Genomic DNA, 144,179 nt, shown 5'->3' with positions numbered 1-144,179 from the left:
TACTCTTTGAGATGATTTATCTATAAATAGTTCATAGATTTTTTTTTTCTTTGCATTTTGAAAAATAGATGTTCCTGTCCCAATTAAAACTACATTTTGTGTTTATGACTGTGAAAAAAAAATCTCTATCAACCAATAAATGTACTTATCAGCCAGAAAGCAGTTATTAAATTATTATCAGTGGTCTGTGCACAGCAGTTTCATAAAGAAATGAAACCAATTAAAATGCACCCTTAAAATGCAGATATATTTTGAACATGCTCAGTCACTTCTTTTTCATATGCATGATCATTGATTTTTTTTTTTTTTTTTTGTTTAAAGTCACTTCAATCATATCCTTCATATTGTTATCCATTTTGTGTTCATCTTATCAAATTGTATTAATAACTTAGATTAACAGAGGTGTAAATTCATAAATGGATTAATTATGTGAGAAATATTACATAGACACAAGCGAAATAGATGTTTTCTTATATATGCATATACAGTAAATACACTGCTCAAAAAAATAAAGGGAACACTAAAATAACACATCCTAGATCTGAATGAATAAAATATTCTAATTAAATACTTTGTTCTTTACATAGTTGAATGTGCTGACAACAAAATCACACAAAAATTAAAAAATGGAAATCAAAATTTTCAACCCATGGAGGTCTGGATTTGGAGTCACACTCAAAATTAAAGTGGAAAAACACACTACAGGCAGATCCAACTTTGATGTAATGTCCTTAAAACAAGTCAAAATGAGGCTCAGTAGTGTGTGTGGCCTCCACGTGCCTGTATGACCTCCCTACAACGCCTGTGCATGCTCCTGATGAGGTGGCGGATGGTCTCCTGAGGGATCTCCTCCCAGACCTGGACTAAAGCATCCACCAACTCCTGGACAGTCTGTGGTGCAAAGTGAAGTTGGTGGATGGAGCGAGACATGATGTCCCAGATGTGCTCAATTGGATTCAGGTCTGGGGAACGGGAGGGCCAGTCCATAGCATCAATGCCTTCATCTTGCAGGAACTGCTGACACACTCCAGCCACATGAGGTCTAGCATTGTCTTGCATTAGGAGGAACCCAGGGCCAACCGCACCAGCATATGGTCTCACAAGGGGTCTGAGGATCTCATCTTGATACCTAATGGCAGTCAGGCTACCTCTGGCGAGCACATGGAGGGCTGTTCGGCCCCTCAAAGAAATGCCACCCCACACCATTACTGACCCACTGCCAAACTGGCCATGCTGGAGGATGTTGCAGGCAGCAGAACGTTCTCCACGGCATCTCCAGACTGTCACGTCTGTCAAATGTGCTCAGTGTGCCCCTGCTTTCATCTGTGAAGAGCACAGGGCGCCAGTGGCGAATTTGCCAATCTTGGTGTTCTCTGGCAAATGTCAAACGTCCTGCACGGTGTTGGACTGTAAGCACAACCCCCACCTGTTGACGTTGGGTCCTCATACCACCCTCATGGAGTCTGTTTCTGACCGTTTGAGCAGACACATGCACATTTGTGGCCTGCTGGAGGTCATTTTGCAGGGCTCTGGCAGTGCTCCTCCTGTTCCTCCTTGCACAAAGGCGGAGGTAGCGGTCCTGCTGCTGGGTTGTTGCCCTCCTACGGCCTCCTCCACGTTTCCTGATGTACTGGCCTGTCTCCTGGTAGCACCTCCATGCTCTGGACACTACGCTGACAGACACAGCAATCCTTGCCACAGCTCGCACTGATGTGCCATCCTGGATGAGCTGCACTACCTGAGCCACTTGTGTGGGTTGTAGACTCCGTCTCATGCTACCACTAGAGTGCAAGCACCACCAGCATTCAAAAGTGACCATAACATCAGCCAGAAAGCATAGGAACTGAGAAGTGGTCTGTGGTCACCGCCTGCAGAACCACTCCTTTATTGGGGGTGTCTTGCTAATTGCCTATAATTTCCACCTATTGTCTATCCCATTTGCACAACAGCATGTGAAATTGATTGTCACTCAGTGTTGCTTCCTAAGTGGACAGTTTGATTTCACAGAAGTGTGATTGACTTGGAGATACATTGTGTTGTTTAAGTGTTCCCTTTATTTTTTTGAGCAGTGTATATAGATATATCGATAGATAGATATACAAATATACACATATATACATTTACAAGTATACACATATATAAATATAACAGGGAGTTTCTAGACTACAAAGGTAAACTGTGCTAAAGCCACATAATTGAATGTCACATTTTTTTTTTTTTTTTTTTAATAAATTCTTCATTACTCCTCTTTCAACCCTAGTTAGATCACTGGAATAAAAAAAGAAGAAAAGTGGCAACTTTGAAGGCTGTGAAGAATGCTACAAAAAAAAAAAAAAAAAATGTAACACTACCAAGCATACCCTAAAACTACTACTCGTAATCAGAATACTGCCTGGTACTGAAAAGGATCAAAAGTACTGTATACTTTTCTAAATACTATTATAATGCTAAGCAAAATGCTATTTCATATGTCTGAATTGTAGAAAAAACATCTAGCACATCATAACTAATTCATACTTGTGGGGTCAGACGGCAGGATCTGATGGAGTCATTGTAACCCATCCATTGCTGGAAATCAGGATATTCTCCTCTCCTGAGATAGTACTGGTGTCCCCTGTAATTTGGCTGTTCATAAAGAATCCAGTTGCCATTTTCTACCCGGATAGAGTTGCAGCGGCTAAAATATGAGCTCAGGTCTGAAGAATCCGAGTTGCACTCATAGGAGCGGCCCTGAAAGTTCTTGTCTTCGTAGAAGATGATCTAAAAAGACAATAATACATTCAGTATGTTTACATTATTCTTCACTGCAAAAATGAATTATTGCAGTCAATGCACAGTTAAAAAAAAGTATGAAAATGGCAGCAACAGAGTAAGAGAACAATTTGACCCTAAGTAAGAATTAATATCTAATAAGTGCTCTATATCCCTCCTTACCTTAACCATTTTGATTGGTATTCTGAAGCAAGTGCTTGCTGCTGTCTATAGCCATGAGCACATCCCTTTTATACACCCTCTGCTGCTGATGTCTGCAAACATTTAATATAACACTGAGTCTCTTTCTGTCTACTATGGAAAATGTATAGTTCTATTGTTTTTTATGTGTGTGACTTTTACATGTGTTGCTCATTTTGTTTCCATATATTCTCTAAGACAATGGGTATTTAACAAAAAATGAAATGAAATGAGTGGTCAGCAATGTCAATTGATTTGTTCTGTTTTAGTGTTCTTGTGTTTCAAATGGATATTATATTTTAACTGCCAGTATCTAAACAAATAAACAAAAACAAAGAAAATCTTACTTACTTAAGAACTTTCTTGAAGTTTAAAGCTCTGTTTTTTATTAATTGATTTATATGGTAATGCTAAATTTATATTTTGATATTTAATTTTATTAGTGAATAAATAATATTTAATAAGCCCCAAACAACATTTGTCAGAGGCTAAAACAAGACAAAAAGTTTATTATAACCCTAATTACAAAATATGCGATTAAGTCTGGTTGTCTACCAAGAATTTACACTTGCAAGTACCCTCAAAGAAACTTGCAAGCCAGTTCATAGGGCCATTCCCTATCATCCGGATACTTAGCCCTTCTACCGTAACTCTTCAGTTACCTAAGCACTACACCATTCATCCAACATTCCATGTTTCCCTACTTTAACCTTACGTAAAATCAAAATCCACGAAGAATACAACCTCAAGGACCTCCAATTTCTGTAAACAATCATGATGAATACGAGGTGAAGCGCATATTAAATTTGCTGAAGAGATTTAGAAAACTTCAGTACTTAAAGGGACAGTATACACTCATTTTCATATAACTGCATGTAATAGACACTATTATAAAGAATAAGATGCACAGATATTGTTATAAACATCCAGTATAAAATGGTTTAAAAACGTACTTAGAAGCTTTCAGTTTAGCTCTGTTGAAAAGGAAAGGTTGGAAAGCCCACTGCAAGTGGGAAATAAGACACTCCCCCCCTCCCCCTTCTTTTGCACATGAAAAGACCCTTTACACAAACAGGAGCAAGCTGGAGAAGGTAGCTGACGGTATTCAAATAAAACTTTGGGGCTTGGTTAGGAGTCTGAAAATCAGAGCAATGTTTTTTAAAAATAAGCAAAATTATACATTACTTTGGGGCAATGCCCCGCAAAAGCTCTTTTAAGGGATGATAAAAGAGCTGATTACTTTGTAATTTAGTATAGGGTAGGGCATTTTATTATTTTGGGGGGATTTTTTATTTTATTAAGGGGCTTAGATTAGGTGTAATTAGTTTAAACTTCTTGTAATTTTTTTATTTTTTGTAATTTAGTGTTTATTTTTTTTGTATTATAGTTTAGTTTATTTAATTGTATTTTATTTTAGATCATTGTAGGTAATTTATTTAATTAATTTATTGATAGTGTAGTGTTAGGATTTATTTTACAGGTAATTTTGTAATTATTTTAACTAGGTAGCTATTAAATAGTTATTAACTATTTAATAGCTATTGTACCTAGTTAAAATAAATACAAAGTTGCCTGTAAAATAAATATAAATCCTAAAATAGATATATTAGGGTTTATCTTATAGGTAAGTATTTAGTTTTAAATAGGAATAATTTATTTAATTATAGTAAATTTATTTCGATTTATTTAAATTATATTTAAGTTCGGGGGGGTGTTAGGGTTAGGGTTAGACTTAGGTTTAGGGGTTAATAACTTTATTATAGTAGCGGCAACGTTGGGGGCAGGAGATTAGGGGTTAATAATTGTAGGTAGGTGGCGGCGATGTTAGGGAGGGCAGATTAGGGGTTAATAAAATTTATTATAGTGTTTGCGAGGCGGGAGTACGGTGGTTTAGGGGTTAATACATTTATTATAGTGGCGGCGATGTCCAGTCGGCAGATTAGGGGTTAATAAGTGTAGGTAGGTGGTGGCAACGTTGGGGGGGACAGATTAGGGGTTAATAAATATAATGTAGGTGTCGGTGATGTTAGGGACAGCAGATTAGGGGTTCATAGGGATAATGTAGGTGGCGGCGGTGTCCGGAGCTGCAGATTAGGGGTTAATTATAAAATACAGGTGTCAGCGATAGCGGGGGCGGCAGATTAGGGGTTAATAAGTGTAAGCTTAGGGGTGTTTAGACTCTGGGTTCATGTTAGGGTGTTAGGTGTAGACTTAGTAAGTGTTTCCCCTAGGAAACAATGGGGCTACGTTAAGAGCTGAACGCTGCTTTTTTGCAGGTGTGCGTTTTTCCAGCTTACCGCTACCATAAGCAACGTTGGTATTGAGGGTTGAAGTGGAGCTAAATTTGGCTCAACGCTCACTTTTCTGAGGCTAACGCAGCCATTCAGAAAACTCATAATACCAGCGTTGGCTTAAGGGTGCACTGGAAAAAAATGGAGAGTTAGAGCCGCAGGTTTTTACCGACAAAACTCTAAATCTAGGCATTTGTTTGTTGACATTCATACTTTGCATGAATTGACAGATACTCTTGCATATCCCTTACTCCTGATCTACACCCAAGGCCAAAGTGTGTCCCAGAATGCAAAACACAAGAAGAAAAAGTAAAACTGTGAATGCACAGTGCAAAGTAAACTTGCACATGTAAATACATAAAATGACAAAATATAGCATTTAGATCAGTCCTATATGTTAACCCTCTACAGGTATCTCAGTTTTATGTGGTCTGAATCACATTTTCAGTAGACCTATGTGATTAGACCAACCAGTCACTAGCACCACCCATCTGGTCTTCAGGAGTTATATTTTTGGGGTCCAAAATAACAATAAACTGAAGTCAAACATGTAACCAAGATGTGTTTCCTTTGTTTTCTTAGGTTCCCTGAGGAAATGTATGAGTAGAGCTCTGCACCAGTATGAAATGCGTTAGCAAGTTGCATTCTGATATTTAAGAATGTTAGAACAAAATATATATTTTATTGACTTTTCAGTTCCCATTTTTTAACTTTCCTTTATTACATTTTATAGTATCTGTCGCTGCAGGAGCATGCCAGGTAGCTTCAACATTTTTTTTTTTTATTTTATTTATTTTTGTCTTATATCTAAAGGTAAAGGTACTTTGTACATGTATGTATATACTGTGTGTGTGTATATATATATATATATATATATATATATATATATATATATATATATATATATATATATATATATATAGTAAGATAGTAGATGAGGTAGAAAAAAGACCAAAATCCTTTGAGTTCAACCTTTACAAATCTAACATACTTACAAAAAGCTCCAGTTGAGCTTAAATTAATCCCACTAAAAGGTGATCCATTTAATACTAGCAATCATATCCATGAATTTTGTTTCTAGCCAGAAATGTATCTAAACCATTTTTAAATGTATCTAGGGTATTGGCATTCACTACCTCCTTTGGTAACGAGTTCCACAATTTTATTGCTATTACAGTGAAAAAAACGTTTCCGTTGCAGGAGATTAAATCTCCTTTCCTCCAACCTTAAATTCTGACCTCTTGTCACATACAATTTTCTTGGAATAAACATAGCTTCAGCCTTCTCTTTATATGGGCCTTGAATATATTTATATAAAGTAATCATGTCATCTCTCAAGTGCCTTTTTTCTAGAGATAAAAAAAAAAAACAGTTTGGCGAGCCTATCCTCATAGCTTAAATTGTTAGCGTGCAACCCACGCTAACAATGGTACGCCACTTGCAATCTAGCCCAATGTGTTCTAAAATATTCACGCTCTGTTGATATGTTAATCTATTGTAAGGTAGCAGAAAAATATTGCAATAACAAGGTGCTTAAAGGGACAGTATACTATAAAATTGATTTTCCCTTAATGTGTTTCCAATTATTTTTTTACCAGCTGCATAGTATAAAATGTATGAGATTTGCTTTTTTAAAGGGACACTGTACCCAAAAATATTCTTTTGTGATTCAGATCGAGCATGAAATTTTAAGCAACTTTTAATTTACTCCTATTGTCAAATTTTCTTAATTCTCTTGGTATCTTTATTTGAAATGCAAGAATGTAAGTTTAGATGCCGGCCCATTTTTGGTGAACATCCTGGGTTGTCCTTGCTGATTGGTGGATAAATTCATCCACCAATAAAAAAGTGCTGTCCAGAGTACTGAAACCAAAAAAAAGCTTAGATGTCTTCTTTTTCAAATAATGATAGCAAGAGAACGAAGAAAAATTGATAATAGGAGTAAATTAGAAAGTTGCTTAAAATTGCATGCTCTTTCTGAATTACAAAAGAAAAAAATTGGGTTCAGTGTCCCTGTAAGGCTTATTTGTGTATATAAATTAGCTGATTTTGTGTTTTGAAGCCACAGCCTAATAAAATGGGTTGAGCTTGTAGGTATAATAAGATCTCAATACTTTATCACATTTTGTACATATACCTGGTTCTTTATCTTATATGTGTCCATAAACCAATCACCAAAACGTGGAAAGAACAATGGAAAAATGTATATTTTATTACCTTGGCTCTTCTATAACCCACTGGGAGTGTCATTTCTTCCACTGGCTGTGTTAACACAGATTGGCCTGGAGGCCAAAAACGTTCAGGATGGGTGGGGATACTACAGGCTAAATAAACTATTTAATATTCCATTATAAGGGTAATGGAAATACTTTTTCTTGGAATAAACATAGCTTCTGCCATCTCTGTATATGGGCCTTGAATATATTTATATAAAGTAATCATGTCATCACTCAAGCACCTTCTAAAGATAAAAAAATAGGCGAGCCTATAATCATAGCTTAAATTCTCCATTCCCCTTATTAGCTTTGTGGCCCTTCTCTGAACTTTTTCTAGTTCTGCAATATCTTTTTTTGCGATCAGTCCCCAGGACTGCACTCCATACTCAAGGTGAGGTCTTACCAGGGATTTATATAGTGACAGAATTATGCTTTCCTCCCTTGAATCAATCCCACTTTTAATACATGCTAGTATCTTATTAGCCTTTGAAGCCGCTTCCCTGCATTGCGCACCCATCTTTAGCTTATCTATTTCTACTCCCAAATCACTTTCCTCCTGTGTTTGACTAAGTCTTGTCCCATTTAAATAATACATTGCCTGCTTTTTTTTACTTCCAAAATGCAGAACCTTGCATTTTCCCGTATACTTGGGACAAAGTATTCTCTAATAAAAATACAGAGGATTAATGGATAACATTTAAAACTTTGTTAAATAAATATACATATCAACAAATACCATATGGTTATAAAAATAAAAATAAAAAATCCAAGCCAATGAGGCTGATTATAAATGTGTTAAGCGAAATTATGAAAAAACGTAGGGCATTTAAATTATTCAAAGAAAATAGTACATACTCAAAATTCCATATTTATAAGGAATGTAACAAAGGATGCAAAAAAGCAATCAAATTAGCCAAAATTGATAATGAAAAATTAATTGCAAAGGATTCTAAGACTAACCCTAAAGGTTCTTTAAATACATAAATAGCAAAAAAATCTAAGAAAGACAATATAGGTATATTAACCCCTTAACGACCGAGGACGTGCAGGGTACGTCCTCTAAAAAAATACCCTTAACGACCAAGGACGTACCCTGCACGTCCTCGGTGTGGAAAGCAGCTGGAAGCGATCCTGCTCGCTTCCAGCTGCTTTCCGGTTATTGCAGTGATGCCTCGATATCGAGGCATCCTGCAATAACCCTTAGTAGCCATCCGATGCAGAGAGAGCCACTCTGTGGCCCTCTCTGCACCGGATATCTATGGCTTCCATCGTTGGTGGGTGGGAGCGTGTGTGGGAGGCGGGTGGCGGCCATCGATGGCCCAGATGATGTGGAGGGGGCGGAATCGTGGGCGGGGATGCCCGGACACGCGCACGGACGCGCGCACGTGCATGGGGAGGCGGGGGCGGGCGCGTGCACGGGGAGGGAGCGGGTGGGAACCGCTACTCTACAGAAAATAATATAAGGCAAATGTTAAGAAAATTAATTTAAATTAAACGGTCATCAGTAGGTGTTGGGTGCTCTGTGGAGGGAGGGAAGCTACACTACAGAAAAAAAACGAGTGAAAAAAAAAATAAAACCATTTTTTTTCTGCAAACTGGGTACTGGCAGACAGCTGCCAGTACCCAAGATGGCCCCCAGTAAGGCAGAGGGGGAGGGTTAGAGAGCTGTTTGGGGGGGATCAGGGAGGTTGGGGGCTATGGGGAGATTCTACAAAGCAGCATATGTAAATATGCCCCAAAAAAAACAAAACCTTTTATTTTAGTACTGGCAGACTTTCTGCCAGTACTTAAGATGGCGTGGACAATTGTGGGGTGGGTGAGGGAAGGAAGCTGTTTGGGAGGGATCAGGGGGTGTGATGTGTCAGGTGGGAGGCTGATCTCTACTCTAAAGCTAAAATTAACCCTGCAAGCTCCCTACAAGCTACCTAATTAACCCCTTCACTGCTAGCCATAATACATGTGTGATGCGCAGCAGCATTTAGCGGCCTTCTAATTACCAAAAAGCAACGCCAAAGCCATATAAGTCTGCTATTTCTGAACAAAGGGGATCCCAGAGAAGCATTTACAACCATTTGTGCCATAATTGCACAAGCTGTTTGTAAATAATTTCAGTGAGAAACCTAAAATTGTGAAAAAATTAAAGTTTTTTTTTATTTGATCGCATTTGGCGGTGAAATGGTGGCATGAAATATACCAAAATGGGCCTAGATCAATACTTGGGGTTCTCTACTACACTACACTAAAGCTAAAATTAACCCTAAAAGCTCCCTACATGCTCCCTAATTAACCCCTTCACTGCTGGGCATAATACACGTGTGGTGCACAGTGGCATTTACCAGTCTTCTAATTAGCAAAAAGCAAAGCCAAAGCCATATATATCTGCTATTTATGAACAAAGGGGATCCAAGAGAAGCATTTACAACCATTTATTTCATAATTGCATAAGTTGTTTGTAAATAATTTCAGTGAGAAACCTAAAGTTTGTGAAAAAATTTGTGAGAAAGTGAACAATTTTTTTTATTTGATCGCATTTGGCGGTGAAATGGTGGCATGAAATATACCAAAATGGGCCTAGATCAATACTTTGGGATGTCTTCTAAAAAAAAATATATACATGTCAATGGATATTCAGGGATTCCTGAAAGATATCAGTGTCCCAACGTAACTAGCGCTAATTTTGAAAAAAAAGTGGTTTGGAAATAGCAAAGTGCTACTTGTATTTATGGCCCTATAACTTGCAAAAAAAGCAAAGAACATGTTAACATTGGGTATTTCTAAACTCAGGACAAAATTTAGAAACTATTTAGCATGGGTGTTTTTTGGTGGTTGTAGATGTGTAACAAATTTTGGGGGTCAAAGTTAGAAGAGGTGTGTTTTTTTCCATTTTTTCCTCATATTTTATACATTTTGTTATAGTAAATTATAAGATATGATGAAAATAATGGTATCTTTAGAAAGTCTATTTAATGGCGAGAAAAACGGTATATAATATGTGTGGGTAGAGTAAATGAGTAAGTGGAAAATTACAGCTAAACACAAACGCCGCAAAAATGTAAAAATAGCCTTGGTCCCAAACGGACAGAAAATGGAAAAGTGATGTGGTCATTAAGGGGTTAAAATGCGTGGAGGGTAGCATGATTAAAAGTGACAGGGAGAAGTCTGAGATACTAAACCAGTTTTTTTTTCTTCAGTATACACAAGAGAGGAAACATTGGATGATACTTTGGAACAAAATAGAACATACCAGCCCATACCATTAACTGGGTTATGTATAGAGGATATCAGGAATCAACTGGATAATATTAAGGTAAATAAAACTTCAGGCCCAGATGGAATACACCCAAGGGTGTTAAGGGAACTTAGCACTGTTATAGACAAACCTCTACTCTTAATTTTTCAAGACTCATTATCCTCAGGCATGGTACCCGAGGATTGGCGTAAAGCTGATGTGGTGCCACTCTTCAAAAAAGGAAGTAGGGATGATCCAGGAAGCTATAGATCAGTTAGTCTGACATCAATAGTGGGGAAGATATTTGAAGGTATTATAAGGGATTATATTGATGAGCATATTCGTGTAAACACGATTATCAGTTCTAATCAGTATGGTTTTATGAGAAATAGATCATGTCAAACTAATTTAATTAGATTCTATGAGGAAGGAAGTAAAAATATAGATAAAGGGGAATCAGTTGATGTAATATACTTAGATTTTGCAAAGGCATTTGATACAGTGCCACATGAGAGATTAATGCACAAAATTAAGGGACTGGGAATAGATGAAAATGTTAACTCATGGATAAATAACTGGATAAAAGATAGGGAGCAACGAGTAGTAGTAAATGGATCATACTCAGATTGGACAAAGGAAATCAGTGGAGTCCCCCAGGGATCAGTACTGTGCCCTATTCTTTTTAATATTTTTATAAATGACTTGGAGCAAGGATTAAATAGCGACATCTCTATTTTTGCAGATGATACTAAGTTAAGTAAGGTCATTAGGTCAGCGCAGGATGAACTTTCGTTACAAAGGGACCTGCAAAAATTAGAAGTATGGGCAGGTAAATGGAAAATGAGATTTAATACGGAAAAATGCAAAGTTCTACATTTTGGAAGTAAAAATAAGCAGGCAACGTATTATTTAAATGGGACAAGACTTAGCCAAACACAGGAGGAAAGGGATTTGGGGGCAGTAATAGATATCAAGCTAAAGATGGGTGCACAATGCAGGGCAGCAGCTTCAAAGGCTAATAAGATACTAGCATGTATTAAAAGAGGCATTGATTCAAGGGAGGAAAGCATAATTATGTCACTATATAAAGCCCTGGTAAGACCTCACCTTGAGTATGGAGTGCAGTTCTGGGGACCGATCGCAAAAAAAGATATTGCAGAACTAGAAAAAGTTCAGAGAAGGGCCACAAGGCTAATAAGGGGATTGGAGAATTTAAGCTATGAGGAGAGGCTAGCCAAACTGGGTCTGTTTTCTTTAGAAAAAAGGCTCTTAAGAGGTGACATGATTACTTTATATAAATATATTCAAGGCCCATATACAAAGATGGCAGAAACTCTGTTTATTCCAAGAAAATTGTTTGTGACCAGAGGTCACAATTTAAGGTTGGAGGAAGGGAGATTTAACCTCCTGCAATGGAAACGTTTTTTCACTGTAAGAGCAATAAAATTGTGGAACTCATTACCAAAGGAGGTAGTGAATGCCAATACTCTAGATACATTTAAAAATTGTTTGGATACATTTCTGTCCATAATCAAAATTCATGGATATGATTGCTAGTATTAAATGGGTCACCTTTTAGTGGGATTATTTAATGTTAACTGGAGTTTTTTGTATATATTTTAGATTTGTATAGGTTGAACTCGATGGACTTCGGTCTTTTATCAACCTCATCTACTATGTTACTATGTAAATCTCATTTTCCATTTACCTGCCCATACTTCTAATTTTTGCAGAGACCTTTGTAACGAAATTCATCCTGCTCTGACCTAATGACCTTACTTAATTTAGTATAATCTGCAAAAATAGAGATGTCGCTATTTAATCCTTGCTCCAAGTCATTAATAAAAATATTAAAAAGAAAAGGGCCCAGTACTGATCCCTGGGGGGACACTGATTACCTTTGTCCAATCTGAGTATGACCCATTCACTACTACTCATTGCTCCCTATCTTTTATCCAGTTATGTATCCATGATCTAACATTTCCAGCTATTCCCAGTCCCTTCATTTTTGTGCAGCTATTCCCAGTCCCTTCTCTCATGTGGCAGTGTTTAAAACACCTTTGCAAAATCGAAGTATCACATTAACTGATTGCCCTTTATCTATATATTTACTTACTTCCTCATATAATCTAATTAGATTAGTTTGACATGGTCTATTTCTCATAAAACCATGCTGATTTTAACTCATAATCTTGTTTACACGTATATGCTCATCAATATAATCCCTTATAATCCCTTCAAATATCTTCCCCGATATTGATGTCAGCCTAACACACATTCTAGCACTTTCCATTCAAATGCCTTGTCATATACTATATACCTTTTTAACATTTATATAATTTTTTTTATTACAAATTTTATATACATTTTTTACGTTTAGATACTTGTAAACAATTAATACACTCCAGCAGGTAAAGTGGATCATTGGGAACAAATTAAAGGGGAGAACATTTTTGAGTAAACTGTCCCTTTAATGTTCTTTTAAATAAACAACAAGAGAAGAAAGTGTATTCAGTTTTAATATATTTATTAATGATATGAGGTTATAAAATATATATTTTAATGAAACATGACTCGTCTGAAGGAACCAATTTTAGGATTCATAGCTCCCCAATCAGTGTATCTTCTGTACTCTTCGGGTCTCAGGTAGTACTGGCGCCCCCTGTAGTTAGGCTCTTCATAGAACACCCAGTGACCATCAAACACATTGCAGGAATGGATGTCATGGTAACGGAATTGCTCATAGACTTGAGGACAATCTTCAGTGAACTCCATCATCTGACCTTTAAAGTCTTCTCTCTCATAGATCCTAATTCTAAATGGGCCACGGTGCTTAATATAGAAAAGAAAAAAGTTATATATGTTTAGCCAAACACCTGATAAAGATACAGATTAAATATGAAAAAAAATCTCTATCAACCAATAAATGTACTTATCAGCCAGAAAGCAGTTACTAAATTATTATCAGTGCACAGCAGTTTCATAATGAAATGAAACCAATTAAAATGCACCCTTAAAATGCAGATATATTTTGAACATGCTCAGTCACTTCTTTTTCATATGCATGATTTTTTTTTTTTTTTTTTTTTTTTTAAAGTCACTTCAATCATATCCTTCATATTGTTATCCATTTTGTGTTCATCTTATCAAATTGTATTAATAAATTAGATTAACAGAGGTGTAAATTCATAAATGGATTAATTATGTGAGAAATATTACATAGACACAAGCGAAATAGATGTTTTCTCATATATGCAAATACAGTACATATATAGATATATTGATAGATAGATATACAAATATACACATATATACATTTACAAGTATACACATATATAAATATAACAGGGAGTTTCTAGACTACAAAGGTAAACTGTGCTAAAACCACATAATTGAATGTCACATTTTTATTTTTTTTAAATTCTTCATTACTCCTCTTTCAACCCTAGTTAGATCACTGGAATAAAAAAAGAAGAAAAGTGGCAACTTTGAAGGCTGTGAAGAATGCTACAAAAAAAAAAAAAAAAATTAACACTACCAAGCATACCCTAAAACTACTACTCGTAATCAGAATACTGCCTGGTACTGAAAAGGATCAGCAGTACTGTATACTTTTCTAAATACTATTATAATGCTAAGCAAAATGCTATTTCATATGTCTGAATTGTAGAAAACACATCTAGCACATCATAACTAATTCATACTTGTGGGGTCAGACGGCAGGATCTGATGGAGTCATTGTAACCCATCCATTGCTGGAAATCAGGATATTCTCCTCTCCTGAGATAGTACTGGTGCCCCCTGTAATTTGTCTGTTCATAAAGAATCCAGTTGCCATTTTCTACCCGGATAGAGTTGCAGCGGCTAAAATATGAGCTCAGGTCTGAAGAATCCGAGTTGCACTCATAGGAGCGGCCTTGGAAGTTCTTGTCTTCGTAGAAGATGATCTAAAAAGAGAATAATACATTCAGTATGTTTACATTATTCTTCACTGCAAAAATGAGTTATTGCAGTCAATGCACAGTTAAAAAAAGGTATGAAAATGGCAGCAACAGAGTAAGAGAACAATTTGACCCTAAGTAAGAATTAATATCTAATAAGTGCTCTATATCCCTCCTTACCTTAACCATTTTGATTGGTATTCTGAAGCAAGTGCTTGCTGCTGTCTATAGCAATGAGCACATCCCTTTTATACACCCTCTGCTGCTGATGTCTGCAAACATTTAATATAACACTGAGTCTCTTTCTGTCTACTATGGAAAATGTATAGTTCTATTGTTTTTTATGTGTGTGACTTTTACATGTGTTGCTCATTTTGTTTCCATATATTCTCTAAGACAATGGGTATTTAACAAAAAATGTAATGAGTGGTCAGCAATGTCAATTGATTTGTTCTGTTTTAGTGTTCTTGTGTTTCAAATGGATATTATATTTTAACTGCCAGTATCTAAACAAATAAACAAAAACAAAGAAAATCTTACTTACTTAAGAACTATCTTGAAGTTTAAAGCTCTGTTTTTTATTAATTGATTTATAAGGTAATGCTAAATTTATATTTTGATATTTCATTTTATTAGTGAATAACAACTCTGGCAGATTATCACATGACAGTTTTTATAACAATGGCTTGCAAGATAAACAAAAAAGTATTTCTTTGTACCTCTAGAAAAAAAAAATTTACACCTATTTTAATATCGCACAAAACACTTACACCTAGATTTAGAGCTTTGTGGCCAAAGGGGTGCGTTAGCTACGCGTCTTTTTTTTTCTAGCGCTGCTTCTAAACAACGCTGGTATTGAGAGTTCTCTGAAGGGCTGCGTTAGGCTCCAAAAAGGGAGCGTTGAGCCGAATTTACCGTCACTTCAACCCTCAATTCCAGCGTTGCTTATGGTAGCGGCTAGCTGGAAAAACGTGCTCGTGCACGATTCCCCCATAGGAAACAATGGGGCAGTTTGGGCTGAAAAAAACCTAACACCTGCAAAAAAGCAGCGTTCAGCTCCTAACGCAGCCCCATTGTTTCCTATGGGGAAACAGTTTCTAAGTCTGCACCCAACACTCTAACATGAACCCCGAGTCTAAACACCCCTAATCTTACACTTATTAACCCCTAATCTGCCGCCCCCGCTATCGCTAACACCTGCATTACACAATTAACCCTTAATCTGCTGCTCCGGACACCGCCACAACCTACATTATACCTATCTACCCCTAATATGCTGTCCCTAACATCGCCGACACCTACTTAATATTTATTAACCCCTAATCTGCCCCCCCCAACGTCGCCGCTACCTTACCTACACTTATTAACCCCTAATCTGCCGACCGGACCTCACCGCTGCTCTAATAAATGTATTAACCCCTAAAGCTAAGTCTAACCCTAACCTTAACACCCCTTAAGTTAAATATAATTTTAATCTAACAAAATAAATTAAATCTTATTAACTAAAGTCTTCCTATTTAAAACTAAATACTTACCTGTAAAATAAACCCTAATATAGCTACAATATAACGAATAATTATATTGTAGCTATTTTAGGATTTATATTTATTTTACAGGCAACTTTGTATTTATTTTAACTAGGTACAATAGCTATTAAATAGCTATTGTAGATTTTTTTTTATTTTTGGAATATTAAGATTAATTTAATTTTAGTTTTTTTTTTAAAGTAAACTTACACCTAGATTACGATTTTTGCGTTAGGCTTAAAAAGCAGCGTTGGCTGGTACTAACGCTGCTTTTTAACGCCGGCTGGTATTATGAGTCTTGCAGGTACAGGAGTACCACTCACTTTTTTGGCCAGACTTGGCAATACCGAAAATCCACTTATGTAAATTGCGTATCCTCTTTTTTCAATGGGACTTGCATAGCGCCAGTATTACGAGTCTGCCAAAAAGTGAGCGGTAGACCCTCTCTTGTCAAGACTGGTACCTCATTTTAAAGTCAGTAGTTATGAGTTTTACACTACAACGCCGTAGCATAAAACTCTTAACTAAAGTGCTAAAAAGTACACTAACACCCATAAACTACATATTAACCCCTAAACTGAGGCCCTCCCACATCACAAACACTAAAAGAACATTTTTAAACCCTAATCTGCCGAACCACATCGCCGCCACTATAATAAATATATTAACCCCTAAAGCGCTGCACTCCCACCTCGCAAACATTAGTTAAATATTATTAACCCCTAATCTGCCGTCCCTAGCATCGCCGACACCTACCTACATTTATTTAGGGAAATAATTTAATTATAGTGTAGTGTTAGGTGTTAGTGTAACTTAGGTTAGGTTTTTTTTACAGGTCAATTTGTCTTTATTTTAGCTAGGTAGTTTATTAAATAGTTAATTAATATTTAGTAACTATTCTACCTAGTTAAAATAAATACAAACTTGCCTGTAAAATAAAAATAAACCCTAAGCTAGATACAATGTAACTATTAGTTATATTGTAGCTAGCATACGGTTTATTTTATAGGTAAGTATTTCGTTTTAAATAGGAATAATTTAGTTAATAATATGAATTTTATTTAAATTATATTTAAGTTAGGGGGGGTTAGGGTTAGGGTTATACTTAGGCTTAGGGGTTAATACATTTAGAATAGTGGCGGCGACGTTGGGGGCGGCATATTAGGGGTTAATAAATATAATGTAGGTGTTGACGATGTTGAGGGCAGCAGATGAGGGGTTAATAAGTATAATGTAGGTGTCGGCGATGTCGGGCGGCAGATTAGGGGTTAATAAGTGTAAGATTAGGGGTGTTTAGACTCAGGGTTCATGTTAGGGTGTTAGGTGTAGAGTCTGTAGACATAAATTTTATTTCCCCATAGGAATCAATAGGGCTGCGTTAGGAGCTAAACGCTGCTTTTTTGCAGGTGTTTGACTTTTTTTTCAGAAGGCTCTCCCCGTTGATTCGTATGGGGAAATCGTGCACGAGCACGCACAACCAGCTCACCGCTAACGTAAGCAGCGCTGGTATTGGAGTGAAATGTGGAACAAAATTTTGCTCAAAGCTCACTTTTTGTTTGTTAACGCCGGGTTTGTAAAAATCCGTAATACCAGCGCTGTCTGTAAGTGAGCGGTGAGCATAAACTACTCGTTAGCACCACATAGTCTGTAACGCAAAACTCGTAATCTAAGTGTTTGGTTTTTTTATGTAAAAATAAGATTTTTTACTTTTGATATTTTTTTTTATTTTTTATGTAATTGTAATTAATTGGGGTTAATTTAGGGGGTGTTAGGTTAGGGGGCTTAGTGATTAGATTAATACTTTGCATTTTGGGGGGATAGCGGTTTAGGGAGTAATAGGTTAATTAATTAGATTGCGTTGTGGGTGGTTGGTAGATTAGGGGTTAATAGTTTAATTAGTAGTTTGCAATGTGGGGGTTGGCGGATTAGGGGTTAAAAGGGTAATTAGGTACTTTGCGTTGTGGGGGGATGGCAGATTAGGGATTAATACATTTTTTAGCTAGTTTGCAATGTGGGGGGTTGGCGGATTCGGGGTTAATAGTTTAAATAGGTTGATTGCCTTGTGGGGGATGGTGGTTTAGAGGTTAATACATTTTATTATTAGTTGCGATGTGGGAGGGATCGCGGATATAGGGGTTTTGTCAGGTTCATTCTTGGAGGTGGGTTAGACTTTTGCGGCGATTAAACTTTTTTTTCTTAAGCGCTGGCAGTTCAAGAACTGCCGTAAGTCACTGCCGACTCCAGAAATGTCTAATTTCTGCACATTTCTGATAGTTGACAGTTTATCCGACTTACGGCAGTATATGATCTGCCGGCGCCATATATGTGATTCACCCGATGCACAAGGTGAACTTATGGGCGGCATGGATTTCAGCAGTTGCGCTGAAATCTATGCCGTATATGTAATCTCGTCCCTGTTTACTTGCTAACATTTGTTCTTAGTAATCAGCAGTGGATTTAAACACTGTTTTTAACTCCTGGTATGTCCCTTTAAAACTCTGTGTCTTTGCTGGATTTAAACACTGTTTTTTAACTCCTGGTATGTCCCTTTAAAACCCTGTGTCTTTGCTGGATTTAAACACTGTTTTTTAACTCTATAGAACCAACTGTCTACTCCATTAATCTGCTCTTTCCTGTCCCCAGCATGTGCATATCCTTATCAAACTTTGCTTAATGAATGAATTAATCCCCACCCAATTTTCTTTCTTGAATCTACTTCTCTGATCTTGTAGCAATTCTTAGTCTTCTCACCTGGGTGTAACTTATCTCCCTGTCTCCAACCAATTAAACTCAGCTGTCTGCTGTAGCCTTATAAATTTAGGATCAGTTATTGGAGAGCGTTTGCTGGGGCCTGAGCGTTTGCAGAGGAGTACTCCATCTCTCTAAGCTCCCATCTGTCTAAGTGACCATATTTAAGTGACAGCGCTGAGAATTAGACAAGAATTTAACAAGATTTGAAGAAGATTTGAGGCAAGCAAAATATTTTAATTAAAAAAAATTTTTGCTTAACATTCTGCTCTGTTTTCAGGACTGCTTTTTCTTTTATCAGTCTCATGTCTATTCCACAAGCAGGCTCAAATGCTCGTACCTTACCCTTCTCCACATGCAGTTTATATAGGCCCCTCTCTCCTTTCTTCACCATACCGTAGCTCTCACAAACTACTTTCTATTTTAAAATCTATGTCACTAAACTGCACCACCTCACAGAAATGCCCCCACTGCTATAAATCTCATTCTCACCTACTCTTACTTTCCATCTTGATGCTATTAGCATCAGGCGACATCTCTCCAAATCCTGGACCCAACCTCATTCCCACCATTACCCAATCACACACTCCATATAGAAACTTTAATAAAAGCAACACACATAACCTCATTTCCATCCAATGCATCCCACACGCATACACTCCTTTCACCTGCGCACTATGGAACTCTCGCTCTGTCTGCAACAATTTTACAGCCATTCATGACCTGTTTCAAATGCTTTCACCCTTTTAGCAATTACAGAAACCTGGCTATCTCCTTCTGACACTGTTTCCATTGCTGCTCTCACACACGGTGGTCTTCACTTTAGCCATACCCCTAGGCCAGGTGAGAAACGTGGCAGCGGTGTTGGCATCCTGCTCTCCCCCTCCTGCACTTATCAATACCTACCTCCAATCCCATCTCTTTCCTTCTCCTCCTTTGAAGTCCACTGTATTCGCCTGTTCTCCCCCCTCTCCCTCAAAGTGGCAGTCATCTATCGCCCTCTGGACCAACCTCCCAATTCTTTGACAACTTCGCTGCCTGGCTTCCTCACTTTCTCTCTTCAAATATACCAACCCTAATTCTTGGGGACTTCAACATTCCCATTGACAACCCATCTGCCCCTGCTGCCTCTAAACTTCTTTCACTCACATCCTCCTTCGGTCTCTCACAATCCACCCTATTCCCGACTCACCGTGATGGACACTACATCGACCTGGTATTTTCCTACCTCTGCTCTATATCTGACACCACCTGTTGCCCTTTTCCCATTTCAGACCATCACCTGGTAACCTATAATATTAATGCAACAGCTAAACCCACTTCTCCATCCCGCCCCCGCACCCGTGGAAATACACATGCTGTGGATCCGCTCCAATTTTAAAAAATCATTCAAAAACTCCTCCCTCACACCTCCACTATAACCTGCCCTGATCTCGCTACAGCCCACTATAACAAAACTCTCTCCTCTGCATTAGACACACTTGCCCCTCCCCAGCTGCGCAAAACACCACACCGTCAGTTACAGCCCTGGCATGCTCAGCAAACACGCTATTTGCAAAAATGCTCCTGTACTGCTGACCGTGTCTGGAGGAAAACTCACTCTGAACCAGATTTCATACACTATAAGTTTATTCTTCGTTCATACACTTCCGCCCTTCACTTAGCCAAGCAAACTTACTTCTCTTCTCTCATATCTACTCTTTCCTCAAACCCTAAACGACTCTTCTCCACCTTTAACTCTCTCCTCTACCCACCTGCACCACAACCCCCGCCTGTCTTTAGTTCTCAAGACCTGGCAGACTACTTTTTAAACAAAACACGTACTAAAGCAACATCCCAACACCAACCTGCAATATTCCAACAACAGGCCCAATTACTCCCTCTGCCACCCTCTGTATCTTCCATCCAGCCACTGAGAATGAAGTTTCTTCCTTACTATCTTCCTCATGCCTAACTACCTGCCCACTCGACCCTATCCCTTCCCATCTAATACCCTCCCTATCTTCCACCCTCACTCCTGCTCTTACCCATATTTTCAACCTATCTCTCTCTACCGGCTCATTCCCATCTTCTTTCAAATACGCAAAAGTCACTCCCATACTCAAAAAACTTCTCCCTCGACCCTAATTCTCCTGAAAGCTACCTCCCCATATCACTGCTACCACTAACATCAAAACTCCTTGAAAAACTAGTTTACAATTGCCTAACCCACTTCCTGTCTGCCAACTCCTTGCTTGACCCACTGCAATGCGGATTCTGCCCAAAACACTAAACTGAGACTGCCCTTACCAAGGTCACAAACGATCTTCTCTCTGCTAAAAATATTGGCCACTACTCTATACTCATCTTACTTGACCTCTCAGCTGCCTTTGACACAGTTGACCATCCACTCCTCCTACAGACCCTTAGCTCTTTTGGCCTCTGTGACACTGCTCTTTCCTGGATTCACTCCTATCTTTCTCACAGGTCTTTTTCTGGGTCATTTGCCAGCGACGACTCCTCTCCTATGCCTCTGTCTGTTGGAGTACCTGAAGGATCTGTTCTGGGTCCTCTACTCTGCTCCATCTATACTTCTTCACTGGGTAAACTTATCAACAGTTATGGCTTTAAATATCACCTCTATGCTGATGACACCCAGATCTACCTCTCCACCCCTGCTCTCTCTCCCTCTGTCCTCTCTCATGTGAGCAACTGCTTATCTGGTATTTCTTCCTGGATGGCCTCTCACCACCTAAAGATTAACATGTCCATGACTGAGCTCCTTCTTATCCCCCCTCAAGCTCTACGCCGACTTCTGACTTCTCTATCCCTGTTGACGGCATCACCATTTCCCCATCGCCCCAAGTCCGCTGCCTCGGAGTCACACTTGACTCAAACCTATCCTTCGTCCCCCATATCCAATTGCTTTCTACATCCTGCTGCAATCATCTACGCAATATTTCCAAAATTCACCCTTTTCTGAGCGCTGACACCACAAAGCAAACAATCCACTCCCTTGTTATATCCCGACTTGACTACTGCAATAACCTACTCGCTGGCCTTCCTCTTTCCCGCCTTTCCCCCCTTCAATCCATCCTAAATGCCTCTGCCAGGCTGATCCACCTTTCCCGTCGACCTGTATCTACTGCACCTTTCTGTGAGTCCCTTCATTGGCTCTCCATTCACAGCAGAATCAAATTCAAAATTCTCACCCTTGTATACAAAACTCTCACCAACGCCGCTCCCCTCTACCTATCCTCTCTAATACACAAGTATACTCCAGCCCGTCCACTAAGATCCAACAATGACCTGCTCCTTGCATCCGCAATTATCACCTCCTCTCATGCTAGACTGCAGGACTTCTGTCGTGCAGCACCTACCCTCTGGAACACTCTCCCTTGCGCGGTCAAGCTTTGCCCAAATCTTTCTTCCTTTAAATGTTCCCTGAAGACTTTTCTGTTCAGGGAAGCCTACCACCCAACTCAATAATAAATTAATTTCACTTACCTAACATTTTCCTCATCTAACTCTGTATTAACCTCTTTCTCAATCTTGCAGTCCTCACCTCCTGTTTCTCAACCTCCTACCCTTCTAGATTGTAAATTCCCATGGGAATAGGGCCCTCAATCCCTCCTGTATGTGTTTGTAAATTTTGTCCTGTATCTTACAAGTCTTGTATTGTTTATTTAAATAAATTGTATCCATGGACAGCGCTGCGGAATATGTTGGCGCTTAATAAATAAAGTATAATAATAATAATAATAATGACAGGCAAAAAAAAGTTTCAGATGAATCTACGTTTCATCCAGGATTTATTAAATGGATATTCCAGCCAAAATTGGAATCCACATGAATGCATTTCACTTTTGAATAGAAGCATTTTTTTTTAATACACATGAATTAGTAAAAATGATATAGCTGCTTCAAAAGTGTATTTAATTATACACCATACACCAACATTTTAAACACAGAACTTACTCAGAGAACCTAAGGTGCCTGTACCATCTGGTAATGACTCAATGGGGCCGATTTTATCAAGATCTTTATGGAGATTGATGCCCCTATTTCCACGCAAGCCTTCTAAAGACCGCTGCTCCATAACTTGTCCACCTGCTGTGAGGGTTGATTGACACCCCCTGCATGATCGGGTTGATTGACACCCCGTGCTAGTGGCCGATCGGCCGTGAATCTGCAGGGGCGGCATTGCACAAGCAGTTCACAAGAACTGCTGGTGCAATGATAAATGCATTTGTCGGCATTTATCGATGTGCACTATGATAAATCTACCCCAGTGTGTTAATTGCAGAAATGATACAAGCCCCACTGGCTCTCTGAGCAACTGAAATATTTAAAATCTAGCTATGCTTCACATGCACGTGCAGAGAACATTTTTAACACTAAAACAGTGATTTTTTCCAATACATGTATATTGCTAATATGTTTCAATTTTGACCGGAATGTCCCTTTGAGGGGAACATTGAGAATTTCTTTGATAATGAAAATCCATTTGTCTGTTATTTCCCAGGATTATGTCTTTAGGGTAGCAGAGGAGCAGCCAGACTACAGCTTAAAAGAAAATATAGTTATATTAGTGAAACTTACATACTTGTTGGCTAACACAGGAATCAAAGAACTGACAAGGACTTTGCTAAATCTTTATTTAATAATGAAAATTTTAACTTTTAAATCTTTTCCCACCTGCAGGAAAGCCTGTAATTGTTTTAACTCCACAGCTATTTTTGTCACATAAAAGCCCCACTTATTTAGCATTCTCAGTATAGTATAGAAAAAGATGTGATTTTTTTTTTTATATCCAAAAACAATTTCACATTCATAGGTTTCTATGTAGACTTTGTCAGTTCTACTCAGAAATATGTGGCTAATGTGAAATGAATACATAGTAGCTAATTGTTTCCAATATTGCTGATGTGTCTGAATATCTGTCTGGGTGTGGGGAGCGCTCTAAAAGAGCTGTGAGTATAAACTATGATTTGAAGTGTGTATACACTGTGATAGAATGTGTATGGATTTACCAAATATAATTTCTTTGAATAAATATAATTACTTTGAATCATAAATTTTTTTTTTCCATAAATTTTTGTGTGGTTCTGGTGTTATATAGTGTCTCTCCAAAAAATGTGAACAAATAAACAATCAAAAACAAAACGTTGATTCTTAAAATTCTTCAAGGACAATTTTATAAAATCCTTCTATTTATTCAAAATGTGTATGCTCGGTGTATTATCACTGTACCTTTAAATAAATTGATGTGCCTCTAAATAAATTGATACACAAATTGTGCTTCAAAATGGATAGACCAACAAATCGTTATGAATTTGAAACGTGATGAATTTAAAACGTGATGAATTTAAATGAATAAACAAACAAATCGTGATGAAAAAAATTACTTAACTTCTAGATGAATAAACAAACAAATCGTGATAAATTTAAAAAACTTTACTAAGATAAAAAACAGTATAAGATCGTTTCAATCGTATTTTATGGTTATACCATACAATGAATCTGTTTAGAGCATGTGGGGGTACATCTTTATCGTAAAACAATGCTAAAAGTTCGGATTTTTAATCCTTATGGTGGAAGTTCGGATTTGTAATCCTTATGGTTTTCTTAAGTTGTGGCCACAACCAATTTTAAAACAGTTAAAATCCAAATGTAGTACTGTGCTGTTGTTAATTTTGCAGTTTATTCTCCCCCTAACCGGACCTCTGATATTCCTTACCTCCGTGTTTTCTTTGTATTACCTTGGGTTCTGGGAAGAGTGCTTTTTGTAAGTAGGTCGAGTTCTCCGAGCGGCTTTGCCGCTGTTTGAATTTCCTCCGCAACTACTTCCTACCCTGATGTGCGTGTGACGTTGACGTTGTACACGGAGGACCAATCAGGCAACCGGATCGTGGGGGGAGTGTTTCTTGTACTGGAGCCAATCTTTCCACACTCGATGTCAGGTTTTCTACGCGTTTCAGCGCCGTAACTTGCGCCTTTATCAAGACTGTATAATCTGGTGTGTCTTTTAGGCTCCTATATAGTCCTGTTGAGGTTAGGATACTCCCCCTAATTAATGCTCTAATATGTTCCGGTTTATAAATTATCATTTCTTAGCCTTATTCATTTTCTTTCAATGGCTAATGTTGTTAACACATTTATACTGAAATATATTTGTTGAAAATAAAATAAATAAATAAATGAAATAAATAAAACATGTGAGTGAGAAGTGATGTTTAGTGAAAATGTGAAGGGAGACTGTGGTGTGTTAATTCAATTGTTGTCATATTCGAATAAGTATGAGGATATGTGCCATCAAATAATGGTTACTTATTCGAATATGACAACAATTGAATTAACACACCACAGTCTCCCTTCACATTTTCACTAAACATCACTTCTCACTCACATGTTTTATTTATTTCATTTATTTATTTATTTTATTTTCAACAAATATATTTCAGTATAAATGTGTTAACAACATTAGCCATTGAAAGAAAATGAATAAGGCTAAGAAATGATAATTTATAAACCGGAACATATTAGAGCATTAATTAGGGGGAGTATCCTAACCTCAACAGGACTATATAGGAGCCTAAAAGACACACCAGATTATACAGTCTTGATAAAGGCGCAAGTTACGGCGCTGAAACGCGTAGAAAACCTGACATCGAGTGTGGAAAGATTGGCTCCAGTACAAGAAACACTCCCCCCACGATCCGGTTGCCTGATTGGTCCTCCGTGTACAACGTCAACGTCACACGCACATCAGGGTAGGAAGTAGTTGCGGAGGAAATTCAAACAGCGGCAAAGCCGCTCGGAGAACTCGACCTACTTACAAAAAGCACTCTTCCCAGAACCCAAGGTAATACAAAGAAAACACGGAGGTAAGGAATATCAGAGGTCCGGTTAGGGGGAGAATAAACTGCAAAATTAACAACAGCACAGTACTACATTTGGATTTTAACTGTTTTAAAATTGGTTGTGGCCACAACTTAAGAAAACCATAAGGATTACAAATCCGAACTTCCACCATAAGGATTAAAAATCCGAACTTTTAGCATTGTTTTACGATAAAGATGTACCCCCACATGCTCTAAACAGATTCATTGTATGGTATAACCATAAAATACGATTGAAACGATCTTATACTGTTTTTTATCTTAGTAAAGTTTTTTAAATTTATCACGATTTGTTTGTTTATTCATCTAGAAGTTAAGTCATTTTTTTCATCACGATTTGTTTGTTTATTCATTTAAATTCATCACGTTTTAAATTCATCACGTTTCAAATTCATAACGATTTGTTGGTCTATCCATTTTGAAGCACAATTTGTGTATCAATTTATTTAGAGGCACATCAATTTATTTAAAGGTACAGTGATAATACACCGAGCATACACATTTTGAATAAATAGAAGGATTTTATAAAATTGTCCTTGAAGAATTTTAAGAATCAACGTTTTGTTTTTGATTGTTTATTTGTTCACATTTTTTGGAGAGACACTATATAACACCAGAACCACACAAAAATTTATGAAAAAAAAAATTTATGATTCAAAGTAATTATATTTATTCAAAGAAATTATATTTGGTAAATCCATACACATTCTATCACAGTGTATACACACTTCAAATCATAGTTTATACTCACAGCTCTTTTAGAGCGCTCCCCACACCCATCACTACTTGCACATTTCTATACATCTGATATTGGGAGCATATCAGATTTGGGGAAGCTAGTTGAGTCCTATCTACATATCACTCCACACTTTCCTTTTCTTGAATATCTGTCTGGGCCTAGTGATGTCCCGAACTGTTCGCCCGCAAACGGTTCACTGCGAACATAGCTTGTTCGCATTCGCGTTTGTGGGCGAACACATGGCGATGTTCGATCCGCCCCTATGTGTCATCATTGAGGAAACTTTGACCCTTTATGTCACAGCCGTCTGACACATTAGAGCCAATAAACATCAGACACTCCCTCACAGACCCTCCCAGCTATTCGGAATCCGCCATTTTAGACTCATAACGACCTTGCTTTCTTAATGAGAGGACGTGTTGTGTTTTTGCTCCTGACATTAATAGGAAAAACATAGCTAGGCTAGTGTATTTAGTGTCCACTACAGTCCAGAAGGACTCCACTCATCTCTGCTGCAAGCGCAGCACCACAAAAAGCCCTTTTTAGGGCTATATTTCGTGCCGTTTTTTTTGTTTTCGTTTTTTTTTTATTAGCATTTGCCTGGCTTTCAGGCTGTGTGTTTAAGGCTCACAGCATATGCTGTGATTACTGCCACCACTGATATCTCCCTAACAACATTAGTTTAAATTTAACTAACCAAAAAATTTAATTATTTTGCTAGTGTAATTTTTTTTCATTTTCTATCAGGCCTGTGTCACACAGCATATACTCTGGTTCATTGCTCTGTGCCAGCCACCAGTGTTAATATCCGTTTATAACATTATTTTAAATAAAAAAAAAAATATATATATATATATTTTGCTAGTGTAATCTAATTACATTTACTATCAGGCCTGTGTCTGTCAGGCTCACTCAGCATTAATATACCTCATTTTTTTTCAGTCTCCAGGCAGCCACCCAGCACTCATATCTTCTTCACCTTAATTTAAATCTAAAAAATTTTTTTTTTAAATTTGTTTGATGGTGTAATCTAATATAATTTTCTATCAGGCCTGTGTGTTTTGCTGACATACAGAGCCTACTGTGTTTACTTGCTGCCCTCCCTAGTCTATAAGCCACGACTCATATGTGTTTAACCTTTTTTTAATTCCCCCCCCAAAAAAAATAATTTAAATCATTTTTCTAGTGTAATCTAATAGTATTTTCTATCAGGCGTGTGTGTATCTGACTTACAGAGCCTACTGTTTTTAATAGCTGCCCTTCCAAAGCTATCAGCCACGACTCATATGTATGTGCTTAACCTTTTTCTTTAAATTCCCAAAAAAAAGTCTTTAAATCATTATGCTAATGAATCTAATTTTATTTTCTATCAGGCCTGTGTCTAACTGTCTATCTGACTTACACAGCATACTGTTGTTAATTGCTGCCCTACGTAGCAGCCAGCCAGTGCGACCACTCATAGAGTCATATGTGCATTGCACTTCTTAACATAATTTTAATATTAAAATCTAAAATTTTAAAATATTTTGCTAGTGTAATCTAACTTAATTTTCTATCAGGCCTGTGTTTTTGTCACCTACACAGCATACTGTGTTAAATTGCTGCCCTACCTACCATCCACGACTCATATCTGCCAGCCTGTGTGCCAGGCCCAACTAGCCAATTAGTGGCACCAATCATAATTCTTGTAACAGTATATAAAAAAATAAAAATCATAATTTTTTGGACTGCAAATATTCAGTCTCCTAGTGCCATTGAATTGCATTTACCTCCTGCCTGCCATGCCAGCCTTTTGTGCCAGGCCGTCTAGCCAACTATTTACACCAATCATAATTGTTGTCACAGACAGTATAGTTACTAATTAAAATTAAAAAAAATTTGATTGCTGATCTTAATCCTCAGTTTGCTCGTGCCATAGAATTGCACTTTTCTACTGCCTTCCAAGCCTGTGTGCGAGGCCTACTTGAAAAATATTTACACCAATCATATTTGTTGTCACAGTATTCTTAATAATTAAAAATTACAATTTTTGATAATAGTTGTGAATCCTCAGTTTGCTGGTGCCATTGAATTGCACTTTCCTCCTGCCTTGCAGCCTGCTGTGTGCCAGGCCCACCTAGCCAATTATTGCCAGCAATCATATTTCTTTTAACAGTATTGCAAAAATTGTCAATCATCACTGTTTTGACTGTCAGTATTCAGTCTCCTAGTGTCCTTGAATTGCATTTACCTCCTGCCTGCCAGCCTTTTGTGCCAGGCCGTCTTGCCAACTATTTACACCAATCATAATTGTTGTCACAGTATAGTTACTAATTAAAATTAAAAAATTCTTGATTGTTGATCTTAATCCTCAGTTTGCTCGTGCCCTAGAATTGCACTTTTCTACTGCCTTCCAAGCCTGTGTGCCAGGCCTACTTGAAAAATATTTACACCAATCATATTTGTTGTGCAAGTGGACTGTTTGCGGTTGATTGCGGTGCGTAACACTTGGAGTTTGCTCTGTCACTGTGATGCGGCCGTAACCCTTACACTACCTGATAGATACGACATCATAACTGATGTTTTAAAGCACGTTATTGCAAACAATTTGGGAATGTTAGTTGATTTAGGCCCATTATGGCTTAAAAGCAGACTCTGCATAAACTATGTAATTTTCCATGGGAGTTTTGCCAGGGATCCCCCTCCAGCATGCGACAGTCCAGGTGTTAGTACCCTTGAAAAAACTTTTCCATCACTATTGTGGCCAGAAAGAGTCCTTGTAGGTTTTAAAGTTCGCCTGCCTATTGAATTCAATGGCGGTTTGCACGGTTCGCGAACAATACCGGAAGTTCGAGTCCGCCGTTCGCGAACCGAAAATTTTAGGTTCGCGACATCACTATCTGGGCCACAATATGTGGTGAAATAGAGGCTAGTAGATTGCACAAGTATATTAATCGCTTAGGACATAAGTATACAGAGAGCACAATACAGTCAGCACAGCCAGTAGCAGCAGTTGTCTTCAGGAGGGGTCACTAGTCTCCCCAACATAATGGCTGGCCTGGGTTTCCCACCATCAGTTTGCCGAGTGCCTCTACAGATCCTCTCTGTCCCACCCACAGTGCACCAGACCCACCTACACACACGGTCTGGTCCCTCCCACTGAAGTCCTGCCACAAAAAGCTAGTGGGTTTTCAAGAAATGCACCCCTGCAAGCACTCGCTGGCAATGCCACTGAGTAGGAGACCTGTCCACTCACACATGGTTAGCAGACACTTTTTTTTGTTCCCAATAGTCCTCGTGGCAACATTGACACATACACGTTGCTTGTCAATGATTCCACTTTTGTTGTCTCGCCTCATGACTATAATAGAAGTGCAATTCTGCTCTTGTCTTTATTGTCTATAGAGTAGAATGGCTGTGACAGGTACACAAGTCAGCTTGTCTAAATGACAATTGCTATATGCACCACACACACACACATATATATATATATATATATATATATTATTTGCAGTTGAATACCTACCTTTGAACAATTATAAATATTTTTTAGTAATATTTATGTGAATATGTTTTATCAGATATTGTTTATATGAGGGTAACAGTATATTTGAATGCATTTATGTTATATTTGGTGCAACTTTTATTTTATCCCTAACCCTTAAATGAGATCTTGAGTCATGCTAACCCAACGTACGTTAAATTTGATTGTTCTCTTGTTTACTCTTTACTTTAATCTGAGCTCAAATTAACATGCCCATGATATTGTGCGCACTAACATTAGCTCGCCAGTTGTAATCTAGCCCAAAGTGAGTACAAAATAATATCTTCCTGGTTTTATTTTAATATTAGTTCTGAGCTCAATCCTATTGACTGATTGGATCAACCAATAGGATTGAAGCTCAATCCTATTGGCTGATTGCATCAACCAATAGGATTTTTTTACCTTTAATGGTTTCTTGAGGATTAAACATCCAGTCTGTCCCATACTGTACACACTTCCCAAAATTCACAAGGATTTGGAGAAGCCTCCGGGGAGGCCAATTGTCTCTGCCCGGAATTCTATCACCTCTAGGCTAGCAATCTACGTGGACCATTTCCTCCAGCCCCTCGTGAGGAATATGAGGTCATACCTAAGGGATTCGTCACAGCTGATTGCAGAACTTAAAACTATCAAGTTCGAAGAGCCATATATTTTGGTTACAGCAGACGTAAATAGTTTATATACAATTATTCCACACGAGATAGGGAAACAATATGTGTCTGATGCTTTGGATAAACATCCCTATGTAGGTCCCCCTAGAGACTTCCTGATAAAACTGCTAGACCTGAGCTTACGTCTTAACTATTTCAGGTTTGAGGGCAAGTACCACCAACAAATATCAGGTACGGCCATGGGATCAAACGTGGCCCCCTCACTGGCCAATATATATATGGAGCATTATGAATTACACGTGATGAAGATATACCAGAATCCAGGAATACTATACTATAAACGGTATATAGACGATTTGCTAATTATTTGGAGCGGTACAGTTACAGAGTTGGAAGGATGGTTCGAGGATTTGAATTCACTTACTAATCCAGTGAAACTTAAACTCAAATACGATTTGGAAAGTATTGAGTTCCTGGACTTAAACATCTTTAAAACAGAGAGTGGCTATTTGGGTACCTCGCTGTTCAGGAAACCCACAGACAGGAACTCTATCCTACATGCCACGAGCAACCATCCGACAGCACTCCTCAAGGCTATTCCGAAAGCCCAACTGCAGCGGGCCGCAAGAAATAATAGCGATGAGACCAAAAGACACCAACAACTTGATGAGATGCAGCAACGATTCATACAACGAGGTTATAGTCCGCACCTTGTCAAACAGAGTAGAATGGGAGTGGAAAACGATATCGTGATGTCTCCCCGAACTGATCCAAAAGATGAGCAGAGGATGACTTTTACTACGGTATATAGTCCCTCAACCAGAGCCTTGGGTATAACATTAAGAGAACACTGGCACATCGTACAAGGTGATCCCTCTCTCCCGTTCAACGAGTGGCAACCCCCGAGAGTGGGTTATAAACGCGACAAGAATTTAAAAGATCTTTTGATGCTCACTGATCCTACCCATTGCTACAACCCCGAGACATGGTTGACACAAAGAAAGAAACCAGGATGTTACAGATGCTTGGGATGTACCACCTGCAACGCCATGATCCCAGGACCAACCTTTGGACATCCCCACCGTAACCAGAGATTTAAGATTAGGCATGTGCTGACGTGCACCACTTCTCATGTGGTGTACCTACTGAATTGCAGCTGTGGGCGGTTTTATGTGGGAAAAACAACCGATGATGCCCGAACCAGGTTCGCTAATCACAGGTCATCTATCAGAACTGCTCTGAAGAAGGGCTCTAGTGACCAACCTGTGGCCCGGCATTTTGTGGAGAAAGGCCATGGACTTCAGGACCTGAGATTCACCCTAATTGATCATGTCCCCCCATTGAGGCGGGGGGGTGATAGAGATACACTTCTCCTACAGATTGAGGCCAAATGGATTTTTCCTTTAAACACCCTGCAACCCCATGGACTTAATACTATGTTTGACTGGCATTGTTTTTTGTAGAATAGATCCAGTCCTTATGGATATCTGCCTTACAGATTATGAGAGTCCACGTCATCCAGGCTATCCAACCTGAGAGTCCACACTCCATTCGATGTCTGTTGATTATTAGCTTATCTTTTGTTTCATTTCCTTCTTTGTTGTTTACCCTTTGCAATTGTTGTTACTTATTCTTTGGTATTTTGTTCCACTCTATGTCTGTCTATTCTTTGCTTATCTTTTGTTTCTTCCTTTTTGTTGTTGTTTACCCTTTGATTTATTCCTTGTTATTTTGTTCTATTTTCTTTTTGTGGTCTACTCTTGCTGGGTTCTCTCGATCTATTATTTCTCATTTCTGTTTGAGGTGCTTCGTGTACTCTCTTTTGGGAACGTCTATTGGTTGCTGGGTTTCTTATCTACTATCGTGGCCCTCCTCTGATAGGCGGAGTGTGCTACCGTGTATGAGACTTACATATTGCTCACCATATTACGGCAGGATAGGTACACTGCATATGTACTGGTATACAGCATGGAACCTTACAGCAGGGTTATAGTTAATACAGCGGCGCTCATTATGAGTGTAGATACATGCACGTTTTATCATAGATAGGATACAGTGTTCTAGTGCTGACAATATAATGCTTTGCATTCGAACTGTTACATAGTATTATGTTGGCGTTCTCCTTCTGTTACAGATTAGGATCGTTGTGACTCATCGCCATGGCAACCGCAACCCGGGTGATTGGTGCATCGCCACACACGTGAGCGGCTGATGCAGTTCCGGGTCTATTTTCCTTTACTGCTGTGTATGCGGTTGTGGTGGCGTGATACACGGCGATCGGTGTCAGGACTTCTACAAGTTTTATGCTTGGTAGGTTGCGAGTCAGCTTATATATTAATTTAGTATCTGACAGCTCATTGAATAACACAAGAGGCTTTAAATACTAGTTGGCTCCCCTAACATAATGGATATAAGGGGTATATTGTGATCACTATAACTGTGGAATGTAAGTTTTTTTACCATGCCCAGTATTGCTACAGGTCTTTTAATATGAACATTTGCACTGTCACAATTTGTATATGAGCAGTGATGGCTCATATTGCATTTTATGTATTATATTTATACTATGTTTACTTTGTGACATATGGTCACCTTAGCAACACATATGGCGTTTTTTTTTGCTAATTGGGGGGAGGGGTTTATTTGTTTGTTTGTATAAATTCACTAATGTTTGAAGCATTCACTGTCTGAGGAAGGGGATACACTGTCCCCGAAACGTCACTATTTTTGCCAAGTAAAATTTTGTTGAAAAATCCAGTGAGTGCAAGGTTTTTCTTTGATGGTATATCTAATTCTACTAGCACCCTGGTGGCTGCAATTAAGTGCGAGTGCACATCTTTGCTAACGTATATATATATATATATATATATATATATATATATATTATTTGCAGTTGAATACCTACCTTTGAACAATTATAAATATTTTTTAGTAATATTTATGTGAATATGTTTTATCAGATATTGTTTATATGAGGGTAACAGTATATTTGAATGCATTTATGTTATATTTGGTGCAACTTTTATTTTATCCCTAACCCTTAAATGAGATCTTGAGTCATGCTAACCCAACGTACGTTAAATTCGATTGTTCTCTTGTTTACTCTTTACTTTAATCTGAGCTCAAATTAACATGCCCATGATATTGTGCGCACTAACATTAGCTCGCCAGTTGTAATCTAGCCCAAAGTGAGTACAAAATAATATCTTCCTGGTTTTATTTTAATATTAGTTCTGAGCTCAATCCTATTGACTGATTGGAGCAACCAATAGGATTGAAGCTCAATCCTATTGGCTGATTGCATCAACCAATAGGATTTTTTTACCTTTAATTCCGATTGGCTGATAGAATTCTATCAGCCAATAGAAGTTCAAGGGGCACCATCTTGGATGACGTCATTTAAAGGAATCTTCAGTGTACGGCTGGGACCATATGAAGAGGATGCTCCGCGCCAGATGTTTTGAAGATGGAGCCGCTCCGCGTCGGAAGGATGAAGATAGAAGATGCCGTCTAGATGAAGACTTCTGCCCGCCTTGAGGACGACTTCTTGCCGCTTGGATGAAGACTTCTCCCGGCTTCATTGAAGACTTCTGCCTGCTTGGATGAAGACTTCTCCCTGCTTGATGAGAATGGAAGTCCAGTCTTCAAAAACAGTAAGTGGATCTTCGGGGGTTAGTGTTAGGTTTCTTTAAGGGTTTATTGGGTGAGTTTTATTTTTAGATTAGGGGTTTGGGCAAAGAAAAAGAGCTAAATGCCCTTTTAAGGGCAATGCCCATCCAAATGCCCTTTTCATGGCAATGGGGAGCTTAGGTTTTTTAGATAGGATTTTATTATGGGTGGTGGGTTTTACTGTTGGGGGGTTGTTTGTATTATTTTTTACAGGTAAAAGAGCTGATTTCTTTGGGGCAATGCCCCACAAAAGGCCCTTTTAAGGGCTATTGGCAGTTTAGTTTAGGCTAGGGTTTTTTTTATTTTGTGGGGGGCTTTTTTATTTTGATAGGGCTATTAGATTAGGTGTAATTAGTTAAAAAAAGAAATGATCAAATATTTAATTTTGTGTAATTTAGTGTTTAATTTTTTTGTAATTTAGTTAATTGTATTTTATTAATGTAATTTATTTAATTGTAGTGTAATGTTAGGTGTTAGTGTAAGACAGGTTAGGTTTTATTTTACAGATACATTTGTATTTATTTTAACTAGGTAGTTAGTAAATAGTTAATAACTATTTACTAACTAATCTACCTAGTTAAAATAAATACAAACTTAGCTGTGAAATAAAAATAAAACCTAAGCTAGCTACAATTTAACTATTAGTTATATTGTAGTTAGCTTAGGGTTTATTTTACAGGTAAGTATTTAGTTTTAAATAGGAATTGTTTAGTTAATGATTATTATGATAATTTTTGATTAGATTTATTTTAATTATATTAAATTTAGGGGTGTTAGAGTTAGGTTTAGGGGTTAATAACTTTAGTATAGTGGCGGCGGTGACATTGGGGGTGGCAGATTAGGGATTGATAATATTTAACTAGTGTTTGTGATGGGGGAGTGCTGCGGTTTAGGGGTTAATATGTTTATTATAGTGGCGGTGATGTCTGGAGCGGCAGATTAGGGGTTAATCATTTTATTATAGTGTTTGTGATGCAGGGGGCCTCGGTTTAGGGGTTAATAGGTTATTAATGGGTGTTAGTGTACTTTGTAACACTTTAGTTATGAGTGTTATGCTACAGCTTTGTAGCGTAAAACTCATAACTGCTGACTTTAGATGGCGGAACGAATCTTGTCGGTATAGGTTGTACCGCTCACTTTTAGGCCTCCCAGGCAAAACTCGTAATACCGGCACTGTGGAAGTCCCATTGAAAAGGACTTTTTGAAAGGTGCGTTAGTTACGTTGCGTTACGGCCTAAAAAGTGTGCGGTACAGCTATACCTACATGACTTGTAATAGCAGCGGTAGTGAACGCAAAACTCGTAATCTAGCCGAGTGTTAATTATGCAAAACTGGAGAATGTTAAATAAAGGGATTATCTATCTTTTTAAACTATAACATTTTTGGTGTTTGCTATCCCTTTAAGCATTAGGTGTACAAGATAAATTCACATTACATCCTCGTCACTCACCACTTACCATTGTCACATCTTTCATATGGTATTCTCAGTAGTCTGTATTCATTCTGCCAATGAGCATTTAAGACATTTTATTTAATAAAGAATAATAAATAAACTCATATTTGTAGTGACATTTTATTTTATTTTAATATTAAATTGTGACTAAATAATTTTGTGCAATTAACTTTAAATATTGTTTTTAAGCTTTTAGAAATTATATTTTCATGCAAAGTAGATTATTTGTTTTCTAAGGTCCTAGTGGTTTATAAAAAAATCCTCTAGATTACGAGTTTTGCGTTAGAGGCTGTGCGGTGCTAACGAGCAGTTTATGCTCACCGCTCACTTACAGACAGCGCTGCTATTACAGGTTTTTACAAACCCGGTGTTATCCGCAAAAAAGTGAGCATAGAGCAAAATTTAGCTCCACATCTCACCTCAATACCAGCGCTGTTTACGTTAGCGGTGAGCTGCTAAAACGTGCTTGTGCACGATTTCCCCATAGGAATCAATGGTGGAGAGCCGGCTGAAAAAAAAACTAACACCTGCAAAAAAGCAGCGTAAAGCTCCTAACGCAGCCCCATTGATTCCAATGGGGAAACACATTTTATGTCTACACCTAACACCCTAACATGAACCCCGAGTCTAAACACCCCTAATCTTACACTTATTAACCCCTAATCTGCTGCCCCGACATCGCCGACACCTACATTATATTATTAACCCCTAATCTGCCGCCCCCTATGTCGCCGCAACCTACCTGCACTTATTAACCCCTAATCTGCCGCCCCCAACGTCGCTGCCACTATAATAAAGTTATTAACAACTAAACCTAAGTCTAACCATAAACCTAACACCCCCTAACTTAAATATAATTTAAATAAATCTAAATAAAATTAATACAATTAACTAAATTATTCCTATTTAAAACTAAATACTTACCTATAAAATAAACCATAAGATAGCTACAATATAACTAATAGTTACATTGTAGCTAGTTTAGGGTTTATTTTTATTTTACAGGCAACTTTGTATTTATTTTAACTAGGTACAATAGTTATTAAATAGTTATTAACTATTTAATAACTACCTAGTTAAAATAAAGACAAATTTACCCGTAAAATAAAACCTAAGTTACAATTACATCTAACACTACACTGTAATTAAATTAATTATCTAAATTAAATACAATTAATTACAATTAAATAAAATTATCTAAAGTGCAAAAAAACCCCCACTAAATTACAGAAAATAATAAAGAAATTGCAAGGTTTTTAAATTAATTGCACCTACTCTAATCCCCCTAACAAAATGAAAAAGCCCCCAAAATAAAAAAGCCCTACCCTACACTAAATTACAAATAGCCCTTAAAATGGCCTTTTGTGGGGCATTGCCCCAAAGTAATCAGCTCTTTTACCTGAAAAAAAAGTACAAATCCCCCCAGCATTAAAACCCACCACCCACACAACCAACCCTACTCTAAAACCCACCTAATCCCCCCTTAAAAAAACCCTAACACTAACCCCTTGAAGATCACCCTACCGTGAGAATTCTTCACCCAACCGGGCAGAAGGGGTCCTCCAGACAGGCAGAAGTCTTCATCCAACCGGACAGAAGTGGTCCTCCAGAAGGGCAGAAGTCTTCATCCAGACGGCATCTTCTATCTTCATCCATCCGGCACGGAGCGGGTCCATCTTCAAGGCATCCGATGCGGAGCATCCTCTTCTTCCGACGGCCGTCGACTGAATGAAAGTTCCTTTAAATGACGTAATCCAAGATGGCATCCCTTCAATTCTGATTGGCTGATAGAATTCTATCAGCCAATCGGAATTAAGGTAGAAAAAATCCTATTGGCTGACGAATGAAGGCTCCTTTAAGGGACGTCATCCAAGATGGCGTCCCTTCAATTCCGATTGGCTGATAGGATTCTATCAGCCAATCAGAATTAAGGTAGGAAAAATCTGATTGGCTGATTGAATCAGCCAATCAGATTCAAGTTCAATCCGATTGGTTGATCCAATCAGCCAATCAGATTGAGCTCGCATTCTATTGGCTGTTCCGATCAGCGGGATCGGCAGGATAGGGGTTAATAACTTTATTATAGAGGGCGGCGGTATAGGGGGGGGGCAGGATAGGGGTTACTAGGTATAATGTAGGTGGCGGTGGGCTCCGGGAGCGGCGGTTTAGGGGTTAATACATTTATTATAGTTGCAGCGGGGTCAGGGAGCGGCGGTTTAGGGGTTAATATGTATAGAGTAGCTTGCGGTGGGCTCCGGGAGCGGCGGTTTAGGGGGTAATAACTTTATTTAGTTGCGGCGGTGTAGGGGGGACAGATTAGTGGTGTTTAGACTCGGGGTACATGTTAGGGTGTTAGGTGCAGACATCTCCCATAGGAATCAATGGGATGTCAGGCAACAGCGAACATGAACTTTCGCTATGGTCAGACTCCCACTGATTCCTATGGGATCCGCCGCCTCCAGGGCGGCGGATTGAAAACCAGGTACGCTGGGCCGGAAAAGTGCCGAGCGTACCTGCTAGTTTTTTGATAACTAGCAAAAGTAGTCAGATTGTGCCGTACTTGTGTGCGGAACATCTGGAGTGACGTAAGAATCGATCTGAGTCCGGCGAATTGAAGTTTACGTCACAAAATTCTACTTTTGCCGGTCTCTAGCCTTTGATAACTAAGGCGAATCAGCCTCGCCACAAATACGCTGCAGTATTCCAGCGTATTTGAGGTTGACGGCTTGATAACTAGGCCCCTATGTGTGTATATATAAATGTATGTATACTATAAATAAGGAAGCTTGCAGAATGATATGCTTTTTACACAATTCTCTTTTGTAAACACAATGAATGTCTCAGAAAAGCAGACATTAGTTCATCCCTGATGTTTGCCCTTTTTTGATACATGGTCAGGTACAGTAAAACCTTCTCCTCTGATGAATACGTTGTGGAACTGTTATTTGCTTATGTTGTAACCATATTTGGTAAAAACCCTTGCATTTTGTTAGCTAGATAAGATATGGAGTTCAGGAATGTCCTATCTCCTGTGTATAAATACCCGGGATGGGGACTAACCCCCTCCCCCCCAAAGAAAACCTTGTATTCTTTCTCTCCACACTGCAGTGTGTGTTTTCAATAAATGAACCCTCTTCAACCTGTCATGATCTGAAGAGTTATTCAGTCCAGGGTGAATATCACCAACAATACTAAAGCAAAAAATGGCATCTGAATCAGTCCTATATGTTCAAGCTCCGCAGGTACCTCATCTGGATATGATTTGAATCACATGATGAGGCCAACCAGTCACTAGCACTACTTATCTGGTCTTCAGGAGTTTTTTTCTCTAGAATTTCAAAATAGCAATAATCTTTTTCTAAATACTAGAGTTATACATACTGTATAACCAAGATTGGCTTTCTTTGTTTTCTTAGGTTCCTTTCACTCCACTCCAACATGAAATGTGTTAGAAATCTGCAATCTGTCTCTGCTTTTTGCATATTGTTAGATATATATTACATTGACTTGTCAGTCTCCATTTTTTGGCTTTCCTTTTTTACAATTTAGGATTTTTTTTTTAAGTCTTACAACTATGATAGATCAAGAGACAGTTAGCACGTTGACATTACAAAATAATGTTTTCCATTTCTGAAAACTGCAAGTTCATACAACAGACTTTACAAGCCTTATAAGGAGTTATTTGATAAGAAACGCCAGAACAAAATAGATTTTATTTACATTGGTTAGCTAGCCTTGTCTACTCCAGTAACAAATCCATATTTGCTACTCCAAATAAGGCAAATAGTAGGTGGATTTGGGCAATTGAAAAAACAATGGCAGGGAACAAGATGGTAATGTGTTCTAAAAACAGTGTTAATCGCTTACAAGGTAACAGAAAAGTTTTATAACCACAAAGAGAAGAGTTTTCAGTTTTAATAAATTTATTAATGATGTGAGATTATAGAAATTTTATTTTAACGATTCATGACTTGTCTGAAGAAACCAATTATTGAATTCATGGCTCCCCAATCAGTGTATATACTGTACTGTCCAGTTCTCAGGTAGTATTGGTGCCCCCTGAAATTTGGTTCAGTGACCATCAAATACATTGCAAGAGTGGATGTCATGGTAACGAAATTGCTCATAGACAATCTTCAGTGAACTCCATCATCTGACCTCTGAAGTCATCTTTCTCATAAATCCTCATTCTAAATGGACCATGATGCTTAATTTAAAAAAGAAAAAAAAGGAAATTTATGTTTAGCCAAACACTTGATGAAAATAAAGATGAAAAAATTGTTAATGATTAATTTTCATAATCTTTAAGAAGCTTTTTTTCTAAATATGTAATAGAGTTAACTTTTTTGAAAAAAAATGGATGTTTCTGTCCTGAATAAAACTACATTTTGTGATTATGACTGGGAAAATATGAGACATGATTAAGCGCCTTTAGGCTTGAAATGTTGTCTGTTTTGTACCTGGGCCCATTGAGAAAATAAAGGTTATTATTATATAGGAAGCCCTGGACGGCACCTATGCAGGGGAAGGGCATTTGACCCCTGTATAGGTGTGACAGAGCTGAGAGGGTTAAGGTGGGGGTGGCTAAGGGTAGCGAGGAGGGGCTAGGATAGGTTATAAAAGGAAGGGGTGGTCCCAGAAAGAGCGCCAAAACCTTGTGAACAGAGGGTAAGTGTGGAAGAAAGCTAGCTTTGTTGCACACTTACCTTCTGCATCATGGCGAATCGGGACGTATTAGCAGCGGTGGAGGCCCTGGCCCAAGCCAGGGGTGCAGCCTGGGTGCTGGAGCAGCTCCGGAAGGCGGGGGCTGCTCCGATAGCGGAGGTCGCGACGACGAGTGGCGGGACATCACGGCCTCCTCAGGGCCGGACGGTGAGGAGGGCCAAGCCGCCTGAGACGCTCAGTCCGGAGCTGTGTAGCGGTAACGCTGCGAGAGGCAGAAGCCTGCGCAGCAGAAACGCTGAGGTGACATCACCTGGGGAGCCAGTGAGTCGGAGGAGCAGGACATCGACGCCGGCTGGGCCCGCACGGAGGCCTGGGCTGGCGCAGGAGGCTGGCGATCCGGTAAATAGTGGGGCCAGAGGAGGCGCGGCCCGCGGAGGTAAGCAGAAGCGGAAGACGAAGGGGACTACGTGCGTCGAGGACGGAGGTAAGTAGCAAGGAGGCTGGAGGAGGCTGAGGCACAAGTGCGGTGGCAGGCCTGGGGGTTCTAGGTGACGGCCGGGAGGCCTAAGTTGGGGAATGTGGCCACGGTTGGAGGGCCGGACGCGGGGCCCTGCGGAGATTTGGAGGAGGTGCGGGGAGGGTCAGAGGTCCGCCCAGGATGCAACGGGGACTTTGGGAGGCGGGGAGGGCCTTGGGTAAGGCCAGGATTAGGCCATAAGTATAAAACAAAGTAAGGGCCGGGGATAAGGCCCAGATATTAGTAGGGGCAATTCCGCTGGGGGCCGGTAATACGGCCAGTAATGGGGGGGGGGGAACATTTGATACGCCTCAGTGCTGGCCGGGGATAAGGCCCAATTTGAGGGATGTGCTTAGGAGGGGCCATGTGGCGGGGGGGGGGGGGCGTAGATAAGGCCAATATGAGAATCCCCAACTATTTGAATTAGCTTTAGCAGGATGCATCTTAGAAGATTTTCTCTCCTGACTTCATGCTCATAAACTTAAGGTTATAAAGTGCTCTGATAGCGTATATGGGAAACTGCTAGCAAGTGAAATAATGTGTTGATTTGTTATCGGCCCCTAAACAATCACAAGTCCAATTGCACAGTTAGCTTATGTTAGACATTAAACCAGACATATTGCATCCGTGGCTTCACCATCACCTGACATTACCCCCTTTTTTCCTCCCCCCCCCCCTTTTTCCAACCCCCCCTCTTTTTTCCCTTTCACACCCCCCCTCTTTTTTCCTTTTCACCCCCCCCCCATCATCCATCATCTAGTGTTTGGGGGGGGGTCGGTGGGTTTCACTCTGTGATGTAGTAGCACTGATGTTGGCTGTCTCTCCTCCTCTCTTATCCTTTCTCCAGAGCTACCCGGGACCAGTGACAGCGGGCCTGGCAGGCAGGCGCCGCTTGAGGCGCATTTAGACTTCAATGATATGGATATGGACACCATATTCTTGGGGGATTCCTATAACGAATTCGACGAAGAAGGCCAAGGGGGGGCCTTGGAAGAAGGACCAGACACGGCGGACCAGGTAGGGGACATGAGGGCTTTGGCTCAGTTGTTACAAATGTGGGCACCTGGGGCTGCCAGAGAGAGGGCTGAGGTGGGGGCAGGCGGTAGCCTGGACACAAGCAGGAGGCATGGAGGGGAGGACGGCGGGGTAGGGACAGGAACGGGACGGCCTGGTAGGGCTGGTTCTGAGGTTGTGCTTTCTTCGCAGGCTGGAAGGGACGACGGCCCCAGCAATGGGGGCCCAGGAGCCGGGAGGTCGGGGAGCAATAGACGGCGGTCAAGGTCACGTTCTCCGATGAGGGGACAGAGGAGCAGAACATCCCACTCGTCCCCTTCGTGGGGCAGGCTGAACAGGTCACCAAGGAGGCGGCGGGATGACGACAGGGACAGAAGGAGGACAAGGTCGCCAGCGAGAAGGAGGGAGACAGTCAGGGTGACTGCAGGCAGATCAGAGGAAGGAACGCGGGGGACAGACAGGTGAGGAGCCTGGGATCGGGGTTAACACTGCAGTGGCTAATACTACGGGGACTGGGGGTGCGGGTGTGAATGCGGTACTGTTGCAGGGTTTGAAGGATTTAGTGGCTCAGGTGGAGAGGCAGTGCAGCGGGGCTCTAGGGGTGGCTGGGGTGTGGGGGCAGCAGGGGGGTCAAAACGCTGGGGCACAAGGGGCGGGTGCGGCCCCGGCAGGGGTGAGTGGGACAGGAGGAGAGGTTATCAAGGTAGCTGAAGTTGCCATGAGCAGGCCATGCTTGTGCACGATTGGGCCTTTAGGCATCCATCTAACACAAGAGATCAAAGATAAGATCTGGAAAAGGGAATTTTTGGAAATGTTTTCGCTGCTGCCCCTGGAGCAGTTCGTGGAGATTAAGGAGGATCCAAAAGGGGAACAAGGGAAGAAGGAGGAAGAAGAGAGGAAGAAGAGGTATCGAAAACTGCCAAAGACGTTTTCAAATTGGTCCCGGGATTTTTGTATCCTGGCCAATGTGACCGCCCAAAAATACCCGGAACAGGGCTCAGCGTTGTTCTGCTATTATGATGAGATCTCGGCTGCTCACCGGACGTATGGAGGCATGGCGTGGTGGAAGTACGACGAGCAGTTCCGACAGTGGATCGCGGTACGTCCGGATATGAAGTGGGACGATCGCGACATGGGCATATGGTTGGAGATGATGACGCCACTTCGAGGAGGGCAGTCCTTTCGTGGGGCAGGAACAAACACGGGCGGGGCAGGATCGACAGCAGCAGTGGCCCTCCGGAAGGGGCTGTGTTTCCAATTTAATGACGGGCAGTGTCGTTTCGGAGGGGCATGTAAGTACAAACATGAATGCTCGGGGTGTGGAGGGACACATTCGTTCTCGAAGTGCTTCAAGAGGGGGCGAGTACCAGCTAGAGCAGGGGAAGTGGCTGTTCCGGGCTCGGACACCAGTGAAGGTCGTAAGGATGGTCCCATGGCTAGAACGGTTCGCTAGGGGAGGGGGAACGAGGAGGAGGGATGCCGAGTTGTTGTTATCAGGGTTCAGTTCGGGGTTTTGGATTCCTTTTCGGGAGGGGTCGGGGTCTGGGATTCCGGGTAACTTAAAATCGGCTAGGGAATTTCCTGAAATTGTGAGGGGCAAATTGACGAAGGAGGTGGCTTTGGGTAGGATGGCGGGCCCTTTTAAGGTGAGGCCCTTGGAGAATCTAAGAGTTTCGCCGTTGGTGGTCATGCCGAAGAAAGCCCCGGGGCAATACAGAATGATCCATCATCTGTCCTACCCAAAAGGGGGTTCGGTTAACGATGGGATCGACCCAGAGTTGACAGCAGTCAGGTATGCGTCGTTTGATAGGGCGGTGGATTTGGTCCGGCAGGCGGGAAAGGGGGCGCTATTGGCCAAGGTGGATGTGGAATCGGCCTTCCGCCTGTTGCCGGTGCACCCTAGGTGTCACCATTTGCTAGGTTGTGTATTTGACGATTCTTTCTTCGTGGATTTGTGCCTCCCAATGGGGTGTTCAATTTCGTGTTTCTATTTTGAAACGTTTAGCCGCTTTGTGGAATGGGTAGTATGCCAGGTGGCAGGTTCCAAATCAGTGGTTCACTATTTGGACGATTTTTTGTTTGTGGGCCCGGAGGGGTCCAGAATCTGCGAGCACCTGATGATAACGTTCATGCGGGTAGCTGGGGATTTCGGGATCCCAGTGGCCGAAGAGAAGTCGGAGGGCCGGGTGACCTGCTTGAGCTTTTTGGGGATTGAAATTGATGCTATCCAGATGGAATGCAGGTTACCAGAGGACAAAATAGTGGATTTGGTGGACACGATTGATGGGGTGCTTGGGCAGCAGAAACTAAAACTGAGGGAGCTCCAGTCGCTGATAGGAAAGCTCAACTTTGCTTGCAAGATCATCCCGGTGGGGAGGGTTTTCCTGAGGAGCTTGTCCCAGGCAACGGTGGGAGTGAAAGAGCCTTTTCATCGGGTCAGGTTGAAAAAAGAGCTCAAGGAGGACCTAAGGGTATGAGTTCTTACGGGACTTCAATGGGAGAGCGATGGTGCAAGAGTTAGGCAGTAGTGCGGATTTGGATCTGTTTACGGATGCTTCAGGAGCAATTGGGTTTGGGGAATACTTAAATGGGAAATGGTGTGTGGGGCAGTGGCCTAAGGAATGGAGGGACTTGAATTTTACTAAGAACTTAGTTCTTCTGGAATTGTTTCCTTTAGTGGTAGCATTGCAGGTGTGGCCGGCGCAGCTGGCCAATAGAAGGGTAACGTTTCATTCGGACAATATGGGGGTGGTGATGGCGTTGAATAGGTTGTCAGCAGCTTCCCCCCCGGTGGTGCGAGTGTTGAGGGTATTTGTACTCAAATGTATGCAATGCAATGTCTTGTTTAGAGCTGTGCATGTTCCGGGAAAGAAAAATTAGATTGCTGACGCTCTTTCCCGTTTGCAGTGGGATCGGTTCTATCGGCTGGCCCCGGAGGCGGAGTTCAAGGGGGAGCAGTGTCCGGACGATCTGTGGGACATAGCGTTGCCGACCTGATGGAGATGATAAAGGGAGCTTTAGTGCCGAGGACATGGAGGGCATATACGCAGGTATGGGAGCTATGGGCCTCAAGGCCGCGGGGGAGGAGAGCTGCGGAGTCTACAGCAGGGAGAAGACGGGCTCTGCTAGAATGGATGCAGGAATGGAGGGAGGAAGGAATATCTAGGTCCATGGTGAGAAGGCGTTTGGCGGCTATTGCATTTTTATTCCAGTTGATGGGGTGGGAGGATGTGTCTAAGCATTTCTTAGTTCGGCTGGCGGCCCGAAGTTTGTGTAGAGGGCGGCCGGGGGCAGACGGGAGGAGGCCGGTGATGTTTGCCGTGCTGCGGGGGGTGGTGGAGGCGCTACCTGGAATTTGCAGATCCGAGTATGAAAGGGTGTTGTTTTGAGCGGTGTTTGTGGTGGCCTTTTTCGGGGCTTTCAGGGTTTCGGAGCTGGTGGGTAGGAATAGGAAGGATAAAAGGGGGATGCAGAGGTCTGATGTGGTAGTGGAAGTGGATAGGCTGTTGATCTGGCTGAGGAAATCCAAGACAGACCAGGTGGGAAAAGGGGTGCAGATTGTATTGAAGGCTATGGGGGGCCCTTGTTGCCCAGTGAAGGCCATTCAGGACTTGCTAATAGTAAGACCTACGGGGATGGGCCCCTTGTTTGTGCATAACGATGGGTCATCTCTGTCACTGTTCCAATTTCAGGCTATCTTCAGGCAGGGGTTGGGGATGAGCGGCCTGAACCCAAAGGACTTCGGAACTCATTCCTTCCGTATTGGGGCGGCCACTGAGGCGTATGCATTGGGAGTGGGAGCAGAAGGGATTAAGAGGATTGGGCGGTGGGCATCTAATAGGTATGTTTCCTATGTTAGACCTGCCTTAGTCTAGTAATGTTTGTTGTTTCATTTCAGGTCCACTTCAGTGCTGGCTGATAGGTCATTCCTATATCTACTGGGCTAGGAAGGCGGCGCTGGTTAGAGAGGAAGAGGTCCAAATGGGGTTCCCGTCGGCAGCAGTCAGCATCAGGTGGTTTGGAGTCAGAGGAATGAGGTGGGACCAGTTAGTTATAAATGTTGTACAATATGCTAGGTTGTTCTGCCCTCCAGATATTCTGTTGATACACTTGGGGGGTAATGATTTGGGCTCCAGGTCCCAAAAGGATTTGGTGGATGGGATGAAAAGGGATGTGAAGAGGTTGCTCACATTATTTTCACATTTGTTGGTTTTGTGGTCTGAGATTGAGCCAAGGGTGTACTGGAGGGCAGCTTGGGATGGCAAGAAATTGGAGGCATCAAGGAGAAAAGTGAATAGGATGATGAGTGGCTTTATAAAAGGGGTAGGGGGGCTGTCTTTACGACATGTGGAGTTCGAAGGGGAGTCAGGAAGATGTTTTTTCCTGAAGGATGGAGTTCACTTGAACGAAGTCGGTTTACACTTGTTCAATTTTAATGTGAAGGAATTGGTTGCAAAGGCCTTGGATGTGGTTGGCGGGGCGCGGCGGTAGGCCTTGCCTGTGGCGGAGTGCTTGCTGTATGGAATAGCATTTATATGGGTACCTCCGGTTTTAAAGAGAGGAGTAGGAAAAATGGTAGCGGGTAAATGGAGATGCTATGGGGGCAAGCACTGGCTGGGGGTATTTAATGTTCAATTATTTATGGTTATATATATTTATGGTTATATGTTAAAAAGTTTAAATAAAAAGCTGCGGCCTTTGTAACCCATATTATGTGTTGTGTCATTATTGATGGAAGTACCTATTAGAGGGGTCAAGGAAGCCCTGGACGGCACCTATGCAGGGGAAGGGCATTTGACCCCTGTATAGGTGTGACAGAGCTGAGAGGGTTAAGGTGGGGGTGGCTAAGGGTAGCGAGGAGGGGCTAGGATAGGTTATAAAAGGAAGGGGTGGTCCCAGAAAGAGCGCCAAAACCTTGTGAACAGAGGGTAAGTGTGGAAGAAAGCTCCCGCCCTCCCTCCCTGTAAAGTGGAAATCTTTGTCGCAGCTTGGCGGAGTGCTTGCTGTATGGAATAGCATTTATATGGGTACCTCCGGTTTTAAGGAGAGGAGTAGGAAAAATGGTAGCGGGTAAATGGAGATGCTATGGGGGCAAGCACTGGCTGGGGGTATTTAATGTTCAATTATTTATGGTTATATATATTTATGGTTATATGTTAAAAAGTTTAAATAAAAAGCTGCGGCCTTTGTAACCCATATTATGTGTTGTGTCATTATTGATGGAAGTACCTATTAGAGGGGTCATGCTAAGGCTGGATTACACATGGGAAGATGTGCCTCTGTCCACAAATAAAACTCCTTATCAGTCAGTAAGCAGTAAATAATTCAGTATCAGTTTTATAAATGGAAATAGTTGAACTGTACCATTTTTATGCAGAAATATAAATTTTGTACAGTTGCTGCTTTTTTATATGCAAGATCATTGATTTTAGTCTGAAGTCACTTCATTTGTATACTTCATACTGTAATAAAATGTTATATAAAATTAAATATTTATTTAAATATTCAGCTATTTTTGGTGCCGGATTTCTTTCTTTGACAGTGCAATACACTAAGATTTGGATTTGCACAGATCTTAGTCTGTTGAAATTTTACAAGAGGAAATCTGGCTCTGAAAATAGCCCAGAGCCTCTAGCAATTGCCATATTTGTCATTTGTTTGCTGCCAAATTAGATGAATGCACATCCCTTATACACACACATACCGGTATATATATATATGACAGTGAGGTTCTAGACTGCACAGTTTAAGGGTGCTAAGAATCACAAAACTGTATTTGTAGAAGGTGGCATTAATAGTAAACAACATGTTTTATTACATGTTTACATTTTTTTTTAATTCATTATAATTATGGTGGAGATAAAAGCATGAGATTAAAATCCTCCATATCGCAAAAGTAAACCAATAAAAATGATTTAAAGGTAATTAGCACATCTAGGCAAGTATCTCCACTTGTCTTTACCCCAAATACTCTATATATTCTTACCAATGCACAAGAGGATTCTGGGTAAGGTATGCAAATTAGATTAGCAAAAGGCTTGTGTATCTAATTTGCATACCTTCCCCAGAATCCTTTGGTGCATTGGTAACAATGGGGCATATCTATCAAACCCCGTGTTTCTAGCGAGCCTTCTAAAGACCGCTGCTCTATAACCTGCCCGTCTGCTCTGAGGAGACGGACAGAGATCGCCGCAATTCAACCGGATTGAATACGATCAGGTTGATTGACACCCACCTGATAGTGGCCAATTGGCTGCAAATCTGCAGGGCATTGCACCAGCAGTTCACAAGAGCTGCTGGTGCAATGCTGAATGCAGAGAATGTATTGCTCTCCGCATTCAGCGAGGTCTGTCGACATGATCCGCAATGTCGGATCATGTCAGACAGGCCTTTCATAAATAGAAGCCAATGTAAATGGAGTTTTTTGGGGGGTAAATGAAAGCAGGGATACTTGCCTAGATGTGCTAATTACCTATGCAAACATTTCTATTGATTTACAATTTTTTTTAAATAATACTTTTCATTACTCCTCGTTTAGCCCTTGTTAGATCACTGGACATATAAATAAGGGGTAACTGGCAAATAGAGGGCAAATAGCAACTTTGAAAGTTGTAAAACATAAATAAATGTTCAACACTCCTAAGCATACCCTAGATCCCCTACTGGTAAGCAGATTACTACATTGTACTGAAAAGTGTCAACATTACTGTATACTTTTCTAAATACTATTATAAAAAACATCTATCACATCATAACTAATACATACTTGTGAAGTTAGACGGCAGGATCTTATGGAGTCATTGCAACCCATCCATTGCTGAAAATCAGGATATTCTCCTCTCCTGAGATAATACTGGTGCCCCCTGTAATTTGGCTGTTCATAAAGAATTCAGTTGCCATTTTCTACCCAGATGGAGTTGCAGCAGCTGAAATATTAGGTCATGTCTGAAGAATCCAAGCTGCACTCATAGGAGCGGCCCTGAAAGTGTCCTCGTAGAAGATGATCTAAAGGGAGATGATTACATTTAATATATCTACACTATTTAGCTCTGCACAAATTCATTAGTGTAGTCAAATCACAGTTTAAAAAGAAATATGCTGATAAATGTCAAGAAAAGTTTAAGAAAACAATTTGGGGCATATTTATCAAGCTCCGTATGGAGCATGAAGCCCCGTGTTTCTGGCGAGCCTTCTAAAGACCGCTGCTCCTATCCTGTCCGCCTGCTCTGAGGAGATGGACAGAACTCACAATAAATCAACCCGATTCAATACTATTGGGTTGATTGACACCCCTGCTAGCGACTGCGAATCTACATGGGGCGGTATTGCAACAGCAGTTCACTAGAACTGCTGGTGCAATGATAAATGCCGACAGCGTATGCTGTCGACATTTATCGATGTGCGGCGGACATGATCCGCAATATCGGATCATGTCTGTTCGCATCTTGTTAAATAGGCCCCTTTGAGTCTAAGAGAGAAACAATATTTAACAAGTGCTGTCGGTGCCTCTTTACCTTTACCATCTTGGTTGGTGTTGTGAAGCAAATGCTTGCTGCTGTTCAAAGCCAAGAACACATCCCTTTTATACACCCTCTGCTGCTGATGTCTGCAGATATTTAAATGTCACTAACCCTTTTTCTGTATACTATCACAAATGTATAGTTCTTATTGTGGGACTTTTCTGTATGTTGCTCCTTTTGTTTCCATATATTCTCTTAGGCAATAGATATTGGAATACAAAAAAAAAAAAAAAAAAGAGAAGTTAGCACTGTCAATTCTTTTGTACTGTTTTAGTGATCTTGTGTTTCATGTTCCAGGTGGATATTTTTATTTTGATTTTTAACCATTTATTATTCATAGCTTAAGTCAGCTTATAAAAATGAAGGCAAACAGATCACTTGTTTTGTTTTTTGTTGTTGTTTTAAAAAAAGATAGATAACTCCTTTAGTACCCATTCCTCAGCTTTGCACAGCCAACACTGTTATATTAATATACTTTATAACATCTAGACCACTAAATCTCTGCCTGTTTCTAAACCCCTGCAGTCCACCTCTTATCTCAGTGCATTGTATTAGCTTTTCAAAGCCAGACAGTGCTAGTTAATGTAGGCCATATAGATAACATTGGGCTCTCCCCCATGGAGTTATTTATGAACCCGCACCAATTGCCTGAAATGCCAATTTAAAAAAAGGACTGAGATTGCCGAGGCTTAGATACAAGGTAATTACAGAGGTAAAATGTGTATTAATATAACAGTTTTGGTTATGAAAAACGGGGAATGGGTAATAAATGAATTATCTTTTTTTTTAAAAGAATGTTTCAAGTAGACTTTCCCTTTAAGTACTACCTTGAAGTTTGAAGCTTGTTTTATGTTATTTATTAATTTATATGAGAAGGCTAAATTTATAATAGGTAGATTTTTTTTTTTTTTAAATGAATAACACATATCCCAAATTATAATTTAAAATGGACAGTCTGCTTGAAAATTCTTATTGTTTAAAAAGATAGATAATCCCTTTATTACCCATTCCCCAGTTTTGCATAACCAGCACTGTAATAGTAATACACTTGTTCCCTCTGTGATTACCTTGTATCTAAACATCTGTAGACTGCATAACTCCACAGGAGTCAACACAATGTTATCTATATGAAACACAAATGAACTAGCGCTGTCTAGCTGTGAAAAGCTAATAAAATGCACTGAGATAAGATGAGGCCTTCAAGGGCTTAGAATTTAACATATGAGCCTACCTTGGTTTAGACTTCAACAAAAAATACCAAAAGAACACAGCAAATTTGATGATAACAGTAAATTGGAAAATTGGAAAGTAAATTGTGTGCCCTATCTGAATCATGAAAGTTTAATTTTGACTTTACTGTCCCTGTAGCAATCTTTATAACAATCAATGCAAAAAGATACACTAAAAGGCAATCCTTTGTATACTCTTAGCTAGATCACTAAATGGTCACAATTATTTGGAAGGCTGCAATAACTGACAGTCCTGTCTCAAAAAAAAAAAAAAAAAGAAACCCAGACAATGTTATCATCTCACAAATCATTTATAATTCATTAGCCTGGTATAAACTTCTCAAAATTGCCAAGAGTCAGGTCTAGACAGGAATCAAACAGATAAAATATAATATAGAGGATTCCCCTAGATAACTTTTTGAAGTACAACTACCTCTGAGAGCATTAAAAAGGACAATCAGCCATTGGCTAGAGTGTTTGAGATAAGGGTGATCAGGAGAGATGTTTTTTGTTTTATTTTTATTTAGGGTAATTTTTTTCAGGATAGGTTTTAGTTTTGAGTGAGCTGGCCATGTGTTTTGATGGTTCTATAGTGAGTAACCCTAGAGTGAATGAGGGATGTTCCACTGGGTCATCTTGTGCAGGGGAGGATATTTTGGGATTGAGGGGAAAGGTAAGGGGTTAATTAATGGATAAACACTCAGTACTCAGGTGGGCCATGCACTAAATATGGATTATAATAGATGGGAGAACCATTATATGAACTTCAAGTTCTTTGGGAGAATGATATATTGAGGTTACTGTAGGCAGTACACGATGGTTGTGTTAGTGGGGTTGGAACCTAAGGGTGCTTCTGTTAATGTTTTAGATACAGCAGGGATGGATTAACCAGGGTGATTTCCAGTTAGATTAGTAAGCATTACTAAATTGAGGAACCACAGCAGTTGTGTTTGGTTCACAATTAGGATTATTGTAAAAGGAACTTGGGTTTAGGATATTTATGGAGGGTATTAATAAATAGGGATAATTATAGTGGGGGTTAAGTGGGTAAGAGATGAAGTAAGGTTAGAAAGGGGAATAATGTTGTTTGAGGGTTGTGGTTAAGATTTTATTTCAGCATTAGCTTTCAGGCGAATATAAGATTAATATAGGCTGGTAAGGATTAATATAGATTCATAATATGTAGGATTGATTAATGCAGTAGTATGATCACCCAAGAAATAAGATAGAAACTTATTATATAGGGACCGTACTTATTTATTTTGACAAGTTTTTTTTATGCTGGGCGCAAATGGTTCTTTTCAGTCACTACACACTTTTTTAAACATGAAATCAGTTTAGCACTTTTTGAGATTTTAAGATTTACAGCATGAGTATTTTAGTAAAGCTACAGAACAAGAATTACTGTATGAATCTTCATTAAATTACATAGAGATAGGTCCCATGGAGTATGCGTAAACTACAAGCACTGTTTCTGTGAAATCATAGTTTTTGGCATGTTTATTTTATTATGTAATTCCACTGTGGGCTACAATTGTTACTTTGCTTGGAAGTACATTTGGTTTTTGCTGAATCTAGGGGCGCAATCCGATATACGGCGTAGTTTTCGGCGCAAGCGAGGGAACCCACGCCGCCCGTAGTTTCACCTCGCACATCAGGGTATTACATACACCCCGCCGGCAGTTGCTAAAGTGCCGTAAGTCGAACAAACTAGTGATGTCCAGAAATAAGCGTAACTGCAAATTTCTGGAGTCGCCAGTGACTTATGGCACTTTAGAAACTGCCATCGCCTACAAAAACTAACTAAAGTATTAAATCTCCCGTAACTGTCTAACACGCCTCCCAAACATCATCCCGACACGTATACCCCTATATCCGCAATCCCCCCCACTCCTAATAATAAATGTATTAACCCATAAACCGCCTCTCCCGGACCCCGCCGCCACCTACATTATATGTATTAACCCCTAAACCGCCGCTCCCAGACCCCGCCATGACCTACATTAAATATATCCCTCTACACTGCCGCCACCTACATTAAATATATTAACCCCTAAACCTAAGTCTAACCCCAACACCCCCTAACATAATTATTCTTTAAATAAATCTAAATAATATTAATATCATTAACTAAATAATTCCTATTTAAAAGTAAATACTAACCTATAAAATAAACCCTAAGATAGCTACAATATAATTAATAATTACATTGCAGCTATTTTAGGATTTATATTTATTTTACAGGTAACTTTGTATTTATTTTAACTAGGTACAATAGCTATTAAATAGTTAATAACTATTTAACAGCTACCTAGTTAAAATAATTACAAAATTACCTGTAAAATAAATCCTAACCTAAGTTACAAATATACCTAACACTACACTATCAATAAATTAATTAAATAAATTAACAATTATCTAATATAAAATACAATTAAATAAACTTAACTATATTGCAAAAAAAACACTAAATAACAAAAAATAAAAAAATATTACAAGAAGTTTAATCTAAATACACCTAATCTAAGCCCCCTAATAAAATAAAAAAGCCCCCAAAAATAATAAAATTTCCCTACCCTAAACGAAATTACAAATAGCCCTTAAAAGGGATTTTTGCGGGGCATTGCCCCAAAGTAATCAGCTCTTTTACCTGTAAAAAAAAAAGCAATAGAATACCCCCCAACATTACAACCCACCACCCACACACCACTACTCTAAAACCCACCCGATCCCCCCTTAAATAAACCTAACACTACCCCATTGAAGATTACCCTACCTTGAGCCATCTTCACCCAACCGGGCCAAACTCTTCATCCGATGCGGGCACAAGTGGTCCTCCAGCCGGGCAGAAGTCTTCATCCGATCGGGGCAGAAGAGGTCCTCCATCCGGCAGAAGTCTTCATCCATCCACGGCTTATTCTTCAAGACCTCCGAAGCGGAACATCCTCCTCAGCCGACGGACTAACGACGAATGAAGGTTCCTTTAAATGACGTCATCCAAGATGGCGTCCCTCGAATTACGATTGGCTGATAGGGTTCTATTAGCCAATCGGAATTAAGGTAGGAAAAATCGGATTGGTTGATTTAATCAGCCAATCGGATTGAAGTTCAATCCGATTGGCTGATTGGATCAGCCAATAGAATGCAAGGTAGATAGACATTGCGCATGTGTTAGGTGTTAGTTTTTTTTTAGCAGGCATTTTAGGGAGTTACGGTGCTCCAATAATCAGTGCAAGGCCTGCTACGGATGCATTTTGTGGCGATGTGAAAATGGAGTAGGATATCTCCATTTTCACCACGTAAGGCCTTGCGCTGTATATTGGATACCAAATTGCGCGTGTTTTCTATGTCAGTCTATGGGCAAAAAAACTACAGCCGAAGGGTGAAATATGCGAGCGTAACTTCTATGTTACGCCATATATAGGATACCAAACTAGCGCAGATTTTAATTGCTAATCAGGAAACAACAGAATAGATTTAATTAAATATTTGCTAGGGAAATGAATATCTTGCTGAAACTTTTACCACCTTTCTCTTAAATTACAGAATTCCATAGAATATGGACTTGGCCTCTGTAACAGCTGAGGGCTGCTAGATCAGCTGCATTATAATCTATGGGGCAGCAACTATCTTGTGAAACTTAACTCCTTTAAAGGAACATGAAACCTAAATCTATTTTTTTACATGATTCAGAGAGAGCATACAATTTTGAACAACATGGATGCATTTCAATTTTGAATCAAAGCATTTTTGTAAAATACATGTATTAGCAAAAAAATACTTCTAATAAAAGAGCTGTTTCAAAAGTGTATTTAGGTATGCTACATGCACCAGCATTTTAAACACAGCACTTGCTCAGAGAGCCTAAGGTACCATCTGGTAATTAATTGTTAATTGCTGACATCATACAATCCCCACTGGTGCTCTGAGCAGCTGTAGTATTTAAAATGCTGATGCACTGAGAATATCTAGCTATGCTTCACATGCATGCACCAACAAAAATGTTTGCACTAAAACACTGATAACTTTTTGTTTCTATTCAAAGATGTAATTAATCTTTGTGCATTTACATTTATACCAGAATGTCCCTTTAATTCTCTGTTTAACCTTTGTTGAAAGAGCAGCAATACATTACTGGGAGCTAACTGAACACATTGGGTGAACCAATGACAAGAGGAATTTATGTGCAACCACCAATCAGCAGCTAGCTCCTAGTAATGCATTGCTGATCCTGATCCTGAACCTACCTTGGTATGCTTTTCAAAAAAGAATTCCAAGAAACAAAGCAAATTAGATAATAGAAGTAAAGTACGCGATAGATAGATTTGATAGATAGATAGATAGATAGATAGATAGATAGATAGATACATAGATTAGATAGATAGATAGATCAATAGATGCAATAGATACATTTGATAGATACGATAGATAGATAGATTTGATAGATAAATAGATAGATTTGATAGAAAGATAATTTCCCAGACAGAGAATAACAAGACGTGCGGGCTGGGACCCATGGTAAGGTTCCCAGAGGCAGTTGCGGTGCCCGAGGCTCTGATTAGAACAGAGCACTCTGGAACGTATCTGCCCTCGGCCGAAATCAGAACATTCTTTAGCTTTCTGTCTGTCGGCCAAATGTCCATCTGCCAAATGTCCGTCTGCCAAATGTCCTTCTGCATTTTGTCAGAGCACCATACAGACCAGTTGTTGTTAATGCAGAATATTGCTCAAATCCAGGGCCCGATCTGATATGCAGAAGCCGGCGACGCCAAATTTTGCGCGGGTTTGTTATCACATATATGGCGTAGCATACAACTTACGAGCGTATATTTCTGCCTTTGCCCATATTTTTTTTTTGTGTATTTGAAATAGTTTCAAGCCACAACATAATCAAATGAATTGAGCTTGTAGGTATTTTATCACATTGTGGACATATACTTGCTTATTTACTTTAAATTGGATTACCTTCATCTCTTTAGAACCCACTGGAGTGTAATTCATTCTAATGCTAACACAGCTTGGCACTGATGCCAAAATATATAAAGGGACAGTCAAGTCCAAAGAAAACCTTCTTATTTTAAATAGGGCATGTTATTTCAAACTACTTTCAGATTTAATTAGAACACTTGCTTTGTTCTCTTGGTATTCTTAGTTGAAAGCAAAACCTAGGATGGCTCATATGATCATTTCTAACACCTTCTTGAAGGCTGCCTCTTTGCAATTGTGTCAAACCGATCATACACACCACAACCTCTCACCTGCAGACTTAAAACACCTGATAATGCCCACCCTATCAGTAACATCACTACTATATATACCAATGTGTCCATTTATAATGGATTTGAGATACATTGATTTACATCTTACAAGTGAAAATTACTATATGTACCCTTCATAAACAACTATTGTGGATGTGAGTTATAGTACAAGAATATGTCAGAAACAGGATAATATTACCTTTTTTGGGCCATTTCCACACAGGCCTTATTATATGTTTTAACAATATTAGTGTACTAAAACACACCTCACATGGATGTGGATGACAATTATATGGTAAATAACAGAGGACAAGATTTATGGTGAACTATAAGAATATTTTTTTTTTCGGCTTCTTGGATGAGGAGGCAGAGGTGAATGGAGTGGATTTCCTGGTTCTCCTGGTTTGGGAAGCTTGCTTCAGATGATTCTGCTGGAGTGCTGGCCACAGATGAAAGGCTGGAGGCAGTGTCCTGCTCGTGTGTGAAGTGCTCAACCAACACACCCAAGAGTTGATTTTGTTCCCGCCATATATTGTCCATCTGCATCTGCATATCAGACTGGATTCTCATCATCTGAGACTGATTTTGTACAATTCCATTTAATGAGGCTGCAATGTCCCTCTGCAGCTCGATGCTACTCTTGAGTAACCTCTCTTGGCTCCTATGAAACCTCTGTTGGCCTCTTTGAATGCTCTCGCAGCTTGTTATGAGCCTCCTCTGGAGTGAAATGTATTCCTCGCTACAGGCTCTTGAGCAGCAGTGATTCTAGGTGCATGTTCTGTTCTATCTGCTGGGGCATCATGGACAACTTCAACTGCTGGTGCTTCAGGGACAACTTCAGCTGCTGGTGCATCATGGACAACTTCAGCTGCATCTGCTTCATGGATAACTTCAGCTGCTGGTGCTTCAGGGACAACTTCAGCTGCTGGTGCTTCAGGGACAACCTCAGCTATATGCTCATCTGAGGATGGTGGAGCTCTCCCAAGGGAAGCGGATGGTGGAGCTCTCAGGCTGGATTGGTAGTCCCATTGACGACTAGTGTGCGACCACTCAGCCTGTCCAGTTTGCATATCTTGCGACATCCCCTGTGTGGAAAAGCCATGACTGGCCTGATATTGTAGTGGGGGGGGGGGGTAAAGACATGGACCCTTCGTGGCTGACTTGGCTCCCCCTCAAAGCCAAAAGGATATTCCTCAGGCCAGGTATCTTGCCAGGGGTCGTATGCCAATGGTGGTGGCATCACTTCTAGGTCCTCAACAGAGGCAATCCAACCCTGCTGATGCCTGGGAGCATACTGTCCATGTTGCTGCCTGAAGACTGGTGGTGGAGGTGGCTGCATGGCTGTGACTGGTGGTGGAGGTGGCTGCATGCCTGTGACTGGTGGTGGTGGTGGAGGTGGTGGCATGCCTGTTTGCAGCCTGGTGACAGGAGGTTCTGTGGAGGAGTCAAATGATGATAGGGATTAGTACTTATAGTCTTATATATGTCCATGTGGGCATACAATGTACATTGATACATGCTAGGAACAATACTCATTCTCATGTCAAACTGTATAACATGCATGTGCACAATGTGATTTGTGATATGAGGGATTTTAATCTGCACAGTATACAGGTATGTGTTTCATACAATAGTTATGTGTACATGTGAGTGATGGAGAAAATGTGTTCATTAAGTGACACTATGGTCACACAATTTACTTTAGCCTGATGTAGGCACAGAGCCTGCTTTCTGAGCTAAAAGTATTGTGATGGCTATAGTGTCCATTTACTGAAAACTCTACATGTGGCTTGTGGCCTGTGTTACTCTGAGACATGTTAGTATTGCACTATTCCACCTCATATCATGAATTGCATTGTGTTAAGTAGCATTAATGTCAAATATAATTGTAGATGTTTTTGTTATTAGGCCAAATACCATGCTCCTCATTGTATACATGAATGTTTGACATTAAAGGATGTTATATCTCAAATACATATCATACTGGTATGTGGGATGTTACTCACCAGCATGAGGTGCTGTGGTTGCAACCCCTGAGTCACGAGCCCCTGGAAGTCCACGGACTGCTGTGATACTCAGGGACCTGCGTATCATCTCCTGCCAGGTGTTGTATTCTGCTTCCAAGGGTGGACCACCGCCTGTTCCCCTCTGGTGCATGGCTTCCTGGCCCATCTTCTCTTTCACCCGCCTCTTGCAATCGTTCCACCTTTTTTAAGTCCCTCGACAGTCCTCCTCTGCGGGGCCACACTGTTTACAGCATCCTCTACCACCAACCATGCTGCCTTACGCTTTCGGGCAACGCCTTTGCCCTTCTCCTGGCCAAAGAGGGCACTGTGGTTGACCATGATGGCCTGGACTAGTGCAACATTCTGATCAAATAAGAAGTTTGGGCATCTCATGCGCTCCTCCTCTTTGGCCACCTGGCTTCCACCCTGGGATGTCCCTGGTGTGGGTTCCTCCCTATCCTCTCCCTCCTCCCCCCTTCTGTCCCCATGTGCACCCTCTGTCCCTCTTCTAAGTGTGCCTGGTCTCTGGGCATCTCCCCTCCCATCAACCCTTCTAACTCTCCCTCTCCCCTGACGGGGACCCCGCTGCTCCTCCTGTTCACTACAATACTCCTCTCCCTGCAACTCCGCTCCCCTCTTCCCCTCCGCCCTACCTCTCCCTGCCATCCTCAAACTACACACACTCACCACACTCACCAAACACTCAGCCTATCACACTGTAAAATTGAAATAAAATGTGTGAGGTGTTAGAAAAAAAAAGTGTTGTGTATTTTGTATATGTATGTATGCAATATGTGTGCAATATGTAAAAATAAGTGTAAGTAAATGTACAAGCTTACCCAAACAAAAATCCGACTTAACTAACTATTATGCTGCGCCTCTCTCACTACTCTTACTAATCCTAAACTCACTGTAGTGTGCTTTAGCTCAACGAACCATCCAAACACACTGAAGAAAATGGCGGCTGCGCATGGGTTTATATATGACTTTTGAATAGCGTAATTACGTTGCGCAGTTTTAGATAGAGTCGCGGGTAATTTTTACGAGTCTTAGCCAAATTTGCATAAAACTACACTTTATTGAGACTTTACGTGAACAAAACACTGGCGTAAGTACTTGCGACGACTAAAATGTGTATTTGCGCATTTTTCAGAACAACGCCAGTTTGTCCTACTTACGTCACTTTAGCATCTGACGCCGCCGTATATTGGATAGCCCGATGTGCGAGGTGAAATTACGGGCGGCGCGGGTTCCCTCGCTTGTGCCGAAAACTACGTTGTATATCGGATCGCACCCAGAGCCTTTCTTATATGACTTTGTTTTATGCCTATATTGACAGTGCTGAGGTTGATTCTTTTTGATTGTTGCACGATATTTACATGGCCAATCACATTTTCTATCATTTCCATACACTTAAATAAAGTTAATGCAAAAACCTCAACTATTCCTCTAGAGTGGCCCAGAGCGCTTCTTGTTCGCGTCTGTGAGGTTTCTGAGACGTTGTACTGTATTGAGAAGACCACCCTAATAAAGAAGATGTGAAAAATTTACAATTATAAACAATGCAAACCCTATTTTACTATAGTGTTAAGGTAGTGTTGTTGTTCCGCATAGTAGTTCTCTTTACTGGACAATATATCATGTATTCGGACACTTAATACAACTGTATATGTTAATGACAGAAACTCCAAGAAACAAAATATTTGAAAGAATAGGTGAAATGAGACTGATTGAATATTGAACATAAACTCTCTTGAAAGGGTCATGAAACCTAAATTTTTTCTTTCATCATTCAGAGAGAGCATGCGATTTTAAACAACTTTTCAATTTACTTCTATTATCTAATTTGTTTCGTTCTCTTGATACCCTTTGTTTAAAAGCATATCTAGGTAGGCTCAGGATTAAAATTGTCTTCTCTCTCTGAATCATGAAAGAACATTTTAGTTTTTTTGTCCCTTTAACAACAATGGCCCTTTGCAGCCTAAAAGGTTTCCATGAATCTAGCCCATTTTCTCTGCATGTTAAAGACTAGAGGAATTTTTTTTTAACCGTATTTTCAATTTGGATTAAATGGTTCATATTTAAAGGGACACTAAAGTCAAAATTGACTTTCTTTATTAATGTGTGAACTGACTTTTTATATGCACACTTTCTGAGGCACCACCTACTACAGAGTATGAGTAAGCATTTACAGTGTATACGTATGTTAGTTTGTGATTGGCCAATGGCTTTTACAAAGGACAGGGGGACGGAAAATTGAAGTAAACTTTGAAATTTGACAGAAAAAATAAAATCAGAGAAAGTGTTATTGCATTGCCTTTTTTTATTAAGTATTTATTTATTATGCAATTCTACTGTATTTAAAGTGTCAGTAAACCTTAAAAATAATGTTATATAATTCTGCACATAGTGCAGAATTATATAACATTATATTAGCCATAACACTAAGTGCAGCTCGCTCCTGCTCTCTCTGACAGCAGGAGCGAGTTGCACTTAGTGTTATGGCGCAGTCGGGCCGGGCTGTGACTATACAGCTGGCCCGATGCGCTGTGTGAAACAAACAGACCCGCTCAGAAGAGCACAGAGAGCTGGTCAGTAAAACAGCCGTTTTTTAAAAAAATTAAAAGGGTATATTATTTTTTACAATGTTTGGCTAATATAATGTTATATAATTCTGCACTATGTGCAGAATTATATAACATTATTTTTGAGGTTTACTGTCCCTTTAATTGTCCTTTAAAAACAAATTCTAGTCTTTTATTCAAATCAGGAAATATTTTAGACATATGTACATGGGACTTTGAGTTTCCCTAAATATGATCATGGGGGAATCCACACTTAGGGGCATATTTATCAAACTCCGTATGTAGCTTGATGCCTCTTGTTTAAAGACCACTGCGCCATAACTTGTCTGCCAGCTCTGAGTAGGTGGACAGAAATAAACCAGATCAAATACGATCGGGTTGATTGACACCCCCTGCTAGCGGCCGATTGGCCGCAAATCTGCAGGGGGCAGCATTGCACCAGCAGTTCACCAGAACTGCTGGTGTAATGATAAATGCCGACAGCGTATGCCGCATGTTTATCGATGTGCGGCAGACATGATATGCTACTTTGTATCATGTCCCCTCGCACATTGATAAATATTTCCCTAAAAGTGAAAGTCAATCCTAGCATTTTTGAAACGCTAGGATTGACTTTTGAAACAAATAAAGTGGACTTCATTCATGAAGTATAAGATACTTCATGTAGAAAGCTCCTTTATTTGTTTCAACCAAACGCCATTCTGAGCTGCGAATGAAGCCCACGGTAAAAAAATTATTTGCTAACAGGTGAAGTTTTCACCTCTTAGCAAATAGCTGTGCAGTAAATCCGGCTCCCAAGGACACCAAGCTGGATTTATCGCACGGCTATTGGCTAAGAGGTGAAAACGTCACCTCTAAAGCAGAACAACGATCTGCCGTGGGCTGCCATAGCAGCTCAGAATGACAATCACTTGAAAGAAATAAAGGGGCTTTCTACATGAAGTATCTTATACTTTATGAATGAAAGTCCCCTTTATTTGTTTCTATAGTCAATCCTAGCGTTTCAGAAATGCTAGGATTGACTTTAACTTTAAGATTAGGAATTCAGTCAACACATGGACATTATATTATGTGTCCATGTTTGGAAAGATAATACATAATGCTTTGATGAACCTCATTTTGCCTTCTCAAGAGAGAGATTCTCTCATACATTCCAACTTTTCTCAGAGGCTTTATGATATGTGGCAGGTTAAGCAGATTGTGAGCATTGGTCCACTGGCATTATGTGGGTGGGGCCACTTCAGTAGAGGAGGTCATGGGTCCGGTCATTTAAAAAGGGGGTCTAACTGATAGGCAATGGGAGTGTCTGAGTGGGCTGTGGTCATGCCTTGGATGGCCATGGTGGTAGCTCAGTTAATCCCTTAAAACCAAAACACTGAAAAGCTGTGGGTGGGTAGCAGGCCAGACCTCCTAACCTGAGGCAATCTGTAAAATGTGTAAAACATTTATGACATTTTATGTAATAAAACATTTATTAATTCATATTTGCAGTGACATTTTATTATATCTTAGCATATTTTTCTGAACATATTTTTTTATGACCAGTTTTGTGTAATTAGACTTGATAGTTTTGAAGTCCTTGGAAACTATATTTTCAAGTAAACTCTTTACAGTGTTTTAATAGGACTGGTAATTTTACAAACTATAGGATGGATTTTTTGAGGTTTACAATTTATTTTTAAATGGAGGAGGGGTCCAAATTACTGTGCAATAGAATTTTTTGTTTAAATATATTGTAAAATTTGTTTTTTTATTGTTTTAATTCACAGATACTATTGGAGGTCATTATTGTGCCTTCCTTGGTCTTAAACTATAGCTAAGATCAAGGTACGTCACTTCATATACAACATAAGAAGAAGAATACACCCTGTGCGGTTACTCTCGTAAAGAATGTTCACATGTTAATCTGTTTATAAATGCGCAGTGCAAAGTAAACTCTGCTTAAATATATGAACATTCTATGGCAAATAAATCAATCCTAGCTGTTAATTTCCCTATCGTCATCTGATGCAAGTCTCTCTGTTGGATTTGGATTGAATTACATTTTCTATAGCAGTGATTTGCAACCTTTTTTTTGCCGTGGCACACTTTTTTATATAAAAAAATCCTGTGGCACACCACCATCCCAATACTTTACAAAATCACACATTGTAGCCTAATACAGGATATATAATACAGTATATATATATATATATATATATATATATATATATATATATACACACACACTGTACTGTGCTGTCATGCCATGCCTCCTAAAAACTATACATGACATATTGACATTCATTCACAAACAATCATAATGATTGTCTGTGAATGAATGTCAATGTCATGGTTGTAAATGATGCCTGATGAGCCTGTCACATACCTCCCAATATTTCAAAATTTGAAAGAGGGACACCCCCGCACTGTTGTCAGTCTGCCGCGGCACACCTGAGGATCTCTCACGGCACACTAGTGTGCCACGGCACACTGGTTGAAAAACACTGTTCTATAGCACCATGTGATGAAAACAACCAGTCATTAGCATCACACATGCGGTCTTCTGGAGATGTATTCACTGGGGTCCAAACGCAGCGGCAATGAACTACAGAAAAATACTTATGATGTCAAAGATGGTTTTCAGTTCTTTCCTTAAATTCACTTAGGAAGTGCATGAGCAAATTTTTGCTCCAAAATTAAGAGCCAGATAACGTGGCATGCTAATAATAGTGCAGAATTCTATAAGCAATATTGCTGGACGGCACTAACATTAGCAAAATCCATGGTAAATCCCCTTTACCAGAGAAGGGTTAGTGAGGCCTACATCGCTGTAGTGCAACTTATACTTTTAGTGGATATTGCAACCATGCTAAATAGCACTCATATTACAAGTTGAAATTTATAGATTGCGCTCAAGCAAAAAACAAAACTGTGCTAGAATACTTAGAATGACTTAAGACCTGGGGGCTGATTTACCAATGTCTGGCGGATATGATACGCTGTAGCATATCATGTCCGTTACTTAATAAAAAAGGCAATGCAATAACACTTTCTCTGATTTTTAAGTGAAAAGTAGATTTTTTTCTGTCAAATTTCAAAGTTTACTTCAATTGGCCGCTAGCAGGGAGTGTCAATCATCCTGATCGTATAGGATCGTGCGGATTGATGTCTGTAGCCTCAGAAGAGGCGTATGAGTTAAGAGGTAGTGGTCTTTAGACCACTGCTTCATAACTGCTGTTTCCGGAGAGCCTGAAGGCACGCGTGGAAACAGGGGGATCAGGGGCCATTTGCCCCTTGATAATTCAGCCACCTGAAGTAAAGTGTAAGGGTTAATACAAAAATAATCACAAAACACACCAAAAACGTATTAAAATAAATTATTACTCTCATATATACACTTGAAAAAAATAAATATTTAAAGGGACATTAAACACTTTGAGAGGGTAATGTAAAATGATAAATTGTATATATACAGTAAATAAATAAATATATATATATATATAAATCCTCTGCTATATACTTTCATTTATATTATTTTGTCCCCTTTTCCTATAATTCCATTCTGAAAATTGTGAGCATTTAATTTCCTGTTAGAAATGGAAGTGTAGAACACTGTTATATTCCACACAGCCATTGGCTGCACACTCTAGTGACCTATTTATAACTGTCCCTAATTAGCCACAACAGCGAAAATTTGCCGTCATATCATGTGTTCAACTCTTTAAAGTTGCGAAGATAATATTTACAACCCATGGTACCTAGAAACTATTTGAATAGGCTTTGTTAGGATCTAAACAAGCACTGTGTGGAATGCAGCAAATGCAGGCAATTTGTTTTTAGGTATTTTACAGCAACAGCAAGCAAAAAAAATAAATAATAATAATAATAATGCACATTTTAGGCTAGATTACAAGTTGAGCACAAAATATTGTTTCCGCGAAAGTGATATTTGCCCTCAACTTAGTAATACCAGTGCACCACATATGCACTGGTATTACAAGTGAGGTGCAATGCGAACCCGACCTCACGTTTGCATTGCACACAGCGCTTTTCAATAGGCTCCAAAGAAGATTGAAGATGCCGCTTGATAGAAGACTTCAGCCGGATCATGGACCTATTCAGCTCCCGCTTGGATCAAGACTTCAGCCGGATCATGGACCTCTTCAGCCCCCGCTTGGGCCAAGACTTCAGCTAGATCATGGACATCTTCAGCCCCCGCTTGGGCTTGGATGAAGACTTCGGAGCCTGGACGGATCGGTGATACCCGGCGTGGTGAAGACAAGGTAGGGAGATCTTCAAGGGCTTAGTGTTAGGTTTATTTAAAGGGGGTTTGGGTTAGATTAGGGGTATGTGGGTGGTGGGTTGTAATGTTGGGGGGGGTATTGTATGTTTTTTTTTACAGGCAAAAGAGCAGAATTCTTTGGGGCATGCCCCGCAAAAGGCCCTTTTAAGGGCTGGTAAGGTAAAAGAGCCTTTCAATTTTAATTTTAGAATAGGGTAGGGCATTTTTTTATTTTGGGGGGCTTTGTTATTTTATTAGGGGGCTTAGAGTAGGTGTAATTAGCTTAAAATTGTTGTAATATTTTTATAATGTTTGTAAATTATTTTATTATTTTTTGTAACTTAGTTCTTTTTTTATTTTTTGTACTTTAGTTAGTTTATTTAATTGTATTTATTTGTAGGGATTTGTATGTAATTAATTTATTGATAGTGTAGTGTTAGGTTTAATTGTAGATAATTGTAGGTATTTTATTTAATTAATTTATTGATAGTGTAGTGTTAGGTTTAATTGTAACTTAGGTTAGGATTTATTTTACAGGTAATTTTGTAATTATTTTAACTAGGTAGCTATTAAATAGTTATTAACTATTTAATAGCTATTGTACCTGGTTAAAATAAATACAAAGTTGCCTGTAAAATAAATATTAATCCTAAAATAGCTACAATATAATTATTATTTATATTGTAGTTATATATGGATTTATTTTACAGGTAAGTATTTAGCTTTAAATAGGAATAATTTATTTAACAAGAGTTAATTTATTTCGTTAGATTTAAATTATATTTAACTTAGGGGGGTGTTAGGGTTCGGGTTAGAGTTAACTTTAGGGGTTAATACATTTATTATAGTAGCGGTGAGGTCCGGTCGGCAGATTAGGGGTTAATTATTGTAGGTAGCTGGCGGCGATGTTGTGGGGGGGCAGATTAGGGGTTAATAAATATAATATAGGGGTCGGCGGTATTAGGGGCAGCAGATTAGGGGTACATAGGTATAATGTAGGTTGCGGCGGAGTACGGAGCGGCAGATTAGGGGTTAAAAAAATATGCAGGTGTCAGCGATAGCGGGGGCGGCAGATTAGGGTTTAATAAGTGTAAGATTAGGGGTGTTTAGACTCGGGGTACATGTTAGAGTGTTAGGTGCAGACTTAGGAAGTGTTTCCCCATAGGAAACAATGGGGCTGCGTTAGGAGCTGAACGCTGCTTTTTTGCAGGTGTTAGGTTTTTTTTTAGCTCAAACTGCCCCATTTTTTCCTATGGGGGAATTGTGCACTAGCACGTTTTTGAAGCTGGCCGCGTCCGTAAGCACAGCTGGAGTTGCAGTGGCGGTAAATTATGCTCTACGCTCCTTTTTTGGAGCCTAACGCAGCCATTCTGTGAACTCTAAATACCAGCGGTATTTAAAAAGTGCGGGGAAAAAAAAAACAGCGTTAGCTACGCGGGTCGTTACTGACAAAACTCTAAATCTAGCCGAAGGTGTCCCAAAATTGACTGGTCCTAACACTACAGTCTTTGCCTTTATGGGCAGAATCATTCCTGCTTTTTCTCTTCATAATAGAATGAGACATTCTGGCTTTATATACACAACTCCATTACATTGTACACCTGAGCTTGGGCGGGGTGCTTTAACCAATGGAAGATGGTCAGTCTCCCTTTTATTTTTAAATACAAATACAAAGTTTGGTTTAGCACACCTTACACTACATATATATTTATGTGTTTACTAGGCGATACGCCTGCCCAGAGGGCAGTCTATTTAAAAAAAAAAAAAAAAAAACTACAATCCCCAAAGCTAAAATTACATAAAATAAAAATGTAAAATTACAGGAGAAAATAAACAAAGCTATCCAAAATAAAAAATTTAAACCTAAACTAATACCCCTATTAAAAATCCCCCCAAAAATAAAAACACCCCCTAATCTAATACTAAACTACCAATAGCCCTTAAAAGGGCTTTTATAGGGCATTGCCCTAAGTTAAGCAGCTCTTTTACCTAAACAAATTACCAATTTCCCCCTAACAGTAAAACCCCCCACCCACAAACCCCCCAAAATAAAAAAAACACTAAAAAAAACCCCTAAACTACCCATTGCCCCAAAAAGAGGCATTTGTATGGGCATTGCCCTTAAAAGGTCACTCAGCTCTTTTACTGCCCTTAAAAGGGCAATCAGCTCTTTTCCAGCTCAAAAAACTTTAATCTAAAAAAAAAGCCACCCCAAAAAATAAAAAAAAAAGCCTAGGACTAAGCCCTAAATAGGCACTCACCATTCCTGAAGTCCGGCGGAGAAGGTCTTCTTCCAGGCGACTCCATCATCTTCTATCTTCATCCAAAACGAAGGCGGCGTGGAGCGGAGGTGCGGAGCTGTCTTCCCCGATGCGTGGATCCTCTGTGGCGGTCCTCAACGACAATGGTGGTGGTGGTGGCAGTGACGGTGGCATTCCTCAGCGGCGTGGAGGCTCATTTTCATCCAATGTTCATCGTACACTGAAGATTGAATGCAAGGTACCGCAATCAATTTGGGGTACCTTGCATTCCTATTGGCTGAAATTTTGAAATCAGCCAATAGGATGAGAGCTACTGAAATCCTATTGGCTGTTCAAATCAACCAATAAGATTTCAGTAGCTCTCATCCTATTGGCTGATTTCAAAATTTCAGCCAATAGGAATGCAAGGTACCCCAATAAATATTTTTATTGGATTTTATTAAAGCTGGAAATCAATGTTATCAATGCTTTGAGTGTTTTCTGAGTAAAATCTCCAATTTCTTCAAGTATCCCTTTGAATATGTTCCCTTTAGTGCATGCTGTTTGCTAAGCTATACTGCACTTTTGTTGGCCTTTTCTTCTGAGGTTTTCAGCTGAGACTTGAGGTGGGAGAAAGAGGTTTGGCAAGTTCCTTGTGAAAGATTGCAGCACCATCTAAAAAACAGTTATGCACAGACGGTGAAGGAGAAACCAGGGCTGGCAGCATCTTGAAATAAAAGGGAAGTCATTGTGATGGTTATTTTTCTGTATTTTCACTAATAAACTTACTTGATAAATTAATACTTGCAGTGAACTTATTTTATTTTAGCATAAAGTCAAGTTAGGAAGTCCTTAGAAACTGTATTTTCATGCAAACTAAACTTTTTACATTGGTTTTATAAACTATTGGCTAGATTACAAGTGTTGCGGTACGGCTATACTGTTGAAAATTTGGCCATTGCGCGTGGAATAGCCTGTAATGCATATTACGAGTCGCGGCGGTATAGCTATACCTCAAGCATTTGAGCCTGTAACACAACGCCCATTCCGCACTAAAAAAAATACGTTTGAGTGCAGGATTTTCCATAGCGCCGTATTACAGGTTGTGCTTGCGTTACAGCCTATACCGACACAATCCATTCCGCCATCTGAGAGCAGTAGTTATGGATTTTGCAAAAAAAAAAAGGTTTTGCAAAACTCATAACTAAAATGTTACAAAGTACACTAACACCGATAAACTACCTATTAACCCTTAAACCGCCACCCTCCCGCATTGCAAACACTATATTAAACTTATTAACCCCTAATCTGCCAACCACCCACATCACGACTATTAAATAAACTATTAACCCCTAATCCGCTGGCCCCCGATCCTAGCCAAAACTAAATAAACCTATTAACCCCTAAACCACCGGCCCCCCACATGGCCAACACTATAATAAAGTATTAACCCCTAAACCTCCAGCCCCCCACATCGTAACTAATAAACTAAACCTATTAACCCCTAAACCTCCAGCCACCCACATCATAACTACTAAACTAAACCTATTAACCCCTAAACCTCCAGCTCCCCCCATTGTAACTACTAAACTAAGCCTATTAACTCCTAAACCACCAGCCCCCCACATCGCAAAACACTAAATTAAACTATTAACCCCTAAACCTAACAGCCCCCAAATTTAAATTACAATATAACTATCTTTCGATAAATAAAAACTAACCTGTAAAATAAAAAAAAACTAAGTTTAAACTATCAATTAACATAAAATAATTATTCTAATTAAAACAAAAAAAATACCAATTAAAAATCCTAAATTACATGATTAAAAAACCTAACACTACGAAAAAATTAAAAACCTAAATTACAAATGAAAAAAACTGATACTACAAAAAAATAAAAAGAATCTAAGATTACAAAAATAATAAACAATAAAATTATGAAAAATAAAAAACTCTAACATTACAAAAAATAATAAACAAAATTATCAAAAATAAAAACAATTACACGTAATCTAATAGCCTTATAAAAATAACCCCCCCCCAAAATAAAAGCACCCCCTCACCTACAATAAACTACAAATAGCCCTTAAAAGGGAATTTTGTAGGGCACTGCCCTAAGTTAAACGCCTCTTTTACCTAGAAAAAAAATACAAAGTCCCTCCAACAGTAAAACCCACCACCCAACCAAACCCCCAAAATAAAAAACCTAAACACCTAAAAAAAAATCATTAACTACCTATTGCCCCTAAAGGGGCATTTGTATGGGCATTGCCCTTAAAAGTGCATTTAGCTCTTTTACACTGCCCTTAAAGAGGCATTCAGCTCTTTTACACTTCCCATTAAAAAAACACCCCAAAAAATAAAAAATAAACCTAACACTTACCCCAGAAAATCTACTCACAGTTCCTGAAGTTCGGTCATCCATCCTCCCCAGGCGGCGAGAAGTCTTCATCCAGACGGCAACACCTTCATCCATCTCGGGGACGTCTTCTATCTTCATCCTGGCGGTGGGGAGCAGAGCTATCCTGGATTGCAATGACATCCTGTGAGGAGCGTCCTCTTAATACGATAAATGCCTTACACTGAAGTTGAATGCAAGATACCTCTTTAAAAATGGCGTACCTTGCATTCCTATTGGCTGATTTTATTCTTCAAATTCAAATCAGCCATTAGGATGATAGCTTCTGAAATCCTATTGGCTGTTCAAATCAGCCAATAGGATAAGAGCTTCTTTTGGGGAGCGGCGGATTAGGGGTTTAATAATTTTATTTACTGTCGGCGATGTTGGGGGTGGTGGATTTGGGGTGTTTAGACTTTGGGTTTATGTTATGGTGTTAGGTTTAAACAAAACTTTCTTACCCCCATAGACATCAAAGGGGTAGCGTTACAGCGATTTGCCATTCCGCGATCGCAGGTGTTAGTTTTTTTTCTAACCCTCTCTCCCCATTGATGTCTATGGGGGAAAGTGTGCACGAGCACGTAAACTCAGCCCTTGGCTTTTGTGCGGTATGGAGCTTAACGCACCATAACGCACAGGACAAGGAGGCTTTTCAGTAACTCGTAATGGCAGCGCTATGGAAAGTGCAATAACGCAATTTTTTTTGGCGTTATTTTAGCACCCTGTTTAGTGGGAAACTCGTAATCTAGGTAAATAGAAGGTACATTTTTATTTTTTTGTAGTTCAATTTTTTTTAAAGAGGGGAGAATGACTACTGTGCAATGGTGATTATTTGCTTAAATATATTACATTTATTATGTTACAGGTTGAATTCACAGATACTCTTGAAGTCATTATTGTACATTCCTTGCTCCAAAACTATAGCTAGAACCAAGGTACGTCCCTTCATATACAACATAAGAAGAAGAATACACTCTGTGTAGTCACTCTTGTAATAAATGTTCACATGTTAATCAGTTCATAAATGCACAGTGCGTAGTAAACTGTGTCCAAATATAAGCACATAATATATAGATTAGTCCTAAATGCTTATCTTCCTACTTTCACAAGTGTCCCAATTTGATTTATTTTGAATTACATTTTCTATAGCACCATACAATGTGACTAATCACTCACTAATACTACACATCCTGTCTTAAAGAGTTCTGTTTGCTGGTGTCTAAAACAGCAATGAAAGGAAAGTACTGAAGCTTATCATATAACAAAGATAGGTTTCCTTTGTTTCTTTCTGCTCCAACTTGAAATGTGTTGGAAAGTTGTTATCTGTTAGTTGTACTTTATTACAGTATTTATTTTTTATGTTTGACCCTGCATTAGCATGTTACCATGCTAACTTCAACATACATCATTTTTCTAAAAATATTTTTTTAGTCATATATGTATATAAAAAAAAACAACATAGGAGGAGACAGATTTAGCAGTTTAAATTAATTTATTAATGATATAAGGTTACAGATTTTTTTTTTAATGATATATGACTCGTCGGAAGGAACCAATCCTGGGATTCATGGCTCTCCAGTCAGTGTATCTTCTGTACTCTCCAGGTATCAGGTAGTACTGGCGCCCCCTGTAGTTGGGTTCTTCATAGAACATCCAGTGACCATCAAACACATTGCAGGAGTGGATGTCATGGTAACGAAATTGCTCATAGACATGAGGACAATCTTCAGTGAACTCCATCATCTGACCTTTGAAGTCTTCTCTCTCATAGATTCTCATTCTGAAGGGACCACGGTGCTTAAAAAAAATACAAGAAAAAGAAACAAAGAAATTACACAGGTTTAGCCAGATGAAAAGGCCAATTAAATATATGAAGTTATTTTTTTCTTAATTTGCTAAGACTCTGAATAAAATATAAGGGGTTGTACATTTTTTCTTTGCTATTAATAAAAACTACATTTTGTATTTATGCTGGTCTGTCTCTGTCTACCTGTAAAACTTCATATCAGCCAGTGAGCACCTGCCAATCAGTGGTGTACAAACAACCGTTTTATAATGTATTTATTCCACTTAAACTTTTTTTTTTCATGCAATTTATTTTTAATATGTTCATTTGCTCCTCTTTCCTATGAATGACCATTTTTTCTTTTTAGTTTAATGTCAATAAAATTAAGTCCTTCACATGTTAAATTAGAAATGTTTTGTTAATCTAGCTACATTGTGTTAATTTTGTTATAGTAATTGTGGTGTAAATATATAATATCGATAATTTATAATAATAATATTAAAAATAAAAAATAATACAGAGATATGAGCAGCAAGTTTGACAATTTTTCACACACACACACACACATATATATATATATATATATATATATATATATAGAGAGAGAGAGAGAGAGAGAGAGAGAGAGAGAGAGAGAGAGAGAGAGAAAGAAAGAGAGATAGAGAGAGAGAGAGAGAGAGAGAGAGAGAAGAAAGAAAGAGAAGTTCTAGACTGCAAAGTTTATGGATGTTAAGAAAGGAGACCACAAAATGGAATATCATGTGTGAAGGGTGGCATTGATGGTGATCCACTTGTTCTATTGAATTTTTTTATATTTTTTTTTAATTAAAATTTTACCCTTCATTACTTCACTTTTTCTCCTGGGTAGCTTATTGATAATTAAAGGTGTACCTGGCTAATCCCGGGTAACTGGCACATTTCAAGTTTGTGAATGTGACATTGATACATTTTCAACACTCCCAAGTAAATGCTTAAAAGGTTATAAACTAATGTATAAATTTCCACGCATCTAACACATCATAGCTAATACATACCTGTGGAGTCAGACGGCACGATCTGATGGAGTCATTGTAACCCATCCACTGCTGGAAATCAGGATATTCCCCTCTCCTTAGATAGTACTGGTGCCCCCTGTAATTTGTCTGTTCATAAAGAATCCAGTTGCCATTTTCTACCCGGATAGAGTTGCAGCGGCTAAAATATGATGTCAGGTCTGAAGAATCTGAGTTGCACTCATAGGAGCGGCCCTGAAAGTTCTTGTCTTCGTAGAAGATTATCTGCAGAGAGAAAGTTATATTTTATGCACCCTTGTTATTCACACACAAAATAACACTTTATAACTTCTCAGAGTGCCTCCTTACCTTAACCATTTTATTTTGTGTTGTGAAGCTAATGCTTGCTGCTGTATAAAGGCAAGAAGACATTCCTTTTATACACCCTGTACTGCTGATGTCTGCATACATTTAAAATAGCACTGACTGTATTTCTGTCTACTATGGAAAATGTATTGTTCTTTTGTACTTGATTTGTGAGACTTTTAGGTATGTTGCTCTTTTTGTTTGCATGTATTCTCTAAGACAAAGGGTTTTTTAAAGATAAATAATTGGTAAGCACTGTCAATAGATTACATGATGCGTTAGTAGTGTTGTGGTATTATATTTCAAACAGATTTTATATTTTAATGTTTTCCATGTATCAATTACATACAGTATCTAAATCTAAGAAACTGAAATATAAGACAAAATAAAATGACCTATATGATTTATAAAATACCTTACTTAAATACTACCTAGAAGTTTAAAGCTATGACTTTATTTTGTTAATTTGAAGTTGTTACAGTTATGATGTGACCATAGCACAATGAAGAAACACTATATGTATGTTTTTCATATTTCTTGTTTGGAGTTGTTAAGAGAAGGATGTATAATTAACTGCAATGTATTACATTTTAACATTGATGGGTAATATAGTTCCCATGTAAAACTGTGTATATGTAAATGTAGCAAATGTGCAAAAGAGGGAAACTCTTGGTTCACTAAGAGCTTGATCACAATCCTGTCACCATTATTTGAGACACTTGCCATTACTGTCATAAAAAAATGGTAGACGTGCATTTGGATTTAGATAAGTGCAAAAGATCACTCATTCTGTTGTATTTTTTTGCATTTGTGTGAAAATGGTTCCTTTAACAAATAAACAAATAAAGAAGTTATTGTGCAGCAGAAAATGTTGTTCCGTTGTTACCCTGATTTCCCTGTCTGTTGAAAAACCCAGAATCCAGTACGAAACACTAATGTCACTCAGTTGATTGACTCCTCTGTCAGCCAACCAGCAGCTTACTATCACTATTGTGTTTTGCCAATATTGATCCCATTAGGGTAGGCTTACGAACATGACTCTAGAGGAGATCACTTCCTGCCAATGCCTTGTATCTGACAGTCTAGTGCCTAATGCATTATAATGTTTGTCTACCTACTAGAATTAAAGCAGTGGGAAGAAGAAAGAAAAATTAGGGATTTAGGGAGTCTAGAGTGTGGAAGTGATAGAAGGGTGGAAGAGGGCGAAAGTGGAACTAGGACTCTTGGGTTAATGACTGGTGGAACAGGGCATAGGCATACAATAAAGTGTCCACTCATCACCATCCTATTTTAAAAATTCCTGGATATAAATGAAGTGTGGCATCAAAGAAAAATAGAAGTTTCAATTACACACTGTGAGGTTAGCGGTTGTTGCCAGTGGGTGTGCCCAATAAAGTTCCAATCTCTATATTCCAAAATATAAAGCCAAAGAGTATCCTCTGGAAAGGTATAATTCTTGTAGAGCTAAGAAAGTGCACAGTGCCCTATCACTAAAACATATGCATTTATCGTATGGGTACAGTCATGACTCTAGAGGAGATTAAATGAAATTTAATTTTGGGATGGTTTGAAGCTACATATATATTCGGTAAACAGAACCTGTTTAATCAATTTATAAAACTTTATGCTAGATGCATTGTTTATCTTTTAGTAATCTGGAGTGGGCCGAAGCATCAGGCTGAGGAGTTTATAAAATACCTAAACTCAAAAGAGGTGAATTTAAAATGTACTTAAAATACTAATGCAAAACAAATACAATATCTTGGCATTCTCCCAAGATGCAAGGGAGAACAAATAATAGCAGAACTATATAGAAAAGAGACTGTCACCCTAACCACCTGTAATGGGGAATACCAAAGGGTCAACTAAAAAGAGTAAGGAGAATATGTAGTACAGTACAAACATATGATAAGCACTCTCTAGACCTTGTAGATAGCATAGTGAAGAGAAGTTACAATAGGGAACAACTAATGTATTTAAGATTACATGTGAGACAATTAGATAGGGAAAACTACTGAGACATACTAGATATATTTGGTATAAGAGAAACAGAAATAATAACAAACATTCTACTAGATTATGAGTCTTGTGTTAGCCTTAAAAAGCAGCGTTCAGAGGTCCCAACGCTGCTTTTTAACGCCCGCTGGTATTACGAGTCTTGAAATGACAGGCTCACCGCTCACTTTTTCGGCCAGACTCGAAAATACCGCAAATCCACTTACGTCAATTGCGTATCCTATTTTTTCAATGGGACTTGCATAGCGCCGGTATTACGAGTCTTCCAAAAAGTGAGTGGTAGACCCTCTCCTGTCAAGCCTGGTATCGCATTTTAAAGTAAGTAGTTAAGAGTTTTATGGTCTAAAACTCTTAACTAAAGTGCTAAAAAGTACACTAACACCCATAAACTAGCTATTAACCCCTAAACCGAGGCCCCCCACATCGCAAACACTAAAATAAAATGTTTAACCCCTAATCTGTCGAACCGGACATCGTCACCACTATAATAAATATATTAACCCCTAAACCGCGGCACTCCCGCCTCGCAAACACTAGTTACATTTTATTAACCCCAATCTGCCGTCCCTAACATCGCCGACACCTACCTACATTTATTAACCTCTAATCTGCCGCCCCAACGCGCCACCACTATATTAAAGTTATTAACCCCTAAATCTAAGTCTAACCCTAATACTAACCCCCCTAACTTAAATATAATTTAAATAAATCTAAATAAAATAACTACAATTAACTAAATTAGTCCTATTTACAACTAAATACTTACCTATAAAATAAACCCTAAGCTAGCTACAATATAACTAATAGTTACATTGTAGCTAGCTTAGGATTTATTTTTATTTTACAGGCAACTTTATATTTATTTTAACTAGGTAGAATATTTATTAAATAGTTAACTATTTAATAGCTACCTAGTTAAAATAAAGACAAATTTACCTGTAAAATAAAACCTAACCTAAGTTACAATTACACCTAACACTACACTATAATTAAATTAATTCCCTAAATTAACTACAATTAAATACAATTATCTAAAGTACGAAAAAAAAATGAAATTACAGAAAATAATAAAATAATTACAAGTTTTTAAACTAATTACACCTAATGTAATCCCCCTAATAAAATAAAAAAGCCCCCCAAAATAATAAAAAGCCCTACCCTATACTAAATTACAAATAGCCCTTAAAATGGCCTTTTGCGGGGCATTGCCCCAAAGTAATCAGCTCTTTTACCTGTAAAAGAAGTACAATACCCCCCAACATTAAAACCCACCACCCACACACCCAACCCTACTCTAAAACCCACCCAATCCCCCCTTAATAAAACCTAACACTAACCCCTTGAAGATCACCCTACCTTGAGAAGTCTTCACCCAACCGGGCCGAAGTCCTCAACGAAGCGGGGTGAAGTGGTCCTCCAGACGGGCACAAGTCTTCATCCAAGCCGGGAAGAAGAGGTCCTCCAGACGGACAGAACAGCCAATAGGATTGAGGTCGCATTCTATTGGCTGTTCCAATCAGCCAATAGGATTGAAGTTCAATCCTATTGGCTGATTGCATCAGCCAATAGGATTTTTTCTACCTTAATTCCGATTGGCTGATAGAATTCATCTTGGATGACGTCATTTAAAGGAACCTTCATTCAGTCATCAGATGAAGAAAGAAGAGGATGCTCCGCGTCAGATGTCTTGAAGATGGACCCGCTCCACGCCGGATGGATGAAGATAGAAGATGCCATCTGGATGAAGACTTCTGCCCATCTGGAGGACCTTTTAAGGGCTATTTGTAATTTAGTATAGGGTAGGGCTTTTTATTATTTTGGGGGCTTTTTATTTTATTTTATTAGGGGGATTACATTAGGTGTAATTAGTTTAAAAAACTTGTAATTATTTTATTATATTCTGTAATTTAGTGTTTGTGTTTTTTCGTACTTTAGATAATTGTATTTAATTGTATTTAATTGTAGTTAATTTAGGGAATTAATTTAATTATAGTGTCATGTTAGGTGTAATTGTAACTTAGGTTAGGTTTTATTTTACAGGTAAATTTGTCTTTATTTTAACTAGGTAGTTATTAAATAGTTAATAATTATTTAATAATTATTGTACCTAGTTAAAATAAATACAAAGTTGCCTGTAAAATAAATATAAATCCTAAGCTAGCTACAATGTAACTATTAGTTATATTGTAGCTATCTTAGGGTTTATTTTATAGGTATTTAGTTTTAAATAGGAATTATTTAGGTAATTGTAGTAATTTTATTTAGATTTATTTAAATGATATTTAAGTTAGGGAGGGTTAGAGTTAGACTTAGGTTTACGGGTTAATAGCTTTAATATAGTGGCGGCGACGTTGGGGGTGGCAGATTAGGGGTTAATAAGTGTAGGTAGGTGGCGGCGACATTGGGGGTGGCAGATTAGAGGTTAATATATATAATGTAGGTGTCGGCAATGTTGGGGGCAGCAGATTAGGGGTTCATAAGTATAATGTAGGTGCCGGATGTGTTTGGAGCGGCAGATTAGGGGTTAATAATATAATGTAGGTTGCGGCGATGTAGGGGCGGCAGATTAGGGGTTAATAAGTGTAAGATTAGGGGTGTTTAGACTCGGGGTTCATGTTAGGGTGTTAGGTGTAGACATAACTTTTATTTCCCCATAGGAATCAATGGGGCTGCGTTAGGAGCTGAACGCTGCTTTTTTGCAGGTGTTAGTTTTTTTTTAGCCGGCTCTGCCCCATTGATTCCTATGGGGAAATTGTGCATGAGCACGTTTAGCCATCTCACCGCTAACGTAAGCAGCGCTGGTATTGAGGTGAGATGTGGAGCTAAATTTTGCTCTCCGCTCACTTTTCTGCAGCTAACGCCGGGTTTGTAAAAACCCGTAATACCAGCGCTGTCTGTAGGTGAGAGGTGAGCATAAACTGCTCGTTAGCACCGCACACCATTACCAACAAAACTCCTAATCTAGGCGATTCATTTTGTTATATAGCAACCAGTTTAATAAAACACAGAAGATCATACCACAAAATATTGACATTCTTTTACTAAAAAAGCTAAAAGAAAGTCTAAAAGGTGGTGTAAAATGTGTTTAAAAAATACTCTAAACCAAGGTGCTGAGAGATGTGGCTAATGTGTTCATTTTTTTTTATCAATGTGGTAGACACTAGGGGCGCGATCTGATATGGATCGTAGTTTGCGGCGCAAGCGAGGGAACCCCCGCCGCCCGTAGTTTCAGCTCGCAACTCGAGCTATCACATATACGGCGCGGTCAGATGCTAAAGTGCCGTAAGTCAGATAAACCAGCGATGTCCAGAAATCTGCGTAAGTACAAATTTCTGGAGTCGCCAGTGACTTAAGGCACTTTAGAAACTGCCGGCGCCTACAAAACCTGACTAAATTATAAAATCTCCCATACTGTCTAACATGTCTCCCAAACATAGCCCGACACGTATACCCCTCTATCCGCTATCCCCCCTTACTCTCCTAATAATAAATGTATTAACCCCTAAACCGCCGCTCCGGGACCCCGCCGCAACCTACATTAACTACCCCCTAATGTGAGCCCCTTACACCGCCGCCATCTACATTAACTACCCCCTAATGTGAGCTCCTACCCCGCTGCCAGCAATATTAAAATTATTAACCCCTAATTTAAATCCCCCTACGCCGCCGCCAGCTATATTAAATTAATTAACTCCTAATCTAAATCCCCCTACACCGCCGCCACCTATATTACATTTATTAACCCCTAATCTAATCCCCCTATACCGCTGCCACCTATATTAAATTAATTAACCCCTAAAATACTAAACTATCCCTACCACTAAAGCTAAGTCTAACCCTACAAATAGCCCTGAAAAGGGCTTTTTGCGTGGCATTACCCCAAAGTAAACAGCTCTATTGCCAGCCCTTAAAAGGGCTGTTTGCGGGGCTTTGCCCCAAAGTAATCAGCTCTTTTACCAGCCCTTAAAAGGGCTTTTGGCGGGGCTTTGTCACAAAGTAAACAGCTCTTTTGCCTATAATCTAAATCCCCCTACACCGCCGCCACCTATAATAAATGTATTAACCCCTAATCTAATCACCCTACACCGCCGCCACCTATTTTAAATACATTAACCCCTAATCTAATCCCCCTACACCACCGCCACCTATATTAACTATATTAACCCTAATTATATTAGGGTTAATATCGTTAAAATAGTTATTATATTATATATATTAACTATATTAACCCTAATTATATTAGGCTTAATATAGTTAATATAGTTATTATATTATACATATTAACTATATTAACCCTAATTATATTAGGGTTAATATAGTTAATATCTTTATTATATTATATATATATTAAGTATAATAACCCTATCTAACTCTAACACCCCTAACTAAATTCTTATTAAAATAAATCTAATTAATATTATTTATTAAAATATTCCTATTTAAAACTAAATACTTACCTATAAAATAAACCCTAACGGCTAGATTTAGAGTTTTGTAGGTAACGACCCGCGTAGCTAACGCTGGCTTTTTTCTGGCCGCACCTTTAAAATAACTCTGGTATTGAGAGTCCACCGAATGGCTGCGTTAGGCTCCAAAAAAGGAGCGTAGAGCATATTTAACGCAACTTCAACTCTCGATACCAGAGTTGCTTACGGACGCGGCCAGCCTCAAAAACGTGCTCGTGCACGATTCCCAAATAGGAAACTATGGGGCTGTTTGAGCTGAAAAAAAACCTAACACCTGCAAAAAAGCCGCGTTCAGCTCCTAACGCAGCCCCATTGTTGTCTAGGGGGAAACACTTCCTACGTCTGCACCTAACACCCTAACATGTACCCCGAGTCTAAACACCCCTAACCTTACACTTATTAACCCCTATTCAGCCGCCCCCGCTATCGCTGACCCCTACATATTATTTTTAACCCCTAATCTACCGCTCCGTAAACCGCCGCTACTTACATTATCCCTATGTACCCCTAATCTGCTGCCCCTAACACCGCCGACCCCTATATTATATTTATTAACCCCTAATCTGCCCCCCACAACGTCGCCTCCACCTGCCTACACTTATTAACCCCTAATCTGCCGACCGGACCGCACCGCTATTATAATAAAGTTATTAACCCCTAATCCGCCTCACTAAGCCTATAATAAATAGTATTAACCCCTAATCTGCCCTCCCTAACATCGCCGACACCTAACTTCAAACATTAACCCCTAATCTGCCGACTGGAGCTCACCGCTATTCTAATAAATGTATTAACCCCTAAAGCTAAGTCTAACCCTAACACTAACACCCCCCTAACTTAAATATAATTTTAATCTAACGAAATTAATTAACTCTTATTAAATAAATTATTCCTCTTTAAAGCTAAATACTTACCTGTAAAATAAATCCTAATATAGCTACAATATAAATTATAATTATATTATAGCTATTTTAGGATTAATATTTATTTTACAGGTAACTTTGTATTTATTTTAACCAGGTACAATAGCTATTAAATAGTTAAGAACTTTTTAATAGCTAAAATAGTTAAAATAATTACAAAATTACCTGTAAAATAAATCCTAACCTAAGTTACAATTAAACCTAACACTACACTATCAATAAATTAATTAAATAAAATACCTACAATTATCTACAATTAAACCTAACACTACACTATCAATAAATTAATTAAATACAATACCTACAAATAACTACAATGAAATAAACTAACTAAAGTACAAAAATAAAAAAGAACTAAGTTACAAAAAATAAAAAAATATTTACAAACATAAGAAAAATATTACAACAATTTTAAACTAATTACACCTACTCTAAGCCCCCTAATAAAATAACAAAGCCCCCCAAAATAAAAAAATGCCCTACCCTATTCTAAATTACTAAAGTTCAAAGCTCTTTTACCTTACCAGCCCTGAACAGGGCCCTTTGCGGGGCATTCCCCAAGAAATTCAGCTCTTTTTCCTGTAAAAAAAACATACAATACCCCCCCCACATTACAACCCACCACCCACATACCCCTAATCTAACCCAAACCCCCCTTAAATAAACCTAACACTAAGCCCCTGAAGATCTTCCTACCTTATCTTCACCATACCAGGTATCACCGATCCGTCCTGGCTCCGATATCTTCATCTAAGCCCAAGCGGGGGCTAGACATCCATCATCCGATGGCTGAAGAAGTCCAGAAGAGGCTCCAAAGTCTTCATCCTATCTGGGAAGAAGAGTAGATCCGGACCAGCAACCATCTTCTTCCAAGCGGCATCTTCTATCTTCATCCGATGAGGACCGGCTCCATCTTGAAGACCTCCACCGCGGACCCATCTTCTTCCGACGACGACTTCCCGACGAATGACGGTTCCTTTAAGGGACGTCATCCAAGATGGTGTCCCTCGAATTCCGATTGGCTGATAGGATTCTATCAGCCAATCGGAATTAAGGTAGGAAAATTCTGATTGGCTGATGGAATCAGCCAATCAGAATCAAGTTCAATCCGATTGGCTGATCCGATCAGCCAATCAGATTGAGCTTGCATTCTATTGGCTTATCGGAACAGCCAATAGAATGCAAGCTCAATCTGATTGGCTGATTGAATCAGCCAATCGGATTGAACTTGATTCTGATTGGCTGATTCCATCAGCCAATCAGAATTTTCCTACCTTAATTCCGATTGGCTGATAAAATCCTATCAGCCAATCGGAATTCGAGGGACGCCATCTTGGATGACGTCCCTTAAAGGAATCGTCATTCATCGGGAAGTAGTCATCGGAAGAAGATGGGTCCGCGGTGGAGGTCTTCAAGATGGAGCCGGTCCTCATCGGATGAAGATAGAAGATGCCGTTTGGAAGAAGATGGTTGCTGGTCCGGATCTACTCTTCTTCCCGGATAGGATGAAGACTTTGGAGCCTCTTCTGGACTTCTTCAGCCGTCGGATGATGGATGTCTAGCCCCCGCTTGGGCTTAGATGAAGATATCAGAGACAGGACAGATCGGTGATACCTGGTATGGTGAAGATAAGGTAGGAAGATCTTCAGGGGCTTAGTGTTAGGTTTATTTAAGGGGGGTTTGGGTTAGATTAGGGGTATGTGGGTGGTGGGTTGTAATGTTGGGGGGGGGTATTGTATGTTTTTTTTTTACAGGAAAAAGAGCTGAATTTCTTGGGGCATGCCCCGCAAAGGGCCCTGTTCAGGGCTGGTAAGGTAAAAGAGCTTTGAACTTTAGTAATTTAGAATAGGGTAGGGCATTTTTTTATTTTGGGGGGCTTTGTTATTTTATTAGGGGGCTTAGAGTAGGTGTAAATAGTTTAAAATTGTTGTAATATTTTTCTTATGTTTGTAAATATTTTTTTTATTTTTTGTAACTTAGTTCTTTTTTATTTTTTGTACTTTAGTTAGTTTATTTCATTGTAGTTATTTGTAGGTATTGTATTTAATTAATTTATTGATAGTGTAGTGTTAGGTTTAATTGTAGATAATTGTAGGTATTTTATTTAATTAATTTATTGATAGTGTAGTGTTAGGTTTAATTGTAGATAATTGTAGGTATTTTATTTAATTTATTTATTGATAGTGTAGTGTTAGGTTTAATTGTAACTTAGGTTAGGATTTATTTTACAGGTAATTTTGTAATTATTTTAACTATTTTAGCTATTAAATAGTTCTTAACTATTTAATAGCTATTGTACCTGGTTAAAATAAATACAAAGTTACCTGTAAAATAAATATAAATCCTAAAATAGCTATAATATAATTATAATTTATATTGTAGCTATATTAGGATTTATTTTACAGGTAAGTATTTAGCTTTAAATAGGAATAATTTATTTAATAAGAGTTAATTAATTTCGTTAGATTAAAATTATATTTAAGTTAGGGGGGTGTTAGTGTTAGGGTTAGACTTAGCTTTAGGGGTTAATACATTTATTAGAATAGCGGCGAGATTCGGTCGGCAGATTAGGGGTTAATAATTGAAGTTAGGTGTCGGCGATATTAGGGAGGGCAGATTAGGGGTTAATAAATATAATATAGGGGTCGGCGGTGTTAGGGGCAGCAGATTAGGGGTACATAGCTATAATGTAGCTGGCGGCAGCGTGCGGATGGCAGATTAGGGGTTAATAAGTGTAGGTAGCTGGCTGCGACGTTGTGGGGGGCAGGTTAGGTGTTAATAAATATAATATAGGGGTCGGCGGTGTTAGGGGCAGCAGATTAGGGGTACATAAGTATAACGTAGGTGGCGGTCGGCAGATTAGGGGTTAAAAAAATTTAATCGAGTGTCGGCGATGTGGGGGGGCCTCGGTTTAGGGGTACATAGGTAGTTTATGGGTGTTAGTGTACTTTAGAGCACAGTAGTTAAGAGCTTTATAAACCGCGTTAGCCCAGAAAGCTCTTAACTACTGACTTTTTTCTGCGGCTGGAGTTTTGTCGTTAGAATTCTAACGCTCACTTCAGACACGACTCTAAATACCGGAGTTAGAAAGATCCCATTGAAAAGATAGGATACGCAATTTACGTAAGGGGATCTGCGGTATGGAAAAGTCGTGGCTGAAAAGTGAGCGTTAGACCCTTTTTTGACTGACTCCAAATACCGGCGGTAGCCTAAAACCAGCGTTAGGAGCCTCTAACGCTGGTTTTCACGGCTACCGCCAAACTCTAAATCTAGGCCTAAGATAGCTACAATATAATTAATAATTACATTGTAGCTATTTTAGGGTTTATATTTATTTTACAGGTAACTTGGTATTTATTTTAACTAGGTACAATAGCTATTAAATAGTTAATAACTATTTAATAGCTACCTTGTTAAAATAATTACCAATTTACCTGTAAAATAAATCCTAACCTAAGTTACAAATACACCTACACTATTAATAAATTAAATAAACTACAAATCTCTAAACTAAAATACAATTAAATACACTAAACTAAATTCCAAAAAATAAAAAAAAAGATTACAAGAATTGTAAGCTAATTACACCTATTCTAAGCCCCCTAATAAAATAACAAAGCATCCCAAAATAAAAAAAATTCCCTACCCTATTCTAAATTACAAAAGTTAACAGCTCTATTACCAGCCCTTGAAAGGGCCTTTTGTGGGGCATGCCCCAAAGTAAACAGCTCTTTTGCCTGTAAAAAAAAACCACAATAACACCCCCCAACATTAAAACCCACCACCCACATACCCCTACTCTAAACCCACCCAAACCCCCCTTAAAAAAACCTAACAAAGAAGAAGTCTTCCATCCCAGCGATGTCTTCATCCAAGCGGCAAAGAAGAGGTCCTCCATCGAGGCGAAGTTTTCCTCCAAGCGGCATCTTCAATCTTTTTTCTTCAGCCCTCCGATGCGGAACATCCAGCTGTCCCGCCGACTGAACGACGAATGAAGTTTCCTTTAAATGATGTCATCCAAGATGGCGTCCGTCGAATTCCGATTGGCTGATAGGATTCTATCAGCCAATCAGAATTAATGTAAAAAAAAATCTGATTCAGCCAATCAGATTCAAGTTCAATCCGATTGGCTGATCCAATCAGCCAATCAGATTGAGCTCGCATTCTATTGGCTGATCGGAACAGCCAATAGAATGCAAGCTCAATCTGATTGGCTGATTGGATCAGCCAATCGGATTGAATTTGAATCTGATTGGCTGATTGAATTAGCCAATCAGATTTTCTTACCTTAATTCCGATTGGCTGATAGAATCCTATCAGCCAATCGGAATTCGACGGACGCCATCTTGGATGATGTCATTTAAAGGAAACTTCATTCGTCGTTCAGTCGTCGGGCCAGCTGGATGTTCCACGTCGGAAGGCTGAAGAAAGAAGATTGAAGATGCTGCTTGGAGGAAAACTTCGCCCCGATGGAGGACCTCTTCTTTGCCGCTTGGATGAAGACATCGCCGGGATGGAAGACTTCTTCTTTGCCGCTTGGATGAAGACATCGCCGGATGGAAGACTTCTTCTTTGCCGCTTGGATGAATACATCGCCCGGATTGGATGAAGAGTTCGGCCCGGCTGGGTGAAGACGACTCAAGGTAGGGAGATCTTCTGGGGCTTAGTGTTAGGTTTTTTTAAGGGGGGTTTGGGTGGGTTTAGAGTAGGGGTATGTGGGTGGTGGGTTTTAATGTTGGGGGGTGGTATTGTGGTTTTTTTACAGGCAAAAGAGCTGTTTACTTTGGGGCATGCCCCGCAAAAGGCCCTTTTAATGGCTGGTAATAGAGCTGTTAACTTTTGTAATTTAGAATAGGTTAGGGAAATTTTTTTATTTTGGGGGGCTTTATTATTTTATTAGGGGGCTTAGAATAGGTGTAATTAGCTTAAAATTCTTGTAATCTTTTTTTATTTTTTGTAATTTAGTGGGTTTTTTTTTTTAATTTAGTTTAGTGTATATAATTGTATTTTAGTTTAGAGATTTGTAGTTTATTTAATTTATTGATAGTGTAGGTGTATTTGTAACTTAGGTTAGGATTTATTTTACAGGTAAATTGGTAATTATTTTAACAAGGTAACTATTAAATAGTTAAAATAAATACCAAGTTACCTGTAAAATAAATATAAACCCCAAAATAGCTACAATGTAATTATTAATTATATTGTAGCTATCTTAGGGTTTATTTTAAAGGTAAGTATTTAGTTTTAAATAGGAATATTTTAATTAATAATATTAATATTAATTAGAATTATTTTAATAAGAATTTAGTTAGGGATGTTAGAGTTAGATTGGGTTATTATACTTAATATATATATAATATAATAACGATATTAACTATATTAACCCTAATATAATTAGGGTTAATATAGTTAATATATATAAAATATAATAACTATATTAACTATATTAACCCTAATATAATTAGGGTTAATATAGTTAATATATATAATATAATAACTATATTAACTATATTAACCCTAATATAATTAAGGTTAATATAGTTAATATAGGTGGCGGCGGTGTAGGGGGATTAGATTAGGGGTTAATGTATTTAATATAGGTGGCAGCGGTGTAGGGGGATTAGATTAAGGGTTAATACATTTATTATAAGTGGCGGCGGTGTAGGGGGATTTAGATTATAGGCAAAAGAGCTGTTTACTTTGTGACAAAGCCCCGCTAAAAGCCCTTTTAAGGGCTGGTAAAAGAGCTGATTACTTTGGGGCAAAGCCCCGCAAAAAAAGCCTTTTTAAGGGCTGGTAATAGAGCTGTTTACTTTGGGGTAATGCCACGCAAAAAGCCCTTTCAGGGCTATTTGTAGGGTTAGACTTAGCTTTAGTGGTAGGGATAGTTTAGTATTTTAGGGGTTGATTAATTTAATATAGGTGGGGGCGGTATAGGGGGATTAGATTAGGGGTTAATAAATGTAATATAGGTGACGGCGGTGTAGGAGGATTTAGATTAGGGGTTAATTAATTTAATATAGTGGGGTAGGGGGATTTAAATTAGGGGTTAATAATTTTAATATAGCTGGCGGCGGGGTAGGAGCTCACATTAGGGGGTAGTTAATGTAAGTGGCGGCGGTGTAAGGTCTCACCTTAGGGGGTAGGTAATGTAGCTGGTGGCGGTGTAAGGGGCTCACATTAGGGGGTAGGTAATGTAGCTGGCGGCGGTGTAAGGTCTCACATTAGGGGGTAGGTAATGTAGCTGGCGGCGGTGTAGGGGGATCACATTAGGGGGTTATACATTTAATGTAGGTGGCGGCGGGGTCCGGGAGCGGCGGTTTAGAGGTTAATCACTTTATTAGGGATTGCGGCGGGGGATCACGGTTGACAGGTAGATAGACATTGCGCATGCGTTAGGTGTTAGGTTTTATTTTACAGGTAGTTTAGGGAGTTACGGGGCTCCAATAGACAGCGTAAGGCTTACTACGCCTGCAATTTGTGGCGAGGTGAAGATGGAGTAGGATTTCTCAATTTTTGCCACGTAAATCCTTACGCTGTATATTGGATACCAAACTGCGCTGGTTTGGTATACCTGTCTATGGGCCAAAAACTGCGGCCGAAGGCAGAAATATACGAGCGTAACTTCTATGTTACGCCGTATATGTGATACCAAACCAGCGCAAAATTTGGCGTCGCCGGCTTTTGCGGGTGACGCTGCATATCGGATCGAGGCCTAGATTCATCTAAAATTTTCTTTTCTGTAATTTCAAATTTTTAAATTTAGTTCATTTTTGTTCATGGTCGTATTCGTTTAAAACACATTTCTTTGAAATTTTTGTTTCTAACTAGAATTTTCGTTTTGAGCTTCAGTGCAGATTCTTGCCATTTTTCTTTATCTGAAGCTGTAATGTGCTATGTTAGCTTTAATTTTGTAATTCTAAGTAATTTTTAAAGAGACAGGAAACCCCAAAAATGTAATTCATGAATCGGATAGAACATACAATTTTAAACAACTTTAAAATGTAGTTTTATTATCAAATATGCTTCATTCTCTTGTTATCCTTTACTGAAGGCACATCATTGCACTACTGGTAGCTACTAGTTACCACTAGTTAGTCAATCACAAGGGACAAATGTATGCAGGCACCAATCACCAGCTAGCTCCCATTAATGTAGAATATGTGTGTATTCATTTTTAACAATGGATAACAAGGGAACAAAGCACATTTGAAAAGGGAAGTGCTTTTAAAAGTGTCTTAAAATTGCATGCTCTATCTGATTCTTGCAAGTTTAATTTTTACTTTCCTATTCCTTTAACCCCTTAATGACCGAGGACGTGCAGGGTACGTCCTCAAAAAAAAGGCAGTTAACGCCTGAGGACGTACCCTGCACGTCCTCGGTGTGGAAAGCAGCTGGAAGCGATCCTGCTCGGAGGTTGGCGGGCGGGCGGGCGCGTGCACGGGGCGGGAGCGGGTGGGAACCGCTACACTACGGAAAATATTGTTAGGAAAAAATGCCCAAATCTTGTTTGTGCAAAACCACAAAAAGAGATTGTGGAGGAGTGGGGGGTTGGTTTTGTGTGGGGGGAAGCTACACTACAGAAAATTTTAATAAAAATTAAAAAAAAAACATGTTTTCTTCTAAACTGGATACTGGCAGACAGCTGTCAGTACCCAAGATGGCGCAGATTCTAAATACCAAAAAGCAACGCCAAAGCCATATATGTCTGCTATTTCCGAACAAAGGGGAACCCAGAGAAGCATTTACAACCATTTGTGCCATAACTGCACAAGCTGTTTGTAAATGATTTCAGTGAGAAACCTAAAATTGTGAAAAATGTAATGTTTTTTTTTTAATTTGATCGCATTTGGCGGTGAAATGGTGGCATGAAATATACCAAAATGGGCCTAGATCAATACTTGGGGTTGTCTACTACACTACACTAAAGCTAAAATTACCCCAAAAAGCTCCCTACATGCTCCCTAATTAACCCCTTCACTGCTGGGCATAATACACGTGTGGTGCGCAGTGGCATTTAGTGGCCTTCTAATTACCAAAAAGCAACACCAAAGCCATATAAGTCTGCTATTTCTCAACAAAGGGGATCCCAGAGAAGAATTTACAACCATTTGTGCCATAATTGCACAAGCTGTTTGTAAATAATTTCAGTGAGAAACCTAAAGTTTGTGAAAAAATTTGTGAAAAAGTGAACAATTTTTTTTATTTGATCGCATTTGGCGGTGAAATGGTGGCATGAAATATACCAAAATTGGCCTAGATCAATACTTTGGGATGTCTACTAAAAAAAAATATATACATGTCAAGGGATATTCAGGTATTCCTGAAAGATATCAGTGTTCTAATGTAACTAGCGCTAATTTTGAAAAAAAATGTTTTTTATGGCCCTATAACTTGCAAAAAAAGCAAAGAACATGTAAACATTGGGCATTTCTAAACTCAGGACAAAATTTAGAAACTATTTAGCATGGATGTTTTTTGGTGGTTGTAGATGTGTAACAGATTTTGGGGGTCAAAGTTAGAAAAAGTGTATTTCTTTTCAATTTTTCCTCATATTTTATAATTTTTTATAGTAAATTATAAGATATGATGAAAATAATGGTATCTTTAGAAAGTCCATTTCATGGCGAGAAAAACGGTATATAATATGTGTGGGTACAGTAAATGAGTAAGAGGAAAATTACAGCTAAACACAAACACCGCAAAAATGTAAAAATAGCCTTGGTCCCAAACGGACAGAAAATGGAAAAGTGCTGTGGTCATTAAGGGGTTAAACTTATTCTTTTATACATCTAATTTCTGTGCACTGCATTTTTGATAAAACACTAACTAGTATACAACACTTTTTTGTTTCATTCATGATTCAGATAGAGTATGCACTTTTAAACAACTTTCCAATCTACTTATTTTATCTAATTTGCTTTTTTTTCTTTGTGTTCGTTTAAAAAAATAATATCTACAGGTAGGCTAAGGCTTAGAATCAGGAAGGGAGCTAGCAGATGATTGGTGGCTGCACATATATGCCTCTTTTCATTGGCTTAGCAATGTGTTCAGCTAGCTCACTCCAATTAGTTAATTGCTGCACCTTTAACAAAGGATATAAAGGTAATACAGCAAAATTGATTGAATGTATGCTCTGGTTGCATTTTTCATTACCTTCCCGCCAGGATGGTCATGTTTTTGTTCATAATTACTTTCTATTTAGCTTACAAATGATTAAAACAAAGAACAAATACATCACAGTACACAGTCACATACATACATATACACACTCATTTTCCATACCACACATACTTGTCGGTTGAATTAGTGCAATGTGGTGTTACTTATGCAGTGTCAGTAATACCATTGTATTGCATCAACCATTTTACTGTATCCACACAATCCCATATTACCACACATACTAATCGGTTGAATTAACGCAATGTGGTTTCACTCTTGCAACGTCACTAACACCACTGTGTTATTATTTTTACTTACCGCACACACACTTTCACTCTCACATGCACTTTAATTTTAAAAATGTAGTAACCCCTTTGTTGCATAGCTAAGCAGCGGCTGGCTTTACTTTCCAGTTGTTTACTGCGTCTGTTTGTTCTGAAGCAGTTTTTTTATAGTTGTATTATTTATTTATTTTTATTAAAAAAAAAAAAGCAGAGAAAAAATCCTGCCAAGAAGGGCCCTGTCTCCTCAAAATGCAGCCACAGACCCTACACTGGTTGCACAAGTAGAAAATTAAAAGATAGGATTTGGGAACATCTAACATCAATTGATAAAATTCCACCGAAAGCAAAACATTTTTGTCAGCACCCAAATTTTTTTCCATGCTATATATTTTCTGCCTTCTAATAGAAGAGGGGGGGGGGGTTGTTAAGAAAACATTTGGCCAGGAAAGCACAGTGAATTTTAAGTGGTATTTGAATCTAGGGGTTATAGGTAAAGAAGCAAATACAGTGGATATAAAAAGTCTAATTTCAAAAAACTCCAGCCACCATGATAGTTAAAAGACCTTTATTTTCTTATCCTGGGTCCAAACATACAACGTTTCAAGCCAATATGGCTCTTAGTCATGACTAAGAGCCATATTGGCTTGAAACGTTGTATGTTTGGACCCAGGATAAGAAAATAAAGGTCTTTTAACTATCATGGTGGCTGGAGTTTTTTGAAATTGGTGATTGTGCTGAGGACTTGGCAAGTCTGTTGCTCCGTGCCCCACAAGAGAAGATTCAGGTGTGCTGTTTTCCACTTTTTTGAATTTGATATAAAAAGTCTACACACCCCTGTTAAAATGTCAGGTTTCTGTGATGTAAAACATGAGACAAAGATAAATCATTTCAGAACTTTTTCCACCTTCAATGTGACCTATAAACTGTACAACTCAATTGAAAAACAAACTGAAATCTTTTAGGTAAAGGGAAATAAAAATAAAATAATATGGTTGCATAAGTGTGAACACCCTTAAACTAATACTTTTTTGAAGCACCTTTTGATTTTATTACAGCACTCAGTCTTTTTAGGTATGAGTTTTTCAGCATGGCACATTTTGACTTGGCAAGATTTGCCCACTCTTCTTTGCAAAAACACTCTAAATCTGTCAGAATGCGAGGGCATCTCCTGTGTGCAGCCTTCTTCAGATCACCCCACATATTTTGAATTGGATTCAGGTCTGGGCTCTGGCTGGGCCATCCCAAAACTTTAATCTTCTTCTGCTGAAGCCATTCCTTTGTTGAATTGGATGTATGCTTTGGGTCGTTGTCATGCTGAAAGATGAAGTTCCTCTTCATGTTCAGCTTTCTAGCAGAAGCCTGAAGGTTTTGTGCCAATATTGTCTGGTATTTGGAACTGTTCATTATTCCCTCTACCTTGACTAAGTCCCCAGTTCCAGCTGAAGAAAAACAGCCCCAAAGCATGATGCTGACACCACCATGCTTCACTGTGGGTATGGTGTTCTTTTGGTGATATGCAGTGTTGTTTTTGCACCAAACATATCTTTTGGAATTATGGCCAAAAAGTTCAACTTTGGTTTCATCAGACCAGAACACCTTTTGCAACATGCTTTTGGGAAACTTCAGATGTTTTTTTGCAAAATTTCACTGGGCTTGGATGTTTTTATTTGTAAGAAAAGGCTTCCGTCTTGCCACTCTACCCCATAGCCCAGACATATGAAGAATACGGGCGATTGTTGTCACATGTACCACACAGCCAGTACTTGCCAGATATTCCTGCAGCTCCTTTAATGTTGCTGTAGGCCTCTTGGCAGCCTCCCAGACCAGTTTTCTTCTCGTCTTTTCATCAATTTTGGAGGGACATCCAGTTCTTGGTAATGTCACTGTTGCACCATATTTTCTTCACTTGATGATGACTGTCTTCACTGTGTTCCATGGTATATCTAATACCTTGGAAATTCTTTTGTACTCTTCTCCTGACTGATACCTTTTAACAATGAGATCCCTATGATGCTTTAGAAGCTCTCTGCGGACCATGGCTTTTGCTGTAGGATGCGACTAACAAAATGTCAGGAAAGACCTACTAGAACAGCTGAACTTTATTTGGGGTTAATCAGAGGCACTTTAAATGATGATAGGTGTGTACTGACTCCTATTTAACATAATTTTGAATGTGATTGCTTAATTCTGAACACAGCTACATCCCCAGTTATAAAAGGGTGTTCACACTTATGCAACCATATTATTTTATTTTTTTATTTTTATTTCCCTTTACCTAAAAGATTTCAATTTGTTTTTCAATTGAGTTGTACAGTTTATAGGTCACATTAAAGGTGGAAAAAGTTCTGAAATGATTTATCTTTGTATTATTTTTTTACATCACAGAAACCTGACATTTTAACAGGGGTGTGTAGACTTTTTATATCCACTGTAAATGATAAAACATATGTGTGAAACTCTTTCTTTTGTTACACATCTGTATGTGATCTCTGGTATTTTAATAATTTTAAAAATTTCTTTAAGGATTATGTGGTATTTTGCCAATATACAACATAAGCGATTACATATAATCCGGGCATCTCAATAATATAAGGAGCATTATATTGTATTGACCCAGTATGTAAAGCACTAACTTAGGATATGATATAAATCCCCCTGAAGTTCTATTCTTCGTTTCTATAAAAGAGTTACTCTAATTATATGATTTACATCTCTGTATTAAGTATTTTAGATAGAATGCATTATGTTAAAAAACAAATTATATTGACTTCCGGTGGGCGGGGCAACTTGATGGCAGCATGAAGTTGGAGCTCTGCAGTGGAGACTCTCACTAATCTGCTTATTAATTTTTATTTGGCACAACCCCAAGCGTATATCCTTAGTAGTTCGGCTACTCTGACCAGTTGGAGTCATTTGATATCCCTGAAGACAGCTGGAGAGTAAACAACAACTCTCACGCACAGAAGGCATTGAAATAGCAGGCTAAAATGGCGGAGTACATACAACAAGTCCTCGAAGAACTGACTGCTATTTTACCTTGTTTAGATGCCTTGATTTCCTCCTGCGCAACCCTGTATAAAGAAGTGCAAACAGTTGCAAAGGTTACTTCACTGAAGTCGCACACATCAGATCCTATACGCACTATCCTTAAAACAGCAAGGACTGTCACGTGTTTAACTATTCCGGTTTATGTGTAGTGTGATAGGAGCGCCTAAAGGTGGATTCCTGCTGCTAAAAAAGTTCTTCCCTCAAAGAGAACTAAATGGTGGATAAGAGGAAAAAATGGGGTTTATTTAGCAGTGCTAATAAAAGCTTGGAAATGATGATACCAATCTAACTAATGTATTATACAATCTTGTTTATTTAAAAATTCTTATAACACATAAAAACAACAGCAAATGCTATTCCTAATTAATAAAGGGACGTCTCCCTTACACAACACTTATAAAAGCAGACTAGAACCATATATTGATAAACCCTAGAATTCCCGGTATAAAAGAATTAATTCTATAGATAACATATGGTAAGCAACAAACTGGTGACTTGAATATTTAAAAGGCACAAATGTATCAATCTTAATATATTAAAAGCTAATAGATTCAGCGCTAATGTTCACATTTAATCAACTGTAATTAGAGGGTGAGCGTAACGGCTTCGATACATCTGTGATCAGAAATTTAGCGTAACAGCTTTGCAGTTCTTTGGTAACAAATAAGGTTATAAAGTTACACAGTTAATCTCCTTGGACATATAATGGGCTCAGGTGTGCTGGATAGTTAAAAGGCAAAAAACAGCCGTTATTCTGATTTTGGTGCCAAAACAATCGTGGTTAATGGAAATGGTTAATTTAGCATATGAATACCTTGATGTCTTTAAAGTTCAGTTTGCGTGATTTAAAAACCGCAGTGCAAATTAGTGTACAGGTACCTTAATCTGTCCTGGTTGCAACCGCTGATATTCTTCACTGTGAGGGATTCACAGACTTTTAGATCCTGGTGCTTCTGATAAGTCACCTGACCTTCTCTTTGATTCAGAGGTCAGTGGTGATGATCAGTTCTGGTGATGTAGTTATCCTTTTTTGTTTTCCTTTCTTCTTATAGCCCAAATATTACTTTCATCTGGGTTCCCTCAGACTTCTTGAGGTTTGAAGAAATCTTTGGTCAGTGTTTAGCAGTAACACCGTGTTCCCTGAAGTTACCAAAGGTAGATTTTAACTTGCAGGGTCAGGAGAAAAGTTTAAAGTTGCAGGGTCACACAGCTTTGTGACAGTGGTAAATGAAGTTTAGTAGAGTGTAGCAGGTCCCATTCAACGCGTTTCACCCTTCTGGGCTTTATCAAGAATGCTTATCCTGCTAGCTTCTGGCTTTTTAAAGGTATGAATGTGTTTTGATTGGTTCCTTCATTTCCTTTTGATTTCTATCAACACCTGTGTGGCTTCCAATGTAAAGGTGGACTTTATTTAAGTTGGCAATGATTGTTTCTGTGTTGTTATTTAGTTACTTCATACACAAGGAAGAGAACATCATTTCTGCTGTATTAGCATTTACACAATTCAACTTATATATTTCAATTCTAAAGTGCCTTTATTAAAAAATATACATTTAGATCGTGCAAACTTAAAATCACCTAAACTAAAACGAAAATATAAGAATCAGAATCATCATTCCCATATCTAGAATTATTGTTAGTGGCTAAAAATTAACAATATATGCATATTCCTTTTCAACAAATGATAGTAAGTTCAACAATTTATAAATTTAAAAATGGTAATGATTGTTTCTGTGTTGTTATTTAGTTACTTCATACACAAGGAAGAAAACTTATCATTTCTGCTTTATTAGCATTCACACAATTCAACTTATATATTTCAATTCTAAAGTGCCTTTATTAAATAATATACATTTAGATTGTGCGAACTTAAAATCAGCTAAACTAAAACGAAAATATAAGAATCAGATTCATCATTCCCATATCTAGAATTATTGTTAGTGGCTAAAAATTAACGATATATACATATTCCTTTTCAACAAAGGATAGTAAGTTCAACAATTTATAAATTTAAAAATGGGCGTACAATTAAATCAGAAATTTTCAATCCCATAACTAGAATTATTGCTAATGGGTAAAAATAAGGCTTATTCAATTAATTTATTGATTTTAGGGGGATAAAAAATTCCTTTTTAATTACTAGAAAAAAGAATTTATATAGGGCTTGTACTATCTTTGCCCAAGGTAAATTGAAATTTTATTGCTTGCTTCATGTATGTGAGTATTTTCTATATAAGTGGCTGATTTAACCCGGAAAGGGTTAGCATATTATAAGAGATTTTTATAAGAAGGGGGAAATGTCTATCTCAGAGTTCAAGCCTCCAGGTTGGAGGGTATTCATTAGGTATATAATTTCAGCTTCTGCCTTTAGGAGTTTATTTTCCCAGTTTTCCCCTCTCCAGTCGGGGTGAACTTTTTTAATTCCCCAATATTTAAAATCTTTAAGGTTGTTGTTGTGTACTTCCCTAAAGTGGCGATAGATATAAGGGTCAATTGCCCCTATCTATGCAAGAGAGGTGCTCCCTTATCCTTTCACGGAGCATTCTGGTTGTTTCTCCTATGTAAATTTTTTACATGAACATTGAATGGTGTAAATAACACCCTTATCTTGACATCTAATTGTGTCTCTTATTTTGAAAGTAAAGTTTCCACTTTTTGATTTTAAAATCTTTTGCTTACTACTAAATTTGCAGGCCCGGCATCTAAAACAGGGGAAAAAAAACATTTAAAGGATTTCCATCTAGGCACCTTTGAGTGTCTTTCTTCTTTATGCTTTTCAATTGACTGGGAGCTAGTAGGCTCTTCAAATTCTGTGCTTTTCTATATATTATTTTTGGGTTTTCCCCCACTTTTCCCCCTATGATGGTATCAGTTTGTACTAAGTGCCAATGTTTTTTTAAAACTCTTTGGATGTTTAGGTTGTCATGACTGAACTCAGTTATAAAGGGCACATTAATTTCATCACGATTTTCTTTGATATCTTTTGTTTTATATTCTAAGAGGTCCCTCCTTACTTTCTTATCTACCTCTTGTTTAGCTTCATTGATTACTTCTGGACTATATTCTCTTTCTAAGAATTTCCTTTCTAAGATCTTTATTTGATCCTGATAATCTGTCATTCTTGAGCAATTCCGTTTAATTCTTAAATATTGCCCTTTAGGGACATTGTCTTTCCACTTTTTCATGTGGCAGCTGTTATAATGGATTAGATTATTGGCATCCACCTTTTTAAAATGTGTTTTAGTTATTAATTGGTTTTCTACATTTTCGATATCTAAGTCCAAGAAGGTGATTTGGCTTTTGCTATAGTTACTGGTAAAGGATAGTCCCATTTCATTTTTATTCATATCTGTCAGAATAGTGTTTAGATCAGTTTCACTACCCCCCCCATATAAAGAACAGGTCATCTATGTATCTGCTATAGAGCACAAGATCCGCGCCCAGACTATGCCTAGGGAAGAAACCTTCCTCCCAATATCCCATAAAGAGATTGGGTCTGATGGCAATCTCAAATACCCTAGATAGGGACAACAAACTATGTATGGAACAAAAGAAATTCATAGAGGATGGAATAAAATTCATCCTAGGCCATAATTATTTCTCATTTGAGGACAAATTTTACATTCAAAAGAAGGGAACAGCTATGGGCACAAGATTCGCGCCCAGCTATGCCAATCTCTTTATGGGATATTGGGAGGAAGGTTTGTTCCCTAGGCATAGTCTGGGCGTGGATCTTGTGCTCTAAAGCAGATACATACAGGGAGTGCAGAATTATTAGGCAAATGAGTATTTTGACCACATCATCCTCTTTATGCATGTTGCCTTACTCCAAGCTGTATAGGCTCGAAAGCCTACTACCAATTAAGCATATTAGGTGATGTGCATCTCTGTAATAAGAAGGGGTGTGGTCTAATGACATCAACACCCTATATCAGGTGTGCATAATTATTAGGCAACTACCTTTCCTTTGGCAAAATGGGTCAAAAGAAGGACTTGACAGGCTCAGAAAAGTAAAAAATAGTGAGATATCTTGCAGAGGGATGCAGCACTCTTAAAATTGCAAAGCTTCTGAAGCGTGATCATCGAACAATCAAGCGTTTCATTCAAAATAGTCAACAGGGTCGCAAGAAGCGTGTGGAAAAACCAAGGCGCAAAATAACTGCCCATGAACTGAGAAAAGTCAAGCGTGCAGCTGCCAAGATGCCACTTGCCACCAGTTTGGCCATATTTCAGAGCTGCAACATCACTGGAGTGCCCAAAAGCACAAGGTGTGCAATACTCAGAGACATGGCCAAGGTAAGAAAGGCTGAAAGACGACCACCACTGAACAAGACACACAAGCTGAAACGTCAAGACTGGGCCAAGAAATATCTCAAGACTGATTTTTCTAAGGTTTTATGGACTGATGAAATGAGAGTGAGTCTTGATGGGCCAGATGGATGGGCCCGTGGCTGGATTGGTAAAGGGCAGAGAGCTCCAGTCCGACTCAGACGCCAGCAAGGTGGAGGTGGAGTACTGGTTTGGGCTGGTATCATCAAAGATGAGCTTGTGGGGCCTTTTCGGGTTGAGGATGGAGTCAAGCTCAACTCCCAGTCCTACTGCCAGTTTCTGGAAGACACCTTCTTCAAGCAGTGGTACAGGAAGAAATCTGCATCCTTCAAGAAAAACATGATTTTGATGCAGGACAATGCTCCATCACACGCGTCCAAGTACTCCACAGCGTGGCTGGCAAGAAAGGGTATAAAAGAAGAAAATCTAATGACATGGCCTCCTTGTTCACCTGATCTGAACCCCATTGAGAACCTGTGGTCCATCATCAAATGTGAGATTTACAAGGAGGGAAAACAGTACACCTCTCTGAACAGTGTCTGGGAGGCTGTGGTTGCTGCTGCACGCAATGTTGATTGTGAACAGATCAAAACACTGACAGAATCCATGGATGGCAGGCTTTTGAGTGTCCTTGCAAAGAAAGGTGGCTATATTGGTCACTGATTTGTTTTTGTTTTGTTTTTGAATGTCAGAAATGTATATTTGTGAATGTTGAGATGTTATATTGGTTTCACTGGTAAAAATAAATAATTGAAATGGGTATATATTTGTTTTTTGTTAAGTTGCCTAATAATTATGCACAGTAATAGTCATCTGCACACACAGATATCCCCCTAAAATAGCTATAACTAAAAACAAACTAAAAACTACTTCCAAAACTATTCAGCTTTGATATTAATGAGTTTTTTGGGTTCATTGAGAACATGGTTGTTGTTCAATAATAAAATTTATCCTCAAAAATACAACTTGCCTAATAATTCTGCACTCCCTGTAGATGACCTGTTCTTTATATGGGGGGGGGGGGTTAGTGAAACTGATCTAAACACTATTCTGACAGATATGAATAAAAATGAAATGGGACTATCCTTTACCAGTAACTATAGCAAAAGCCAAATCACCTTCTTGGACTTAGATATCGAAATTGTAGAAAACCAATTAATAACTAAAACACATTTTAAAAAGGTGGATGCCAATAATCTAATCCATTATAACAGCTGCCACATGAAAAAGTGGAAAGACAATGTCCCTAAAGGGCAATATTTAAGAATTAAACGGAAATGCTCAAGAAAGACAGATTATCAGGATCAAATAAAGATCTTAGAAAGGAAATTCTTAGAAAGAGAATATATTCCAGAAGTAATCAACGAAGCTAAACAAGAAGTAGATAAGAAAGTAAGGAGGGACCTCTTAGAATATAAAACAAAAGATATCAAAGAAAATCGTGATGAAATTAATGTGCCCTTTATAACTGAGTTCAGTCATGACAACCTAAACATCCAAAGAGTTTTAAAAAAACATTGGCACTTAGTACAAACTGATCCCATCATAGGGGGAAAAGTGGGGGAAAACCCAAAAATAATATATAGGAAAGCACAGAATTTGAAGAGCCTACTAGCTCCCAGTCAATTGAAAAGCATAAAGAAGAAAGACACTCAAAGGTGCCTAGATGGAAATCCTTTAAATGTTTTTTTCCCCTGTTTTAGATGCCGGGCCTGCAAATTTAGTAGTAAGCAAAAGATTTTAAAATCAAAAAGTGGAAACTTTACTTTCAAAATAAGGGACACAATTAGATGTCAAGATAAAGGCGTTATTTACGCCATTCAATGTTCATGTAAAAAAATGTACATAGGAGAAACAACCAGAATGCTCTGTGAAAGGATAAGGGAGCACCTCTCTTGCATAGATAGGGGCAATTGACCCTTATATCTATCGCCACTTTAGGGAAGTACACAACAACAACCTTAAAGATTTTAAATATTGGGGAATTAAAAAAGTTCACCCTGACTGGAGAGGGGGAAACTGGGAAAATAAACTCCTAAAGGCAGAAGCTGAAATTATATACCTAATGAATACCCTCCAACCTGGAGGCTTGAATTCTGAGATAGACATTTCCCCCTTCTTATAAAAATCTCTTATAATATGCTAACACTTTCCGGGTTAAATCAGCCACATATATAGAAAATACTCACATACATGAAGCAAGCAATAAAATTTCAATTTACCTTGGGCAAAGATAGTACAAGCCCTATATAAATTCTTTTTTCAAGTAATTAAAAATGATTTTTTTATCAACCTAAAATCAATAAATTAATTGATTAAGCCTTATTTTTACCCATTAGCAATAATTCTAGTTATGGGATTGAAAATTTCTGATTTAATTGTACGCCCATTTTTAAATTTATAAATTGTTGAACTTACTATCCTTTGTTGAAAAGGAATATGAATATATCATTAATTTCTAGCCACTAACAATAATTCTAGATATGGGAATGATGAATCTGATTCTTATATTTTCGTTTAATTTTAGGTGATTTTAAGTTCGCACAATCTAAATGTATATTATTTAATAAAGGCACTTTAGCATTGAAATATATAAGTTGAATTGTGTGAATGTTAATAAAGCAGAAATGATAAGTTCTCTTCCTTGTGTATGAAGTAACTAAATAACAACACAGAAACAATCATTACCAACTTAAATAAAGTCCACCTTTACATTGGAAGCCACACAGGTGTTGATAGAAATCAAAAGAAAATGAAGGAACCAATCAAAAAACATTCATACCTTAAAAAAGCCAGAAGCTAGCAGGATAAGCATTCTTGATAAAGCCCAGAAGGGTGAAACGCGTTGAATGGGACCTGCTACACTCTACTAAACTTCATTTACCACTGTCACAAAGCTGTGTGACCCTCCAACTTTAAACTTTTCTCCTGACCCTGCAAGTTAAAATCTACCTTTGGTAACTTCAGGGAACGCGGTTTTACTGCTAAACACTGACCAAAGATTTCTTCAAACCTCAAGAAGTCTGAGGGAAACCAGATGAAAGTAATATTTGGGCTATAAGAAGAAAGGAAAACAAAAAAGGATAACTACATCACCAGAACAGATCATCACCCCTGACCTCTGAATCAAAGAGAAGGTCAGGTGACTTATCAGAAGCACCAGGATCTAACAGTCTGTGAATCCCTCACAGTGAAGAATATCAGTGGTTGCAACCAGGACAGATTAAGGTACCTCTACACTAATTTGCACTGCGGTTTTTAAATCACGCAAACTGAACTTTAAAGACATCAAGGTACTCATATGCTAAATTAACCATTTCCATTAACCACGATTGTTTTGGCACCAAAATCAGAATAACGGCTGTTTTTTGCCTTTTAACAATCCAACACACCTGAGCCAATTATATGTCCAAGGAGATTAACTGTGTAACTTTATAACGGTATTTGTTACCAAAGAACTGCAAAGCTGTTACGCTAAATTTCTAATCACAGTTGTATCAAAGCCGTTACGCTCACCCTCTAATTACAGTTGATTAAATGTGAACATTAGCGCTGAATCTATTAGCTTTTAATATATTAAGATTGATACATTTGTGCCTTTTAAATATTCAAGTCACCAATTTGTTGCTTACCATATGTTATCTATAGAATTAATTCTTTTATACCTGGAATTCTAGGGTTTATCAATATATGGTTCTAGTCTGCTTTTATAAGTGTTGTATAAGGGAGATGTCCCTTTATTAATTAGGAATAGCATTTGCTGTTGTTTTTATGTGTTATAAGAATTTTTAAATAAACAAGATTGTATAATACATTAGTTAGATTGGTATCATCATTTCCAAGCTTTTATTAGCGCTGCTAAATTAACCCCATTTTTTCCTTTTAACTCTTTCTGTGCCAGTTGTGAAGGGGGACAACTCTCTGGAGACTACAATGAATTACAATGCTGGCAAAGGCTACGAACCAGGTATTGAATCTACTCCGGATCAGTGGAACTTACCTCGACCACCATTGGAGGGGCAGGCACTGCATCAAATGCGGGAAAGCCGACAGTTGTCGTGAAAGAACAGCTTGTGCCAACATCACCAACATTAGATCAGATGCAGGATCATTCGGATGAAGGGGCTGGATACATCGTGCAGCGCACAACTTACATAACCACAGAAACTGCCTTGATCGAGGAATACCAGCAGGACAGTGTTATCTACTCTGGATCCAAGATTCTGGTATTTTTATTACATGGGGTGTTGGTCTGGATCAAAGGTTTTTGTTCCAACAGCATGAGTCTCACTCGCAGGGGAAAGGGAGTCAGCTGAATTATCAGAACTGCCGTGAGCCAATGATTCTGTTGTCATTTGTTCTTAAATATTTCCTATAATGTTATTGCTATCATGGTGATGACAGCTTCTGTTTAGGTCTGACCATATATGTTTTTATTCCATCATGGACCATTAATATTGCTCATTAAGACTCTGTATCTCATTAACTCTTGTCACTCTTACATACTTGAACCTTGGCTATTGCCCCATGCTTTGACTCATATATACCGCCATAAAACTCAGCCTATAATTGTTTTATAATCCATATTGAAAGCAACTTAATATGAAGTACTTACTTGTTTTTGTTTTTGCTATGTTATCATGTTTGTGCCTGTTTTCCTTTGGCTATAATACCCTTCATACTACAGGACAATTTTGATTTACATCATAGCCTTAATAATACTCTGCAATTAGTATAAATTGATAGGTACTAGTATCTTTAGTCACTCCCAGGGCAGTATACCTTATCGTATGACCTACACACTCTACATCATATTCTGTCATGGAAAAAGAGTCTTATCATTTGTGTGCATTTATAGCCCTGGTGTCCATCCACTTTTAGGTTTTTTTTTAGAACATCTGAAAAACCTAATTTGGTAGCTATGGTTTCAATTTTATACCTACACCCATGTCTACTGATAGTATATAGCAGCACACTAATGATCCCCACTGGCAACTATAAAACGAAGCGGTAAGAGCAATGTTAGAACTCACTTTGCTACTAGATGGCCATGATCTCCTTTTCTCTTTCAGTATTTACCTGCAAGACAGAATCTTGAACTTACTCAATTCTAATTCTCTACCACACCTCTAGTGTCACACTGCGGGGCTTTTTTTTCCTTTTTTTTTTTTTTTGGTTTTAAATGGTTGTTTGCTTGTTTGTTAGTTTGTTTGTGTGTTTGTTTAATGGAAAAAAATCAGGTGACCTCATTGTGGGTTGTCCCTATATTTTAATTTTCTTTATATGTTAAAAGCATTACTTCCACTCATAAAGCATTTGCTACCATACATTGAAAAAGTGCGTCCCATAGCTATGCAAACTTTGAATTATGTAGAACTGTATATGTCTCCTATGTTTTAATAATCTGTACATTTAATGGATCCACCGCTCTACATGTTGTAATAACTCATCCTGTAATGTTATCTACTTACCAAAATGTGCATTTGACCTATCTGCTGTTCTATGCTCTCCATTAATTTATGTATTGTGACTATATTTGCTTTTGTATTGCACCTGTGTTCCTTGAATAAAAAAGAATTAAAAAAAATATATATATTGATTTGGACTATAATACCTAGGGCATTCTAACTCTAATGATATGTTTTCCTAGAATTTTGAATATTTGATTTTTAGTTTGGTTGCTAATATATTATAATATATATATTATAATATTATTTTGTATCTTTTAAGTGTTTCAATACAAATGTTAATATGTATATGGACATAAGGTGAGAACAAGACTTTTGAAAGCATGATATACGTCAGAAGGAGGGAGGGGCAATCACACTATGGGCCAGATTACAAGTGGAGCGTACCAGCTACACAATATGCACAGAGCTAGCAGAGGTATATAACCTAATATACCAACCTCATAGGTACCAGCTACATAAGGTGCCCTGCACAGATCTAGCAGAGTGATATAGCCTAATATACTGTACAATACTAGTGTTATTATGATTAGTTCATGGACATTCAAATGTAACGAATAAATCCAAACTAATTTAGATTTATTTGTTACAAATGCATTCAGATTTGTTTAATTTCGTTGCTAGGGTAATTCGGAAATTCAAATCGATCCGAAGCTCTGAATTTGACAAATTTGTTTGAATTTTGATTTGCAACGAAATGCACATGTCTATTGAGCAGAGGCAGAGGAAGGCAGGCAGGCAAAGGTCCGGTAACAAGGTAGTACTCACAATACAGCAGATAAAGTAGCCAGCAACGGAACTAGTCCAACAAATAGGCCCCGAATCTCAAAAATGCTGGGCGGATATAGGCTGGCTGACGTCATCAGCGAGGGGTGGCCATGAATGCGCGTCACATTGCTAAGCAATGAGAGGCTACGGAAAAGAATCCAGTAAGCCATAGCGGAGCGGCTCATCAAGCCGTGACAATGCTCCCCCTCAAGGACCCCTCCTGGGGCCAAGACGAGGTTTGTCGGGAAAAGTTCTGTGAAAGGTCTTAAGCAGCACAGGAGCATGAACATGATGAGCAGGTTCCCAAGACCATTCAGAAATTTGATACCCCTTCCAGTGGATAATATAGTACAACTGTTACCCCACAATTTAGAGTCCAGAATCTGACCTACCTCATACTCAGGATTACCATCAACTAGAAAAGATGGAGGTGATGAGATTTTGCTGGAGAATCTATTTCGGACAACAAGTTTCAGAAGGGACACATGAAAGATCAGGTGAACCTTAAGGGTCTTTGGGAGAGCCACTCGATAAGCAGCAGAACACACCCGGGATACAACCCAGAAAGGACCAATATAATGAGGACCCAATTTAGCACAAGGTTGTTAGAGACGAAGGAATTTGGTAGAGATCCATACTTTCTCCCAACTTCGATAATCAGCATGATCAGCAGCTGGAACGCCAGTAGTAGAAGTAGATTCAGGAAAAGTTCTGGGGTTGAATCCATAAGCAGCCTTCAAAGGAGAGGAGTTGAAACAGGACTTATGAGCCAGTTCAGCAAGAGGTAATAGTTGTGTCCAATCGGATTGATGATGGTCACTATAGTGTCTGAGTAAGGTCTCAAGACATTGATTCACTCGCTCTGTCTGGCATTTAGATTGAGGGTGATAAGAAGTTGATAAAGAGATAGTAGTACCCAATTGTTTACAGAGGGACCTCCAGAAGTGAGAAACACATTGATCTCCCCTGTCTGAGACTATGTCTAGAGAAAACCCATGTAATTGGGCGTTATGAAGAATGAATAATTCAGAAAGTCTTTGAGCAGTGGGTAAACCAGGGAAAGGAACAAAGTGAGCTGACTTGGATATACTATCTACCACAACTCAGATAGTATTATTGCCAGTGGATGAAGGTAAGTCAGTGATGAAATCAATGGAGATATGGGTCCAAGGTTAATGTGGGACAGGCAAAGGTTGCAGTAAACCAGTAGGCAAATGTCGAGAAGCTTTATAAGATGCACAAGAGGTACAAGCGGAGACATATTCTTTAACATATTTTTTCATGGAAGGTCACCAGACATGTTTTTTAAGCTTACAAACAGTGTTGTTTATTCCAGGATGACCGCCAAGAACGTTATCATGAGCCCATCGTAGCATCTTGAGCAAAGGTTGTTAGGTACGACCAGACGAAGGAGTACATGATGGAGGTATATTAGACTGGGCTGATTGAAGTTCTTGGAGAGTAGAAGTAGATATCTGAGCGATAATTGTCAGAGGAGGAGCATAGTATCAGGTACTTGTTGTACAGAAGTAGTGGATAGAAACTGACTTGATAGAGTGTCTGATTTGATATTCTTAGTTCCAGGAATATAGGATAGGACATTATTAAATCGGGAGAAATATAAAGACCCTCTAGCCTGTCTAGAATTAAGACGTTTTGCAGTTTGGAGAAATAAAAGATTCTTGTGATCAGTCAGAATGGTAAAAGGTAGATCTGTACCTTCAAGCCAATGTCTCCATTCATCCAAAGCCATTTTGATGGTGAGAAGTTCTTTGTTTCCAACATTGTAATTTAATTCGGCAGGACTGACTCTTTGGAGAAAAAACCCACAGGGTGGATTTTTCCAGAGACAGCATTGCATTGAGATAGCACTGCTCCTGCCACTAAAGAGGAAGCGTCCACTTCTAAAATGAATTGAAGATTTATTTCTCGATGACAGACTATAAGTGAGGAAGAAAAGCCTACCTTGAGTCTTTGAAGAACTGATTTGACATGAAGGAGATGATCTTGCATGGTCTTAGAAAATATAAGTATATCATCAAGATAGATAACGAACTGGTTCAAGTAATCTCTGAAGACTTCATTAATTACATGTTGAAAGACGGTTGGGGCATTACAAAGCCCGAAAGGAATAAATTGATATCCGTAGTGCCCAAATCTGGTATTAAATGTGGTTTTCCATTCATCCCCTTTGCAAACTCTTATAAGGTTATAAGCACCTTGAAGATCAAGCTTAGAGAAAATTGTGACTCCTTGAAGATAGTCAAAAAGTTCAGGAATGAGTGGTAGAAGATAACTGTTTTTGACAGTTATTTGATTTAGGGCTTGATAATCAATACATGGTAAAAAAAAAAAAACAACTCCAATGGGTGAGGAGGAGGGACAAATGAACCCTCTAGCAAGATTATCCTTAATATATTTATCCATAGTGATAGTTTCTTGACAGGACAGAGGATAAGTCCTACCTCTAGGAAGAGAAGCTCCAGGCAGAAGATCAATAGGACAGTCAAATGCCCGGGGGAGAGAGGCACTTAGCCTCCTTTTTAGAGAATACATCCAAAAAGCAAAGATATTAGGTAGATTATCTGGCAAATCTTTCATAGCAATAGTGGATAGCGTAGTTCCAGGTACGTTTAGAAGGCAAGGGTCAGACTGGTGAGAGGACACATCAGACATAGCAGTAGAAATAATAAAAGGTTTGGAAATACTATGTAAACAATGACTGAAACAAGTAGCTCTCCAGGAAATAAGTTCGCCCTGGGACCAGGAGAATACTGGATTGTGGATCCGTAACCAGGGGAGACAATTTTTTGGACAGAGTAATACGATTCTTGCTTAATCATTACTATTTTCTGTTTGATGGGAGCTACTATTTCCAGAGGCATGGAACAGCTATGGGGGGACAAGTTTGCCCCCTCCTATGCCAACCTTTTTATGGGTTGGTGGAAGCTGTTCAACGTTTATGGAGATAGTAACCCATACAAGAATCGGATAAAATTCTATCATCGATATATAGACAATTTGATTTTTATTTGGAATGGTTCATTCTCAGAAGTAAAATATTTCATAAAGTACTTGAATTTGAACACAGTAGGTTTGTAGTTCACCTATACGGTTAATCCTAAAGAGACATCTTATTTGGATGTGACTCTAATAGGTGACACTATGAATGGCAAGATCCAAGTGAATTGTACCGCAAACCACTGTAGTTGATTACGTTTCTCCATGCCAAAAGCTTACATCCTAAGTACACAAGCTTTGGTATAATTAAAGGGAATACATACGGTTAAAAAGAAATTGTTCAGAGACTGATACCTTTGCAAAGAAATTCAAAAGTTAAAAGAAAGATTCTTGGAGAGAGGATATAACAGGGAGGTTATAGATAGAGCTGTTACACAGGTAGCAGATTTGGACAGAAAGGATCTGTTAACTGACAATAAAAAGCAAAAGAGAAGACACAACAAAAAAAGCCCATGCTCATAACTAACGACAGAAGTCAGTATGGGCAGATTACAAATATAATGAGGAAACACTTATCTATTCTTAAAGGAGATAAAACTTTAGACATAGCCAATTTAATTGATTACCAAATCCGCAAACCCCTAGAACGAAACTCTTGAAAGAAGATTAGGGGACCCATACTCCCTAATAATGCTGATGCTACTCCAGAGGTTGACCTTAAGATTTTGAAATGTATTGGCTCTCCAGGTTTCAATTAAAAAAAAAAAAAGGTACAGATGGTGTCTGGAAGTTTTGTTGCCATGTATTTTAAGGTGAGAAATATTGTGAAGCAAATTGATCCTAAATATAGTAACTTTGTAGTAAGTGATATTCTTTCTGATACCAATGGTCTTCTTTAATTCAGGACCTTAATAGTTATGTCAACACTTTTTCAAGTTTAAATTAGGTCAATACTTTGGTTAGGAACATTTTTTATCCCAACCCATTTTTTCTCAACAGACTGGGAAGGAGCAAACCCAATTTTCCTGGCTGGGCCTCTTATCCAAATCAGTCTCCATTTAATCAACACAATTAACTTTTCAGAACCCTTCAGCTTCCTTATTCTTTCCCTCCCATTCCATACCTTGAAATTCCAAAAGGTTCATGCGCAAGACAAAGATCTAATTTTCTGACAGGTAATTGTTCCATGTTTAAAAGAATATGATATCAGAACTAATTATTTTTGCTCTCCTTCTTCTAACCAACTTCTTTTATGTTTTATTCATTATTCTTTCTCCTTTTTCTTCTACTTTCATTGCAAAATGGGTTAAATGGGTTATGAATGAACCTGGTATTGATTTAGCTCATTCCGTTAGAGGATCAGTAGCCTCTAAAGCATTTTTAAAACCTGCATCTTTACAACAAATTCTTGCTAATACTTTTGGGTCTCTTTATATTTTTATTTTTAACATTTTGATGTTTATTGTATTTTATCTCTTTAAAAAGCTGCAGTTTGAGTAGTCAACGAACGAAAGCTATGCAGAATATTTTCTCTGTGTCTTTGTTAAAATCTAGGTTATATCTTCACAAGCTAGGATAAATGAATTTTTTTAAAAATGTATGGTTTAACTATATACCCCCAAGTCACACACTGTTTGAAAGAACAGGCAACATTCTTTCAGACAGTGGTTCTTTGGGGTTTTAGGCCTTTAAATGATCTAGGATCAAGGGGGGGGGGGGTTAATTAACCCACATCCAGCTTCCCTTTTCTCTTATTAACAGCCCCTCACTTAAAGGGACACTGAACCCAATTTTTTTCTTTCGTGATTCAGATAGAGCATGCAATTTTAAGCGACTTTCTAATTTACTCCTGTTATCAATTTTTCTTCTTTCTCTTGCTATCTTTATTTGAAAAAGTAGGACTCTAGACAGCACTTTTTTATTGGTGGATGAATTTTTCCACCAATCAGCAAGAACAACCCAGGTTGTTCACCAAAAATGGGCCGGCATCTAAACTTACATTCTTACATTTCAAATAAAGATACCAAGAGAATGAAGAAAATTTGCTAATAGGAGTAAATTAGAAAGTTGCTTAACCTCTTAAGGACAAGGCCATTTTTCAATGTATTTGCCTTAAGGACCAGGGCTATTTTTACATTTCTGCAGTGTTTGTGTTTAGCCTTAATTTTCCTCTTACTCATTTACTGTACCCACATATTATATACCGTTTTTCTCAACATTAAATGGATATTCTAAAGATACCATTATTTTCATCATATTTTATAATTTACCATAAAAAAATATATAAAATATGAGGAAAAAATGGAACAAAACACACTTTTTCTGACTTTGACCCCCAAAATCTGTTACACATCTACAACCATCAAAAAACACCCATGCTAAATAGTTTCTAAATTTTGTTCTGAGTTTAAAAATACCCAATTTTTACATGTTCTTTGCTTTTTTTGCAAGTTATAGGGCAATAAATACAAGTAGTACTTTGCTATTTCCAAACCATTTTTTTTCTCCAAATTAGCTATAGTTACATTGGAACACTAATATCTGTCAGGAATCCATGAATATCCCTTGACATGAATATATTTTTTTAGTAGACAACCCAAAGTATTGCTCTAAGCCCATTTTGCTATATTTCATGCCACCATTTTACCGCCAAATGCGATCAAATAAAAAAAAGCGTTCACTTTTTCACAAACTGTTTCACAAACTTTAGGTTTCTCACTGAAATTATTTACAAACAACTTGTGCAATTATGGCACAAATGGTTGTAAATGCTTCTCTGGGATCCCCTTTTCTCAGAAATAGCAGACATTTATGACTGTGGCATTACTTTTTGGTAATTAGAAGGCCGCTAAATGCTGCTGCGCACCACACTTGTATTAGACCCAGCAGTGAAGGGGTTAATTAGGTAGCTTGTAGGGTTAATTTTAGCTTTAGGGTAGTGTAGTAGACAACCCAAAGTATTGATCTAGGCCCACAGCAATACCTTGAAAGCGACTGGAAGAGATCAGGATCGCTTCCAGACTCTTTAAACCCTAACGCCGTACAGGGTATATTGCTGGTCTTTAAAGACCAGTTTGTGTGTGACGCACCCTGTACAACATGCGTCGTTAAGGGCTTAAAATGTCGTGCTCTATCTAAATCACAAAAGAAAAAATATGGGTTCAGTGTCCCTTTGGTTTATTTTAGAACATATTCTAACTAGTCTGCATTTTTCTTAAATGATCATTAATGATATACATGATTAGAATCTAATTTTGCCTTTTCAAGATATATGTTATAACCACAATAGGAAATAACTTTAAAAAAATACTCTATTCATTAACTAGGAATCTTAAAGGGACATAATACTCATATGCTAAATCACTTGAAACTGATGCAGTATAACTGTAAAAAGCTGACAGGAAAATATCACCTGAGCATCTCTATGTAAAAAAGGAAGATATTTTACCTCACAATTTCCTCAGCTCAGCAGAGTAAGTTCTGTGTAAAAAGTTATACTCAGCTGCTCCCAGCTGCAGGTAAAAAAATTTAAAAAAATGAAGAAATGAACAGCAGCCAATCAGCATCAGCAGTGCTGAGGTCATGAACTCTTACTGTGATCTCATGAGATTTGACTTAACTCTCATGAGATTTCATAGTAAGCTTCCTTTACCTGATTGCTGAAATAAGATGAGAGTGCACGATGCTAGTCCCTTCAGATGTCCCAGGACAGACACACTAAAATGCTGCTTAGAAATCCTTTACAATGGGAGGTGGCTACTGAGGAACTTTTGAGGTAAAATATCTTTCTTTTTTACATAGAGATGTTCAGGTGATATTTTCTAATCAGCTTTTTACAGCTATGCTGCATCACTTTCAAGTGTTTAAACATTTGGGTATTATGGCCCTTTAAGGAGTTTAGCATAAGTGTGGATTTATCAGCAGATTTTAGGAACTGTTCTTGTTCCTGTTCACTTGCCATCTTCACCCCTTGGATGAGGTATTCTGATATATATTGTTATATAAAAATGAGAACTGAATTCATGTTTGGGGTAAAATGTGATTAATTTTAAATTTTAGCACACATTAACTAGATCACTTTGGTCACGTTGTTGAAGAGACTATATAAACTACAAATGTTAATTAGTTTATAATTTGTACAATTCACAGATTATCTTAAAGGTGGTTTGGCACATCCCTTTCTACTGATCTGCAGAAACAACCAAGCTTTGTCCCTGCATGAACATGTTACCAAACTAGGTTTTACTTTCATGCTTTTTTTTCCAGTCCCAGAGCCATTATTGAATGAGCTACAGAAGAAAAAAGACAGATGTGCAGTTTTATAGATTTATTAATAATATATTATTTAATAATATACATTAATACATGACTTGTCTAAAAGAGCCAATTCTGGAGTTAATGGCTCCCCAGTCATTGTATCTCTTGTATTCTCCAGGTCTCAGGTAGTACTGGCGCCCCCTGTAGTTGGGTTCCTCATAGAACATCCAGTGACCATCAAACACATTGCAGGAGTGGATGTCATTATAATGGAATTGTTCATAGACATGAGGACAATCTTCGGTGAACTCCATCATCTGACCTCTGAAGTCTTCTCTCTCATAGATTCTAATTCTAAAAGGACCACGATGCTTTATTGAAAAAAAAAAGAAAGAAAGAAAATAATGAAATATATATATGTTTACCCAACAACTTTAAAAATGCAAATTTAATGTATAGAATTGTGTTTCTTCTAATGTCTTAAACTTTCAAGCATAATAAATTCCAAAGGGGTATTAAAGTAATTTTTTTGACTTTACCATTTGAGTTTAGAAACATGTATGCCCCCTAACTAAAACTCTTTTTAGTGTTTATGTCTGGGAAACTTTGTCTATATTCACCCGAAAATCTGATGTTTGTCCTTATCATCCAGTAAATAATTGATACTTGAGTATCCACTTAAACGTCATCATTTTTTATTAAAAATATTTTAATGTGTTTAGTTTCTAGTCTTTTATATAGATGAACATTTTTTTGTCCTTGATGTCATTATAATCATGCCCTTTGCTTTGACCATAAATTTAGGGGGTGCCAAAAAAAAATAGTGACCACAAAGCTATATGATGAATAGACATGTTTGGGAACCACATGTTCGATTACACATCTTTTTTTATTTTTTTATATAACTATATAAATTTCTCTCCTGGTTAGATCCATGAACATGTTAATAACAAGCTGTCTGGAAAATGCAAGGCAAGAATGTTACTAAAATGAATGCTCAACGCGCATCTTTCTAGGACCACCACTAGTAAGCAGGAAACAATAATACATGAAAATGATCAAATATTCAAATGCTATGAAACAAGCTGGTATAGATGTCTGCACTGTAGAAAAATATCTATTCTCTAGCTTAACCAATATATTGTAACTAATTCATACTTGTGGAGTTAGACGGCAGGATCTGATGGAGTCATTGTAACCCATCCATTTCTGGAAATCAGGATATTCCCCTCTCCTAAGATAGTACTGGTGTCCCCTATAATTTGGCTGTTCATAAAGAATCCAGTTGCCATTTTCTACACGAATGGAATTGCAGCGGCTGAAATATGAGGTCAGGTCTGAACAATCCGAGCTGCACTCATAGGAGCGGCCCTGAAAGTTCTTGTCTTCATAGAAGATGATCTGCAGAGATAAGATTACATTTTATATAACCATGTTCTATACCTCTGCACAATGTAATTCTTAATTGACTGTGCTGTTTGAAGAAATATGTACAGAAATATACATCAGCACTAGAACAGAGAACAATTTGACCTTAAACAAGAAATAAGGGTTGATAGTTTGCCTCCTTACCTTAACCATTTTAGTTGGTGTTCTGGAGCAAGAGATTGCTGCTGTTTAAAGGCAAGAATGCATCTCTTTTATAAACCCTCTGCTGCTGATGTCTGCATACGTTTAAAAGGACAATGACCCTTTTTCTGTCTACTATGGCAAATGTATAGCATTAGTGCTTTATTTGTATGCCCTTCTGTATGTTTTGCCTATTGTTTCCATAAATTCTATAAGAGAAAAGGTATTTAACTAAAGAAAAACAAAAAGTAAGCACTGTCAATTGATTTTTGCTATGTAGTTGCGTCGTCGCATATGTAAGTATAAGAAACTGAAAGCAAATCATTTCAATAAAATAAAGAGCTAATAACTTTTAGAAGTATTTTACATAAATATTATTTAGAAGTTTAAAGGTGTTTTTAATATGTACATGAATGAATCAATAATTAATTGTTTATTTATTTATTAGAAACTATACCTTAAAAAGGAGAGGTTAATGTCTACATTTGAATGGGGTTTGATTAGAGCTGTTTTGATAAGAACATAACTAACTAACCGTAACTTATTTAATTTTTACATTAATGTTTAATAGTGGTCCCAGTGTATATTTGATTAACAAATGTTGAAAATTTACAAAAAAGGGGAACCTCTGGTACAGTTAGGGTTTGATCACATTATTGGGGACATTGTTGACATTTACTGTCTCTCCTACAAAAACAATTGCAACTCACAACTAATAAAAATATTGGTACAAAAAATAAAATAAAGGAACATACCATTACATCCTATGTGAAGAACAAAAGGCAGTTAGCTCAAGAAAACAATCCTTTTTCAAGAGTGTTTGACTCTTACTCCAGACAAAAGTCAGATTAAAGGGACAGTCTACACCAAGGGCGCGATCCGATATACGGCATACTTTTCGGCGCAAGCAAGGTAACCCGCGCTGCCCGTAGTTTCACCTCGCACATCTGGGTATCCAATATACCCCGCCGGCAGTTGCTAAAGTGCCGTAAGTCGGACAAACTAGCGATGTCCAGAAATAAGTGTAAGTACAAATTTCTGGAGTCACCAGTAAGTTACGGCACTTTAGAAACTGCCGGCGCCTAAAAAAACTAGCTAAACTTTTAAATCTCCCGTAACTGTCTAACACGCTTCCCAAAAATAGCCCGACACGTATACCCCTCTATCCGCAATCCCCCCCCCCTCACTCCTAACAATAAATGTATTAACCCCTAGACCGACAACCCGCCACAATGCAATAAGCCTAATTATTAACCCCTAAACCGCCATAGCCCACACCGCAATAAACCTATCCTAGTATTAATCCCTAAATCTGACCCCCCTACACCGCCGCCACCTATATTAAATGTATTACCCCCTAATCTGACCCCCCTACACCGCCGCCACCTATATTAAATATATTAACGCCTAATCTGACCCCCTCTACACCGCCGCCACCTATATTATATGTATTACCCCCTAATCTGACCCCCCCTACACCGCCACCACCTATATTAAATGTATTACCCCCTAACCTGACCCCCCTACACCGCCACCTATATTAAATATATTACCCCCTAAACCTAAGTCTAACCCTAACACCCCCTAACTTAATTATTATTTAAATTAATCTAAATAATATTAATATTATTAAATAAATTATTCCTATTTAAAACTAAATACTTACTTATAAAATAAACCCTAAGATAGCTACAATATAATTAATAATTACATTGTAGCTATTTTAGGGTTTATATTTATTTTACAGGCAACTTTGTATTTATTTTAGCTAGGTACAATAGCTATTAAATAGTTAATAATGATTTAATAGCTACCTAGTTAAAATAATTACAAAATTACCTGTAAAATAAATCCTAACCTAAGTTACAAATACACCTAACACTACACTATCAATAAATTAATTAAATAAACTACAATTATCTAAACTAAAATACAATTAAATAAACTAAACTATATTACAAAAACAAACAAACACTAAATTACCAAAAATAAAAAATATTACAAGAAGTTTAATCTAATTACACCTAATATAAGGCCCCTAATAAAATAAAAAGCCCCCCAAAATAATAAAATTTCCCTACCCTAAACTAAATTACAAATAGTCCAGTTTCCTCTCACTTCCTCTCTATGGGTCATAATATTAGCTAACTTAGGTTTCAAATTTTAGAGCAGGTAGATAGGCCCAGACAAGGTGGAGATAGGGAGCAGTTACTAAAAACCAGGGAAATGTTTTGGATATATAAATTGGAATCAATGAGGCCAAAAGGAATGAACAAAGATTTTGATTGGAGTCTTTTTTTCTAGAAGAAAATTGTATACTATAAAGAGAAACTTTTTGGATTGACATGTTTAAATAACATAGAGTTGTGTTAAATGTACTGTATAACAGTTATGCATATTACCTCTTTTTAATTATATGTACATGGGTTTTAAATAATGTTTTTAAAGAAAATGTTTTGTATGAATATTTATTCACCCCCTGTGCTGAATTTGTAATACATTGAATGTTTGTAGCTACAAGGTGGCACTGTTGTGCAATCAATTTAGCACAGGAAGATGAATAACAGGTGAGGGTATATAAAGGCATTTACCTGTGTATGTCCAATTATACATCACTAAGAGCCTAGGTGAAATAAAGGTTATTTTAAAGAATTCTTGGTGGCTGGAATACATTTTGTTTTTTCAAAATTACAAATAGCCCTTAAAAGGGCCTTTTGCGGGGCATTGCCCCAAAGTAATCAGCTTTATTACCAGCCCTTAAAAGGGCCTTTTGCGGGGCATTGCCCCAAAGTAATCAGCTTTTTTACCTGTAAAAAAAAGATCAACCCCCCCCCCCACATTACAACCCACCACCCACACACCCCTACTCTAAAACCCACGATCCCCCCTTAAAAAACCTAAGTCTAACCCCCAAGTGGTCCTTACCTGTCCTGAAGACCGTCGGAAAAGGTCCTGTTCCAGGCGGTGAACTCTTCTTCCAAGCGGCGACCTCTTCTTTTTCCAGGAACCAGCTGGCGCGGAGCGGAGGAGTTGAAGACCGATGATCGCGGAGCTGAAGACCGTCGATGCTGGAACTGAAGACTGCAGAGCCATGGAGCATGGAGGATCCTCTTCATGCGATCTCTGCCGTACACTGAATAGGAATTCAAGGTACGTGATTAAAAATGGCGTCCCTTGAATTCCTATTGGCTGATTTGAGCCTTCAAATTCAAATCAGACAATCAGATTAGAGCTACTGTAATTCTATTGGCTGATTTGAATAGCCAATAGAATAAGAGCTACTGTAATTCTATTGGCTGATTTGAATAGCCAATAGAATGTCAGTAGCTCTTATTCTATTGGCTATTCAAATCAGCCAATAGAATTACAGTAGCTCTCATCCTATTGGCTGATTTGAATTTGAAGGCTCAAATCAGCCAATAGGAATTCAAGGGACACCATTTTTAATTGCGTACCTTCCTTGAATTCCTATTCAGGGTACGGCAGAGATCGTATGAAGAGGTCCACGCTCCATGGCTCCGCGGTCTTCAGTTCCAGCGTCGCCGGTCTTCAGTTCCAGCGTCGCTGGTCTTCAGTTCCAGAGTCGACGGTCTTCAGCTCCGCGGTCATCGGTCTTCAACTCCTCCGCTTGGAAGAAGACTTCACCGCCTGGAACAGGACCTTCTCCGCCGGTCTTCAGGACAGGTAAGGACCACTTGGGGGTTAGACTTAGGTTTTTTTAAGGAGGGATCGGGTGGGTTTTAGAGTAGGGGTGTGTGGGTGGTGGGTTGTAATGTGGGGGGGATTGTTCTTTTTTTTACAGGTAAAAGAGCTGATTACTTTGGGGCAATGCCCCGCAAAAGGCCCTTTTAAGGGCTGGTAATAGAGCTGATTACTTTGGGGCAATGCCCCGCAAAAGGGCTTTTTTTATTTTATTAGGGGGATTAGATTAGGTGTAATTAGATTAAACTTCTTGTAATATTTTTTTATTTTTTGTAATTTAGTGTTTGGTTTTTTTTGTAATATAGTTTAGTTTATTTAATTGTATTTTAGTTTAGATAATTGTAGTTTATTTAATTAATTTATTGATAGTGTAGTGTTAGGTGTATTTGTAACTTTGGTTAGGATTTATTTTACAGGTAATTTTGTAATTGTTTTAACTAGGTAGCTATTAAATAGTTATTAACTATTTAATAGCTATTGTACCTAGCTAAAATAAATACAAAGTTGCCTGTAAAATAAATATAAACCCTAAAATAGCTACAATGTAATTATTAATTATATTGTATCTATCTTAGGGTTTATTTTATAGGTAAGTATTTAGTTTTAAATAGGAAAAATGTAGTTAATAATATTAATATTATTTAGATTAATTTAAATAATAATTAAGTTAGGGGGTGTTAGGGTTAGACTTAGGTTTAGGGGGTAATATATTTAATATAGGTGGCGGCGGTATAGGGGGGTCAGATTAGGGGGTAATATATTTAATATAGGTAGTGGCGGTGTAGGGGGGTCAGATTAGGGGGTAATATATTTAATATAGGTGGCGGCGGTGTAGGGTGGTCAGATTGGGTTAATATATTTAATATAGGTGGCGGCGGTGTAGGGGGGTCAGATTAGGGGGTAATACATTTAATGTAGGTGGCGGCGGGGTCCAGGAGCGGCGGTTTAGGGGTTAAACACTTTATTAGGTATTGCGTTGGGGGATTGCGGTTGACAGGTAGATAGACATTGCGCATCCGTTACGGTGCTCCAATACTCAACGCAAGGCTTGCTATGCCTGCATTTTGTGGCAAGGTGAAAATGGAGTAAGATTTCTCCATTTTCTCCACGTAAGTCCTTACGCTGTATATTGGATACCAAACTGCGCATGTTTTGTATGTCAGTTTATGGGCCAAAAAACTACGGGCGAAGGCAGAAATTTACGAGCGTAACTTCTATGTTACGCCATATATGTGATACCAAACTCGCGCAAAATCTGGCGTTGCCGGATTCTGTGGGCGACGCTGCATATCGGTTGGGGCCCCAGAATTATTATTGTTTAAAAAGATAGATTTATCCCTTTATTACCTATTCACTAGTTTTGCACAACCAACACAGTTATATAAATACACTTTTTACCTCTGTGATTACCTTGTATCTAAGCCTCTGCAAACTGCCCCCATATTTCAGTTATTTTGACAGACTTACATTTTAGCCAATCGCTAGCTCACCTGAACTCCACGTGCATGAGCACAGTGTTATCTATATGATACACATGAACTAACACCGTCTAGTGGTGAAAAACTGTCAAAATGCCCTGAGAGAAGAGGCAGCCTTCAAGGGCTTAGAAATTAGCATATGAACCTCCTAGGTTTAGCTTCCAACTAAGAATACCAAGAGGACAAAGAAATATTGGTGATAAAAGTAAATTGGAAAATTGTTTAAAATTACATTCTCTATCTGAATCATGAAAGTTCATTTTGGACTAGACTGTCCCTTTAAATCTAAGTGTGGCTGGATTAAATATAATAGAAATGATTCCTCCACTATCTGCATCAATAAACCTTAGTCAAAATCTACCAGTCCATAATTTTAGCAATAATCCATTTACCTATAGACTGCACAACAACTGCAAAAATTCCTAACCATTACCCTACAGCATATTAACCTTTTCCTACCTTAATTACAAGAAACCCTTACTCATGCACCTCTACCCTTCAATTAATGCTAACTGTAAGGTTCAAACTGCAATTAACCTCTTTCAACCCTAACAAGTTACCCCAAGGACAAACTTTTGCTAAACAATCCTAAAAATATCCATAATGCCCCCTGTGGAACAGCCTAAAACACAAAACACATAAATAAAAAAAAAACATACACTTTGGTGATATTTATGTAATATATTTATTTCCAAAATTACTTAATAGTAGTGCACTTAAATGATTTGATTAGCCCCTTATATAAAAGTAGCAATTTTTGATGACATGTAATTGTCTGATAATGGTTGGTTGCATTTCTTGTGTTCGCAATGTTTATTTAATTAGAAGGTGGGTAATCTGTAGAGATGTGCATTTGGTTTTGTCACAAATGCAAATTTGTGATGAAACAGGGATATTCGTTTTGTTTATGAATGCGCCCACAAATGTAAAGAAAATGAATAAATGCTGACAAAAATTTGTCAGAATTAATTTGTTTCCTTTAAATACGTAAATACTTACCTTTGGCATGCTGGAGAGCCACCCTAACCCCACGTGTGAAGGAAACTGACTGCTATTATTTAACACAGTCAAAAAACTGTTGTTTTTTTTAAAATCTACACTACTGTTACACCAGATATGAGTGGTGGCACTGGGCAAGTGGGCACAGTATACGCTGTGAGCCTGACACACACGCTGACAGGCAGGCAACTGCAATTAGATTACACAGGAAAAAAAAAAGCAGACATGTTCTAGCCCTAAAAAGGGCTTTTTGGGGTGCTGTCCTTACAGCAGAGATCAGATGATTCCTTCAGGACTGTAGTGGACACTGAATACACTAGCCTAGCTATCGATTTCCCTATTAAATTAGCAGCAGCTACACTGTCCCTCCTCTCACTAAGAATGCAGCTTCCGAATGAATCTAAAATGGATGCTGTTCAGGAGGTAGGAGGGTCTGGGAGGGAGGGTCTGCTGCTGATTGGCTGGAATGTGTCTGCTGACTGTGAGGTACAGGGTCAAAGTTTTACTCAATGATGACGAATAGGGGGCGGATCGAACATCGCATATGTTCGCCCGCCGCAGCGAACGCGAACAAGCTATGTTCGCCGGGAACTATTCGCCGGTGAACTATTCGAGACATCACTACGTATTACCTTAGATACAGGACTGCAGGAACAATCTCCTGACATTTGTGTTCATATTGTTCACAAACTCAAAAGCTACGGAGTAGCATGTAGATATCACAATGTGTCCACTTTCCATAGACTGGCAATGGAGATTTCTCAGTGCCAATGTAGATAGTCACCAGGTACCAACCAGAAAAAAAATTCTGCTCTTGGTTTGTTGTAGCAAACACATTCACTTCATAACTCTGGTTAACAGTTAACGCAAGTCAAAAAGTTACGTAAAACACATTAAAAAAACTGTTGCCTAGATTACAAGTTTGGCGTTAGCCTTAAAAAGCAGCGTTAAGGGGTCCTAACGCTGCTTTTTAATGCCCGCTGGTATTACGAGTCAGGTAGGTACAGGTGTACCGTTCACTTTTTTTCTGCAACTTTTCCATACCGCAAATCCCCTTACGTCAATTGCGTATCCTATCTTTTTAATGGGATTTTCCTAATGCCGGTATTACAAGTCTTGGAAAAAGTGAGCGGTACAGCCTCTACCTCCAAGACTCCTACTGCATATAAAAGTCAGTAGTTAAGAGTTTTATGGGCTAATGCCAGAACATAAAGCTCTTAACTAAAGTGCTATAAAGTACACTAACACCCATAAACTACCTATTAACCCCTAAACCGAGGCCCCCCCCCCACATCACAAACACTATAATATACATTTTTAACCCCTAATCTGCCGACCGGACATCGCTGCCACCTATGTTATACTTCTGAACCCATAAACTGCTGCCCCTAACATCGCCAACACCTAAATTATATTTATTAACCCCTAATCCGCCCCCCCCAACATCGCTGCAACCTACCTACACTTCTTAACCCCTAATCTGCCGACCGGACATCGCCGCCACTATAATAAATGTATTAACATCTAAACCGCCGCACTCCCGCCTCGCAAACACTATAATAAATTTTATTAACCCCTAATCTGCCGTCCCTAACATCGCCACCTACCTACAATTATTAACCCCTAATCTGCCGCCCCCAATGTCGCCGCTACTATTATAAAGTTATTAACTCCTAAACCTAAGTCTAACCCTAATCCTAACACCCCCTAAATTAAATATAATTTAAATAAATCTAAATAAAATTACTATAATTAAATACATTAATCCTATTTAAAACTAAATACTTACCTATAAAATAAACCCTAATATAGCTACAATATAACTAATAGTTACATTGTAGCTATTTTATGATTTATTTTTATTTTACCTGCAACTTTGTATTTATTTTAACTAGGTACAATAGTTATTAAATAGTTATTAACTATTTAATAACTACCTAGCTAAAATAAAGACAAAATTACCTGTAAAATAAACCCTAACCTAAGTTACAATTACACCTAACACTATACTATCAATAAATAAATTAACTAAATTAAATTAAACTAATTACAATTAAATTAAATAAACTAAATTATGAAAAAAACACTAAATTACAGAAAATAAAAAAGAAATTACAATTTTTTAAAACTATTTACACCTAATCTAATCCCCCTAATAAAATAAAAAAGCCCCCCAAAATAAGAAAATTCCCTACCCTATACTAAATTACAAAAGTAATCAGCTCTTTTACCAGCCCTTAAAATGGCTTTTTGCCGGGCATTGCCCCAAAGTAATCAGCTCTTTTACCTGTAAAAAAAAATACAAGACCCCCCCAACATTAAAACCCACCACCCACATACCCCTACTCTAAAACCCACCCAATCCCCCCTTAAAAAACCTAACACTAACCCCCTGAAGATCACCCTACCTTGAGTCGTGTTCACCCAGCCGGGCTGAATTCTTCATCCAATCCGGGCGATGTGGCCCTCCATCCGGCAGAAGTCTTCATCCAAGCGGGGTAGAAGAGGTACTCCATCCGGCAGAAGTTTTCATCCTAGTGGGGTAGAAGAGGTCCTCCATCCGGCAGAAGTCTTCATCCAAGCAGGGCAGAAGAGGTCCTCCATCCGACAGTCTTCATCCATCCGCGGCTCCATCTTCAAGACCTCTGACGCGGAACATCCTCCACGGCTGACGGACTAGCGACAAATGAAGGTTCCTTTAAATGACATCATCCAAGATGGCATCCCTCAAATTCCGATTGGCTGATAGGATTCTATCAGCCAATCGGAATTAAGGTAGGAAAAATCTGATTGGCTGATTCAATCAGCCAATTGGATTGACCTTGCATTCTATTGGCTGATCGGAACAGCCAATAGAATGTGAGGTCAATCCGATTGGCAGATTTTTCCTACCTTAATTGCGATTGGCTGATAGAATCCTATCAGCCAATCGGAATTCGAGGGAAGCTATCTTGGATGACGTCATTTAAAGGAACCTTCATTCATTAGTCCGTCGGCCGAGGAGGATGTTCTGTGTTGGAGGTCTTGTAGATGGAGCCGCAGATGGATGAAGACTTCTGCCGGATGGAGGACCTCTTCTGCCCCGCTTGGATGAAGACTTCTGCCGGATGGAGGACCTCTTCTGCCCCGCTTGGATGAAGACTTCTGCCTGATGGAGGACCTCTTCTGCCCCGCTTGGATAAAGACTTCGCCCGGATTGGATGAAGAATTCGGCCCGGCTGGGTGAACATGGCTCAAGGTAGGGTGATCTTCAGGGGGTTAGTGTTAGGTTTTTTTTAAGGGGGGATTGGGTGGGTTTTAGAGTAGGGGTGTGTGGGTGGTGGGTTTTAATGTTGGGGAGGTCTTGTATTTTTTTTTACAGACAAAAGAGCTGATTACTTTGAGGAAATGCCTCACAAAAGGCCATTTTAAGGGCTGGTAAAAGAGCTGATTACTTTTGTAATTTAGTATAGGGTAGGGAATTTTTTTATTTTCGGGGGCTTTTTATTTTATTAGGGGGATTAGATTAGGTGTAATTAGTTTAAAAAAAATTGTGATTTCTTTTTTATTTTCTGTAATATAGTGTGTTTTTTTGTAATTTAGTTTATTTAATTTAATTGTAATTAGTTTAATTTAATTTAGTTAATTTATTTATTGATAGTGTAGTGTTAGGTGTAATTGTAACTTAGGTTAGGGTTTATTTTACAGGTAATTTTGTCTTTATTTTAGCTAGGTAGTTATTAAATAGTTAATAACTATTTAATAACTATTGTACCTAGTTAAAATAAATACAAAGTTGCCTGTAAAAAATAAATAAATCCTAAAATAGCTACAATGTAACTATTAGTTATATTGCAGCTATATTAGGGTTTATTTTATAGGTAAGCATTTAGTTTTAAATAGGATTAATGTATTTAATTATAGTAATTTTGTTTAGATTTATTTAAATTATATTTAAGTTAGGGGGGTGTTAGGGTTAAGGTTAGACTTAGGTTTAGGGGTTAATAACTTTATTATAGTAGCGGCGATGTTGGGGGCGGCAGATTAGGGGTTAATAAATATAATGTAGGTGTCGGCGATGTTGGGGGCAGTAGATTAGGGGTTCATAAGTATAATGTAGGTGGCGGCGGTGTCCGGAGCGGCAGATTAGGGGTTAATAGTATAATACAGGTGGCGACGATGTTGGGGACGGCAGATTAGGGGTTAATAAGTGTAAGGTTAGGGGTGTTTAGACTCGGGGTTCATGTTAGGGTGTTAGGTGCAGACATATTTTTTCTTTCCCCATAGGAAACAATGGGACTGCGTTAAGAGCTGAACGCTGCTTTTTTGCAGGTGTTTTTTCAGCCAAATCTTCCTATGGGGAAATTGACGTGCACGAGCACGTTTAGCCAGCTTTCTGCTACCATAAGCAACGCTGGTATTACAGTGAGAAGTGGAGCTAAATTTTCCTCAACGCTCACTTTACTGAGGCTAACACAGCCATTCAGAAAACTTGTAATACCAGCGTTGTTTAAAGTGAGCGTTGGAAAAAAAAGGAGCAGTAGCTCCGCAAGTTTTTATCGACAAAACTTGTAATCTAGCCATGTGTTAGACTACAATTTTTTGTTTCAATAAAAATTTTAAAACAAAAAAATAATTAAAAAAAAACATTTAAAACTTACACTCATAGAAACACTGTCTAATAAAAATGATTAAAAGATATGATGTCTCAGGTGATAGAAAAAAAGGCATACAAAGGACTTTAACATACTGATACTGTACATACACATGTCTAAATATGTATATTATATATACTTATATATATATATATATATATATATGTATTTATATGTGTATATATGTATTTACAGACATATATATACATATAAATACATATGTATACATATTTAGACATATTTATACGTGCATTGGAGCCCTTTGCAGTAAAGTAGTTGAAAACATGTAAAATCATATTTATGCAATATTCATATTTAATAAAGGTTTTAACTATGTATTTAATGTAAATATTTCACATTCCAATGTTCTTTACATATGAAAATATGTTCTATGTATTTATAAATAGATATTCCCATGTTTATCTGTATATATCTATACCTATATATAATTCTAAATATATACGTGTACATTACCACAAAAAAAACAGATATATGTAAAAATATGTATTTATCAATAAATTAAAGATATACTTCTATGTGAAGAACATTGGAATGTGAAATATTATTAACATGCCGGGTTAGCGCACATGGATATACGCAACCTGGTTTACCTGACTTGGGTTTTTTTTCCAACTTTTCGTACACCATTGAAGTCTATGGGGTGAAACGCTAAATCTGTTGTGATATTCCAGGTTTGGATTTTTTACCTTGTCAGGTTAGTGCTCCAGAAAAAACTTTTTACTTTCCTCTTATAATACGCCCACTACCCGCCGCGTGCAAAAAGCCTCCGCCTAGCGGAGTTCACATGCAAGCAGGAGCAATAAAAAGTGCCCACCTATTAATCTAGCCCTAAATAGTTCTCTATCACATGCAAGTCCTTATCACCGCACCCTCATTATTGATATATGTCATAAAACCCTCATTTTAAAGATGGGTGTCCAAACACTCAAGTAAGGGATTTCATGTTATAGCTGATAATTGATCTCCAGGCAGTAACACATCATAATGTTATCAATTTATTCACATCAATGATATATGTGTTTTTTTTACAATCCCTCACTGATGTATGACTGACATGTAACCGGATTCAGGAAGGGACAGCTGCAGACAAATAAGTAAAAAAAAAATTAACATCGAGCAGAAATGAAGTAAATGTAATTGGTGTCATTTAAAAAAGAAAGTGTTTGTGTATAAAAAAATGTTTTTTCCTTTTCAATGCTTGATATCCTAAGACTCCTCCTAAGGTCTTTCGGCTTTCAAGGCTGCTGGGAAATATTGTGCGTATTGTTAGGTGAGTGTTGAACATTAACAACCAGCAGGGCCGGACTAGGAAAAAAAGCAGCCCTGGAAAATTTGGAGACCAGTCCTATTTTCCGCTGACTCAGTATAATGCGCATACCCCATTTTTCTCAAAGGGGATTACTGGGATACTCCTTCCCCCAAATTTGTTTTTAGAATTATATTATATTAGTTTGTTTTACAAAAAATTCCAGATTGTTGTTAAATAGGCACTCTGCTACCCAATTTCATTGATTAAACACCCCTTTATATTGTAGCTTTCCAGCCCCAGCTGCTGCAGCCCACCAGGAAATCTCCTGGTATCCTGGCTTGAAAGTTGCTGTATAGTTCTAAGGTTAATACACTGTACCAGATATATGAAAAATGTCAACTAATAACAGAATTGTGCTTCCTTTTGTATATCTTTAACTAGGTATGCTTTCTTTTCCTATCTTTAAAATTTGAATAATTATCCTTGCACACTCCCTTCATGTCTTAGGACTAGCATTCTTTACAGTGGGGCATAAATACTTAGGACATTTTGAGGTTTCTTCATTTTTTATAGATATGTTCAGGGGATATTTTCTAGTTAGATTTTTACAGCTATGCTGCATCACTTTCATGTGCTTCAACATTTGGGTATCATATACCTGTAAACATTATTCTTACCCACACTGCATCTTTCCCTGTCACTTCACCACGTCCTGCTCTTAGATCAACACTCCCACTTTTGTGCTAGACCTATATGTACAGTGATCTTACCCTATGTGTATTCACACTCTGACTGCAAGAACTACAACAATTATGAGGCCAAACAGTATTATATTACTGTAGTTCTTGTAGTGTAAACATGCATAGGGTAAGATAACTGTGCATATAGATCTAGAACTTGGCAGGGCTTTTTTACATAATTGCTGCAGCTTTTATTTTTCTACTCTCTGTATTTCTGTCGCATCATTACCATAATAACTGCGGATTTTGGAGCAATTTGCACTGTGTATTACTTGGTTTGTCTGAGGTACTCAGTAAATAATTATGTGTGCATCCACTTAGTTTCTTTCTGCATTCACTTAACATAATTTTTTGATACAACCTATCAGAAAACGCTATTCCATCACATACAATTGGGCCTCCTTTTTACTACTATCAGAGTTATTCCTAATTACCCTCATTATCTGTGAGATCCTTACTGAGGAACCAAAAGGCCAGATAGAACAGAATGCCTAACAATGACTAAGACTTTTACTTCTAGTGTTGAGAACATACCATCAGTGCTTTGCAAACATTCGGCTAGAAAAAGTTGTGCTTTTTAATGCCCGCTGGTATTACGAGTCTTGCAGGTACAGGTGTACTGCTCACTTTTTTGTCCAGACTTGGAAATACCGCAAATCCACTTACATAAATTGCGTATCCTCTTTTTTCAATGGGACTTGCATAGCGCCGGTATTACGAGTCTGACAAAAAGTGCAAAAGTACACCCTCTCCTGTCAAGCCTGGTACCGCATTTTAAACCCACCCAATACCCCCTTAAAAAAACCTAACATTAACCCCTTGAAGATCACCTTAGCGGGAGAAGTCTTCATCCAACCGGGCCGAAGTCCTCAACGAAGCCGGGAGAAGTCTTCATCCAAGTCGGGCGAAGTGGTCCTCCAGACGGGCAGAAGTCTTCATCCAGACGGCATCTTCTATCTTCATCCATCCGGCGCGGAGCTGGTCTATCTTCAAGACATCCAACGCGGAGCATCCTCTTCAATCGACGGCTAACACAGAATGAAGGTACCTTTAAGTGACGTCATCCAAGATGGCATCCCTTCAATTCCGATTGGCTGATAGAATTCTATCAGCCAATCGGAATAAAGGTAGAAAAATCCTATTGGCTGATGCAATCAGCCAATAGAATGCGAGCTCAATCCTATTGGATCTGTAAAACTGTGACTGTCGGAGTGTGTAGGCCGCAATTAATCAAAAGACTTCCGCAGACACAGAAAGAAAATGGCATTCGTTCCCGCCACTTCGGCCTACTCTCCTCTATTCTTCAAGGCGACTATCAATCCAAACTCCGGTAAGTAACACGTACCTCCTGGCCAGTTACGCCATTTGGAAGCATGGGAACAAGTGAATGTAGGCTTCTAGGTCTCAGAGTAGGCCCTGGTGATATGTGAGCTGTCGACCCCCGGCACTAACAGGCCTCCGCAACGGGGGGGGGGGAGAAGAAAAAAAGGACTGCAGCTGTTTGCTTGACTTCTGGAATTGAGCCAGACCCTCTGGAGTGTCGTATATCTTTTTATTAGATCTCTCAGTAGTCCTCGTGGCTATCGTAGCAGATAGCAAATGCTTTCAAATACATGGGCCGGCACCCAAATGAGCACTGGCTTGACGGGGAACTTTTGTAATGCAGCTGAGGTGAGTGAAATCTCCAGAGTGGAGCCCTGACCCTCCCGGAGAACTGTGTGGAAGTTGCGAGAGTCCCTGCGTGTCTAGATCAGTGCGTAGGGTAGCAGCAGCTACTTGCTTCATGAGTGCACTTAAGCAAGAAGGGACCAATTCAAGGCGGCACACCTGACGATCTCTCACGGCACACTAGTGTGCCACGGCACAGTGGTTGAAAATCACTGAATTATGGTATACTTCTATGTTTAAGCAAATAAATAATAAACACTTTCTCAGTATGAGTTCCCAAAATAAACAATGTAAATATAACAAAAATTATGGTGATCCAATAACATTATGTACAATGAATTCAACATATATATTGTCTCCCTTCCTTTGAGGTTTCCTTGGACCCTTCTTTACATTGGACTATATCCTTTATTACATATTGCTATCAATTGGACTATATCCTTTATCACATATTGTTACACATTGTTACATAGTGTTAGTGGATCACCATTATTTGTTGTGACACTTCTGTGATTAGTGTGTTATACTGAATTATGCAAGAATACAATAAAGCACACTGATACAGGCTGCTATAATAAGAGTTTGTATACATGCCAAATATAATTTTTTTACCAAATTTATTGATTTAATAGAAATGGTAGACTTGTCTGAAAGACCTGATTCTGGAATTCATGGCTCCCCAGTCAGAGTATCTCCTGTACTCCCCAGGTCTCAGGTAGTACTGACAACCCCTGTAAGTGGGCTCCTCTTAGAACATCCAGTAGCCATTAAATACATTGCAGGAGTGGATGTCAGATCAGCAATCAGCCAATAGGATTGAGCTTGCATTCTATTGGCTGATTGGAACAGCCAATAGAATGCAAGCTCAATCCTATTGGCTGATCCAATATATATATATATATATATATATATACACACACAAAGATTATTAGATCATCCTAGTAGCATGCAGATATCACAGCAGGGAGACATATCTGTTAAGGTGTAAAGTAGGGGATAATCGCGGGATCATACAAGAAGACATATGCAGAAATAGTATACATGTGACATATAACAGAATCCTTTATATAGTAGTTAACAAGATAGCTATGGTAACAAAATGTAGTAACCCTAGGTTGTAAGCCATTATTGAGTGCAAAGATTTCTTTTAAATTAAATCTTAAGATGTATGATCTAGGCAGGCTAGAATATTTGTTAGACTAGTCCAGTAGACCTGTGGTTAAGTTAGTAACTGGCTATTTTCCCCCCAAGTCTCTATCAAGTGAATTATATTGCATTGTGTCACAAACTCTAAATACGGATTAAGTATTTTGGCATTTGAAACATCATGAAAGAAGCTAGAAAATGCACATGTACAATTTGTAACACTGAATAAGTTGGCTTTGTAGAAAGATTAACCAATACTTATCTATGAGACCAAAACAGACCAAATTTAGTTGTCTTTATCTGTGTTGTTAGTACAGGCTAATAACCTATTAGGTATGATGGCCTAACTCAAAAAGTAGCTGAGCTTGTGCTATGCAGCAAATATGGATCTGCTGAGGATGGCATATGACAATTGGGTTTCAATTCACACTTGCCAAAAACATATTACCCCAAGTATTATATAAACAGATGAATAGAGGTAAGCCATTAAGAAGTGGTAAAGCATAATCATCCAACATATTAACACATAAACATGCACAAATGCTAGCAAGGAATATAGGTACAACTATAATTTACATTTAACATACAGTCTCCAAATAGATGCTTAAATATCCATGTTCAGTCTGTTTTCAAGCCTTAATGCCTTCATGCACGACTGAGTCCTAACAGCTCTTTGAGGTAAGACAGGGTTCTACTGTTATGATCCTAAGCAATTGGAGGGTTATGTCGCACAGAGAACTCAGTCCACTACAGACTGCAAGGTAAAACGAATCTCCTTATACCGGACCCAGGTATCAAATTCAGTCCTCCATACTAACTGCCCAGTGACCTGTAGATTAGTCCCCTATGACAGTTTTAGCCCATTCCAACTCTGAGACATAAATTATGCTTTCTCTCATTTTCAGTTCCCTGTAGGGAGGTATGCCTTAGTACTTGCTGAGCAGATATACCTCGATGTGTTAGTAAGTAGGAACCGGTGCCCATGGTATCAAGGCAGGTGTCAGTCAATACCCCCATTGTGGATAGTCCCTGCTGATCTTGAGAAGACGGCGTCACTTTAGCTAGTGATCGTTTCAGTGCTAGGACTCCACACTGCATCAGGGTCATGTACCGGCCCGGATCTGATGCATCAGCAATCTCCGATGAGCGGACTCTGATTCCTGGAGTGACAGCTTGAAATTGGGCTGGGCGATCATGGTGACTAGGTAAGGCCGTGGAAAGCATGTCATCATGTGCGCGCACACCAGGAGAACACAGTGTCTCTTCCAGTTCTGGCTCTACTTCATCGGGTAGCGGGAGGTAAAGGTCTGGCGTGCGTCCCTGCTCACCTATCTCAGTGTACAGTGTAGACCTGTCAGAGGGGATCTCTGAGTGTTCCTGGATTTTCCCTGCAAATGTAGCGCGTCTCTCGCCCCACAATACAAGATCTGTGTTCTGAGCCTCATGCCTTAGTTGCGGTACAAGGGCTAGTAGTAGCGACATTAGGTCTTCTTTTAAGCTCTTGAAGTGCCGCTCTAGTAGGTGTTGCGAGCATTGTTCCCATAAGTCTAGGGCTTCCATATCCGTAGGTTCCCCACGTGGCGTAGCTTGAAGATGAGTATCGGCAATGAGCTCACTAAATGGCGTATCTTCGATTTCTTTAGGTGAAAGATGGACAAAGTTAGGTGTCTAGTATGTAATGCGGGAAGTTTGGGCCCTTAGTATGCAATTTAAATTCAATAATTATATCTGATGGCCCAGAGCTTCACAGACACACGTCCAGTTGCCTCAGCAGTCGGCTCCGCCCCCTTAACAGAGTATTTTAAGGAGCGCATAAAAAGAAGGCTAAGGTGATATTAATTATAGATAATTTATAGAGAAATGTATAAAATTTAACATTTATTTGTGGTTTTAGAATCTCATCATAAAATTAAAAGTAAAACATAAAATTAACAGTAAAACATGGATCCATGTAGCAAAACAGATAAACGACAAGTAGTGCACTAAGAGCAAATAGAAACTATATACAGGATGATAAAAGTCACGTATATGGTGTTAGTCTATTAACTCAAGATAGAAAAAAGTACTATGTGTCACTTTAATACACTAACACCATATACGTGACGTTTATCATTCTGTATACAGTTTCTGTTTGCTTTTAGTGCACTACTTGTCGTATATCTGTTTTGCTACATGGATCCATGTTTTAGTGTTAATTTTATGTTTTACTTTTAATGTTTATGTTGAGTTTCTAAAACCACAAATAAATGTTAAATTTTATACATTTCTCTTTACATTATCTATATCTAATATCACCTTAGCCTTCTTTTTAGGCACGCCTCAAAATATTCTTTAGTGTAAGCTAGGTAATATTCGAATTATGCAATATTCTAAATAGAAACATTAGAATTGATATATTTGTATCTATTATGTATCAATTACTAAATTCCCTACCACATGAACTATTGAATAGTATTTGTTAAATCGAATGTTACATTAGAAATTTCGAATGTGGACATTCGATCTCATTATGAACATTTTAAGAATATTCGTTCTTATCAACATTCGATTATGTAAATCGAATTTAAGCAATAACATTCGTTCTAACATTCAAATTCGAGTATAGACACATTCAACCATCCCTACCTAAAGCATGTTGTTTGCACTATTTATTTACACTAATGTACAATACTTACTTGAGGACAGGATCAAATAGATTCATTGTAACCCATCCATTGTTGGAAATTGGAATATTCTCCCTTGTTAAGATAATACTGGTATCCTCTGAAATTGGGATGCTCATAGAGTATCCAGTTTCCACTTTTCACCCAGATTGAGTTGCAGCGGCTGAAATATAAGGTCAGGTCAGAACATTCAGAGTTGCACTCATGAGAGCGACCCTGGAAGTTCATGTCCTCATTGAAGATGATCTGTATGGTCAAAGATAATGATTATAAATGTGTATGTACTATATGTATGATGAATAAAGATGATTAAGCCATCATTATATAATATGTCAATACAACACTTGGCATTTATAGAGTACCTTTTGATTAAATTATTGCTCATTCAACTTGTTTACTAATTAATCCCTTAATTAAATATTTATTATGCTAAAATTCAGTTATTGCAATAAGCACGCACAACACTCAAGATACCAATTAACAATTAGAAGGTAAAAAGCTATTTTTTTTTATTATTACAGGTCATTATTGTAATAAATATTTCGAATTACTTTCTCACCTTTCCCATTATGATTTTGCTGATACTTGTGTTAACGTTTGCTGCAATAGGACATTGGCAATGGCTATATATATATATATATATATATATATATATATATTGGAAAAAGAGACTGATAGAAAAGTTAGGGCGCAAATAATATCTTAAACTATAGTATATAGACAAACAAATAATAATAATATATATATAGTGTCTTAAAATATATAATGTAATTAAATATCAAATTCTAACTCAGCTAGAAGGAATGTAGATACACTTTATATAATAGAACCACTTGATGGATTAGTGCAATGATATGTTATATCCCTGTTGTGGATTCAACAAGATACAGTAAATGGACACAATTAAGGTAAATCAATAGATTAAGCACTTGCTAGACTAAGTGTGCACTAAACACAAGTCAATATATTCTCAAAAAAAATAAATGAAAAATAGAAAATAAAATAAAATAAAATAAAAGCAATTCATACATAGCACAGTAAAAAGCAATACATGTAAAAGTTAATGTTATATAAAATGAATGATCATCATAATAAAAAAGTATCAGAGACTGCCTTCTTCCAAAATGCAGGTCTCTTAAGGGGTGTCTACTTACACTCCTTTACCTCAATCAGTATGAGGTAAGTGCCGCGCAGTATCAGTAGAAAACTCCCTTGGATCTCCAGCTGTTCAAAGAATAGGATAACGACTTGCAGGACTTAGATCAAAATGCTTTTCTTTGTAGGAGTAATATTACCCCCTCCAGATGGCCATAAGCATGTAAAACAAATGAAAATAATAATAGTGCAACCCCGTATGTAAAGTGTAACAATTACTTTATTTAATACAGTGCACTCACATTTAACATTATGTGTTAAAAATTCAAGTCAAATGTATTATATATATATATATACATCAACTTTTGCTGATGCCTGCATAGGTTGAGAATAATTCTGACCTTTTCTGCAAGGTAAGGGTAATGTATAGCTTTTATATCCATTGTTTGAATAGTACAGTTCTTTGTATGTGACTAACTATAGATTTTGCATTCTTATACGCACCACCATTTGATAGATTCACCAATAACACAATATAGTATAGAAATTGTTGCACTTACCTACATTCATTCTGTAACTTTATCTACTAATGAACTCATAAACAATATTCATCTTTCAAGAAGCATTTTTTTCAAGAATCTGTTAAAGAACAAATTTATTTTTATGTACTGCCTTTGGGAGCATGTCTATGATGATTAATGAAGACAATTAAGTGAGAAAAAATATCATAATTTGGGCTTGATTAATTAAACCGGGAAAATGCTCTCACCCTGGTATTTCACATCATAATGTATTATTAAATATGCTTTATATATATATATATATATATATATATATATATATATATATATATATATATATTTATATATATATATATATATATATATATATATATATATATATATTTATATTTATACATGCATGCATATATATAAGATTAGGGCAATGCAGATGATAGGGTTACTATGGTGATTGGTTAGACAACCCCTCAAAATAGGGATAGTAATAATAACTATATAATACTAGTACCAGTGCCTCTGAAACACAAAAGGTTTATTTTTAATTGATGAAGAGTTGAGACTTTACCAGGTGGCAATAACTTGCACCAGGATGGAGCTTATATTTATTAGTGGCATGCAAATATAGGGGTTCTGCCTAATAACTTACATTTTACAAGGCCATGTTCCATTTGAACCCATTCCTTATTAGGGGCATTCTTACACCAGTCAATAATCCTGACAATAAAAGCATGTAGTCCTATAATATATTACATTGGGGGACCCCCCCCCCCAGTCCTTAAGTCTATATAGATTGTTATTAACTATAAAGGTGTGTTTGTGTTGCCATATAAAGTAGATAATAATCTTTAGAAATTTAAATTTCATCGGGTCTGAAAGAGGAATTGGCAGGGTTTTAATTAAATATTAAAAAAAAACCTTGGTAAAACTGCTATTTTAATTGCATTCACTCTGCCTATTCAAGACAAAGGTTTGCTTTCCATTTTACAACAATAATCTTACATCGTGTAACAGGGCACCAAAATATAACGTTACTAATTTAGTATGGTTAGGTGTTACATGCACTCCTATATACTTTCCAGAGTCCCGCTTGGGGAGAAACTAAAATCACCCCTTGATATAGGCCAATTCTGTATTATCCAACAAAATACCTAAAAATTCAGATTTAGAGCATTTGCTTGAAAATTTGACTAAAGATCATACGTCTTTAGTTAATGCACAAATGAGCACAAGGCTCTTTTGAGGCTAGTTAGAGTTAGAAAAAGATTGTCTGCCTATAGAGCCACTTTTATATTCCTTATTTCCTAGTTTAAACTCAATGATGTGGTAGCTAGTACTTCCATTGCCAGGATAAATAAAATCATGGATAGAGGGTGCCTTGCAGGGTGCCGTTGGATATCTGTAATGATTGAGAAAAAAAATCATTGGTTAATTTTTGCATATTGTTTGTAGTATATGCCAAAGATTTTATTAATAAAAGACTCGTCAAACCTGAAATTAGATAGAAAGGTCTTTAAAAAGAGCCAAATGATCCTATAAAAGGCTTTTTTAGCACCATGGATATAAATATGGGAAAATATTTTTGTTTCTAGAGCCATAATACATCAAATGTAAAATTTTGACCATATTATGTGAGGCTTCCCTTTGGGGTGTAAAGCCAAGTTGATTAACATGATTTAAAAGGGGTAAAATTAAATTTAACATTATCACAAATATTTGTGGCTTAAATTTCTCTGTGTACATTTATTAAAGATATTGGACGGAAATTTGCCTGTGGGCAAATTTGAGTGGTAGAGGGCTTCAGAAACACTACAAGGTGTGTTTCCAACATAGGGCTAGATTACAAGTGGTGTGCTGTTACATACATTGGAAACAGCCCACATATTACAACTTGAAAGTAAACAAATTCACTCAAGGCAATTTAATTTAATGCTCGTCAGGTTAGCTTGACTTCAGAGCTCTGGTAAACTATTATGCTCGAATAAATAGTGTCACAAAAAAAATCAAAAATACATTTAAAAGTACTGGATAATGTACTTTTTATTGTTAAGTACATAGTAATATGTGTATATACCTATAACTGCATATATACATAGACATATAGGTATAGATATGTATTTTACATGAACAGTATCATATATATATATAAATAGAACAAAGTTAAAATGCACTTCTGTCTTAAACCAATTTCATGTCACTTAATGCGATATAGTGTACAATGTCCCTTAGGTAGGCTGTAAAGAGGATAACACACAGTCACTGCAATGTGTTAAACAGAGACACCCGCAAATCTGTGATCAACTCAAATATATTAATATTAAGTAAGAGCAGCCTGTGCTCAACAGCTAGTAGCTGTATCCACTCACCGCAACAAACTGTAGCGAGCCTCTTTCATCCGTTCCTGGCTGCTGGCATCCGCGGCATCCAACAGCATGGAAGGCAATAGCAGGGGGTGTATCCAGTCATGTGGGACTAACCAGCCAATCAGGTTCCTTGAATCCCGGAGCTGTCAATGCTCCATAAGGGACAAGTGGGATCTCCCCAAGCCTAACGAATCCTGGTCCAAGTAGGTAGGCAAACAAAAGTAGAATATCGTAGGCAGGAATGTAGATATTAAAGGTTCCTTTATTTCATATCCAAAGAGGGTAAAAGGACATAAGGAGGTCCGTGGCCAAACACACTGCAGTAAGTAATAGAATGCTGACATGTTTTGGCTGTTAGTCGTAATCATAGCTATCTAATACACCTGCAACTAGAAATTTAAAAGCAGTACTTAAAGCCTATTGGACTACAATTATTCAACTGTAAGGAAGGATTAAAAAGGGTGTGTTGATACAAAAAGTGAAATTGCGATACATATTGCTTAACATTCAACAATGCCTGACATAAAAACAAAAAAAAAAGTTAAGCAACCAGCATATTATTATGAAACATGACAATATAACAATACATATATGGTATAAATATATGATCAACATATATAAATTGCAACATATCTACATGGTCATATGGGCTAAACAGGAGAGGAAATATGTGGAAGATATTGTCAGGGTTTTTTCCCTGTTGTGTTTGCCATGTGCTGCTGGCAGCCATTTACTCACCTCTCTTCCTAACTATGGTGCATCGTGGGGGATGCTGCTCAATTCCTGCACTTCCTTTTTGGCCAGACTGGTGTGCATCATCCATGTGAGACAGGATGCAGTCTCAGAATTGTGATGTCATCACTTATTATTTAAAGGGCCTCTGTTCAGTATGCTTTGCCTTTGCGTTGTCTCAGACCTGTTTCTGAGAGTTCCTGTGTATTACCTGGCTGCCTGACGTCCTTCCTGGTTCCTGATCTCTGGCTTGTTCCTGACTTTGCTGTTTTCCTTGTTCCTGATTCCGGCTCGTCTGACTATTCGCTTTGGCTCCTGACTCGGCTCGTCGGACTACCAGCTCTGGTTTTGACTTCTGGCTTGTTATTTGACTTGTGGAGTTTTTATTATTTTTTGCTATTAATAAAGGTGTGATTATTTTTGCACTTCTCGTCTGAGTCTGATTCCTGGCATCCTGACAGATATAAATGAAAGTGAAATGTGGACACTGAAAAATGAAGAACGATAATGTCAAATATCACATAATGTGAATGAAATAGGTTTAAAAGTTAAACTTCATTTAAATATTAAATTTTAAATCTAGGTTTTACCATACCATAGTTAGTGTGTATATATATATATATATATATATATATATATATATATAATCTGATTAGGAATAAGCACTCTCTGGATTTTAAACAGCAAATATTTATTCGGCAGTGACGTTTCGGGGCATTCACCCCTTCCTCAGACAATTGTCTGAGGAAGGGGTGAATGCCCCGAAACGTCACTGCCGAATAAATATTTGCTGTTTAAAATCCAGAGAGTGCTTATTCCTAATCAGATTGTCTATTTCATTAAGCACCCTGGTCTGTGTCCGGGTTGGCAAGTGAGAGTGCACTAATTTGAAGTCTATATATATATATATATATATATAAAAAGTCAATACGGAGATTTGCGCTCAATGAGCTTGAGGAAGTATCCAAGTAAAGTAAGCCCAGGCAGGAGGTTAGATAAAAACCAAGATTTATTAGAACAAATGTTAAAAATAGAAATAAGGACCAAGTACAAAAGTCCTAATAAGAAGCCAGCAGTGACTCAGAACAGTCAGGTTAGTGAACTGATCCTCCTGCAGACATTTTTCGTGTGCATGCGCACTTGTTCACTGCTGAAGCTTATCCTAGGTTTTTTGTCTTTCCAGATGAAACTTCTTATTATTTTATTTATACTTTGTAAATCTATATTTTTCAAAAGGAAGGGTAGCATCTGCATAGGGTATAATAATTTCGGTAGAATTATAATTTTCATTAATTGTATTCTTCCCGTTAAGTTTAAATATAGCTTGCTCCAAATCTTTAAATCTCTTTTAATTTGTCCAATCAGGGGGTGGTAATTTAATTTATATGTTCTAGTTGGATCGTTATTTATTTTTATGCCCAAATAAGTTATGTATTCCTGTTCTACTTCAAATGTATTTAATATTGTCATTTCCTTTATGTAGCCAATATATTTTGAATTTTGTGATGATATCTCTCCAAATTGTTCTATATTTGTAATTAAATTTCCCTAGTGTAGTTAGGATATGAGACCACTCGACTCTGTCAAAGACCTTCTCTGCGTCCAAGGACAGCAGGAAGGCCTCCGGCAGAGCTCCGTCAGTCCCCATCTCCTTCTTTAGCCTATATTTTTCTATTATTTGTAGTACAGTTCTCACATGTGTTGTTGAAGATCTCCCATTAACAAATCCCACCTGTTCTCTTCCTATAATATCAGGTACAATTTTATTTAATCTATTAGTTATTATTTTCATTAAAATGTTGTAATCTGTGTTAATCAGAGACAGTGGCCTATATGATTGGGGCAATGTTGGATCTTTTCCTTCTTTTGGTATGACCACTGTATTTGCTGATTTAAATGTTTGTGTAATTAACCCTTCCTCATTATAAATATTTATGTATATATTATATAAGGGGTCTATTACTCTGTTAGCTATTATTTTATAAAATCTGAGGGTAATCCATCTGCTCCTGCTGCTTTTGCTGCAGGTAGTTTTTTTATTGTATTTATTACCTCTTATTTTTCTATCATTGCGTCAAGACTATCTTGTTGATCTTTCGTTATTTTGGGTAATTTAATTCTTTCCCACAAGTTTTTGTCGTTATTTTCCAAATTTATTTCTGATTTATAAAGTTTCTGATAATAATTTCTAAATATCTCCATAATTGATTATGTGGCTGTACTTATTTTATCTCTATTCGCTATAGCCATGATTTTATTCTTAGATTTTTTCCAAGATAGTTTTAATTGTTGCAGCCATTAGTTTTCCGGATCTGTTGCCCCATCTATAAAATTTTCCCCTGTTCCGCCTTATATCTAATTGAGTCTGTTCTATTATGAAGTCATCTCTTTGTTTTTTAATTTGGAAATATTCTAATTTATTTTCTTGTGATGGATTTCGTCTGTATTCTGCATATGCCTTGACTAATTTTTCTGCTATTATTTTTTCCTTAAGTCTCCTTTGTTTATTATTTTGAATAACATAGGATGTGATATCTGCTTTTAACACAGCTTTTGCTACTTCCCAAAATATATGTGGCTTATTTATGTGCTGTATATTATTTTCTTTATATTCATCCCATTTTTCTTCTAGGTACTTCCTAAATGTAGGGGAGTTGTTCAGATAATTTGGATAGAAAAATCTGTTTCTTTTTTTCCTTAATGTCTGATTGATTGTTATTGTGACTGGGGCATGATCTGAGATTGTCATTTCTTTAATGGCAACCTCCGAAATATTACCACTACATTTTTTAGATGTTAAGAAAAAATCAATTCTCGAGGATGTATAGTGTACCCTTGATTTATGTGTATATTCCAAACTGTCAGGATTATTAGTTCTCCATATATCATCTATTATTTTTTCTTCGTATTTATTTGTCTTGTTCTTAGCAGTTTTTTTTTTTTTAAATTTGACTATTAATTCTAGGTGGCTAGGTTAAAGTCACCTGCTAGTATAATGTCAACGCCTGTATATTTTATTAATTCTTTTTGAATATTCTCCCAAAATTCACGATCATTTTTATTTGGTCCATACACATTAGAAATTGCTATTTCTTTTCCCTCTATTTCCATTAATATAATTACATATCGACATTGTCGATCTTCCTTAAAGGATTACTTTCTGTTATAATTTTTAAGCTAAACAACTAACATATTAAAGTTAATAAACATTAATTAAAACCTACTGACCTATATTTTCTTCAAAACAAAGTTTCATAACGTTCTAAAAGTTATATCTTTTATTCGCCGATGATGTCACGTTATCCTGCCCACTATTTTCAGCACTGAGTGTTCAAAATACTTAAACCAATAACTTTGTGTTTAAAGCGCCATTTTGAAACCTAGGTATTGTAAACGGATTGGTACAGAGCAAAGGATACCCACGGAGTCGGTTTGGAAAACAATTAAATTTGCAGACAAGATTTCTGATATATGGTAGAGATATGTTAATGAAATGCTATTGATAAAAAGCGTATTTGGGGTAGTTAGTTAGTAACATGCATAGAAAATATTTACTTACAGTGGCCCTTTAAGCTTTTTTATCTTATATATTACATTTTTATTTAACAGTATGGCCACACCTCTAGAAGATTTTTTGAAGGATGAGTAGTATACTTCTTTTACCCAGTTTTGTTTTAGTTTAGTGTGTTCTATATCGGTTAAATGAGTCTCTTGGAGACACGCTATATCAATATTCAATTTTCTTAGTTGGGTTATAATTGCCTTCCTTTTGACAGGGGAATTAATTCCTCCTACATTCCATGTTGTTAATTTAATCATATATGTGTTTTATTTATTATGTTGTTAGCCCTTCCTAGGTAAAAAAAAAACCTAATACTTTTCGGTGAGTCTTTCATATTATACAGAACATGTTATTTTGTGTAACCATCTAGCATAATAGATGTTTAACCCCTTAATGACCGCAGCACTTTTCCATTTTCTGTCCGTTTGGGACCAAGGCTATTTTTACATTTTTGCGGTGTTTGTGTTTAGCTGTAATTTTCCTCTTACTCATTTACTGTACCCACACATATTATATACCGTTTTTCTCGCTATTAAATGGACTTTCAAAAGATACCATTATTTTCATCATATCTTATAATTTACTATAAAAAAACATTATAAAATATGAAGAAAAAATGGAAAAAAACACACTTTTTCTAACTTTGACCCCCAAAATCTGTTACACATCTACAACCACCAATAAACACCCATGCTAAATAGTTTCTAAATTTTGTCCTGAGTTTAGAAATACCCAATGTTTACATCTTCTTTGCTTTTTTTGCAAGTTATAGGGCAATAAATACAAGTAGCACTTTGCTATTTCCAAACCACTTTTTTTCAAAATTAGCGCTAGTTACATTGGGACACTAATATCTTTCAGGAATCCCTATCTATATATATTGACATGTATATATTTTTTTTTAGAAGACATCCCAAAGTATTGATCTAGGCCCATTTTGGTATATTTCATGCCACTATTTCACCGCCAAATGCGATCAAATAAAAAAAATTGTTCACTTTTTCACAAATTTTTTCACAAACTTTAGGTTTCTCACTGAAATTGTTTACAAACAACTTATGCAATTATAGAATAAATGGTTGTAAATGCTTCTCTGGGATCCCCTTTGTTCAGAAATAGAAGACATATATGGCTTTGGCTTTGCTTTTTGGTAATTAGAAGGCTGCTAAATGCCACTGCGCACAATACGTGTATTATGCCCAGCATTGAAGGGGTTAATTAGGGAGCATGTAGGGAGCTTCTAGGGTTAATTTTAGCTTTAGTGTAGTGTAGTAGACAACCCCAAGTATTGATCTAGGCCCATTTTGGTATATTTCATGCCACCATTTCACCGCCAAATGCGATCAAAGTAAAAAAAAAAACGTTAATTTTTTCACAATTTTAGGTTTCTCACTGAAATTATTTACAAACAGCTTGTGCAATTATGGCACAAATGGTTGTAAATGCTTCTCTGGGATGCCCTTTGTTCAGAAATAGCAGACATATATGACTTTGGCGTTGCTTTATGGTAATTAGAAAGTCGCTAAATGCTGCTGCGCATCACACGTGTATTATGGCTAGCAGTGAAGGGGTTAATTAGGTAGTTTGTAGGGAGCTTGCAGGGTTAATTTTAGCTTTAGTGTAGAGATCAGCCTCCCACCTGACACATCCCATCCCCTGATCCCTCCCAAACAGCTCCCTTCTCTCCCCCACCCCACAATTGTCCCCGCCATCTTAAGTACTGGCAGAAAGTCTGCCAGTACTAAAATAAAAGTTTTTTTTTTTTTTTAAGAAAAAAAAAGCATATTTACATATGCTGTGTTTAGGATCCCCCCTTAACCCCCAACCTCCCTGATCCCCCCCAAAACAGCTCTCTAAGCCTCCCTCTCAGCCTTATTGGGGGCCATCTTGGGTACTGGCAGCTGTCTGCCAGTACCCATTTTGAACAATCAAATGTTTATTTTTTTTTTATTTTTTTTCTGTAGTGTAGCTCAATCCCCCCCCCCCCCCCCACGGACCAACCCCCACCACCTAAATCACACCTAAGGGCTTTTTTATTGATTTAAATTTTGTCCCACTTTTATTGTTTTGGGACACATTTTTTCCGTAGTGTAGCGGTTCCCACCCGCTCCCTCCCCGTGCACACGCCTACCCCTGTCCCCCCGTGCATGTGCGCGCGCCCGCGCGCGCCCCCGGACTTACCCGCCCATGATCCCGCCCCCCCTCCACATGACCAGGGCCATCGATGGCCGCCACCCACCTCCCACACCGGCTCCCACCCACCAACGATACCGGCCATCGATGTCCGGTGCAGAGAGGGCCACAGAGTGGCTCTCTCTGCATCGGATGGCCGTAAAAGGTTATTGCAGGATGCCTCCATATCGAGGCATCACTGCAATAACCGGAAAGCAGCTGGAAGCGAGCAGGATCGCTTCCAGCTGCTTTCCACACCGAGGACGTGCAGGGTACGTTCTCAGGCGTTAACTGCCTTTTTTCTGAGGACATACCCTGCACGTCCTCGGTCGTTAAGGGGTTAATGTTTATCAGTTCCTTATTTATAAATCTTCATTCTATTAACCATAGCTCAAAATCTATTCCTATTTCAATTCCTAAAAAATCCCCAAAAAGATTAAAATGTACTTAATTCTATCGAAATAACATTATTATCAACATTGTTATCATAATAAAAAAAAATTCTCAACCTTGTGATAACTCCAAATACATAACACAAACTAGAAAAACATAAAAAAAGAGCAAAATAAATTTAATTCCATCTAAGTGACATTGTTATCAACATTGTTAAAAAATTAAAAAACAAAAGCACACTTTATATTTTTATCTTCATTGTGTCATAAACTCTAAACTCGGCCTACTTGTTCCCATAGGCCAAGCCCCTATCTGTGTCAACCCTCCAACATCTTACCTAATATTGTAACATTTCTCTAACCGTGTATCAGTGCCAACAATACTTGTGCATCTTTGTTACCCTATATGGGTCAGCATTCACTCATTACTAGATCTCTCTTTGGATCAAAGAGCTGACCTGGCATCCTTTGTGAGAAAAAAAAAACAAAAAAATTAAAAAAACTCAACCTTGTGATATCTCAATCAGGCCCATTTATCAAGCTCCGTACGGAGCTTGAAGGGCCATGTTTCTGGCGAGTCTTCAGTCTCGCCAGAAACACAATTTATGAAGCAGCGGTCTAAAGACCGCTGCTCCATAACCCTGTCTGCCTGCTCTGAGCAGGCGGACAGGAATAGCCGGAAATCAACCCGATCGAATACGATCGGGTTGATTGACACCTCCCTGCTGGCGGCCGATTGGCCACGAGTCAGCAGGGGGCGGCGTTGCACCAGCAGCTCTTGTGAGCTGCTGGTGCAATGTTAAATGCGGAGAGCGTATTGCTCTCCGCATTTAGCAAGGTCTTGCGGACCTGATCTGCAGTGTCCGATCAGGTCCGCAAGACCTTTGATAAATTGGGGCCCAAGTGCAAATAAAAACAACAACAAAACAAATTGTGTCAGTGCCAACAATACCTGTGCATTTTTATCACCCTATATGGGTCAGCATTCACACATTGCTAGATCTTTCTTTGGATCAGAAAGCTGACCTGCCACCCTGTGTGAAAATAAATAAATAAATTAATAACCATTATACTGTTAGATTATTATAGCTCTGTGCCAATCATCATTGATTCTTGTGCATTTTTGTTGCCCTATATAGGTCAGCCTTCATTCCTTGCTTAATCTTCCTTTAGATCAAAGGGCTGACCAGCACCTTTTGTGAAGGGGAGAGAAAGAAAATAAAAGAGAGAAAAAAAAATTAAATACCTAGAGAGCTAGCCTAGAAATAAATATATACTTATAACACTTAAACATTCATATCCTCTTTTTTTAAAGTCTTCTGAGTCCATACATTTTGTGTCAGTGCCAACAATACCTGTGTTTTTAATTACCCTATATGGGTCAGCATTCGCTCATTGCTAGATCTTTCTTTGGATCAGAAAGCTGACCTGCCACCTGTGTGGAAAAAAAAAAATAAAAAAAAATAACCATTATACTGTTAGATTATTATAGCTCTGTGCCATTGATCATTGATTCTTGAGCATTTGTGTTGCCCTATATAGGTCAGCCTTCATTCCTTGCTTGCTCTTCCCTTAGATCAAAGGGTTGACCAGCACCTTTTGTGAAGGGGAGAGAAAAAAAAAGAGAGAAAAAAAAATTAAAAAAAATTAAATACCTAGAGAGCTAGCCTAGAAATAAAAACTAATATATACTTATAACACTTAAACATTCATATCCTCTTTTATTTAAAGTCTTCAGAGTCCATACATTTTTGTGCATCTTCTGGGTTGAAAAAAGTCATGATGGTATATCCCATAAAGATTTTTAGTTTAGCTGGGTGCATCAATGCAAAGGGTTTGTTTTCTTCTATCAGTTTAGAGCATACTGAGGAAATTTTTTTCAGTTTTCTTGATACCTCTGCTGTATAGTCTTGGAATATTAAGAGTTTGTTGTTCTGAAATTGGAGGTTTCCTTGTCTCCTGTATGCTCTCAGGGGGCTCGATCACATATGCAGTGTCACCTTCAAAAGCCAGATTTTACGTGTTTTTGGTATTACATATACGGCGTAGCATACAAGTTACGCTCGTATATTTCACCCTTCAGACGTATTTTTTTTACCCATAGACTAATATAGAACAGACGTGCAATTTTGTATTCAATATACAGCGTAAGGACTTACGCGCGCAGAATTCAGCAAATCTACTCCATTCTCATCTCGCCACAAATTGCAGGCGCAGCAACCCTTGCACTGACTAAAAAAACAACATAACTCCCTGGAAGCCTTAACTAACACATACATTTAAGCAGCATCTCAAGGTTAAAGGGACAGTATACTATGATATTGTTTTTTTAAGGTTTATTTGTGTATTTGAAATAGTTTGAAGCCACAACATAATCAAATGGATTGAGCTTGTAGGTACTTTATCACATTGTGGACATATACTTGCTTATTTACTTTATATTTGTTCTTAAAACAATCAACAATACTTGGAGGAGAGAACAATGGGAAATCATAATTGTATTACCTTCCTCTCTTTATATATGGGTTTATATATGAATTTTGAATAGTATAATTACGTGTCACATTTTTATATGAAATCGCGGTTCATTTTTACGAGTGTTAGCCTAATTTGCATAAAACTACTTTTTATTGACACTTTCCGTGGATAAAATACTGGCGTAAGTTACTTGCGACGACTAAAATGTGTATTTGCGCACATTTCGGAAGATCGCCAGTTTGCCCTACTTACGCCAGATAAGCATCTAACAGCACAGTATATGTAATACCCCGATGTGCGAGGTGAAATTACGGGCGGCGCAGGTTCCCACGCTTGCGCCGAAACCTGCGCCGTATATGTGATCGTGCCCAGGATCTCTATCTTAGATTGGAAATTTAGATATTTTATTATTACCACCCTTGGTCTTCCATCGTTGTTATCATTTCTTTTTATTCCCAATCGGTGTGCCCTTTCTGCACTGAAGCCTCCTTCCAGGCTCAGCAACTGTAGCAGTATGTTTTTGGCAAATTCTAATATTTTTTTCTGATTGAACCATCTCTGGTAGTCCTATTATTCTGAGGTTATTTAGGCGTGAGCAATTTTCTAGCTCTTCAACTTTGGCTATTAAGGTCTTGTTTTCTTCCAAAGCTTTCTCTATTTTCTTTTCCTGATATCTTTGTAAATCCTCAGCATCTAA

General features: G+C 38.1%; 4 protein-coding genes across 4 annotated transcripts in view; all 4 read right to left on the bottom strand.

The window, feature by feature from the left end:
- The window catches only part of LOC128659521 (gamma-crystallin 1-like), a 6,142-nt gene extending 408 nt beyond the window's left edge, over window positions 1-5,734 (bottom strand). The window contains exons 1-3 of the mRNA XM_053713126.1: window positions 5,715-5,734; window positions 5,457-5,496; window positions 2,518-2,760 (exon numbers count right to left, since the gene is read on the bottom strand). Of these exons, the coding sequence (XP_053569101.1) occupies window positions 2,518-2,760; window positions 5,457-5,496; window positions 5,715-5,734 (303 nt within the window). The remainder of the gene's footprint in view (window positions 1-2,517; window positions 2,761-5,456; window positions 5,497-5,714) is intronic.
- Window positions 5,735-13,239: 7,505 nt separating this feature from the next.
- Window positions 13,240-14,831, bottom strand: LOC128638597 (gamma-crystallin 1-like). The gene is made up of 3 exons (XM_053690656.1): window positions 14,810-14,831; window positions 14,393-14,635; window positions 13,240-13,520 (listed from the first exon to the last, which is right to left on the bottom strand). The coding sequence occupies exons 1-3, from the start codon at window positions 14,816-14,818 to the stop codon at window positions 13,248-13,250; spliced, it is 525 nt and encodes a 174-aa protein (XP_053546631.1). The 5' UTR covers window positions 14,819-14,831; the 3' UTR covers window positions 13,240-13,247.
- Window positions 14,832-70,999: 56,168 nt separating this feature from the next.
- On the bottom strand, window positions 71,000-103,373 carry LOC128659509 (gamma-crystallin-3-like). Its single transcript, XM_053713119.1, has 4 exons — window positions 103,084-103,373; window positions 72,969-72,987; window positions 72,296-72,538; window positions 71,000-71,272 (listed from the first exon to the last, which is right to left on the bottom strand). Exons 1-4 carry the CDS (start codon window positions 103,371-103,373, stop codon window positions 71,000-71,002), a joined length of 825 nt encoding a protein of 274 aa, XP_053569094.1.
- A 6,983-nt stretch (window positions 103,374-110,356) lies between these two features.
- Window positions 110,357-111,711, bottom strand: LOC128638590 (gamma-crystallin 1-like; the record flags this gene model as incomplete). Its single annotated transcript, XM_053690643.1, has 2 exons — window positions 110,357-110,672; window positions 111,460-111,711. Coding segments are annotated over 2 exons (522 nt in total), but the record flags the coding sequence as incomplete, so codon positions are not given.
- Between the last annotated feature and the right edge of the window lie 32,468 nt (window positions 111,712-144,179).

This window comes from Bombina bombina, chromosome 1 (assembly GCF_027579735.1).
Source record: "Bombina bombina isolate aBomBom1 chromosome 1, aBomBom1.pri, whole genome shotgun sequence".
Taxonomy (NCBI): domain Eukaryota; kingdom Metazoa; phylum Chordata; class Amphibia; order Anura; family Bombinatoridae; genus Bombina; species Bombina bombina.
This window is presented reverse-complemented; position numbering and strand designations above follow the sequence as displayed.

Coding starts and splice junctions, on each gene's coding strand:
- LOC128659509 (XM_053713119.1), bottom strand. CDS start 103,373: ATGTTCATGCTCCTGTGCTGCTTAAGACCTTTCACAGAACTTTTCCCG. Junction 71,273..72,295: donor CGTGCCGTCTGACTCCACAG/GTATGTATTAGC, acceptor ATTTTTTTTAAG/CACCGTGGTCCCTTCAGAAT.
- LOC128638597 (XM_053690656.1), bottom strand. Junction 13,521..14,392: donor CCTGCCGTCTGACCCCACAA/GTATGAATTAGT, acceptor TTCTATATTAAG/CACCGTGGCCCATTTAGAAT.